Below are 141,402 nucleotides of genomic sequence, written 5' to 3'. Positions count from 1 at the left end.
ATACATCTGCCGCTTGTTCTCTTGTACTGCCAGCAGATTGTGGAAGTACAGTGTAAAAACCATCTTTATGGAGAGATCTTTGTGGTTTAGGCTTAGTCTAAGTGTCTCAAGTAGCCGGGGCTTTTGTTTGGGCCTAATCCATAAGGTCTGATGGCTTTCCTCCTCATCTCAAGATGAATGTGGTAGAAAATATAAATCAAGGAAACGTCCTTTGGCCTAGCCTTGCCTTGCCTTGCCTTATTTCCTTCTCATCCTGTTCTCTGTCCCAGCCTCTCTCACTAACCCCTCGTCTGGCAGCATGTCTCTTCTTTCCTCTCTCCTTTTCTCAAACTCTCCTGCTTCCTGGCTTTTGTCTTTCAATTCCTCCATTTCAGTCCTGCAGCCCGGCACTACTTTTTCCTCTTGCCTCCCTTTGGCCTGCTCCCTTGGCTTTCTCCCTCTGTTCCATATCCTTCTTCCCAACTTGTCTCTTGGAGACTTTTGGCCACTTTGGAGCCAAGTCTGGGGATGTTTTGGAAACTTTTCAGAGGCCTCGCTGCTGACAGGGGGGACAGCAGGCAGTGACAGGCCCGGGGCTGACAGGCTCCCCCTCCCCTAGCGGGCGCTCGGCTGCCACACCCACCTGACATAGAACCTTTGTCACAATGCCCGCTACCGTGGTGAGGATGCGGGCACGCTGCAGGTGACAGGGACCCAGCAGGACTTGGTGTCATCTCAGCAATTGCTCAGTTCCCCAAAGAAGCTCAATTCTGCAAATTGCTGCTTTTGCTCTTGAAATGATGTCATCAGGTGGGTGTTTTGGTGTAATACACTGAAAACCAGAGCAGAAATGCTGAAATATGCCCACGATATGCATGGTCTCTGCACCAAACCACCATGACTGAGCCTAAATACACCTGCCGCTTGTTCTCTTGTACTGCCAGCAGATTGTGGAAGTACAGTGTAAAAACCATCTTTATGGAGAGATCTTTGTGGTTTAGGCTTAGTCTAAGTGTCTCAAGTAGCCGGGGCTTTTGTTTGGGCCTAATCCATAAGGTCTGATGGCTTTCCTCCTCATCTCAAGATGAATGTGGTAGAAAATATAAATCAAGGAAACGTCCTTTGGCCTAGCCTTGCCTTGCCTTGCCTTATTTCCTTCTCATCCTGTTCTCTGTCCCAGCCTCTCTCACTAACCCCTCGTCTGGCAGCATGTCTCTTCTTTCCTCTCTCCTTTTCTCAAACTCTCCTGCTTCCTGGCTTTTGTCTTTCAATTCCTCCATTTCAGTCCTGCAGCCCGGCACTACTTTTTCCTCTTGCCTCCCTTTGGCCTGCTCCCTTGGCTTTCTCCCTCTGTTCCATATCCTTCTTCCCGACTTGTCTCTTGGAGACTTTTTGCCACTTTGGAGCCAAGTCTGGGGATGTTTTGGAAACTTTTCAGAGGCCTCGCTGCTGACAGGGGGGACAGCAGGCAGTGGCAGGCCCGGGGCTGACAGGCTCCCCCTCCCCTAGCGGGCGCTCGGCTGCCACACCCAGCTGACATAGAACCTTTGTCACAATGCCCGCTACCGTGGTGAGGATGCGGGCACGCTGCAGGTGACAGGGACCCAGCAGGACTTGGTGTCAGCTCAGCAATTGCTCAGTTCCCCAAAGAAGCTGAATTCTGCAAATTGCTGCTTTTGCTCTTGAAATGATGTCATCAGGTGGGTGTTTTGGTGTAATACACTGAAAACCAGAGCAGAAATGCTGAAATATGCCCACGATATGCATGGTCTCTGCACCAAACCACCATGACTCAGCCTAAATACATCTGCCGCTTGTTCTCTTGTACTGCCAGCAGATTGTGGAAGTACAGTGTAAAAACCATCTTTATGGAGAGATCTTTGTGGTTTAGGCTTAGTCTAAGTGTCTCAAGTAGCCGGGGCTTTTGTTTGGGCCTAATCCATAAGGTCTGATGGCTTTCCTCCTCATCTCAAGATGAATGTGGTAGAAAATATAAATCAAGGAAACGTCCTTTGGCCTAGCCTTGCCTTGCCTTGCCTTATTTCCTTCTCATCCTGTTCTCTGTCCCAGCCTCTCTCACTAACCCCTCGTCTGGCTGCATGTCTCTTCTTTCCTCTCTCCTTTTCTCAAACTCTCCTGCTTCCTGGCTTTTGTCTTTCAATTCCTCCATTTCAGTCCTGCAGCCCGGCACTACTTTTTCCTCTTGCCTCCCTTTGGCCTGCTCCCTTGGCTTTCTCCCTCTGTTCCATATCCTTCTTCCCGACTTGTCTCTTGGAGACTTTTGGCCACTTTGGAGCCAAGTCTGGGGATGTTTTGGAAACTTTTCAGAGGCCTCGCTGCTGACAGGGGGGACAGCAGGCAGTGACAGGCCCGGGGCTGACAGGCTCCCCCTCCCCTAGCGGGCGCTCGGCTGCCACACCCACCTGACATAGAACCTTTGTCACAATGCCCGCTACCGTGGTGAGGATGTGGGCACGCTGCAGGTGACAGGGACCCAGCAGGACTTGGTGTCAGCTCAGCAATTGCTCAGTTCCCCAAAGAAGCTCAATTCTGCAAATTGCTGCTTTTGCTCTTGAAATGATGTCATCAGGTGGGTGTTTTGGTGTAATACACTGAAAACCAGAGCAGAAATGCTGAAATATGCCCACGATATGCATGGTCTCTGCACCAAACCACCATGACTCAGCCTAAATACATCTGCCGCTTGTTCTCTTGTACTGCCAGCAGATTGTGGAAGTACAGTGTAAAAACCATCTTTATGGAGAGATCTTTGTGGTTTAGGCTTAGTCTAAGTGTCTCAAGTAGCCGGGGCTTTTGTTTGGGCCTAATCCATAAGGTCTGATGGCTTTCCTCCTCATCTCAAGATGAATGTGGTAGAAAATATAAATCAAGGAAACGTCCTTTGGCCTAGCCTTGCCTTGCCTTGCCTTATTTCCTTCTCATCCTGTTCTCTGTCCCAGCCTCTCTCACTAACCCCTCGCCTGGCTGCATGTCTCTTCTTTCCTCTCTCCTTTTCTCAAACTCTCCTGCTTCCTGGCTTTCGTCTTTCAATTCCTCCATTTCAGTCCTGCAGCCCGGCACTACTTTTTCCTCTTGCCTCCCTTTGGCCTGCTCCCTTGGCTTTCTCCCTCTGTTCCATATCCTTCTTCCCGACTTGTCTCTTGGAGACTTTTGGCCGCTTTGCACCCAAGTCTGGGGATGTTTTGGAAACTTTTCAGAGGCCTCGCTGCTGACAGGGGGGACAGCAGGCAGTGACAGGCCCGGGGCTGACAGGCTCCCCCTCCCCTAGCGGGCGCTCGGCTGCCACACCCAGCTGACATAGAACCTTTGTCACAATGCCCGCTACCGTGGTGAGGATGCGGGCACGCTGCAGGTGACAGGGACCCAGCAGGACTTGGTGTCAGCTCAGCAATTGCTCAGTTCCCCAAAGAAGCTCAATTCTGCAAATTGCTGCTTTTGCTCTTGAAATGATGTCATCAGGTGGGTGTTTTGGTGTAATACACTGAAAACCAGAGCAGAAATGCTGAAATATGCCCACGATATGCATGGTCTCTGCACCAAACCACCATGACTCAGCCTAAATACATCTGCCGCTTGTTCTCTTGTACTGCCAGCAGATTGTGGAAGTACAGTGTAAAAACCATCTTTATGGAGAGATCTTTGTGGTTTAGGCTTAGTCTAAGTGTCTCAAGTAGCCGGGGCTTTTGTTTGGGCCTAATCCATAAGGTCTGATGGCTTTCCTCCTCATCTCAAGATGAATGTGGTAGAAAATATAAATCAAGGAAACGTCCTTTGGCCTAGCCTTGCCTTGCCTTGCCTTATTTCCTTCTCATCCTGTTCTCTGTCCCAGCCTCTCTCACTAACCCCTCGTCTGGCAGCATGTCTCTTCTTTCCTCTCTCCTTTTCTCAAACTCTCCTGCTTCCTGGCTTTTGTCTTTCAATTCCTCCATTTCAGTCCTGCAGCCCGGCACTACTTTTTCCTCTTGCCTCCCTTTGGCCTGCTCCCTTGGCTTTCTCCCTCTGTTCCATATCCTTCTTCCCGACTTGTCTCTTGGAGACTTTTGGCCACTTTGGAGCCAAGTCTGGGGATGTTTTGGAAACTTTTCAGAGGCCTCGCTGCTGACAGGGGGGACAGCAGGCAGTGACAGGCCCGGGGCTGACAGGCTCCCCCTCCCCTAGCGGGCGCTCGGCTGCCACACCCACCTGACATAGAACCTTTGTCACAATGCCCGCTACCGTGGTGAGGATGTGGGCACGCTGCAGGTGACAGGGACCCAGCAGGACTTGGTGTCAGCTCAGCAATTGCTCAGTTCCCCAAAGAAGCTGAATTCTGCAAATTGCTGCTTTTGCTCTTGAAATGATGTCATCAGGTGGGTGTTTTGGTGTAATACACTGAAAACCAGAGCAGAAATGCTGAAATATGCCCACGATATGCATGGTCTCTGCACCAAACCACCATGACTCAGCCTAAATACATCTGCCGCTTGTTCTCTTGTACTGCCAGCAGATTGTGGAAGTACAGTGTAAAAACCATCTTTATGGAGAGATCTTTGTGGTTTAGGCTTAGTCTAAGTGTCTCAAGTAGCCGGGGCTTTTGTTTGGGCCTAATCCATAAGGTCTGATGGCTTTCCTCCTCATCTCAAGATGAATGTGGTAGAAAATATAAATCAAGGAAACGTCCTTTGGCCTAGCCTTGCCTTGCCTTGCCTTATTTCCTTCTCATCCTGTTCTCTGTCCCAGCCTCTCTCACTAACCCCTCGTCTGGCTGCATGTCTCTTCTTTCCTCTCTCCTTTTCTCAAACTCTCCTGCTTCCTGGCTTTTGTCTTTCAATTCCTCCATTTCAGTCCTGCAGCCCGGCACTACTTTTTCCTCTTGCCTCCCTTTGGCCTGCTCCCTTGGCTTTCTCCCTCTGTTCCATATCCTTCTTCCCGACTTGTCTCTTGGAGACTTTTGGCCACTTTGGAGCCAAGTCTGGGGATGTTTTGGAAACTTTTCAGAGGCCTCGCTGCTGACAGGGGGGACAGCAGGCAGTGACAGGCCCGGGGCTGACAGGCTCCCCCTCCCCTAGCGGGCGCTCGGCTGCCACACCCACCTGACATAGAACCTTTGTCACAATGCCCGCTACCGTGGTGAGGATGTGGGCACGCTGCAGGTGACAGGGACCCAGCAGGACTTGGTGTCAGCTCAGCAATTGCTCAGTTCCCCAAAGAAGCTGAATTCTGCAAATTGCTGCTTTTGCTCTTGAAATGATGTCATCAGGTGGGTGTTTTGGTGTAATACACTGAAAACCAGAGCAGAAATGCTGAAATATGCCCACGATATGCATGGTCTCTGCACCAAACCACCATGACTCAGCCTAAATACATCTGCCGCTTGTTCTCTTGTACTGCCAGCAGATTGTGGAAGTACAGTGTAAAAACCATCTTTATGGAGAGATCTTTGTGGTTTAGGCTTAGTCTAAGTGTCTCAAGTAGCCGGGGCTTTTGTTTGGGCCTAATCCATAAGGTCTGATGGCTTTCCTCCTCATCTCAAGATGAATGTGGTAGAAAATATAAATCAAGGAAACGTCCTTTGGCCTAGCCTTGCCTTGCCTTGCCTTATTTCCTTCTCATCCTGTTCTCTGTCCCAGCCTCTCTCACTAACCCCTCGTCTGGCTGCATGTCTCTTCTTTCCTCTCTCCTTTTCTCAAACTCTCCTGCTTCCTGGCTTTTGTCTTTCAATTCCTCCATTTCAGTCCTGCAGCCCGGCACTACTTTTTCCTCTTGCCTCCCTTTGGCCTGCTCCCTTGGCTTTCTCCCTCTGTTCCATATCCTTCTTCCCGACTTGTCTCTTGGAGACTTTTGGCCACTTTGGAGCCAAGTCTGGGGATGTTTTGGAAACTTTTCAGAGGCCTCGCTGCTGACAGGGGGGACAGCAGGCAGTGACAGGCCCGGGGCTGACAGGCTCCCCCTCCCCTAGCGGGCGCTCGGCTGCCACACCCACCTGACATAGAACCTTTGTCACAATGCCCGCTACCGTGGTGAGGATGTGGGCACGCTGCAGGTGACAGGGACCCAGCAGGACTTGGTGTCAGCTCAGCAATTGCTCAGTTCCCCAAAGAAGCTGAATTCTGCAAATTGCTGCTTTTGCTCTTGAAATGATGTCATCAGGTGGGTGTTTTGGTGTAATACACTGAAAACCAGAGCAGAAATGCTGAAATATGCCCACGATATGCATGGTCTCTGCACCAAACCACCATGACTCAGCCTAAATACATCTGCCGCTTGTTCTCTTGTACTGCCAGCAGATTGTGGAAGTACAGTGTAAAAACCATCTTTATGGAGAGATCTTTGTGGTTTAGGCTTAGTCTAAGTGTCTCAAGTAGCCGGGGCTTTTGTTTGGGCCTAATCCATAAGGTCTGATGGCTTTCCTCCTCATCTCAAGATGAATGTGGTAGAAAATATAAATCAAGGAAACGTCCTTTGGCCTAGCCTTGCCTTGCCTTGCCTTATTTCCTTCTCATCCTGTTCTCTGTCCCAGCCTCTCTCACTAACCCCTCGCCTGGCTGCATGTCTCTTCTTTCCTCTCTCCTTTTCTCAAACTCTCCTGCTTCCTGGCTTTCGTCTTTCAATTCCTCCATTTCAGTCCTGCAGCCCGGCACTACTTTTTCCTCTTGCCTCCCTTTGGCCTGCTCCCTTGGCTTTCTCCCTCTGTTCCATATCCTTCTTCCCGACTTGTCTCTTGGAGACTTTTGGCCGCTTTGCACCCAAGTCTGGGGATGTTTTGGAAACTTTTCAGAGGCCTCGCTGCTGACAGGGGGGACAGCAGGCAGTGACAGGCCCGGGGCTGACAGGCTCCCCCTCCCCTAGCGGGCGCTCGGCTGCCACACCCAGCTGACATAGAACCTTTGTCACAATGCCCGCTACCGTGGTGAGGATGCGGGCACGCTGCAGGTGACAGGGACCCAGCAGGACTTGGTGTCAGCTCAGCAATTGCTCAGTTCCCCAAAGAAGCTCAATTCTGCAAATTGCTGCTTTTGCTCTTGAAATGATGTCATCAGGTGGGTGTTTTGGTGTAATACACTGAAAACCAGAGCAGAAATGCTGAAATATGCCCACGATATGCATGGTCTCTGCACCAAACCACCATGACTCAGCCTAAATACATCTGCCGCTTGTTCTCTTGTACTGCCAGCAGATTGTGGAAGTACAGTGTAAAAACCATCTTTATGGAGAGATCTTTGTGGTTTAGGCTTAGTCTAAGTGTCTCAAGTAGCCGGGGCTTTTGTTTGGGCCTAATCCATAAGGTCTGATGGCTTTCCTCCTCATCTCAAGATGAATGTGGTAGAAAATATAAATCAAGGAAACGTCCTTTGGCCTAGCCTTGCCTTGCCTTGCCTTATTTCCTTCTCATCCTGTTCTCTGTCCCAGCCTCTCTCACTAACCCCTCGTCTGGCTGCATGTCTCTTCTTTCCTCTCTCCTTTTCTCAAACTCTCCTGCTTCCTGGCTTTTGTCTTTCAATTCCTCCATTTCAGTCCTGCAGCCCGGCACTACTTTTTCCTCTTACCTCCCTTTGGCCTGCTCCCTTGGCTTTCTCCCTCTGTTCCATATCCTTCTTCCCGACTTGTCTCTTGGAGACTTTTGGCCGCTTTGCACCCAAGTCTGGGGATGTTTTGGAAACTTTTCAGAGGCCTCGCTGCTGACAGGGGGGACAGCAGGCAGTGACAGGCCCGGGGCTGACAGGCTCCCCCTCCCCTAGCGGGCGCTCGGCTGCCACACCCAGCTGACATAGAACCTTTGTCACAATGCCCGCTACCGTGGTGAGGATGCGGGCACGCTGCAGGTGACAGGGACCCAGCAGGACTTGGTGTCAGCTCAGCAATTGCTCAGTTCCCCAAAGAAGCTGAATTCTGCAAATTGCTGCTTTTGCTCTTGAAATGATGTCATCAGGTGGGTGTTTTGGTGTAATACACTGAAAACCAGAGCAGAAATGCTGAAATATGCCCACGATATGCATGGTCTCTGCACCACACCACCATGACTCAGCCTAAATACATCTGCCGCTTGTTCTCTTGTACTGCCAGCAGATTGTGGAAGTACAGTGTAAAAACCATCTTTATGGAGAGATCTTTGTGGTTTAGGCTTAGTCTAAGTGTCTCAAGTAGCCGGGGCTTTTGTTTGGGCCTAATCCATAAGGTCTGATGGCTTTCCTCCTCATCTCAAGATGAATGTGGTAGAAAATATAAATCAAGGAAACGTCCTTTGGCCTAGCCTTGCCTTGCCTTGCCTTATTTCCTTCTCATCCTGTTCTCTGTCCCAGCCTCTCTCACTAACCCCTCGTCTGGCTGCATGTCTCTTCTTTCCTCTCTCCTTTTCTCAAACTCTCCTGCTTCCTGGCTTTCGTCTTTCAATTCCTCCATTTCAGTCCTGCAGCCCGGCACTACTTCTTCCTCTTGCCTCCCTTTGGCCTGCTCCCTTGGCTTTCTCCCTCTGTTCCATATCCTTCTTCCCAACTTGTCTCTTGGAGACTTTTGGCCACTTTGGAGCCAAGTCTGGGGATGTTTTGGAAACTTTTCAGAGGCCTCGCTGCTGACAGGGGGGACAGCAGGCAGTGACAGGCCCGGGGCTGACAGGCTACCCCTCCCCTAGCGGGCGCTCGGCTGCTACACCCAGCTGACATAGAACCTTTGTCACAATGCCCGCTACCGTGGTGAGGATGTGGGCACGCTGCAGGTGACAGGGACCCAGCAGGACTTGGTGTCAGCTCAGCAATTGCTCAGTTCCCCAAAGAAGCTCAATTCTGCAAATTGCTGCTTTTGCTCTTGAAATGATGTCATCAGGTGGGTGTTTTGGTGTAATACACTGAAAACCAGAGCAGAAATGCTGAAATATGCCCACGATATGCATGGTCTCTGCACCAAACCACCATGACTCAGCCTAAATACATCTGCCGCTTGTTCTCTTGTACTGCCAGCAGATTGTGGAAGTACAGTGTAAAAACCATCTTTATGGAGAGATCTTTGTGGTTTAGGCTTAGTCTAAGTGTCTCAAGTAGCCGGGGCTTTTGTTTGGGCCTAATCCATAAGGTCTGATGGCTTTCCTCCTCATCTCAAGATGAATGTGGTAGAAAATATAAATCAAGGAAACGTCCTTTGGCCTAGCCTTGCCTTGCCTTGCCTTATTTCCTTCTCATCCTGTTCTCTGTCCCAGCCTCTCTCACTAACCCCTCGTCTGGCTGCATGTCTCTTCTTTCCTCTCTCCTTTTCTCAAACTCTCCTGCTTCCTGGCTTTCGTCTTTCAATTCCTCCATTTCAGTCCTGCAGCCCGGCACTACTTTTTCCTCTTGCCTCCCTTTGGCCTACTCCCTTGGCTTTCTCCCTCTGTTCCATATCCTTCTTCCCGACTTGTCTCTTGGAGATTTTTGGCCACTTTGGAGCCAAGTTTGGGGATGTTTTGGAAACTTTTCAGAGGCCTCGCTGCTGACAGGGGGGACAGCAGGCAGTGACAGGCCCGGGGCTGACAGGCTCCCCCTCCCCTAGCGGGCGCTCAGCTGCCACACCCAGCTGACATAGAACCTTTGTCACAACGCCTGCTACCGTGGTGAGGATGCGGGCACTCTGCAGGTGACAGGGACCCAGCAGGACTTGGTGTCAGCTCAGCAATTGCTCAGTTCCCCAAAGAAGCTGAATTCTGCAAATTGCTGCTTTTGCTCTTGAAATGATGTCATCAGGTGGGTGTTTTGGTGTAATACACTGAAAACCAGAGCAGAAATGCTGAAATATGCCCACGATATGCATGGTCTCTGCACCAAACCACCATGACTCGACCTAAATACATCTGCCGCTTGTTCTCTTGTACTGCCAGCAGATTGTGGAAGTACAGTGTAAAAACCATCTTATGGAGAGATCTTTGTGGTTTAGGCTTAGTCTAAGTGTCTCAAGTAGCCGGGGCTTTTGTTTGGGCCTAATCCATAAGGTCTGATGGCTTTCCTCCTCATCTCAAGATGAATGTGGTAGAAAATATAAATCAAGGAAACGTCCTTTGGCCTAGCCTTGCCTTGCCTTGCCTTATTTCCTTCTCATCCTGTTCTCTGTCCCAGCCTCTCTCACTAACCCCTCGCCTGGCTGCATGTCTCTTCTTTCCTCTCTCCTTTTCTCAAACTCTCCTGCTTCCTGGCTTTCGTCTTTCAATTCCTCCATTTCAGTCCTGCAGCCCGGCACTACTTTTTCCTCTTGCCTCCCTTTGGCCTGCTCCCTTGGCTTTCTCCCTCTGTTCCATATCCTTCTTCCCGACTTGTCTCTTGGAGACTTTTGGCCACTTTGGAGCCAAGTCTGGGGATGTTTTGGAAACTTTTCAGAGGCCTCGCTGCTGACAGGGGGGACAGCAGGCAGTGACAGGCCTAGGGATGACAGGCTCCCCCTCCCCTAGCGGGCGCTCGGCTGCCACACCCACCTGACATAGAACCTTTGTCACAATGCCCGCTACCGTGGTGAGGATGCGGGCACTCTGCAGGTGACAGGGACCCAGCAGGACTTGGTGTCAGCTCAGCAATTGCTCAGTTCCCCAAAGAAGCTGAATTCTGCAAATTGCTGCTTTTGCTCTTGAAATGATGTCATCAGGTGGGTGTTTTGGTGTAATACACTGAAAACCAGAGCAGAAATGCTGAAATATGCCCACGATATGCATGGTCTCTGCAGCAAACCACCATGACTCAGCCTAAATACATCTGCCGCTTGTTCTCTTGTACTGCCAGCAGATTGTGGAAGTACAGTGTAAAAACCATCTTTATGGAGAGATCTTTGTGGTTTAGGCTTAGTCTAAGTGTCTCAAGTAGCCGGGGCTTTTGTTTGGGCCTAATCCATAAGGTCTGATGGCTTTCCTCCTCATCTCAAGATGAATGTGGTAGAAAATATAAATCAAGGAAACGTCCTTTGGCCTAGCCTTGCCTTGCCTTGCCTTATTTCCTTCTCATCCTGTTCTCTGTCCCAGCCTCTCTCACTAACCCCTCGCCTGGCTGCATGTCTCTTCTTTCCTCTCTCCTTTTCTCAAACTCTCCTGCTTCCTGGCTTTCGTCTTTCAATTCCTCCATTTCAGTCCTACAGCCCGGCACTACTTCTTCCTCTTGCCTCCCTTTGGCCTGCTCCCTTGGCTTTCTCCCTCTGTTCCATATCCTTCTTCCCAACTTGTCTCTTGGAGACTTTTGGCCATTTTGGAGCCAAGTCTGGGGATGTTTTGGAAACTTTTCAGAGGCCTCGCTGCTGACAGGGGGGACAGCAGGCAGTGGCAGGCCCGGGGCTGACAGGCTCCCCCTCCCCTAGCGGGCGCTCGGCTGCCACACCCAGCTGACATAGAACCTTTGTCACAATGCCTGCTACCGTGGTGAGGATGCGGGCACGCTGCAGGTGACAGGGACCCAGCAGGACTTGGTGTCAGCTCAGCAATTGCTCAGTTCCCCAAAGAAGCTCAATTCTGCAAATTGCTGCTTTTGCTCTTGAAATGATGTCATCAGGTGGGTGTTTTGGTGTAATACACTGAAAACCAGAGCAGAAATGCTGAAATATGCCCACGATATGCATGGTCTCTGCACCAAACCACCATGACTCAGCCTAAATACACCTGCCGCTTGTTCTCTTGTACTGCCAGCAGATTGTGGAAGTACAGTGTAAAAACCATCTTTATGGAGAGATCTTTGTGGTTTAGGCTTAGTCTAAGTGTCTCAAGTAGCCGGGGCTTTTGTTTGGGCCTAATCCATAAGGTCTGATGGCTTTCCTCCTCATCTCAAGATGAATGTGGTAGAAAATATAAATCAAGGAAACGTCCTTTGGCCTAGCCTTGCCTTGCCTTGCCTTATTTCCTTCTCATCCTGTTCTCTGTCCCAGCCTCTCTCACTAACCCCTCGTCTGGCTGCATGTCTCTTCTTTCCTCTCTCCTTTTCTCAAACTCTCCTGCTTCCTGGCTTTCGTCTTTCAATTCCTCCATTTCAGTCCTGCAGCCCGGCACTACTTTTTCCTCTTGCCTCCCTTTGGCCTGCTCCCTTGGCTTTCTCCCTCTGTTCCATATCCTTCTTCCCGACTTGTCTCTTGGAGATTTTTGGCCACTTTGGAGCCAAGTTTGGGGATGTTTTGGAAACTTTTCAGAGGCCTCGCTGCTGACAGGGGGGACAGCAGGCAGTGACAGGCCCGGGGCTGACAGGCTCCCCCTCCCCTAGCGGGCGCTCAGCTGCCACACCCAGCTGACATAGAACCTTTGTCACAACGCCTGCTACCGTGGTGAGGATGCGGGCACTCTGCAGGTGACAGGGACCCAGCAGGACTTGGTGTCAGCTCAGCAATTGCTCAGTTCCCCAAAGAAGCTGAATTCTGCAAATTGCTGCTTTTGCTCTTGAAATGATGTCATCAGGTGGGTGTTTTGGTGTAATACACTGAAAACCAGAGCAGAAATGCTGAAATATGCCCACGATATGCATGGTCTCTGCACCAAACCACCATGACTCGACCTAAATACATCTGCCGCTTGTTCTCTTGTACTGCCAGCAGATTGTGGAAGTACAGTGTAAAAACCATCTTATGGAGAGATCTTTGTGGTTTAGGCTTAGTCTAAGTGTCTCAAGTAGCCGGGGCTTTTGTTTGGGCCTAATCCATAAGGTCTGATGGCTTTCCTCCTCATCTCAAGATGAATGTGGTAGAAAATATAAATCAAGGAAACGTCCTTTGGCCTAGCCTTGCCTTGCCTTGCCTTATTTCCTTCTCATCCTGTTCTCTGTCCCAGCCTCTCTCACTAACCCCTCGCCTGGCTGCATGTCTCTTCTTTCCTCTCTCCTTTTCTCAAACTCTCCTGCTTCCTGGCTTTCGTCTTTCAATTCCTCCATTTCAGTCCTGCAGCCCGGCACTACTTTTTCCTCTTGCCTCCCTTTGGCCTGCTCCCTTGGCTTTCTCCCTCTGTTCCATATCCTTCTTCCCGACTTGTCTCTTGGAGACTTTTGGCCACTTTGGAGCCAAGTCTGGGGATGTTTTGGAAACTTTTCAGAGGCCTCGCTGCTGACAGGGGGGACAGCAGGCAGTGACAGGCCTAGGGATGACAGGCTCCCCCTCCCCTAGCGGGCGCTCGGCTGCCACACCCACCTGACATAGAACCTTTGTCACAATGCCCGCTACCGTGGTGAGGATGCGGGCACTCTGCAGGTGACAGGGACCCAGCAGGACTTGGTGTCAGCTCAGCAATTGCTCAGTTCCCCAAAGAAGCTGAATTCTGCAAATTGCTGCTTTTGCTCTTGAAATGATGTCATCAGGTGGGTGTTTTGGTGTAATACACTGAAAACCAGAGCAGAAATGCTGAAATATGCCCACGATATGCATGGTCTCTGCAGCAAACCACCATGACTCAGCCTAAATACATCTGCCGCTTGTTCTCTTGTACTGCCAGCAGATTGTGGAAGTACAGTGTAAAAACCATCTTTATGGAGAGATCTTTGTGGTTTAGGCTTAGTCTAAGTGTCTCAAGTAGCCGGGGCTTTTGTTTGGGCCTAATCCATAAGGTCTGATGGCTTTCCTCCTCATCTCAAGATGAATGTGGTAGAAAATATAAATCAAGGAAACGTCCTTTGGCCTAGCCTTGCCTTGCCTTGCCTTATTTCCTTCTCATCCTGTTCTCTGTCCCAGCCTCTCTCACTAACCCCTCGCCTGGCTGCATGTCTCTTCTTTCCTCTCTCCTTTTCTCAAACTCTCCTGCTTCCTGGCTTTCGTCTTTCAATTCCTCCATTTCAGTCCTACAGCCCGGCACTACTTCTTCCTCTTGCCTCCCTTTGGCCTGCTCCCTTGGCTTTCTCCCTCTGTTCCATATCCTTCTTCCCGACTTGTCTCTTGGAGACTTTTGGCCATTTTGGAGCCAAGTCTGGGGATGTTTTGGAAACTTTTCAGAGGCCTCGCTGCTGACAGGGGGGACAGCAGGCAGTGGCAGGCCCGGGGCTGACAGGCTCCCCCTCCCCTAGCGGGCGCTCGGCTGCCACACCCAGCTGACATAGAACCTTTGTCACAATGCCTGCTACCGTGGTGAGGATGCGGGCACGCTGCAGGTGACAGGGACCCAGCAGGACTTGGTGTCAGCTCAGCAATTGCTCAGTTCCCCAAAGAAGCTCAATTCTGCAAATTGCTGCTTTTGCTCTTGAAATGATGTCATCAGGTGGGTGTTTTGGTGTAATACACTGAAAACCAGAGCAGAAATGCTGAAATATGCCCACGATATGCATGGTCTCTGCACCAAACCACCATGGCTCAGCCTAAATACATCTGCCGCTTGTTCTCTTGTACTGCCAGCAGATTGTGGAAGTACAGTGTAAAAACCATCTTTATGGAGAGATCTTTGTGGTTTAGGCTTAGTCTAAGTGTCTCAAGTAGCCGGGGCTTTTGTTTGGGCCTAATCCATAAGGTCTGATGGCTTTCCTCCTCATCTCAAGATGAATGTGGTAGAAAATATAAATCAAGGAAACGTCCTTTGGCCTAGCCTTGCCTTGCCTTGCTTTATTTCCTTCTCATCCTGTTCTCTGTCCCAGCCTCTCTCACTAACCCCTCGTCTGGCTGCATGTCTCTTCTTTCCTCTCTCCTTTTCTCAAACTCTCCTGCTTCCTGGCTTTTGTCTTTCAATTCCTCCATTTCAGTCCTGCAGCCCGGCACTACTTTTTCCTCTTGCCTCCCTTTGGCCTGCTCCCTTGGCTTTCTCTCTCTGTTCCATATCCTTCTTCCCGACTTGTCTCTTGGAGACTTTTGGCCACTTTGGAGCCAAGTCTGGGGATGTTTTGGAAACTTTTCAGAGGCCTCGCTGCTGACAGGGGGGACAGCAGGCAGTGACAGGCCTGGGGCTGACAGGTTCCCCCTCCCCTAGCGGTCGCTCGGCTGCCACACCCAGCTGACATAGAACCTTTGTCACAATGCCCGCTACCGTGGTGAGGATGCGGGCACGCTGCAGGTGACAGGGACCCAGCAGGACTTGGTGTCAGCTCAGCAATTGCTCAGTTCCCCAAAGAAGCTCAATTCTGCAAATTGCTGCTTTTGCTCTTGAAATGATGTCATCAGGTGGGTGTTTTGGTGTAATACACTGAAAACCAGAGCAGAAATGCTGAAATATGCCCGCGATATGCATGGTCTCTGCACCAAACCACCATGACTCAGCCTAAATACATCTGCCGCTTGTTCTCTTGTACTGCCAGCAGATTGTGGAAGTACAGTGTAAAAACCATCTTTATGGAGAGATCTTTGTGGTTTAGGCTTAGTCTAAGTGTCTCAAGTAGCCGGGGCTTTTGTTTGGGCCTAATCCATAAGGTCTGATGGCTTTCCTCCTCATCTCAAGATGAATGTGGTAGAAAATATAAATCAAGGAAACGTCCTTTGGCCTAGCCTTGCCTTGCCTTGCTTTATTTCCTTCTCATCCTGTTCTCTGTCCCAGCCTCTCTCACTAACCCCTCGTCTGGCTGCATGTCTCTTCTTTCCTCTCTCCTTTTCTCAAACTCTCCTGCTTCCTGGCTTTTGTCTTTCAATTCCTCCATTTCAGTCCTGCAGCCCGGCACTACTTTTTCCTCTTGCCTCCCTTTGGCCTGCTCCCTTGGCTTTCTCCCTCTGTTCCATATCCTTCTTCCCGACTTGTCTCTTGGAGACTTTTGGCCACTTTGGAGCCAAGTCTGGGGATGTTTTGGAAACTTTTCAGAGGCCTCGCTGCTGACAGGGGGGACAGCAGGCAGTGACAGGCCTGGGGCTGACAGGTTCCCCCTCCCCTAGCGGTCGCTCGGCTGCCACACCCACCTGACATAGAACCTTTGTCACAATGCCCGCTACCGTGGTGAGGATGCGGGCACGCTGCAGGTGACAGGGACCCAGCAGGACTTGGTGTCAGCTCAGCAATTGCTCAGTTCCCCAAAGAAGCTCAATTCTGCAAATTGCTGCTTTTGCTCTTGAAATGATGTCATCAGGTGGGTGTTTTGGTGTAATACACTGAAAACCAGAGCAGAAATGCTGAAATATGCCCGCGATATGCATGGTCTCTGCACCAAACCACCATGACTCAGCCTAAATACATCTGCCGCTTGTTCTCTTGTACTGCCAGCAGATTGTGGAAGTACAGTGTAAAAACCATCTTTATGGAGAGATCTTTGTGGTTTAGGCTTAGTCTAAGTGTCTCAAGTAGCCGGGGCTTTTGTTTGGGCCTAATCCATAAGGTCTGATGGCTTTCCTCCTCATCTCAAGATGAATGTGGTAGAAAATATAAATCAAGGAAACGTCCTTTGGCCTAGCCTTGCCTTGCCTTGCCTTATTTCCTTCTCATCCTGTTCTCTGTCCCAGCCTCTCTCACTAACCCCTCGCCTGGCTGCATGTCTCTTCTTTCCTCTCTCCTTTTCTCAAACTCTCCTGCTTCCTGGCTTTCGTCTTTCAATTCCTCCATTTCAGTCCTGCAGCCCGGCACTACTTTTTCCTCTTGCCTCCCTTTGGCCTGCTCCCTTGGCTTTCTCCCTCTGTTCCATATCCTTCTTCCCAACTTGTCTCTTGGAGACTTTTGGCCACTTTGGAGCCAAGTCTGGGGATGTTTTGGAAACTTTTCAGAGGCCTCGCTGCTGACAGGGGGGACAGCAGGCAGTGACAGGCCCGGGGCTGACAGGCTCCCCCTCCCCTAGCGGGCGCTCGGCTGCCACACCCAGCTGACATAGAACCTTTGTCACAATGCCCGCTACCGTGGTGAGGATGCGGGCACGCTGCAGGTGACAGGGACCCAGCAGAACTTGGTGTCAGTTCAGCAATTGCTCAGTTCGCCAAAGAAGCTGAATTCTGCAAATTGCTACTTTTGCTCTTGAAATGATGTCATCAGGTGGGTGTTTTGGTGTAATACACTGAAAACCAGAGCAGAAATGCTGAAATATGCCCACGATATGCATGGTCTCTGCACCAAACCACCATGACTGAGCCTAAATACATCTGCCGCTTGTTCTCTTGTACTGCCAGCAGATTGTGGAAGTACAGTGTAAAAACCATCTTTATGGAGAGATCTTTGTGGTTTAGGCTTAGTCTAAGTGTCTCAAGTAGCCGGGGCTTTTGTTTGGGCCTAATCCATAAGGTCTGATGGCTTTCCTCCTCATCTCAAGATGAATGTGGTAGAAAATATAAATCAAGGAAACGTCCTTTGGCCTAGCCTTGCCTTGCCTTGCCTTATTTCCTTCTCATCCTGTTCTCTGTCCCAGCCTCTCTCACTAACCCCTCGTCTGGCTGCATGTCTCTTCTTTCCTCTCTCCTTTTCTCAAACTCTCCTGCTTCCTGGCTTTTGTCTTTCAATTCCTCCATTTCAGTCCTGCAGCCCGGCACTACTTTTTCCTCTTGCCTCCCTTTGGCCTGCTCCCTTGGCTTTCTCTCTCTGTTCCATATCCTTCTTCCCAACTTGTCTCTTGGAGACTTTTGGCCACTTTGGAGCCAAGTCTGGGGATGTTTTGGAAACTTTTCAGAGGCCTCGCTGCTGACAGGGGGGACAGCAGGCAGTGACAGGCCCGGGGCTGACAGGCTCCCCCTCCCCTAGCGGGCGCTCGGCTGCCACACCCAGCTGACATAGAACCTTTGTCACAATGCCCGCTACCGTGGTGAGGATGTGGGCACGCTGCAGGTGACAGGGACCCAGCAGGACTTGGTGTCAGCTCAGCAATTGCTCAGTTCCCCAAAGAAGCTGAATTCTGCAAATTGCTGCTTTTGCTCTTGAAATGATGTCATCAGGTGGGTGTTTTGGTGTAATACACTGAAAACCAGAGCAGAAATGCTGAAATATGCCCACGATATGCATGGTCTCTGCACCAAACCACCATGACTCAGCCTAAATACATCTGCCGCTTGTTCTCTTGTACTGCCAGCAGATTGTGGAAGTACAGTGTAAAAACCATCTTTATGGAGAGATCTTTGTGGTTTAGGCTTAGTCGAAGTGTCTCAAGTAGCCGGGGCTTTTGTTTGGGCCTAATCCATAAGGTCTGATGGCTTTCCTCCTCATCTCAAGATGAATGTGGTAGAAAATATAAATCAAGGAAACGTCCTTTGGCCTAGCCTTGCCTTGCCTTGCCTTATTTCCTTCTCATCCTGTTCTCTGTCCCAGCCTCTCTCACTAACCCCTCGCCTGGCTGCATGTCTCTTCTTTCCTCTCTCCTTTTCTCAAACTCTCCTGCTTCCTGGCTTTCGTCTTTCAATTCCTCCATTTCAGTCCTGCAGCCCGGCACTACTTTTTCCTCTTGCCTCCCTTTGGCCTGCTCCCTTGGCTTTCTCCCTCTGTTCCATATCCTTCTTCCCGACTTGTCTCTTGGAGACTTTTGGCCGCTTTGCACCCAAGTCTGGGGATGTTTTGGAAACTTTTCAGAGGCCTCGCTGCTGACAGGGGGGACAGCAGGCAGTGACAGGCCCGGGGCTGACAGGCTCCCCCTCCCCTAGCGGGCGCTCGGCTGCCACACCCAGCTGACATAGAACCTTTGTCACAATGCCCGCTACCGTGGTGAGGATGCGGGCACGCTGCAGGTGACAGGGACCCAGCAGGACTTGGTGTCAGTTCAGCAATTGCTCAGTTCCCCAAAGAAGCTGAATTCTGCAAATTGCTGCTTTTGCTCTTGAAATGATGTCATCAGGTGGGTGTTTTGGTGTAATACACTGAAAACCAGAGCAGAAATGCTGAAATATGCCCACGATATGCATGGTCTCTGCACCAAACCACCATGACTGAGCCTAAATACATCTGCCGCTTGTTCTCTTGTACTGCCAGCAGATTGTGGAAGTACAGTGTAAAAACCATCTTTATGGAGAGATCTTTGTGGTTTAGGCTTAGTCTAAGTGTCTCAAGTAGCCGGGGCTTTTGTTTGGGCCTAATCCATAAGGTCTGATGGCTTTCCTCCTCATCTCAAGATGAATGTGGTAGAAAATATAAATCAAGGAAACGTCCTTTGGCCTAGCCTTGCCTTGCCTTGCCTTATTTCCTTCTCATCCTGTTCTCTGTCCCAGCCTCTCTCACTAACCCCTCGTCTGGCTGCATGTCTCTTCTTTCCTCTCTCCTTTTCTCAAACTCTCCTGCTTCCTGGCTTTTGTCTTTCAATTCCTCCATTTCAGTCCTGCAGCCCGGCACTACTTTTTCCTCTTGCCTCCCTTTGGCCTGCTCCCTTGGCTTTCTCCCTCTGTTCCATATCCTTCTTCCCAACTTGTCTCTTGGAGACTTTTGGCCACTTTGGAGCCAAGTCTGGGGATGTTTTGGAAACTTTTCAGAGGCCTCGCTGCTGACAGGGGGGACAGCAGGCAGTGACAGGCCCGGGGCTGACAGGCTCCCCCTCCCCTAGCGGGCGCTCGGCTGCCACACCCAGCTGACATAGAACCTTTGTCACAATGCCCGCTACCGTGGTGAGGATGTGGGCACGCTGCAGGTGACAGGGACCCAGCAGGACTTGGTGTCAGCTCAGCAATTGCTCAGTTCCCCAAAGAAGCTGAATTCTGCAAATTGCTGCTTTTGCTCTTGAAATGATGTCATCAGGTGGGTGTTTTGGTGTAATACACTGAAAACCAGAGCAGAAATGCTGAAATATGCCCGCGATATGCATGGTCTCTGCACCAAACCACCATGACTCAGCCTAAATACATCTGCCGCTTGTTCTCTTGTACTGCCAGCAGATTGTGGAAGTACAGTGTAAAAACCATCTTTATGGAGAGATCTTTGTGGTTTAGGCTTAGTCTAAGTGTCTCAAGTAGCCGGGGCTTTTGTTTGGGCCTAATCCATAAGGTCTGATGGCTTTCCTCCTCATCTCAAGATGAATGTGGTAGAAAATATAAATCAAGGAAACGTCCTTTGGCCTAGCCTTGCCTTGCCTTGCCTTATTTCCTTCTCATCCTGTTCTCTGTCCCAGCCTCTCTCACTAACCCCTCGCCTGGCTGCATGTCTCTTCTTTCCTCTCTCCTTTTCTCAAACTCTCCTGCTTCCTGGCTTTCGTCTTTCAATTCCTCCATTTCAGTCCTGCAGCCCGGCACTACTTTTTCCTCTTGCCTCCCTTTGGCCTGCTCCCTTGGCTTTCTCCCTCTCTTCCATATCCTTCTTCCCAACTTGTCTCTTGGAGACTTTTGGCCACTTTGGAGCCAAGTCTGGGGATGTTTTGGAAACTTTTCAGAGGCCTCGCTGCTGACAGGGGGGACAGCAGGCAGTGACAGGCCCGGGGCTGACAGGCTCCCCCTCCCCTAGCGGGCGCTCGGCTGCCACACCCAGCTGACATAGAACCTTTGTCACAATGCCCGCTACCGTGGTGAGGATGCGGGCACGCTGCAGGTGACAGGGACCCAGCAGGACTTGGTGTCAGTTCAGCAATTGCTCAGTTCGCCAAAGAAGCTGAATTCTGCAAATTGCTACTTTTGCTCTTGAAATGATGTCATCAGGTGGGTGTTTTGGTGTAATACACTGAAAACCAGAGCAGAAATGCTGAAATATGCCCACGATATGCATGGTCTCTGCACCAAACCACCATGACTGAGCCTAAATACATCTGCCGCTTGTTCTCTTGTACTGCCAGCAGATTGTGGAAGTACAGTGTAAAAACCATCTTTATGGAGAGATCTTTGTGGTTTAGGCTTAGTCTAAGTGTCTCAAGTAGCCGGGGCTTTTGTTTGGGCCTAATCCATAAGGTCTGATGGCTTTCCTCCTCATCTCAAGATGAATGTGGTAGAAAATATAAATCAAGGAAACGTCCTTTGGCCTAGCCTTGCCTTGCCTTGCCTTATTTCCTTCTCATCCTGTTCTCTGTCCCAGCCTCTCTCACTAACCCCTCGTCTGGCTGCATGTCTCTTCTTTCCTCTCTCCTTTTCTCAAACTCTCCTGCTTCCTGGCTTTTGTCTTTCAATTCCTCCATTTCAGTCCTGCAGCCCGGCACTACTTTTTCCTCTTGCCTCCCTTTGGCCTGCTCCCTTGGCTTTCTCCCTCTGTTCCATATCCTTCTTCCCAACTTGTCTCTTGGAGACTTTTGGCCACTTTGGAGCCAAGTCTGGGGATGTTTTGGAAACTTTTCAGAGGCCTCGCTGCTGACAGGGGGGACAGCAGGCAGTGACAGGCCCGGGGCTGACAGGCTCCCCCTCCCCTAGCGGGCGCTCGGCTGCCACACCCAGCTGACATAGAACCTTTGTCACAATGCCCGCTACCGTGGTGAGGATGCGGGCACGCTGCAGGTGACAGGGACCCAGCAGAACTTGGTGTCAGTTCAGCAATTGCTCAGTTCGCCAAAGAAGCTGAATTCTGCAAATTGCTGCTTTTGCTCTTGAAATGATGTCATCAGGTGGGTGTTTTGGTGTAATACACTGAAAACCAGAGCAGAAATGCTGAAATATGCCCACGATATGCATGGTCTCTGCACCAAACCACCATGACTGAGCCTAAATACATCTGCCGCTTGTTCTCTTGTACTGCCAGCAGATTGTGGAAGTACAGTGTAAAAACCATCTTTATGGAGAGATCTTTGTGGTTTAGGCTTAGTCTAAGTGTCTCAAGTAGCCGGGGCTTTTGTTTGGGCCTAATCCATAAGGTCTGATGGCTTTCCTCCTCATCTCAAGATGAATGTGGTAGAAAATATAAATCAAGGAAACGTCCTTTGGCCTAGCCTTGCCTTGCCTTGCCTTATTTCCTTCTCATCCTGTTCTCTGTCCCAGCCTCTCTCACTAACCCCTCGTCTGGCTGCATGTCTCTTCTTTCCTCTCTCCTTTTCTCAAACTCTCCTGCTTCCTGGCTTTTGTCTTTCAATTCCTCCATTTCAGTCCTGCAGCCCGGCACTACTTTTTCCTCTTGCCTCCCTTTGGCCTGCTCCCTTGGCTTTCTCTCTCTGTTCCATATCCTTCTTCCCAACTTGTCTCTTGGAGACTTTTGGCCACTTTGGAGCCAAGTCTGGGGATGTTTTGGAAACTTTTCAGAGGCCTCGCTGCTGACAGGGGGGACAGCAGGCAGTGACAGGCCCGGGGCTGACAGGCTCCCCCTCCCCTAGCAGGCGCTCGGCTGCCACACCCAGCTGACATAGAACCTTTGTCACAATGCCCGCTACCGTGGTGAGGATGTGGGCACGCTGCAGGTGACAGGGACCCAGCAGGACTTGGTGTCAGCTCAGCAATTGCTCAGTTCCCCAAAGAAGCTGAATTCTGCAAATTGCTGCTTTTGCTCTTGAAATGATGTCATCAGGTGGGTGTTTTGGTGTAATACACTGAAAACCAGAGCAGAAATGCTGAAATATGCCCACGATATGCATGGTCTCTGCACCAAACCACCATGACTCAGCCTAAATACATCTGCCGCTTGTTCTCTTGTACTGCCAGCAGATTGTGGAAGTACAGTGTAAAAACCATCTTTATGGAGAGATCTTTGTGGTTTAGGCTTAGTCGAAGTGTCTCAAGTAGCCGGGGCTTTTGTTTGGGCCTAATCCATAAGGTCTGATGGCTTTCCTCCTCATCTCAAGATGAATGTGGTAGAAAATATAAATCAAGGAAACGTCCTTTGGCCTAGCCTTGCCTTGCCTTGCCTTATTTCCTTCTCATCCTGTTCTCTGTCCCAGCCTCTCTCACTAACCCCTCGCCTGGCTGCATGTCTCTTCTTTCCTCTCTCCTTTTCTCAAACTCTCCTGCTTCCTGGCTTTCGTCTTTCAATTCCTCCATTTCAGTCCTGCAGCCCGGCACTACTTTTTCCTCTTGCCTCCCTTTGGCCTGCTCCCTTGGCTTTCTCCCTCTGTTCCATATCCTTCTTCCCGACTTGTCTCTTGGAGACTTTTGGCCGCTTTGCACCCAAGTCTGGGGATGTTTTGGAAACTTTTCAGAGGCCTCGCTGCTGACAGGGGGGACAGCAGGCAGTGACAGGCCCGGGGCTGACAGGCTCCCCCTCCCCTAGCGGGCGCTCGGCTGCCACACCCAGCTGACATAGAACCTTTGTCACAATGCCCGCTACCGTGGTGAGGATGCGGGCACGCTGCAGGTGACAGGGACCCAGCAGGACTTGGTGTCAGTTCAGCAATTGCTCAGTTCCCCAAAGAAGCTGAATTCTGCAAATTGCTGCTTTTGCTCTTGAAATGATGTCATCAGGTGGGTGTTTTGGTGTAATACACTGAAAACCAGAGCAGAAATGCTGAAATATGCCCACGATATGCATGGTCTCTGCACCAAACCACCATGACTGAGCCTAAATACATCTGCCGCTTGTTCTCTTGTACTGCCAGCAGATTGTGGAAGTACAGTGTAAAAACCATCTTTATGGAGAGATCTTTGTGGTTTAGGCTTAGTCTAAGTGTCTCAAGTAGCCGGGGCTTTTGTTTGGGCCTAATCCATAAGGTCTGATGGCTTTCCTCCTCATCTCAAGATGAATGTGGTAGAAAATATAAATCAAGGAAACGTCCTTTGGCCTAGCCTTGCCTTGCCTTGCCTTATTTCCTTCTCATCCTGTTCTCTGTCCCAGCCTCTCTCACTAACCCCTCGTCTGGCTGCATGTCTCTTCTTTCCTCTCTCCTTTTCTCAAACTCTCCTGCTTCCTGGCTTTTGTCTTTCAATTCCTCCATTTCAGTCCTGCAGCCCGGCACTACTTTTTCCTCTTGCCTCCCTTTGGCCTGCTCCCTTGGCTTTCTCCCTCTGTTCCATATCCTTCTTCCCGACTTGTCTCTTGGAGACTTTTGGCCACTTTGGAGCCAAGTCTGGGGATGTTTTGGAAACTTTTCAGAGGCCTCGCTGCTGACAGGGGGGACAGCAGGCAGTGACAGGCCCGGGGCTGACAGGCTCCCCCTCCCCTAGCGGGCGCTCGGCTGCCACACCCAGCTGACATAGAACCTTTGTCACAATGCCCGCTACCGTGGTGAGGATGTGGGCACGCTGCAGGTGACAGGGACCCAGCAGGACTTGGTGTCAGCTCAGCAATTGCTCAGTTCCCCAAAGAAGCTGAATTCTGCAAATTGCTGCTTTTGCTCTTGAAATGATGTCATCAGGTGGGTGTTTTGGTGTAATACACTGAAAACCAGAGCAGAAATGCTGAAATATGCCCGCGATATGCATGGTCTCTGCACCAAACCACCATGACTCAGCCTAAATACATCTGCCGCTTGTTCTCTTGTACTGCCAGCAGATTGTGGAAGTACAGTGTAAAAACCATCTTTATGGAGAGATCTTTGTGGTTTAGGCTTAGTCTAAGTGTCTCAAGTAGCCGGGGCTTTTGTTTGGGCCTAATCCATAAGGTCTGATGGCTTTCCTCCTCATCTCAAGATGAATGTGGTAGAAAATATAAATCAAGGAAACGTCCTTTGGCCTAGCCTTGCCTTGCCTTGCCTTATTTCCTTCTCATCCTGTTCTCTGTCCCAGCCTCTCTCACTAACCCCTCGCCTGGCTGCATGTCTCTTCTTTCCTCTCTCCTTTTCTCAAACTCTCCTGCTTCCTGGCTTTCGTCTTTCAATTCCTCCATTTCAGTCCTGCAGCCCGGCACTACTTTTTCCTCTTGCCTCCCTTTGGCCTGCTCCCTTGGCTTTCTCCCTCTGTTCCATATCCTTCTTCCCAACTTGTCTCTTGGAGACTTTTGGCCACTTTGGAGCCAAGTCTGGGGATGTTTTGGAAACTTTTCAGAGGCCTCGCTGCTGACAGGGGGGACAGCAGGCAGTGACAGGCCCGGGGCTGACAGGCTCCCCCTCCCCTAGCGGGCGCTCGGCTGCCACACCCAGCTGACATAGAACCTTTGTCACAATGCCCGCTACCGTGGTGAGGATGCGGGCACGCTGCAGGTGACAGGGACCCAGCAGGACTTGGTGTCAGTTCAGCAATTGCTCAGTTCGCCAAAGAAGCTGAATTCTGCAAATTGCTACTTTTGCTCTTGAAATGATGTCATCAGGTGGGTGTTTTGGTGTAATACACTGAAAACCAGAGCAGAAATGCTGAAATATGCCCACGATATGCATGGTCTCTGCACCAAACCACCATGACTGAGCCTAAATACATCTGCCGCTTGTTCTCTTGTACTGCCAGCAGATTGTGGAAGTACAGTGTAAAAACCATCTTTATGGAGAGATCTTTGTGGTTTAGGCTTAGTCTAAGTGTCTCAAGTAGCCGGGGCTTTTGTTTGGGCCTAATCCATAAGGTCTGATGGCTTTCCTCCTCATCTCAAGATGAATGTGGTAGAAAATATAAATCAAGGAAACGTCCTTTGGCCTAGCCTTGCCTTGCCTTGCCTTATTTCCTTCTCATCCTGTTCTCTGTCCCAGCCTCTCTCACTAACCCCTCGCCTGGCTGCATGTCTCTTCTTTCCTCTCTCCTTTTCTCAAACTCTCCTGCTTCCTGGCTTTCGTCTTTCAATTCCTCCATTTCAGTCCTGCAGCCCGGCACTACTTTTTCCTCTTGCCTCCCTTTGGCCTGCTCCCTTGGCTTTCTCCCTCTGTTCCATATCCTTCTTCCCAACTTGTCTCTTGGAGACTTTTGGCCACTTTGGAGCCAAGTCTGGGGATGTTTTGGAAACTTTTCAGAGGCCTCGCTGCTGACAGGGGGGACAGCAGGCAGTGACAGGCCCGGGGCTGACAGGCTCCCCCTCCCCTAGCGGGCGCTCGGCTGCCACACCCAGCTGACATAGAACCTTTGTCACAATGCCCGCTACCGTGGTGAGGATGCGGGCACGCTGCAGGTGACAGGGACCCAGCAGGACTTGGTGTCAGTTCAGCAATTGCTCAGTTCGCCAAAGAAGCTGAATTCTGCAAATTGCTACTTTTGCTCTTGAAATGATGTCATCAGGTGGGTGTTTTGGTGTAATACACTGAAAACCAGAGCAGAAATGCTGAAATATGCCCACGATATGCATGGTCTCTGCACCAAACCACCATGACTGAGCCTAAATACATCTGCCGCTTGTTCTCTTGTACTGCCAGCAGATTGTGGAAGTACAGTGTAAAAACCATCTTTATGGAGAGATCTTTGTGGTTTAGGCTTAGTCTAAGTGTCTCAAGTAGCCGGGGCTTTTGTTTGGGCCTAATCCATAAGGTCTGATGGCTTTCCTCCTCATCTCAAGATGAATGTGGTAGAAAATATAAATCAAGGAAACGTCCTTTGGCCTAGCCTTGCCTTGCCTTGCCTTATTTCCTTCTCATCCTGTTCTCTGTCCCAGCCTCTCTCACTAACCCCTCGTCTGGCTGCATGTCTCTTCTTTCCTCTCTCCTTTTCTCAAACTCTCCTGCTTCCTGGCTTTTGTCTTTCAATTCCTCCATTTCAGTCCTGCAGCCCGGCACTACTTTTTCCTCTTGCCTCCCTTTGGCCTGCTCCCTTGGCTTTCTCCCTCTGTTCCATATCCTTCTTCCCAACTTGTCTCTTGGAGACTTTTGGCCACTTTGGAGCCAAGTCTGGGGATGTTTTGGAAACTTTTCAGAGGCCTCGCTGCTGACAGGGGGGACAGCAGGCAGTGACAGGCCCGGGGCTGACAGGCTCCCCCTCCCCTAGCGGGCGCTCGGCTGCCACACCCAGCTGACATAGAACCTTTGTCACAATGCCCGCTACCGTGGTGAGGATGTGGGCACGCTGCAGGTGACAGGGACCCAGCAGGACTTGGTGTCAGCTCAGCAATTGCTCAGTTCCCCAAAGAAGCTGAATTCTGCAAATTGCTGCTTTTGCTCTTGAAATGATGTCATCAGGTGGGTGTTTTGGTGTAATACACTGAAAACCAGAGCAGAAATGCTGAAATATGCCCACGATATGCATGGTCTCTGCACCAAACCACCATGACTCAGCCTAAATACATCTGTCGCTTGTTCTCTTGTACTGCCAGCAGATTGTGGAAGTACAGTGTAAAAACCATCTTTATGGAGAGATCTTTGTGGTTTAGGCTTAGTCGAAGTGTCTCAAGTAGCCGGGGCTTTTGTTTGGGCCTAATCCATAAGGTCTGATGGCTTTCCTCCTCATCTCAAGATGAATGTGGTAGAAAATATAAATCAAGGAAACGTCCTTTGGCCTAGCCTTGCCTTGCCTTGCCTTATTTCCTTCTCATCCTGTTCTCTGTCCCAGCCTCTCTCACTAACCCCTCGCCTGGCTGCATGTCTCTTCTTTCCTCTCTCCTTTTCTCAAACTCTCCTGCTTCCTGGCTTTCGTCTTTCAATTCCTCCATTTCAGTCCTGCAGCCCGGCACTACTTTTTCCTCTTGCCTCCCTTTGGCCTGCTCCCTTGGCTTTCTCCCTCTGTTCCATATCCTTCTTCCCGACTTGTCTCTTGGAGACTTTTGGCCGCTTTGGAGCCAAGTCTGGGGATGTTTTGGAAACTTTTCAGAGGCCTCGCTGCTGACAGGGGGGACAGCAGGCAGTGACAGGCCCGGGGCTGACAGGCTCCCCCTCCCCTAGCGGGCGCTCGGCTGCCACACCCACCTGACATAGAACCTTTGTCACAATGCCCGCTACCGTGGTGAGGATGCGGGCACGCTGCAGGTGACAGGGACCCAGCAGGACTTGGTGTCAGCTCAGCAATTGCTCAGTTCCCCAAAGAAGCTGAATTCTGCAAATTGCTGCTTTTGCTCTTGAAATGATGTCATCAGGTGGGTGTTTTGGTGTAATACACTGAAAACCAGAGCAGAAATGCTGAAATATGCCCACGATATGCATGGTCTCTGCACCAAACCACCATGACTCAGCCTAAATACATCTGCCGCTTGTTCTCTTGTACTGCCAGCAGATTGTGGAAGTACAGTGTAAAAACCATCTTTATGGAGAGATCTTTGTGGTTTAGGCTTAGTCTAAGTGTCTCAAGTAGCCGGGGCTTTTGTTTGGGCCTAATCCATAAGGTCTGATGGCTTTCCTCCTCATCTCAAGATGAATGTGGTAGAAAATATAAATCAAGGAAACGTCCTTTGGCCTAGCCTTGCCTTGCCTTGCCTTATTTCCTTCTCATCCTGTTATCTGTCCCAGCCTCTCTCACTAACCCCTCGTCTGGCTGCATGTCTCTTCTTTCCTCTCTCCTTTTCTCAAACTCTCCTGCTTCCTGGCTTTTGTCTTTCAATTCCTCCATTTCAGTCCTGCAGCCCGGCACTACTTTTTCCTCTTGCCTCCCTTTGGCCTGCTCCCTTGGCTTTCTCCCTCTGTTCCATATCCTTCTTCCCGACTTGTCTCTTGGAGACTTTTGGCCACTTTGGAGCCAAGTCTGGGGATGTTTTGGAAACTTTTCAGAGGCCTCGCTGCTGACAGGGGGGACAGCAGGCAGTGACAGGCCCGGGGCTGACAGGCTCCCCCTCCCCTAGCAGGCGCTCGGCTGCCACACCCACCTGACATAGAACCTTTGTCACAATGCCCGCTACCGTGGTGAGGATGTGGGCACGCTGCAGGTGACAGGGACCCAGCAGGACTTGATGTCAGCTCAGCAATTGCTCAGTTGCCCAAAGAAGCTGAATTCTGCAAATTGCTGCTTTTGCTCTTGAAATGATGTCATCAGGTGGGTGTTTTGGTGTAATACACTGAAAACCAGAGCAGAAATGCTGAAATATGCCCGCGATATGCATGGTCTCTGCACCAAACCACCATGACTCAGCCTAAATACATCTGCCGCTTGTTCTCTTGTACTGCCAGCAGATTGTGGAAGTACAGTGTAAAAACCATCTTTATGGAGAGATCTTTGTGGTTTAGGCTTAGTCTAAGTGTCTCAAGTAGCCGGGGCTTTTGTTTGGGCCTAATCCATAAGGTCTGATGGCTTTCCTCCTCATCTCAAGATGAATGTGGTAGAAAATATAAATCAAGGAAACGTCCTTTGGCCTAGCCTTGCCTTGCCTTGCCTTATTTCCTTCTCATCCTGTTCTCTGTCCCAGCCTCTCTCACTAACCCCTCGTCTGGCTGCATGTCTCTTCTTTCCTCTCTCCTTTTCTCAAACTCTCCTGCTTCCTGGCTTTCGTCTTTCAATTCCTCCATTTCAGTCCTGCAGCCCGGCACTACTTTTTCCTCTTGCCTCCCTTTGGCCTGCTCCCTTGGCTTTCTCCCTCTGTTCCATATCCTTCTTCCCGACTTGTCTCTTGGAGACTTTTGGCCGCTTTGGAGCCAAGTCTGGGGATGTTTTGGAAACTTTTCAGAGGCCTCGCTGCTGACAGGGGGGACAGCAGGCAGTGACAGGCCCGGGGCTGACAGGCTCCCCCTCCCCTAGCGGGCGCTCGGCTGCCACACCCACCTGACATAGAACCTTTGTCACAATGCCCGCTACCGTGGTGAGGATGCGGGCACGCTGCAGGTGACAGGGACCCAGCAGGACTTGGTGTCAGCTCAGCAATTGCTCAGTTCCCCAAAGAAGCTGAATTCTGCAAATTGCTGCTTTTGCTCTTGAAATGATGTCATCAGGTGGGTGTTTTGGTGTAATACACTGAAAACCAGAGCAGAAATGCTGAAATATGCCCACGATATGCATGGTCTCTGCACCAAACCACCATGACTCAGCCTAAATACATCTGCCGCTTGTTCTCTTGTACTGCCAGCAGATTGTGGAAGTACAGTGTAAAAACCATCTTTATGGAGAGATCTTTGTGGTTTCGGCTTAGTCTAAGTGTCTCAAGTAGCCGGGGCTTTTGTTTGGGCCTAATCCATAAGGTCTGATGGCTTTCCTCCTCATCTCAAGATGAATGTGGTAGAAAATATAAATCAAGGAAACGTCCTTTGGCCTAGCCTTGCCTTGCCTTGCCTTATTTCCTTCTCATCCTGTTCTCTGTCCCAGCCTCTCTCACTAAGCCCTCGTCTGGCTGCATGTCTCTTCTTTCCTCTCTCCTTTTCTCAAACTCTCCTGCTTCCTGGCTTTTGTCTTTCAATTCCTCCATTTCAGTCCTGCAGCCCGGCACTACTTTTTCCTCTTGCCTCCCTTTGGCCTGCTCCCTTGGCTTTCTCCCTCTGTTCCATATCCTTCTTCCCGACTTGTCTCTTGGAGACTTTTGGCCACTTTGGAGCCAAGTCTGGGGATGTTTTGGAAACTTTTCAGAGGCCTCGCTGCTGACAGGGTTGATAGCAGGCAGTGACAGGCCCGGGGCTGACAGGCTCCCCCTCCCCTAGCGGGCGCTCGGCTGCCACACCCAGCTGACATAGAACCTTTCTCACAATGCCCGCTACCGTGGTGAGAATGCGGGCACGCTGCAGGTGACAGGGACCCAGCAGGACTTGGTGTCAGCTCAGCAATTGCTCAGTTCCCCAAAGAAGCTGAATTCTGCAAATTGCTGCTTTTGCTCTTGAAATGATGTCATCAGGTGGGTGTTTTGGTGTAATACACTGAAAACCAGAGCAGAAATGCTGAAATATGCCCACGATATGCATGGTCTCTGCACCAAACCACCATGACTCAGCCTAAATACATCTGCCGCTTGTTCTCTTGTACTGCCAGCAGATTGTGGAAGTACAGTGTAAAAACCATCTTTATGGAGAGATCTTTGTGGTTTAGGCTTAGTCTAAGTGTCTCAAGTAGCCGGGGCTTTTGTTTGGGCCTAATCCATAAGGTCTGATGGCTTTCCTCCTCATCTCAAGATGAATGTGGTAGAAAATATAAATCAAGGAAACGTCCTTTGGCCTAGCCTTGCCTTCCCTTGCCTTATTTCCTTCTCATCCTGTTCTCTGTCCCAGCCTCTCTCACTAACCCCTCGCCTGGCTGCATGTCTCTTCTTTCCTCTCTCCTTTTCTCAAACTCTCCTGCTTCCTGGCTTTCTTCTTTCAATTCCTCCATTTCAGTCCTGCAGCCCGGCACTACTTTTTCCTCTTGCCTCCCTTTGGCCTGCTCCCTTGGCTTTCTCCCTCTGTTCCATATCCTTCTTCCCGACTTGTCTCTTGGAGACTTTTGGCCGCTTTGGAGCCAAGTCTGGGGATGTTTTGGAAACTTTTCAGAGGCCTCGCTGCTGACAGGGGGGACAGCAGGCAGTGACAGGCCCAGGGCTGACAGGCTCCCCCTCCCCTAGCGGGCGCTCGGCTGCCACACCCAGCTGACATAGAACCTTTGTCACAATGCCCGCTACCGTGGTGAGGATGCGGGCACGCTGCAGGTGACAGGGACCCAGCAGGACTTGGTGTCAGCTCAGCAATTGCTCAGTTCCCCAAAGAAGCTGAATTCTGCAAATTGCTGCTTTTGCTCTTGAAATGATGTCATCAGGTGGGTGTTTTGGTGTAATACACTGAAAACCAGAGCAGAAATGCTGAAATATGCCCACGATATGCATGGTCTCTGCACCAAACCACCATGACTCAGCCTAAATACATCTGCCACTTGTTCTCTTGTACTGCCAGCAGATTCTGGAAGTACAGTGTAAAAACCATCTTTATGGAGAGATCTTTGTGGTTTAGGCTTAGTCTAAGTGTCTCAAGTAGCCGGGGCTTTTGTTTGGGCCTAATCCATAAGGTCTGATGGCTTTCCTCCTCATCTCAAGATGAATGTGGTAGAAAATATAAATCAAGGAAACGTCCTTTGGCCTAGCCTTGCCTTGCCTTGCCTTATTTCCTTCTCATCCTGTTCTCTGTCCCAGCCTCTCTCACTAACCCCTCGTCTGGCTGCATGTCTCTTCTTTCCTCTCTCCTTTTCTCAAACTCTCCTGCTTCCTGGCTTTTGTCTTTCAATTCCTCCATTTCAGTCCTGCAGCCCGGCACTACTTTTTCCTCTTGCCTCCCTTTGGCCTGCTCCCTTGGCTTTCTCCCTCTGTTCCATATCCTTCTTCCCGACTTGTCTCTTGGAGACTTTTGGCCACTTTGCACCCAAGTCTGGGGATGTTTTGGAAACTTTTCAGAGGCCTCGCTGCTGACAGGGGGGACAGCAGGCAGTGACAGGCCCAGGGCTGACAGGCTCCCCCTCCCCTAGCGGGCGCTCGGCTGCCACACCCAGCTGACATAGAACCTTTGTCACAATGCCCGCTACCGTGGTGAGGATGCGGGCACGCTGCAGGTGACAGGGACCCAGCAGGACTTGGTGTCAGCTCAGCAATTGCTCAGTTCCCCAAAGAAGCTGAATTCTGCAAATTGCTGCTTTTGCTCTTGAAATGATGTCATCAGGTGGGTGTTTTGGTGTAATACACTGAAAACCAGAGCAGAAATGCTGAAATATGCCCACGATATGCATGGTCTCTGCACCAAACCACCATGACTCAGCCTAAATACATCTGCCACTTGTTCTCTTATACTGCCAGCAGATTGTGGAAGTACAGTGTAAAAACCATCTTTATGGAGAGATCTTTGTGGTTTAGGCTTAGTCTAAGTGTCTCAAGTAGCCGGGGCTTTTGTTTGGGCCTAATCCATAAGGTCTGATGGCTTTCCTCCTCATCTCAAGATGAATGTGGTAGAAAATATAAATCAAGGAAACGTCCTTTGGCCTAGCCTTGCCTTGCCTTGCCTTATTTCCTTCTCATCCTGTTCTCTGTCCCAGCCTCTCTCACTAACCCCTCGTCTGGCTGCATGTCTCTTCTTTCCTCTCTCCTTTTCTCAAACTCTCCTGCTTCCTGGCTTTTGTCTTTCAATTCCTCCATTTCAGTCCTGCAGCCCGGCACTACTTTTTCCTCTTGCCTCCCTTTGGCCTGCTCCCTTGGCTTTCTCCCTCTGTTCCATATCCTTCTTCCCGACTTGTCTCTTGGAGACTTTTGGCCACTTTGGAGCCAAGTCTGGGGATGTTTTGGAAACTTTTCAGAGGCCTCGCTGCTGACAGGGTTGACAGCAGGCAGTGACAGGCCCGGGGCTGACAGGCTCCCCCTCCCCTAGCGGGCGCTCGGCTGCCACACCCAGCTGACATAGAACCTTTGTCACAATGCCCGCTACCGTGGTGAGGATGCGGGCACGCTGCAGGTGACAGGGACCCAGCAGGACTTGGTGTCAGCTCAGCAATTGCTCAGTTCCCCAAAGAAGCTGAATTCTGCAAATTGCTGCTTTTGCTCTTGAAATGATGTCATCAGGTGGGTGTTTTGGTGTAATACACTGAAAACCAGAGCAGAAATGCTGAAATATGCCCACGATATGCATGGTCTCTGCACCAAACCACCATGACTCAGCCTAAATACATCTGCCGCTTGTTCTCTTGTACTGCCAGCAGATTGTGGAAGTACAGTGTAAAAACCATCTTTATGGAGAGATCTTTGTGGTTTAGGCTTAGTCTAAGTGTCTCAAGTAGCCGGGGCTTTTGTTTGGGCCTAATCCATAAGGTCTGATGGCTTTCCTCCTCATCTCAAGATGAATGTGGTAGAAAATATAAATCAAGGAAACGTCCTCTGGCCTAGCCTTGCCTTGCCTTGCCTTATTTCCTTCTCATCCTGTTCTCTGTCCCAGCCTCTCTCACTAACCCCTCGCCTGGCTGCATGTCTCTTCTTTCCTCTCTCCTTTTCTCAAACTCTCCTGCTTCCTGGCTTTCGTCTTTCAATTCCTCCATTTCAGTCCTGCAGCCCGGCACTACTTTTTCCTCTTGCCTCCTTTTGGCCTGCTCCCTTGGCTTTCTCCCTCTGTTCCATATCCTTCTTCCCGACTTGTCTCTTGGAGACTTTTGGCCGCTTTGGAGCCAAGTCTGGGGATGTTTTGGAAACTTTTCAGAGGCCTCGCTGCTGACAGGGGGGACAGCAGGCAGTGACAGGCCCGGGGCTGACAGGCTCCCCCTCCCCTAGCGGGCGCTCGGCTGCCACACCCAGCTGACATAGAACCTTTGTCACAATGCCCGCTACCGTGGTGAGGATGCGGGCACGCTGCAGGTGACAGGGACCCAGCAGGACTTGGTGTCAGCTCAGCAATTGCTCAATTCCCCAAAGAAGCTGAATTCTGCAAATTGCTGCTTTTGCTCTTGAAATGATGTCATCAGGTGGGTGTTTTGGTGTAATACACTGAAAACCAGAGCAGAAATGCTGAAATATGCCCACGATATGCATGGTCTCTGCACCAAACCACCATGACTCAGCCTAAATACATCTGCCGCTTGTTCTCTTGTACTGCCAGCAGATTGTGGAAGTACAGTGTAAAAACCATCTTTATGGAGAGATCTTTGTGGTTTAGGCTTAGTCTAAGTGTCTCAAGTAGCCGGGGCTTTTGTTTGGGCCTAATCCATAAGGTCTGATGGCTTTCCTCCTCATCTCAAGATGAATGTGGTAGAAAATATAAATCAAGGAAACGTCCTTTGGCCTAGCCTTGCCTTGCCTTGCCTTATTTCCTTCTCATCCTGTTCTCTGTCCCAGCCTCTCTCACTAACCCCTCGTCTGGCTGCATGTCTCTTCTTTCCTCTCTCCTTTTCTCAAACTCTCCTGCTTCCTGGCTTTCGTCTTTCAATTCCTCCATTTCAGTCCTGCAGCCCGGCACTACTTTTTCCTCTTGCCTCCCTTTGGCCTGCTCCCTTGGCTTTCTCCCTCTGTTCCATATCCTTCTTCCCGACTTGTCTCTTGGAGACTTTTGGCCACTTTGCACCCAAGTCTGGGGATGTTTTGGAAACTTTTCAGAGGCCTCGCTGCTGACAGGGGGGACAGCAGGCAGTGACAGGCCCGGGGCTGACAGGCTCCCCCTCCCCTAGCGGGCGCTCGGCTGCCACACCCACCTGACATAGAACCTTTGTCACAATGCCCGCTACCGTGGTGAGGATGCGGGCACGCTGCAGGTGACAGGGACCCAGCAGGACTTGGTGTCAGCTCAGCAATTGCTCAGTTCCCCAAAGAAGCTGAATTCTGCAAATTGCTGCTTTTGCTCTTGAAATGATGTCATCAGGTGGGTGTTTTGGTGTAATACACTGAAAACCAGAGCAGAAATGCTGAAATATGCCCACGATATGCATGGTCTCTGCACCAAACCACCATGACTCAGCCTAAATACATCTGCCGTTGTTCTCTTGTACTGCCAGCAGATTGTGGAAGTACAGTGTAAAAACCATCTTTATGGAGAGATCTTTGTGGTTTAGGCTTAGTCTAAGTGTCTCAAGTAACCGGGGCTTTTGTTTGGGCCTAATCCATAAGGTCTGATGGCTTTCCTCCTCATCTCAAGATGAATGTGGTAGAAAATATAAATCAAGGAAACGTCCTTTGGCCTAGCCTTGCCTTGCCTTGCCTTATTTCCTTCTCATCCTGTTCTCTGTCCCAGCCTCTCTCACTAACCCCTCGCCTGGCTGCATGTCTCTTCTTTCCTCTCTCCTTTTCTCAAACTCTCCTGCTTCCTGGCTTTCGTCTTTCAATTCCTCCATTTCAGTCCTGCAGCCCGGCACTACTTTTTCCTCTTGCCTCCCTTTGGCCTGCTCCCTTGGCTTTCTCCCTCTGTTCCATATCCTTCTTCCCGACTTGTCTCTTGGAGACTTTTGGCCACTTTGGAGCCAAGTCTGGGATGTTTTGGAAACTTTTCAGAGGCCTCGCTGCTGACAGGGGGGACAGCAGGCAGTGACAGGCCCGGGGCTGACAGGCTCCCCCTCCCCTAGCGGGCGCTCGGCTGCCACACCCAGCTGACATAGAACCTTTGTCACAATGCCCGCTACCGTGGTGAGGATGCGGGCACGCTGCAGGTGACAGGGACCCAGCAGGACTTGGTGTCAGCTCAGCAATTGCTCAGTTCCCCAAAGAAGCTCAATTCTGCAAATTGCTGCTTTTGCTCTTGAAATGATGTCATCAGGTGGGTGTTTTGGTGTAATACACTGAAAACCAGAGCAGAAATGCTGAAATATGCCCACGATATGCATGGTCTCTGCACCAAACCACCATGACTCAGCCTAAATACATCTGCCGCTTGTTCTCTTTTACTGCCAGCAGATTGTGGAAGTACAGTGTAAAAACCATCTTTATGGAGAGATCTTTGTGGTTTAGTCTTAGTCTAAGTGTCTCAAGTAGCCGGGGCTTTTGTTTGGGCCTAATCCATAAGGTCTGATGGCTTTCCTCCTCATCTCAAGATGAATGTGGTAGAAAATATAAATCAAGGAAACGTCCTTTGGCCTAGCCTTGCCTTGCCTTGCCTTATTTCCTTCTCATCCTGTTCTCTGTCCCAGCCTCTCTCACTAACCCCTCGCCTGGCTGCATGTCTCTTCTTTCCTCTCTCCTTTTCTCAAACTCTCCTGCTTCCTGGCTTTCGTCTTTCAATTCCTCCATTTCAGTCCTGCAGCCCGGCACTACTTTTTCCTCTTGCCTCCCTTTGGCCTGCTCCCTTGGCTTTCTCCCTCTGTTCCATATCCTTCTTCCCGACTTGTCTCTTGGAGACTTTTGGCCACTTTGGAGCCAAGTCTGGGGATGTTTTGGAAACTTTTCAGAGGCCTCGCTGCTGACAGGGTTGACAGCAGGCAGTGACAGGCCCGGGGCTGACAGGCTCCCCCTCCCCTAGCGGGCGCTCGGCTGCCACACCCAGCTGACATAGAACCTTTGTCACAATGCCCGCTACCGTGGTGAGGATGCGGGCACGCTGCAGGTGACAGGGACCCAGCAGGACTTGGTGTCAGCTCAGCAATTGCTCAGTTCCCCAAAGAAGCTGAATTCTGCAAATTGCTGCTTTTGCTCTTGAAATGATGTCATCAGGTGGGTGTTTTGGTGTAATACACTGAAAACCAGAGCAGAAATGCTGAAATATGCCCACGATATGCATGGTCTCTGCACCAAACCACCATGACTCAGCCTAAATACATCTGCCGCTTGTTCTCTTGTACTGCCAGCAGATTGTGGAAGTACAGTGTAAAAACCATCTTTATGGAGAGATCTTTGTGGTTTAGGCTTAGTCTAAGTGTCTCAAGTAGCCGGGGCTTTTGTTTGGGCCTAATCCATAAGGTCTGATGGCTTTCCTCCTCATCTCAAGATGAATGTGGTAGAAAATATAAATCAAGGAAACGTCCTCTGGCCTAGCCTTGCCTTGCCTTGCCTTATTTCCTTCTCATCCTGTTCTCTGTCCCAGCCTCTCTCACTAACCCCTCGCCTGGCTGCATGTCTCTTCTTTCCTCTCTCCTTTTCTCAAACTCTCCTGCTTCCTGGCTTTCGTCTTTCAATTCCTCCATTTCAGTCCTGCAGCCCGGCACTACTTTTTCCTCTTGCCTCCTTTTGGCCTGCTCCCTTGGCTTTCTCCCTCTGTTCCATATCCTTCTTCCCGACTTGTCTCTTGGAGACTTTTGGCCGCTTTGGAGCCAAGTCTGGGGATGTTTTGGAAACTTTTCAGAGGCCTCGCTGCTGACAGGGGGGACAGCAGGCAGTGACAGGCCCGGGGCTGACAGGCTCCCCCTCCCCTAGCGGGCGCTCGGCTGCCACACCCAGCTGACATAGAACCTTTGTCACAATGCCCGCTACCGTGGTGAGGATGCGGGCACGCTGCAGGTGACAGGGACCCAGCAGGACTTGGTGTCAGCTCAGCAATTGCTCAATTCCCCAAAGAAGCTGAATTCTGCAAATTGCTGCTTTTGCTCTTGAAATGATGTCATCAGGTGGGTGTTTTGGTGTAATACACTGAAAACCAGAGCAGAAATGCTGAAATATGCCCACGATATGCATGGTCTCTGCACCAAACCACCATGACTCAGCCTAAATACATCTGCCGCTTGTTCTCTTGTACTGCCAGCAGATTGTGGAAGTACAGTGTAAAAACCATCTTTATGGAGAGATCTTTGTGGTTTAGGCTTAGTCTAAGTGTCTCAAGTAGCCGGGGCTTTTGTTTGGGCCTAATCCATAAGGTCTGATGGCTTTCCTCCTCATCTCAAGATGAATGTGGTAGAAAATATAAATCAAGGAAACGTCCTTTGGCCTAGCCTTGCCTTGCCTTGCCTTATTTCCTTCTCATCCTGTTCTCTGTCCCAGCCTCTCTCACTAACCCCTCGCCTGGCTGCATGTCTCTTCTTTCCTCTCTCCTTTTCTCAAACTCTCCTGCTTCCTGGCTTTCGTCTTTCAATTCCTCCATTTCAGTCCTGCAGCCCGGCACTACTTTTTCCTCTTGCCTCCCTTTGGCCTGCTCCCTTGGCTTTCTCCCTCTGTTCCATATCCTTCTTCCCGACTTGTCTCTTGGAGACTTTTGGCCACTTTGCACCCAAGTCTGGGGATGTTTTGGAAACTTTTCAGAGGCCTCGCTGCTGACAGGGGGGACAGCAGGCAGTGACAGGCCCGGGGCTGACAGGCTCCCCCTCCCCTAGCGGGCGCTCGGCTGCCACACCCAGCTGACATAGAACCTTTGTCACAATGCCCGCTACCGTGGTGAGGATGCGGGCACGCTGCAGGTGACAGGGACCCAGCAGGACTTGGTGTCAGCTCAGCAATTGCTCAGTTCCCCAAAGAAGCTGAATTCTGCAAATTGCTGCTTTTGCTCTTGAAATGATGTCATCAGGTGGGTGTTTTGGTGTAATACACTGAAAACCAGAGCAGAAATGCTGAAATATGCCCACGATATGCATGGTCTCTGCACCAAACCACCATGACTCAGCCTAAATACATCTGCCGTTGTTCTCTTGTACTGCCAGCAGATTGTGGAAGTACAGTGTAAAAACCATCTTTATGGAGAGATCTTTGTGGTTTAGGCTTAGTCTAAGTGTCTCAGGTAACCGGGGCTTTTGTTTGGGCCTAATCCATAAGGTCTGATGGCTTTCCTCCTCATCTCAAGATGAATGTGGTAGAAAATATAAATCAAGGAAACGTCCTTTGGCCTAGCCTTGCCTTGCCTTGCCTTATTTCCTTCTCATCCTGTTCTCTGTCCCAGCCTCTCTCACTAACCCCTCGCCTGGCTGCATGTCTCTTCTTTCCTCTCTCCTTTTCTCAAACTCTCCTGCTTCCTGGCTTTCGTCTTTCAATTCCTCCATTTCAGTCCTGCAGCCCGGCACTACTTTTTCCTCTTGCCTCCCTTTGGCCTGCTCCCTTGGCTTTCTCCCTCTGTTCCATATCCTTCTTCCCGACTTGTCTCTTGGAGACTTTTGGCCACTTTGGAGCCAAGTCTGGGATGTTTTGGAAACTTTTCAGAGGCCTCGCTGCTGACAGGGGGGACAGCAGGCAGTGACAGGCCCGGGGCTGACAGGCTCCCCCTCCCCTAGCGGGCGCTCGGCTGCCACACCCAGCTGACATAGAACCTTTGTCACAATGCCCGCTACCGTGGTGAGGATGCGGGCACGCTGCAGGTGACAGGGACCCAGCAGGACTTGGTGTCAGCTCAGCAATTGCTCAGTTCCCCAAAGAAGCTCAATTCTGCAAATTGCTGCTTTTGCTCTTGAAATGATGTCATCAGGTGGGTGTTTTGGTGTAATACACTGAAAACCAGAGCAGAAATGCTGAAATATGCCCACGATATGCATGGTCTCTGCACCAAACCACCATGACTCAGCCTAAATACATCTGCCGCTTGTTCTCTTGTACTGCCAGCAGATTGTGGAAGTACAGTGTAAAAACCATCTTTATGGAGAGATCTTTGTGGTTTAGTCTTAGTCTAAGTGTCTCAAGTAGCCGGGGCTTTTGTTTGGGCCTAATCCATAAGGTCTGATGGCTTTCCTCCTCATCTCAAGATGAATGTGGTAGAAAATATAAATCAAGGAAACGTCCTTTGGCCTAGCCTTGCCTTGCCTTGCCTTATTTCCTTCTCATCCTGTTCTCTGTCCCAGCCTCTCTCACTAACCCCTCGCCTGGCTGCATGTCTCTTCTTTCCTCTCTCCTTTTCTCAAACTCTCCTGCTTCCTGGCTTTCGTCTTTCAATTCCTCCATTTCAGTCCTGCAGCCCGGCACTACTTTTTCCTCTTGCCTCCCTTTGGCCTGCTCCCTTGGCTTTCTCCCTCTGTTCCATATCCTTCTTCCCGACTTGTCTCTTGGAGACTTTTGGCCACTTTGGAGCCAAGTCTGGGGATGTTTTGGAAACTTTTCAGAGGCCTCGCTGCTGACAGGGGGGACAGCAGGCAGTGACAGGCCCGGGGCTGACAGGCTCCCCCTCCCCTAGCGGGCGCTCGGCTGCCACACCCAGCTGACATAGAACCTTTGTCACAATGCCTGCTACCGTGGTGAGGATGCGGGCACTCTGCAGGTGACAGGGACCCAGCAGGACTTGGTGTCAGCTCAGCAATTGCTCAGTTCCCCAAAGAAGCTGAATTCTGCAAATTGCTGCTTTTGCTCTTGAAATGATGTCATCAGGTGGGTGTTTTGGTGTAATACACTGAAAACCAGAGCAGAAATGCTGAAATATGCCCACGATATGCATGGTCTCTGCACCAAACCACCATGACTCAGCCTAAATACATCTGCCGCTTGTTCTCTTGTACTGCCAGCAGATTGTGGAAGTACAGTGTAAAAACCATCTTTATGGAGAGATCTTTGTGGTTTAGGCTTAGTCTAAGTGTCTCAAGTAGCCGGGGCTTTTGTTTGGGCCTAATCCATAAGGTCTGATGGCTTTCCTCCTCATCTCAAGATGAATGTGGTAGAAAATATAAATCAAGGAAACGTCCTTTGGCCTAGCCTTGCCCTGCCTTGCCTTATTTCCTTCTCATCCTGTTCTCTGTCCCAGCCTCTCTCACTAACCCCTCGCCTGGCTGCATGTCTCTTCTTTCCTCTCTCCTTTTCTCAAACTCTCCTGCTTCCTGGCTTTCGTCTTTCAATTCCTCCATTTCAGTCCTGCCGCCCGGCACTACTTTTTCCTCTTGCCTCCCTTTGGCCTGCTCCCTTTGCTTTCTCCCTCTGTTCCATATCCTTCTTCCCGACTTGTCTCTTGGAGACTTTTGGCCAGTTTGCACCCAAGTCTGGGGATGTTTTGGAAACTTTTCAGAGGCCTCGCTGCTGACAGGGGGGACAGCAGGCAGTGACAGGCCCGGGGCTGACAGGCTCCCCCTCCCCTAGCGGGCGCTCGGCTGCCACACCCACCTGACATAGAACCTTTGTCACAATGCCCGCTACCGTGGTGAGGATGCGGGCACGCTGCAGGTGACAGGGACCCAGCAGGACTTGGTGTCAGCTCAGCAATTGCTCAGTTCCCCAAAGAAGCTGAATTCTGCAAATTGCTGCTTTTGCTCTTGAAATGATGTCATCAGGTGGGTGTTTTGGTGTAATACACTGAAAACCAGAGCAGAAATGCTGAAATATGCCCACGATATGCATGGTCTCTGCACCAAAACACCATGACTCAGCCTAAATACATCTGCCGCTTGTTCTCTTGTACTGCCAGCAGATTGTGGAAGTACAGTGTAAAAACCATCTTTATGGAGAGATCTTTGTGGTTTAGGCTTAGTCTAAGTGTCTCAAGTAGCCGGGGCTTTTGTTTGGGCCTAATCCATAAGGTCTGATGGCTTTCCTCCTCATCTCAAGATGAATGTGGTAGAAAATATAAATCAAGGAAACGTCCTTTGGCCTAGCCTTGCCCTGCCTTGCCTTATTTCCTTCTCATCCTGTTCTCTGTCCCAGCCTCTCTCACTAACCCCTCGCCTGGCTGCATGTCTCTTCTTTCCTCTCTCCTTTTCTCAAACTCTCCTGCTTCCTGGCTTTCGTCTTTCAATTCCTCCATTTCAGTCCTGCAGCCCGGCACTACTTTTTCCTCTTGCCTCCCTTTGGCCTGCTCCCTTGGCTTTCTCCCTCTGTTCCATATCCTTCTTCCCGACTTGTCTCTTGGAGACTTTTGGCCACTTTGCACCCAAGTCTGGGGATGTTTTGGAAACTTTTCAGAGGCCTCGCTGCTGACAGGGGGGACAGCAGGCAGTGACAGGCCCGGGGCTGACAGGCTCCCCCTCTCCTAGCGGGCGCTCGGCTGCCACACCCACCTGACATAGAACCTTTGTCACAATGCCCGCTACCGTGGTGAGGATGCGGGCACGCTGCAGGTGACAGGGACACAGCAGGACTTGGTGTCAGCTCAGCAATTGCTCAGTTCCCCAAAGAAGCTGAATTCTGCAAATTGCTGCTTTTGCTCTTGAAATGATGTCATCAGGTGGGTGTTTTGGTGTAATACACTGAAAACCAGAGCAGAAATGCTGAAATATGCCCACGATATGCATGGTCTCTGCACCAAACCACCATGACTCAGCCTAAATACATCTGCCGCTTGTTCTCTTGTACTGCCAGCAGATTCTGGAAGTACAGTGTAAAAACCATCTTTATGGAGAGATCTTTGTGGTTTAGGCTTAGTCTAAGTGTCTCAAGTAGCCGGGGCTTTTGTTTGGGCCTAATCCATAAGGTCTGATGGCTTTCCTCCTCATCTCAAGATGAATGTGGTAGAAAATATAAATCAAGGAAATGTCCTTTGGCCTAGCCTTGCCTTGCTTTGCCTTATTTCCTTCTCATCCTGTTCTCTGTCCCAGCCTCTCTCACTAACCCCTCGCCTGGCTGCATGTCTCTTCTTTCCTGTCTCCTTTTCTCAAACTCTCCTGCTTCCTGGCTTTCGTCTTTCAATTCCTCCATTTCAGTCCTGCCGCCCGGCACTACTTTTTCCTCTTGCCTCCCTTTGGCCTGCTCCCTTTGCTTTCTCCCTCTGTTTCATATCCTTCTTCCCGACTTGTCTCTTGGAGACTTTTGGCAAGTTTGCACCCAAGTCTGGGGATGTTTTGGAAACTTTTCAGAGGCCTCGCTGCTGACAGGGGGGACAGCAGGCAGTGACAGGCCCGGGGCTGACAGGCTCCCCCTCCCCTAGCGGGCGCTCGGCTGCCACACCCAGCTGACATAGAACCTTTGTCACAATGCCCGCTACCGTGGTGAGGATGCGGGCACGCTGCAGGTGACAGGGACCCAGCAGGACTTGGTGTCAGCTCAGCAATTGCTCAGTTCCCCAAAGAAGCTGAATTCTGCAAATTGCTGCTTTTGCTCTTGAAATGATGTCATCAGGTGGGTGTTTTGGTGTAATACACTGAAAACCAGAGCAGAAATGCTGAAATATGCCCACGATATGCATGGTCTCTGCACCAAAACACCATGACTCAGCCTAAATACATCTGCCGCTTGTTCTCTTGTACTGCCAGCAGATTGTGGAAGTACAGTGTAAAAACCATCTTTATGGAGAGATCTTTGTGGTTTAGGCTTAGTCTAAGTGTCTCAAGTAGCCGGGGCTTTTGTTTGGGCCTAATCCATAAGGTCTGATGGCTTTCCTCCTCATCTCAAGATGAATGTGGTAGAAAATATAAATCAAGGAAACGTCCTTTGGCCTAGCCTTGCCCTGCCTTGCCTTATTTCCTTCTCATCCTGTTCTCTGTCCCAGCCTCTCTCACTAACCCCTCGCCTGGCTGCATGTCTCTTCTTTCCTCTCTCCTTTTCTCAAACTCTCCTGCTTCCTGGCTTTCGTCTTTCAATTCCTCCATTTCAGTCCTGCAGCCCGGCACTACTTTTTCCTCTTGCCTCCCTTTGGCCTGCTCCCTTGGCTTTCTCCCTCTGTTCCATATCCTTCTTCCCGACTTGTCTCTTGGAGACTTTTGGCCACTTTGCACCCAAGTCTGGGGATGTTTTGGAAACTTTTCAGAGGCCTCGCTGCTGACAGGGGGGACAGCAGGCAGTGACAGGCCCGGGGCTGACAGGCTCCCCCTCTCCTAGCGGGCGCTCGGCTGCCACACCCAGCTGACATAGAACCTTTGTCACAATGCCCGCTACCGTGGTGAGGATGCGGGCACGCTGCAGGTGACAGGGACACAGCAGGACTTGGTGTCAGCTCAGCAATTGCTCAGTTCCCCAAAGAAGCTGAATTCTGCAAATTGCTGCTTTTGCTCTTGAAATGATGTCATCAGGTGGGTGTTTTGGTGTAATACACTGAAAACCAGAGCAGAAATGCTGAAATATGCCCACGATATGCATGGTCTCTGCACCAAACCACCATGACTCAGCCTAAATACATCTGCCGCTTGTTCTCTTGTACTGCCAGCAGATTGTGGAAGTACAGTGTAAAAACCATCTTTATGGAGAGATCTTTGTGGTTTAGGCTTAGTCTAAGTGTCTCAAGTAGCCGGGGCTTTTGTTTGGGCCTAATCCATAAGGTCTGATGGCTTTCCTCCTCATCTCAAGATGAATGTGGTAGAAAATATAAATCAAGGAAATGTCCTTTGGCCTAGCCTTGCCTTGCTTTGCCTTATTTCCTTCTCATCCTGTTCTCTGTCCCAGCCTCTCTCACTAACCCCTCGTCTGGCTGCATGTCTCTTCTTTCCTCTCTCCTTTTCTCAAACTCTCCTGCTTCCTGGCTTTTGTCTTTCAATTCCTCCATTTCAGTCCTGCCGCCCGGCACTACTTTTTCCTCTTGCCTCCCTTTGGCCTGCTCCCTTGGCTTTCTCCCTCTGTTCCATATCCTTCTTCCCGACTTGTCTCTTGGAGACTTTTGGCCACTTTGGAGCCAAGTCTGGGGATGTTTTGGAAACTTTTCAGAGGCCTCGCTGCTGACAGGGGGGACAGCAGGCAGTGACAGGCCCGGGGCTGACAGGCTCCCCCTCCCCTAGCGGGCGCTCGGCTGCCACACCCAGCTGACATAGAACCTTTGTCACAATGCCCGCTACCGTGGTGAGGATGCGGGCACGCTGCAGGTGACAGGGACCCAGCAGGACTTGGTGTCAGCTCAGCAATTGCTCAGTTCCCCAAAGAAGCTGAATTCTGCAAATTGCTGCTTTTGCTCTTGAAATGATGTCATCAGGTGGGTGTTTTGGTGTAATACACTGAAAACCAGAGCAGAAATGCTGAAATATGCCCATGATATGCATGGTCTCTGCACCAAACCACCATGACTCAGCCTAAATACATCTGCCGCTTGTTCTCTTGTACTGCCAGCAGATTGTGGAAGTACAGTGTAAAAACCATCTTTATGGAGAGATCTTTGTGGTTTAGGCTTAGTCTAAGTGTCTCAAGTAGCCGGGGCTTTTGTTTGGGCCTAATCCATAAGGTCTGATGGCTTTCCTCCTCATCTCAAGATGAATGTGGTAGAAAATATAAATCAAGGAAACGTCCTTTGGCCTAGCCTTGCCTTGCCTTGCCTTATTTCCTTCTCATCCTGTTCTCTGTCCCAGCCTCTCTCACTAACCCCTCGCCTGGCTGCATGTCTCTTCTTTCCTCTCTCCTTTTCTCAAACTCTCCTGCTTCCTGGCTTTCGTCTTTCGATTCCTCCATTTCAGTCCTGCAGCCCGGCACTACTTTTTCCTCTTGCCTCCCTTTGGCCTGCTCCCTTGGCTTTCTCCCTCTGTTCCATATCCTTCTTCCCGACTTGTCTCTTGGAGACTTTTGGCCACTTTGCACCCAAGTCTGGGGATGTTTTGGAAACTTTTCAGAGGCCTCGCTGCTGACAGGGGGGACAGCAGGCAGTGACAGGCCCGGGGCTGACAGGCTCCCCCTCCCCTAGCGGGCGCTCGGCTGCCACACCCACCTGACATAGAACCTTTGTCACAATGCCCGCTACCGTGGTGAGGATGCGGGCACGCTGCAGGTGACAGGGACCCAGCAGGACTTGGTGTCAGCTCAGCAATTGCTCAGTTCCCCAAAGAAGCTGAATTCTGCAAATTGCTGCTTTTGCTCTTGAAATGATGTCATCAGGTGGGTGTTTTGGTGTAATACACTGAAAACCAGAGCAGAAATGCTGAAATATGCCCACGATATGCATGGTCTCTGCACCAAACCACCATGACTCAGCCTAAATACATCTGCCGCTTGTTCTCTTGTACTGCCAGCAGATTGTGGAAGTACAGTGTAAAAACCATCTTTATGGAGAGATCTTTGTGGTTTAGGCTTAGTCTAAGTGTCTCAAGTAGCCGGGGCTTTTGTTTGGGCCTAATCCATAAGGTCTGATGGCTTTCCTCCTCATCTCAAGATGAATGTGGTAGAAAATATAAATCAAGGAAACGTCCTTTGGCCTAGCCTTGCCTTGCCTTGCCTTATTTCCTTCTCATCCTGTTCTCTGTCCCAGCCTCTCTCACTAACCCCTCGCCTGGCTGCATGTCTCTTCTTTCCTCTCTCCTTTTCTCAAACTCTCCTGCTTCCTGGCTTTCGTCTTTCAATTCCTCCATTTCAGTCCTGCAGCCCGGCACTACTTTTTCCTCTTGCCTCCCTTTGGCCTGCTCCCTTGGCTTTCTCCCTCTGTTCCATATCCTTCTACCCGACTTGTCTCTTGGAGACTTTTGGCCGCTTTGGAGCCAAGTCTGGGGATGTTTTGGAAACTTTTCAGAGGCCTCACTGCTGACAGGGGGGACAGCAGGCAGTGACAGGCCCGGGGCTGACAGGCTCCCCCTCCCCTAGCGGGCGCTCGACAGTGACACACACCTGACATAGAACCTTTGTCACAATGCCCGCTACCGTGGTGAGGATGCGGGCACGCTGCAGGTGACAGGGACCCAGCAGGACTTGGTGTCAGCTCAGCAATTGCTCAGTTCCCCAAAGAAGCTGAATTCTGCAAATTGCTGCTTTTGCTCTTGAAATGATGTCATCAGGTGGGTGTTTTGGTGTAATACACTGAAAACCAGAGCAGAAATGCTGAAATATGCCCACGATATGCATGGTCTCTGCACCAAAACACCATGACTCAGCCTAAATACATCTGCCGCTTGTTCTCTTGTACTGCCAGCAGATTGTGGAAGTACAGTGTAAAAACCATCTTTATGGAGAGATCTTTGTGGTTTAGGCTTAGTCTAAGTGTCTCAAGTAGCCGGGGCTTTTGTTTGGGCCTAATCCATAAGGTCTGATGGCTTTCCTCCTCATCTCAAGATGAATGTGGTAGAAAATATAAATCAAGGAAACGTCCTTTGGCCTAGCCTTGCCCTGCCTTGCCTTATTTCCTTCTCATCCTGTTCTCTGTCCCAGCCTCTCTCACTAACCCCTCGCCTGGCTGCATGTCTCTTCTTTCCTCTCTCCTTTTCTCAAACTCTCCTGCTTCCTGGCTTTCGTCTTTCAATTCCTCCATTTCAGTCCTGCAGCCCGGCACTACTTTTTCCTCTTGCCTCCCTTTGGCCTGCTCCCTTGGCTTTCTCCCTCTGTTCCATATCCTTCTTCCCGACTTGTCTCTTGGAGACTTTTGGCCACTTTGCACCCAAGTCTGGGGATGTTTTGGAAACTTTTCAGAGGCCTCGCTGCTGACAGGGGGGACAGCAGGCAGTGACAGGCCCGGGGCTGACAGGCTCCCCCTCTCCTAGCGGGCGCTCGGCTGCCACACCCAGCTGACATAGAACCTTTGTCACAATGCCCGCTACCGTGGTGAGGATGCGGGCACGCTGCAGGTGACAGGGACCCAGCAGGACTTGGTGTCAGCTCAGCAATTGCTCAGTTCCCCAAAGAAGCTGAATTCTGCAAATTGCTGCTTTTGCTCTTGAAATGATGTCATCAGGTGGGTGTTTTGGTGTAATACACTGAAAACCAGAGCAGAAATGCTGAAATATGCCCACGATATGCACGGTCTCTGCACCAAACCACCATGACTCAGCCTAAATACATCTTCCGCTTGTTCTCTTGTACTGCCAGCAGATTGTGGAAGTACAGTGTAAAAACCATCTTTATGGAGAGATCTTTGTGGTTTAGGCTTAGTCTATGTGTCTCAAGAAGCCGGGGCTTTTGTTTGGGCCTAATCCATAAGGTCTGATGGCTTTCCTCCTCATCTCAAGATGAATGTGGTAGAAAATATAAATCAAGGAAACGTCCTTTGGCCTAGCCTTGCCTTGCCTTGCCTTATTTCCTTCTCATCCTGTTCTCTGTCCCAGCCTCTCTCACTAACCCCTCGTCTGGCTGCATGTCTCTTCTTTCCTCTCTCCTTTTCTCAAACTCTCCTGCTTCCTGGCTTTCGTCTTTCAATTCCTCCATTTCAGTCCTGCAGCCCGGCACTACTTTTTCCTCTTGCCTCCCTTTGGCCTGCTCCCTTGGCTTTCTCCCTCTGTTCCATATCCTTCTTCCCGACTTGTCTCTTGGAGACTTTTGGCCGCTTTGGAGCCAAGTCTGGGGATGTTTTGGAAACTTTTCAGAGGCCTCGCTGCTGACAGGGGGGACAGCAGGCAGTGACAGGCCCGGGGCTGACAGGCTCCCCCTCCCCTAGCGGGCGCTCGACAGTGACACACACCTGACATAGAACCTTTGTCACAATGCCCGCTACCGTGGTGAGGATGCGGGCACTCTGCAGGTGACAGGGACCCAGCAGGACTTGGTGTCAGCTCAGCAATTGCTCAGTTCCCCAAAGAAGCTGAATTCTGCAAATTGCTGCTTTTGCTCTTGAAATGATGTCATCAGGTGGGTGTTTTGGTGTAATACACTGAAAACCAGAGCAGAAATGCTGAAATATGCCCACGATATGCATGGTCTCTGCACCAAACCACCATGACTCAGCCTAAATACATCTGCCGCTTGTTCTCTTGTACTGCCAGCAGATTGTGGAAGTACAGTGTAAAAACCATCTTTATGGAGAGATCTTTGTGGTTTAGGCTTAGTCTAAGTGTCTCAAGTAGCCGGGGCTTTTGTTTGGGCCTAATCCATAAGGTCTGATGGCTTTCCTCCTCATCTCAAGATGAATGTGGTAGAAAATATAAATCAAGGAAACGTCCTTTGGCCTAGCCTTGCCTTGCCTTGCCTTATTTCCTTCTCATCCTGTTCTCTGTCCCAGCCTCTCTCACTAACCCCTCGTCTGGCTGCATGTCTCTTCTTTCCTCTCTCCTTTTCTCAAACTCTCCTGCTTCCTGGCTTTCGTCTTTCAATTCCTCCATTTCAGTCCTGCAGCCCGGCACTACTTTTTCCTCTTGCCTCCCTTTGGCCTGCTCCCTTGGCTTTCTCCCTCTGTTCCATATCCTTCTTCCCAACTTGTCTCTTGGAGACTTTTGGCCACTTTGGAGCCAAGTCTGGGGATGTTTTGGAAACTTTTCAGAGGCCTCGCTGCTGACAGGGGGGACAGCAGGCAGTGACAGGCCCGGGGCTGACAGGCTCCCCCTCCCCTAGCGGGCGCTCGGCTGCCACACCCACCTGACATAGAACCTTTGTCACAATGCCCGCTACCGTGGTGAGGATGCGGGCACGCTGCAGGTGACAGGGACCCAGCAGGACTTGGTGTCAGCTCAGCAATTGCTCAGTTCCCCAAAGAAGCTGAATTCTGCAAATTGCTGCTTTTGCTCTTGAAATGATGTCATCAGGTGGGTGTTTTGGTGTAATACACTGAAAACCAGAGCAGAAATGCTGAAATATGCCCACGATATGCATGGTCTCTGCACCAAAACACCATGACTCAGCCTAAATACATCTGCCGCTTGTTCTCTTGTACTGCCAGCAGATTGTGGAAGTACAGTGTAAAAACCATCTTTATGGAGAGATCTTTGTGGTTTAGGCTTAGTCTAAGTGTCTCAAGTAGCCGGGGCTTTTGTTTGGGCCTAATCCATAAGGTCTGATGGCTTTCCTCCTCATCTCAAGATGAATGTGGTAGAAAATATAAATCAAGGAAACGTCCTTTGGCCTAGCCTTGCCCTGCCTTGCCTTATTTCCTTCTCATCCTGTTCTCTGTCCCAGCCTCTCTCACTAACCCCTCGCCTGGCTGCATGTCTCTTCTTTCCTCTCTCCTTTTCTCAAACTCTCCTGCTTCCTGGCTTTCGTCTTTCAATTCCTCCATTTCAGTCCTGCAGCCCGGCACTACTTTTTCCTCTTGCCTCCCTTTGGCCTGCTCCCTTGGCTTTCTCCCTCTGTTCCATATCCTTCTTCCCGACTTGTCTCTTGGAGACTTTTGGCCACTTTGCACCCAAGTCTGGGGATGTTTTGGAAACTTTTCAGAGGCCTCGCTGCTGACAGGGGGGACAGCAGGCAGTGACAGGCCCGGGGCTGACAGGCTCCCCCTCTCCTAGCGGGCGCTCGGCTGCCACACCCAGCTGACATAGAACCTTTGTCACAATGCCCGCTACCGTGGTGAGGATGCGGGCACGCTGCAGGTGACAGGGACACAGCAGGACTTGGTGTCAGCTCAGCAATTGCTCAGTTCCCCAAAGAAGCTGAATTCTGCAAATTGCTGCTTTTGCTCTTGAAATGATGTCATCAGGTGGGTGTTTTGGTGTAATACACTGAAAACCAGAGCAGAAATGCTGAAATATGCCCACGATATGCATGGTCTCTGCACCAAACCACCATGACTCAGCCTAAATACATCTGCCGCTTGTTCTCTTGTACTGCCAGCAGATTGTGGAAGTACAGTGTAAAAACCATCTTTATGGAGAGATCTTTGTGGTTTAGGCTTAGTCTAAGTGTCTCAAGTAGCCGGGGCTTTTGTTTGGGCCTAATCCATAAGGTCTGATGGCTTTCCTCCTCATCTCAAGATGAATGTGGTAGAAAATATAAATCAAGGAAATGTCCTTTGGCCTAGCCTTGCCTTGCTTTGCCTTATTTCCTTCTCATCCTGTTCTCTGTCCCAGCCTCTCTCACTAACCCCTCGTCTGGCTGCATGTCTCTTCTTTCCTCTCTCCTTTTCTCAAACTCTCCTGCTTCCTGGCTTTTGTCTTTCAATTCCTCCATTTCAGTCCTGCCGCCCGGCACTACTTTTTCCTCTTGCCTCCCTTTGGCCTGCTCCCTTGGCTTTCTCCCTCTGTTCCATATCCTTCTTCCCGACTTGTCTCTTGGAGTCTTTTGGCCACTTTGCACCCATGTCTGGGGATGTTTTGGAAACTTTTCAGAGGCCTCGCTGCTGACAGGGGGGACAGCAGGCAGTGACAGGCCCGGGGCTGACAGGCTCCCCCTCCCCTAGCGGGCGCTCGGCTGCCACACCCACCTGACATAGAACCTTTGTCACAATGCCCGCTACCGTGGTGAGGATGCGGGCACGCTGCAGGTGACAGGGACCCAGCAGGACTTGGTGTCAGCTCAGCAATTGCTCAGTTCCCCAAAGAAGCTGAATTCTGCAAATTGCTGCTTTTGCTCTTGAAATGATGTCATCAGGTGGGTGTTTTGGTGTAATACACTGAAAACCAGAGCAGAAATGCTGAAATATGCCCACGATATGCATGGTCTCTGCACCAAACCACCATGACTCAGCCTAAATACATCTGCCGCTTGTTCTCTTGTACTGCCAGCAGATTGTGGAAGTACAGTATTAAAACCATCTTTATGGAGAGATCTTTGTGGTTTAGGCTTAGTCTAAGTGTCTCAAGTAGCCGGGGCTTTTGTTTGGGCCTAATCCATAAGGTCTGATGGCTTTCCTCCTCATCTCAAGATGAATGTGGTAGAAAATATAAATCAAGGAAACGTCCTTTGGCCTAGCCTTGCCTTGCCTTGCCTTATTTCCTTCTCATCCTGTTCTCTGTCCCAGCCTCTCTCACTAACCCCTCGCCTGGCTGCATGTCTCTTCTTTCCTCTCTCCTTTTCTCAAACTCTCCTGCTTCCTGGCTTTCGTCTTTCAATTCCTCCATTTCAGTCCTGCAGCCCGGCACTACTTTTTCCTCTTGCCTCCCTTTGGCCTGCTCCCTTGGCTTTCTCCCTCTGTTCCATATCCTTCTACCCGACTTGTCTCTTGGAGACTTTTGGCCGCTTTGGAGCCAAGTCTGGGGATGTTTTGGAAACTTTTCAGAGGCCTCACTGCTGACAGGGGGGACAGCAGGCAGTGACAGGCCCGGGGCTGACAGGCTCCCCCTCCCCTAGCGGGCGCTCGACAGTGACACACACCTGACATAGAACCTTTGTCACAATGCCCGCTACCGTGGTGAGGATGCGGGCACGCTGCAGGTGACAGGGACCCAGCAGGACTTGGTGTCAGCTCAGCAATTGCTCAGTTCCCCAAAGAAGCTGAATTCTGCAAATTGCTGCTTTTGCTCTTGAAATGATGTCATCAGGTGGGTGTTTTGGTGTAATACACTGAAAACCAGAGCAGAAATGCTGAAATATGCCCACGATATGCATGGTCTCTGCACCAAAACACCATGACTCAGCCTAAATACATCTGCCGCTTGTTCTCTTGTACTGCCAGCAGATTGTGGAAGTACAGTGTAAAAACCATCTTTATGGAGAGATCTTTGTGGTTTAGGCTTAGTCTAAGTGTCTCAAGTAGCCGGGGCTTTTGTTTGGGCCTAATCCATAAGGTCTGATGGCTTTCCTCCTCATCTCAAGATGAATGTGGTAGAAAATATAAATCAAGGAAACGTCCTTTGGCCTAGCCTTGCCCTGCCTTGCCTTATTTCCTTCTCATCCTGTTCTCTGTCCCAGCCTCTCTCACTAACCCCTCGCCTGGCTGCATGTCTCTTCTTTCCTCTCTCCTTTTCTCAAACTCTCCTGCTTCCTGGCTTTCGTCTTTCAATTCCTCCATTTCAGTCCTGCAGCCCGGCACTACTTTTTCCTCTTGCCTCCCTTTGGCCTGCTCCCTTGGCTTTCTCCCTCTGTTCCATATCCTTCTTCCCGACTTGTCTCTTGGAGACTTTTGGCCACTTTGCACCCAAGTCTGGGGATGTTTTGGAAACTTTTCAGAGGCCTCGCTGCTGACAGGGGGGACAGCAGGCAGTGACAGGCCCGGGGCTGACAGGCTCCCCCTCTCCTAGCGGGCGCTCGGCTGCCACACCCAGCTGACATAGAACCTTTGTCACAATGCCCGCTACCGTGGTGAGGATGCGGGCACGCTGCAGGTGACAGGGACCCAGCAGGACTTGGTGTCAGCTCAGCAATTGCTCAGTTCCCCAAAGAAGCTGAATTCTGCAAATTGCTGCTTTTGCTCTTGAAATGATGTCATCAGGTGGGTGTTTTGGTGTAATACACTGAAAACCAGAGCAGAAATGCTGAAATATGCCCACGATATGCACGGTCTCTGCACAAAACCACCATGACTCAGCCTAAATACATCTTCCGCTTGTTCTCTTGTACTGCCAGCAGATTGTGGAAGTACAGTGTAAAAACCATCTTTATGGAGAGATCTTTGTGGTTTAGGCTTAGTCTATGTGTCTCAAGAAGCCGGGGCTTTTGTTTGGGCCTAATCCATAAGGTCTGATGGCTTTCCTCCTCATCTCAAGATGAATGTGGTAGAAAATATAAATCAAGGAAACGTCCTTTGGCCTAGCCTTGCCTTGCCTTGCCTTATTTCCTTCTCATCCTGTTCTCTGTCCCAGCCTCTCTCACTAACCCCTCGTCTGGCTGCATGTCTCTTCTTTCATCTCTCCTTTTCTCAAACTCTCCTGCTTCCTGGCTTTCGTCTTTCAATTCCTCCATTTCAGTCCTGCAGCCCGGCACTACTTTTTCCTCTTGCCTCCCTTTGGCCTGCTCCCTTGGCTTTCTCCCTCTGTTCCATATCCTTCTTCCCGACTTGTCTCTTGGAGACTTTTGGCCGCTTTGGAGCCAAGTCTGGGGATGTTTTGGAAACTTTTCAGAGGCCTCGCTGCTGACAGGGGGGACAGCAGGCAGTGACAGGCCCGGGGCTGACAGGCTCCCCCTCCCCTAGCGGGCGCTCGACAGTGACACACACCTGACATAGAACCTTTGTCACAATGCCCGCTACCGTGGTGAGGATGCGGGCACTCTGCAGGTGACAGGGACCCAGCAGGACTTGGTGTCAGCTCAGCAATTGCTCAGTTCCCCAAAGAAGCTGAATTCTGCAAATTGCTGCTTTTGCTCTTGAAATGATGTCATCAGGTGGGTGTTTTGGTGTAATACACTGAAAACCAGAGCAGAAATGCTGAAATATGCCCACGATATGCATGGTCTCTGCACCAAACCACCATGACTCAGCCTAAATACATCTGCCGCTTGTTCTCTTGTACTGCCAGCAGATTGTGGAAGTACAGTGTAAAAACCATCTTTATGGAGAGATCTTTGTGGTTTAGGCTTAGTCTAAGTGTCTCAAGTAGCCGGGGCTTTTGTTTGGGCCTAATCCATAAGGTCTGATGGCTTTCCTCCTCATCTCAAGATGAATGTGGTAGAAAATATAAATCAAGGAAACGTCCTTTGGCCTAGCCTTGCCTTGCCTTGCCTTATTTCCTTCTCATCCTGTTCTCTGTCCCAGCCTCTCTCACTAACCCCTCGTCTGGCTGCATGTCTCTTCTTTCCTCTCTCCTTTTCTCAAACTCTCCTGCTTCCTGGCTTTCGTCTTTCAATTCCTCCATTTCAGTCCTGCAGCCCGGCACTACTTTTTCCTCTTGCCTCCCTTTGGCCTGCTCCCTTGGCTTTCTCCCTCTGTTCCATATCCTTCTTCCCAACTTGTCTCTTGGAGACTTTTGGCCACTTTGGAGCCAAGTCTGGGGATGTTTTGGAAACTTTTCAGAGGCCTCGCTGCTGACAGGGGGGACAGCAGGCAGTGACAGGCCCGGGGCTGACAGGCTCCCCCTCCCCTAGCGGGCGCTCGGCTGCCACACCCACCTGACATAGAACCTTTGTCACAATGCCCGCTACCGTGGTGAGGATGCGGGCACGCTGCAGGTGACAGGGACCCAGCAGGACTTGGTGTCAGCTCAGCAATTGCTCAGTTCCCCAAAGAAGCTGAATTCTGCAAATTGCTGCTTTTGCTCTTGAAATGATGTCATCAGGTGGGTGTTTTGGTGTAATACACTGAAAACCAGAGCAGAAATGCTGAAATATGCCCACGATATGCATGGTCTCTGCACCAAAACACCATGACTCAGCCTAAATACATCTGCCGCTTGTTCTCTTGTACTGCCAGCAGATTGTGGAAGTACAGTGTAAAAACCATCTTTATGGAGAGATCTTTGTGGTTTAGGCTTAGTCTAAGTGTCTCAAGTAGCCGGGGCTTTTGTTTGGGCCTAATCCATAAGGTCTGATGGCTTTCCTCCTCATCTCAAGATGAATGTGGTAGAAAATATAAATCAAGGAAACGTCCTTTGGACTAGCCTTGCCCTGCCTTGCCTTATTTCCTTCTCATCCTGTTCTCTGTCCCAGCCTCTCTCACTAACCCCTCGCCTGGCTGCATGTCTCTTCTTTCCTCTCTCCTTTTCTCAAACTCTCCTGCTTCCTGGCTTTCGTCTTCCAATTCCTCCATTTCAGTCCTGCAGCCCGGCACTACTTTTTCCTCTTGCCTCCCTTTGGCCTGCTCCCTTGGCTTTCTCCCTCTGTTCCATATCCTTCTTCCCGACTTTCTCTTGGAGAGTTTTGGCCACTTTGCACCCAAGTCTGGGGATGTTTTGGAAACTTTTCAGAGGCCTCGCTGCTGACAGGGGGGACAGCAGGCAGTGACAGGCCCGGGGCTGACAGGCTCCCCCTCCCCTAGCGGGCGCTCGGCTGCCACACCCAGCTGACATAGAACCTTTGTCACAATGCCCGCTACCGTGGTGAGGATGCGGGCACTCTGCAGGTGACAGGGACCCAGCAGGACTTGCTGTCAGCTCAGCAATTGCTCAGTTCCCCAAAGAAGCTGAATTCTGCAAATTGCTGCTTTTGCTCTTGAAATGATGTCATCAGGTGGGTGTTTTGGTGTAATACACTGAAAACCAGAGCAGAAATGCTGAAATATTCCCACGATATGTATGGTCTCTGCACCAAACAACCATGACTCAGCCTAAATACATCTGCCGCTTGTTCTCTTGTACTGCCAGCAGATTGTGGAAGTACAGTGTAAAAACCATCTTTATGGAGAGATCTTTGTGGTTTAGGCTTAGTCTAAGTGTCTCAAGTAGCCGGGGCTTTTGTTTGGGCCTAATCCATAAGGTCTGATGGCTTTCCTCCTCATCTCAAGATGAATGTGGTAGAAAATATAAATCAAGGAAATGTCCTTTGGCCTAGCCTTGCCTTGCTTTGCCTTATTTCCTTCTCATCCTGTTCTCTGTCCCAGCCTCTCTCACTAACCCCTCGCCTGGCTGCATGTCTCTTCTTTCCTCTCTCCTTTTCTCAAACTCTCCTGCTTCCTGGCTTTCGTCTTTCAATTCCTCCATTTCAGTCCTGCAGCCCGGCACTACTTTTTCCTCTTGCCTCCCTTTGGCCTGCTCCCTTGGCTTTCTCCCTCTGTTCCATATCCTTCTTCCCGACTTGTCTCTTGGAGACTTTTGGCCACTTTGGAGCCAAGTCTGGGGATGTTTTGGAAACTTTTCAGAGGCCTCGCTGCTGACAGGGGGGACAGCAGGCAGTGACAGGCCCGGGGCTGACAGGCTCCCCCTCCCCTAGCGGGCGCTCGGCTGCCACACCCAGCTGACATAGAACCTTTGTCACAATGCCCGCTACCGTGGTGAGGATGCGGGCACGCTGCAGGTGACAGGGACCCAGCAGGACTTGGTGTCAGCTCAGCAATTGCTCAGTTCCCCAAAGAAGCTGAATTCTGCAAATTGCTGCTTTTGCTCTTGAAATGATGTCATCAGGTGGGTGTTTTGGTGTAATACACTGAAAACCAGAGCAGAAATGCTGAAATATGCCCACGATATGCATGGTCTCTGCACCAAACCACCATGACTCAGCCTAAATACATCTGCCGCTTGTTCTCTTGTACTGCCAGCAGATTGTGGAAGTACAGTGTAAAAACCATCTTTATGGAGAGATCTTTGTGGTTTAGGCTTAGTCTAAGTGTCTCAAGTAGCCGGGGCTTTTGTTTGGTCCTAATCCATAAGGTCTGATGGCTTTCCTCCTCATCTCAAGATGAATGTGGTAGAAAATATAAATCAAGGAAACGTCCTTTGGCCTAGCCTTGCCTTGCCTTGCCTTATTTCCTTCTCATCCTGTTCTCTGTCCCAGCCTCTCTCACTAACCCCTCGTCTGGCTGCATGTCTCTTCTTTCCTCTCTCCTTTTCTCAAACTCTCCTGCTTCCTGGCTTTCGTCTTTCGATTCCTCCATTTCAGTCCTGCAGCCCGGCACTACTTTTTCCTCTTGCCTCCCTTTGGCCTGCTCCCGTGCCTGTCTCCCTCTGTTCCATATCCTTCTTCCCAACTTGTCTCTTGGAGACTTTTGGCCACTTTGGAGCCAAGTCTGGGGATGTTTTGGAAACTTTTCAGAGGCCTCGCTGCTGACAGGGGGGACAGCAGGCAGTGACAGGCCCGGGGCTGACAGGCTCCCCCTCCCCTAGCAGGCGCTCGGCTGCCACACCCAGCTGACATAGAACCTTTGTCACAATGCCCGCTACCGTGGTGAGGATGCGGGCACGCTGCAGGTGACAGGGACCCAGCAGGACTTGGTGTCAGCTCAGCAATTGCTCAGTTCCCCAAAGAAGCTGAATTCTGCAAATTGCTGCTTTTGCTCTTGAAATGATGTCATCAGGTGGGTGTTTTGGTGTAATACACTGAAAACCAGAGCCGAAATGCTGAAATATGCCCACGATATGCATGGTCTCTGCACCAAACCACCATGACTCAGCCTAAATACATCTGCCGCTTGTTCTCTTGTACTGCCAGCAGATTGTGGAAGTACAGTGTAAAAACCATCTTTATGGAGAGATCTTTGTGGTTTAGGCTTAGTCTAAGTGTCTCAAGTAGCCGGGGCTTTTGTTTGGGCCTAATCCATAAGGTCTGATGGCTTTCCTCCTCATCTCAAGATGAATGTGGTAGAAAATATAAATCAAGGAAACGTCCTTTGGCCTAGCCTTGCCTTGCCTTGCCTTATTTCCTTCTCATCCTGTTCTCTGTCCCAGCCTCTCTCACTAACCCCTCGCCTGGCTGCATGTCTCTTCTTTCCTCTCTCCTTTTCTCAAACTCTCCTGCTTCCTGGCTTTCGTCTTTCAATTCCTCCATTTCAGTCCTGCAGCCCGGCACTACTTTTTCCTCTTGCCTCCCTTTGGCCTGCTCCCGTGCCTGTCTCCCTCTGTTCCATATCCTTCTTCCCAACTTGTCTCTTGGAGACTTTTGGCCACTTTGCACCCAAGTCTGGGGATGTTTTGGAAACTTTTCAGAGGCCTCGCTGCTGACAGGGGGGACAGCAGGCAGTGACAGGCCCGGGGCTGACAGGCTCCCCCTCCCCTAGCGGGCGCTCGGCTGCCACACCCACCTGACATAGAACCTTTGTCACAATGCCCGCTACCGTGGTGAGGATGCGGGCACGCTGCAGGTGACAGGGACCCAGCAAGACTTGGTGTCAGCTCAGCAATTGCTCAGTTCCCCAAAGAAGCTGAATTCTGCAAATTGCTGCTTTTGCTCTTGAAATGATGTCATCAGGTGGGTGTTTTGGTGTAATACACTGAAAACCAGAGCAGAAATGCTGAAATATGCCCACGATATGTATGGTCTCTTCACCAAACAACCATGACTCAGCCTAAATACATCTGCCGCTTGTTCTCTTGTACTGCCAGCAGATTGTGGAAGTACAGTGTAAAAACCATCTTTATGGAGAGATCCTTGTGGTTTAGGCTTAGTCTAAGTGTCTCAAGTAGCCGGGGCTTTTGTTTGGGCCTAATCCATAAGGTCTGATGGCTTTCCTCCTCATCTCAAGATGAATGTGGTAGAAAATATAAATCAAGGAAACGTCCTTTGGCCTAGCCTTGCCTTGCCTTGCCTTATTTCCTTCTCATCCTGTTCTCTGTCCCAGACTCTCTCACTAACCCCTCGTCTGGCTGCATGTCTCTTCTTTCCTCTCTCCTTTTCTCAAACTCTCCTGCTTCCTGGCTTTCGTCTTTCAATTCCTCCATTTCAGTCCTGCAGCCCGGCACTACTTTTTCCTCTTGCCTCCCTTTGGCCTGCTCCCTTGGTTTTCTCCCTCTGTTCCATATCCTTCTTCCCGACTTGTCTCTTGGAGACTTTTGGCCACTTTGCACCCAAGTCTGGGGATGTTTTGGAAACTTTTCAGAGGCCTCACTGCTGACAGGGGGGACAGCAGGCAGTGACAGGCCCGGGGCTGACAGGCTCCCCCTCCCCTAGCGGGCGCTCGGCTGCCACACCCAGCTGACATAGAACCTTTGTCACAATGCCCGCTACCGTGGTGAGGATGCGGGCACGCTGCAGGTGACAGGGACCCAGCAGGACTTGGTGTCAGCTCAGCAATTGCTCAGTTCCCCAAAGAAGCTGAATTCTGCAAATTGCTGCTTTTGCTCTTGAAATGATGTCATCAGGTGGGTGTTTTGGTGTAATACACTGAAAACCAGAGCAGAAATGCTGAAATATTCCCACGATATGTATGGTCTCTGCACCAAACAACCATGACTCAGCCTAAATACATCTGCCGCTTGTTCTCTTGTACTGCCAGCAGATTGTGGAAGTACAGTGTAAAAACCATCTTTATGGAGAGATCTTTGTGGTTTAGGCTTAGTCTAAGTGTCTCAAGTAGCCGGGGCTTTTGTTTGGGCCTAATCCATAAGGTCTGATGGCTTTCCTCCTCATCTCAAGATGAATGTGGTAGAAAATATAAATCAAGGAAACGTCCTTTGGCCTAGCCTTGCCTTGCCTTGCCTTATTTCCTTCTCATCCTGTTCTCTGTCCCAGACTCTCTCACTAACCCCTCGTCTGGCTGCATGTCTCTTCTTTCCTCTCTCCTTTTCTCAAACTCTCCTGCTTCCTGGCTTTCGTCTTTCAATTCCTCCATTTCAGTCCTGCAGCCCGGCACTACTTTTTTCCTATTGCCTCCCTTTGGCCTGCTCCCTTGGCTTTCTCCCTCTGTTCCATATCCTTCTTCCCGACTTGTCTCTTGGAGACTTTTGGCCACTTTGGAGCCAAGTCTGGGGATGTTTTGGAAACTTTTCAGAGGCCTCGCTGCTGACAGGGGGGACAGCAGGCAGTGACAGGCCCGGGGCTGACAGGCTCCCCCTCCCCTAGCGGGCGCTCGGCTGCCACACCCAGCTGACATAGAACCTTTGTCACAATGCCCGCTACCGTGGTGAGGATGCGGGCACGCTGCAGGTGACAGGGACCCAGCAGGACTTGGTGTCAGCTCAGCAATTGCTCAGTTCCTCAAAGAAGCTGAATTCTGCAAATTGCTGCTTTTGCTCTTGAAATGATGTCATCAGGTGGGTGTTTTGGTGTAATACACTGAAAACCAGAGCAGAAATGCTGAAATATGCCCATGATATGCATGGTCTCTGCACCAAACCACCATGACTCAGCCTAAATACATCTGCCGCTTGTTCTCTTGTACTGCCAGCAGATTGTGGAAGTACAGTGTAAAAACCATCTTTATGGAGAGATCTTTGTGGTTTAGGCTTAGTCTAAGTGTCTCAAGTAGCCGGGGCTTTTGTTTGGGCCTAATCCATAAGGTCTGATGGCTTTCCTCCTCATCTCAAGATGAATGTGGTAGAAAATATAAATCAAGGAAACGTCCTTTGGCCTAGCCTTGCCTTGCCTTGCCTTATTTCCTTCTCATCCTGTTCTCTGTCCCAGCCTCTCTCACTAACCCCTCGTCTGGCTGCATGTCTCTTCTTTCCTCTCTCCTTTTCTCAAACTCTCCTGCTTCCTGGCTTTCGTCTTTCAATTCCTCCATTTCAGTCCTGCAGCCCGGCACTACTTTTTTCCTATTGCCTCCCTTTGGCCTGCTCCCTTGGCTTTCTCCCTCTGTTCCATATCCTTCTTCCCGACTTGTCTCTTGGAGACTTTTGGCCACTTTGGAGCCAAGTCTGGGGATGTTTTGGAAACTTTTCAGAGGCCTCGCTGCTGACAGGGGGGACAGCAGGCAGTGACAGGCCCGGGGCTGACAGGCTCCCCCTCCCCTAGCGGGCGCTCGGCTGCCACACCCAGCTGACATAGAACCTTTGTCACAATGCCCGCTACCGTGGTGAGGATGCGGGCACGCTGCAGGTGACAGGGACCCAGCAGGACTTGGTGTCAGCTCAGCAATTGCTCAGTTCCTCAAAGAAGCTGAATTCTGCAAATTGCTGCTTTTGCTCTTGAAATGATGTCATCAGGTGGGTGTTTTGGTGTAATACACTGAAAACCAGAGCAGAAATGCTGAAATATGCCCATGATATGCATGGTCTCTGCACCAAACCACCATGACTCAGCCTAAATACATCTGCCGCTTGTTCTCTTGTACTGCCAGCAGATTGTGGAAGTACAGTGTAAAAACCATCTTTATGGAGAGATCTTTGTGGTTTAGGCTTAGTCTAAGTGTCTCAAGTAGCCGGGGCTTTTGTTTGGGCCTAATCCATAAGGTCTGATGGCTTTCCTCCTCATCTCAAGATGAATGTGGTATAAAATATAAATCAAGGAAACGTCCTTTGGCCTAGCCTTGCCTTGCCTTGCCTTATTTCCTTCTCATCCTGTTCTCTGTCCCAGCCTCTCTCACTAACCCCTCGTCTGGCTGCATGTCTCTTCTTTCTTCTCTCCTTTTCTCAAACTCTCCTGCTTCCTGGCTTTCGTCTTTCGATTCCTCCATTTCAGTCCTGCAGCCCGGCACTACTTTTTCCTCTTGCCTCCCTTTGGCCTGCTCCCTTGGCTTTCTCCCTCTGTTCCATATCCTTCTTCCCGACTTGTCTCTTGGAGACTTTTGGCCGCTTTGCACCCAAGTCTGGGGATGTTTTGGAAACTTTTCAGAGGCCTCGCTGCTGACAGGGGGGACAGCAGGCAGTGACAGGCCCGGGGCTGACAGGCTCCCCCTCCCCTAGCGGGCGCTCGGCTGCCACACCCACCTGACATAGAACCTTTGTCACAATGCCCGCTACCGTGGTGAGGATGCGGGCACGCTGCAGGTGACAGGGACCCAGCAGGACTTGGTGTCAGCTCAGCAATTGCTCAGTTCCCCAAAGAAGCTGAATTCTGCAAATTGCTGCTTTTGCTCTTGAAATGATGTCATCAGGTGGGTGTTTTGGTGTAATACACTGAAAACCAGAGCAGAAATGCTGAAATATGCCCACGATATGCATGGTCTCTGCACCAAACCACCATGACTCAGCCTAAATACATCTGCCGCTTGTTCTCTTGTACTGCCAGCAGATTGTGGAAGTACAGTGTAAAAACCATCTTTATGGAGAGATCTTTGTGGTTTAGGCTTAGTCTAAGTGTCTCAAGTAGCCGGGGCTTTTGTTTGGGCCTAATCCATAAGGTCTGATGGCTTTCCTCCTCATCTCAAGATGAATGTGGTAGAAAATATAAATCAAGGAAACGTCCTTTGGCCTAGCCTTGCCTTGCCTTGCCTTATTTCCTTCTCATCCTGTTCTCTGTCCCAGCCTCTCTCACTAACCCCTCGCCTGGCTGCATGTCTCTTCTTTCCTCTCTCCTTTTCTCAAACTCTCCTGCTTCCTGGCTTTCGTCTTCCAATTCCTCCATTTCAGTCCTGCAGCCCGGCACTACTTTTTCCTCTTGCCTCCCTTTGGCCTGCTCCCTTGGCTTTCTCCCTCTGTTCCATATCCTTCTTCCCGACTTGTCTCTTGGAGACTTTTGGCCACTTTGCACCCAAGTCTGGGGATGTTTTGGAAACTTTTCAGAGGCCTCGCTGCTGACAGGGGGGACAGCAGGCAGTGACAGGCCCGGGGCTGACAGGCTCCCCCTCCCCTAGCGGGCGCTCGGCTGCCACACCCAGCTGACATAGAACCTTTGTCACAATGCCCGCTACCGTGGTGAGGATGCGGGCACGCTGCAGGTGACAGGGACCCAGCAGGACTTGGTGTCAGCTCAGCAATTGCTCAGTTCCCCAAAGAAGCTGAATTCTGCAAATTGCTGCTTTTGCTCTTGAAATGATGTCATCAGGTGGGTGTTTTGGTGTAATACACTGAAAACCAGAGCAGAAATGCTGAAATATGCCCACGATATGCATGGTCTCTGCACCAAACCACCATGACTCAGCCTAAATACATCTGCCGCTTGTTCTCTTGTACTGCCAGCAGATTGTGGAAGTACAGTGTAAAAACCATCTTTATGGAGAGATCTTTGTGGTTTAGGCTTAGTCTAAGTGTCTCAAGTAGCCGGGGCTTTTGTTTGGGCCTAATCCATAAGGTCTGATGGCTTTCCTCCTCATCTCAAGATGAATGTGGTAGAAAATATAAATCAAGGAAACGTCCTTTGGACTAGCCTTGCCCTGCCTTGCCTTATTTCCTTCTCATCCTGTTCTCTGTCCCAGCCTCTCTCACTAACCCCTCGCCTGGCTTCATGTCTCTTCTTTCCTCTCTCCTTTTCTCAAACTCTCCTGCTTCCTGGCTTTCGTCTTCCAATTCCTCCATTTCAGTCCTGCAGCCCGGCACTACTTTTTCCTCTTGCCTCCCTTTGGCCTGCTCCCTTGGCTTTCTCCCTCTGTTCCATATCCTTCTTCCCGACTTGTCTCTTGGAGACTTTTGGCCGCTTTGCACCCAAGTCTGGGGATGTTTTGGAAACTTTTCAGAGGCCTCGCTGCTGACAGGGGGGACAGCAGGCAGTGACAGGCCCGGGGCTGACAGGCTCCCCCTCCCCTAGCGGGCGCTCGGCTGCCACACCCAGCTGACATAGAACCTTTGTCACAATGCCCGCTACCGTGGTGAGGATGCGGGCACGCTGCAGGTGACAGGGACCCAGCAGGACTTGGTGTCAGCTCAGCAATTGCTCAGTTCCCCAAAGAAGCTGAATTCTGCAAATTGCTGCTTTTGCTCTTGAAATGATGTCATCAGGTGGGTGTTTTGGTGTAATACACTGAAAACCAGAGCCGAAATGCTGAAATATGCCCACGATATGCATGGTCTCTGCACCAAACCACCATGACTCAGCCTAAATACATCTGCCGCTTGTTCTCTTGTACTGCCAGCAGATTGTGGAAGTACAGTGTAAAAACCATCTTTATGGAGAGATCTTTGTGGTTTAGGCTTAGTCTAAGTGTCTCAAGTAGCCGGGGCTTTTGTTTGGGCCTAATCCATAAGGTCTGATGGCTTTCCTCCTCATCTCAAGATGAATGTGGTAGAAAATATAAATCAAGGAAACGTCCTTTGGCCTAGCCTTGCCTTGCCTTGCCTTATTTCCTTCTCATCCTGTTCTCTGTCCCAGCCTCTCTCACTAACCCCTCGTCTGGCTGCATGTCTCTTCTTTCCTCTCTCCTTTTCTCAAACTCTCCTGCTTCCTGGCTTTCGTCTTTCGATTCCTCCATTTCAGTCCTGCAGCCCGGCACTACTTTTCCCTCTTGCCTCCCTTTGGCCTGCTCCCTTGGCTTTCTCCCTCTGTTCCATATCCTTCTTCCCGACTTGTCTCTTGGAGACTTTTGGCCGCTTTGCACCCAAGTCTGGGGATGTTTTGGAAACTTTTCAGAGGCCTCGCTGCTGACAGGGGGGACAGCAGGCAGTGACAGGCCCGGGGCTGACAGGCTCCCCCTCCCCTAGCGGGCGCTCGGCTGCCACACCCAGCTGACATAGAACCTCTGTCACAATGCCCGCTACCGTGGTGAGGATGCAGGCACGCTGCAGGTGACAGGGACCCAGCAGGACTTGGTGTCAGCTCAGCAATTGCTCAGTTCCCCAAAGAAGCTCAATTCTGCAAATTGCTGCTTTTGCTCTTGAAATGATGTCATCAGGTGGGTGTTTTGGTGTAATACACTGAAAACCAGAGCAGAAATGCTGAAATATGCCCATGATATGCATGGTCTCTGCACCAAACCACCATGACTCAGCCTAAATACATCTGCCGCTTGTTCTCTTGTACTGCCAGCAGATTGTGGAAGTACAGTGTAAAAACCATCTTTATGGAGAGATCTTTGTGGTTTAGGCTTAGTCTAAGTGTCTCAAGTAGCCGGGGCTTTTGTTTGGGCCTAATCCATAAGGTCTGATGGCTTTCCTCCTCATCTCAAGATGAATGTGGTAGAAAATATAAATCAAGGAAACGTCCTTTGGCCTAGCCTTGCCTTGCCTTGCCTTATTTCCTTCTCATCCTGTTCTCTGTCCCAGCCTCTCTCACTAACCCCTCGTCTGGCTGCATGTCTCTTCTTTCCTCTCTCCTTTTCTCAAACTCTCCTGCTTCCTGGCTTTCGTCTTTCGATTCCTCCATTTCAGTCCTGCAGCCCGGCACTACTTTTCCCTCTTGCCTCCCTTTGGCCTGCTCCCTTGGCTTTCTCCCTCTGTTCCATATCCTTCTTCCCGACTTGTCTCTTGGAGACTTTTGGCCGCTTTGCACCCAAGTCTGGGGATGTTTTGGAAACTTTTCAGAGGCCTCGCTGCTGACAGGGGGGACAGCAGGCAGTGACAGGCCCGGGGCTGACAGGCTCCCCCTCCCCTAGCGGGCGCTCGGCTGCCACACCCACCTGACATAGAACCTTTGTCACAATGCCCGCTACCGTGGTGAGGATGCGGGCACGCTGCAGGTGACAGGGACCCAGCAGGACTTGGTGTCAGCTCAGCAATTGCTCAGTTCCCCAAAGAAGCTGAATTCTGCAAATTGCTGCTTTTGCTCTTGAAATGATGTCATCAGGTGGGTGTTTTGGTGTAATACACTGAAAACCAGAGCAGAAATGCTGAAATATGCCCACGATATGCATGGTCTCTGCACCAAACCACCATGACTCAGCCTAAATACATCTGCCGCTTGTTCTCTTGTACTGCCAGCAGATTGTGGAAGTACAGTGTAAAAACCATCTTTATGGAGAGATCTTTGTGGTTTAGGCTTAGTCTAAGTGTCTCAAGTAGCCGGGGCTTTTGTTTGGGCCTAATCCATAAGGTCTGATGGCTTTCCTCCTCATCTCAAGATGAATGTGGTAGAAAATATAAATCAAGGAAACGTCCTTTGGACTAGCCTTGCCCTGCCTTGCCTTATTTCCTTCTCATCCTGTTCTCTGTCCCAGCCTCTCTCACTAACCCCTCGCCTGGCTTCATGTCTCTTCTTTCCTCTCTCCTTTTCTCAAACTCTCCTGCTTCCTGGCTTTCGTCTTCCAATTCCTCCATTTCAGTCCTGCAGCCCGGCACTACTTTTTCCTCTTGCCTCCCTTTGGCCTGCTCCCTTGGCTTTCTCCCTCTGTTCCATATCCTTCTTCCCGACTTGTCTCTTGGAGACTTTTGGCCGCTTTGCACCCAAGTCTGGGGATGTTTTGGAAACTTTTCAGAGGCCTCGCTGCTGACAGGGGGGACAGCAGGCAGTGACAGGCCCGGGGCTGACAGGCTCCCCCTCCCCTAGCGGGCGCTCGGCTGCCACACCCAGCTGACATAGAACCTTTGTCACAATGCCCGCTACCGTGGTGAGGATGCGGGCACGCTGCAGGTGACAGGGACCCAGCAGGACTTGGTGTCAGCTCAGCAATTGCTCAGTTCCCCAAAGAAGCTCAATTCTGCAAATTGCTGCTTTTGCTCTTGAAATGATGTCATCAGGTGGGTGTTTTGGTGTAATACACTGAAAACCAGAGCAGAAATGCTGAAATATGCCCACGATATGCATGGTCTCTGCACCAAACCACCATGACTCAGCCTAAATACATCTGCCGCTTGTTCTCTTGTACTGCCAGCAGATTGTGGAAGTACAGTGTAAAAACCATCTTTATGGAGAGATCTTTGTGGTTTAGGCTTAGTCTAAGTGTCTCAAGTAGCCGGGGCTTTTGTTTGGGCCTAATCCATAAGGTCTGATGGCTTTCCTCCTCATCTCAAGATGAATGTGGTAGAAAATATAAATCAAGGAAACGTCCTTTGGACTAGCCTTGCCCTGCCTTGCCTTATTTCCTTCTCATCCTGTTCTCTGTCCCAGCCTCTCTCACTAACCCCTCGCCTGGCTTCATGTCTCTTCTTTCCTCTCTCCTTTTCTCAAACTCTCCTGCTTCCTGGCTTTCGTCTTCCAATTCCTCCATTTCAGTCCTGCAGCCCGGCACTACTTTTTCCTCTTGCCTCCCTTTGGCCTGCTCCCTTGGCTTTCTCCCTCTGTTCCATATCCTTCTTCCCGACTTGTCTCTTGGAGACTTTTGGCCGCTTTGCACCCAAGTCTGGGGATGTTTTGGAAACTTTTCAGAGGCCTCGCTGCTGACAGGGGGGACAGCAGGCAGTGACAGGCCCGGGGCTGACAGGCTCCCCCTCCCCTAGCGGGCGCTCGGCTGCCACACCCAGCTGACATAGAACCTTTGTCACAATGCCCGCTACCGTGGTGAGGATGCGGGCACGCTGCAGGTGACAGGGACCCAGCAGGACTTGGTGTCAGCTCAGCAATTGCTCAGTTCCCCAAAGAAGCTCAATTCTGCAAATTGCTGCTTTTGCTCTTGAAATGATGTCATCAGGTGGGTGTTTTGGTGTAATACACTGAAAACCAGAGCAGAAATGCTGAAATATGCCCACGATATGCATGGTCTCTGCACCAAACCACCATGACTCAGCCTAAATACATCTGCCGCTTGTTCTCTTGTACTGCCAGCAGATTGTGGAAGTACAGTGTAAAAACCATCTTTATGGAGAGATCTTTGTGGTTTAGGCTTAGTCTAAGTGTCTCAAGTAGCCGGGGCTTTTGTTTGGGCCTAATCCATAAGGTCTGATGGCTTTCCTCCTCATCTCAAGATGAATGTGGTAGAAAATATAAATCAAGGAAACGTCCTTTGGACTAGCCTTGCCCTGCCTTGCCTTATTTCCTTCTCATCCTGTTCTCTGTCCCAGCCTCTCTCACTAACCCCTCGCCTGGCTTCATGTCTCTTCTTTCCTCTCTCCTTTTCTCAAACTCTCCTGCTTCCTGGCTTTCGTCTTCCAATTCCTCCATTTCAGTCCTGCAGCCCGGCACTACTTTTTCCTCTTGCCTCCCTTTGGCCTGCTCCCTTGGCTTTCTCCCTCTGTTCCATATCCTTCTTCCCGACTTGTCTCTTGGAGACTTTTGGCCGCTTTGCACCCAAGTCTGGGGATGTTTTGGAAACTTTTCAGAGGCCTCGCTGCTGACAGGGGGGACAGCAGGCAGTGACAGGCCCGGGGCTGACAGGCTCCCCCTCCCCTAGCGGGCGCTCGGCTGCCACACCCACCTGACATAGAACCTTTGTCACAATGCCCGCTACCGTGGTGAGGATGCGGGCACGCTGCAGGTGACAGGGACCCAGCAGGACTTGGTGTCAGCTCAGCAATTGCTCAGTTCCCCAAAGAAGCTGAATTCTGCAAATTGCTGCTTTTGCTCTTGAAATGATGTCATCAGGTGGGTGTTTTGGTGTAATACACTGAAAACCAGAGCAGAAATGCTGAAATATGCCCACGATATGCATGGTCTCTGCACCAAACCACCATGACTCAGCCTAAATACATCTGCCGCTTGTTCTCTTGTACTGCCAGCAGATTGTGGAAGTACAGTGTAAAAACCATCTTTATGGAGAGATCTTTGTGGTTTAGGCTTAGTCTAAGTGTCTCAAGTAGCCGGGGCTTTTGTTTGGGCCTAATCCATAAGGTCTGATGGCTTTCCTCCTCATCTCAAGATGAATGTGGTAGAAAATATAAATCAAGGAAACGTCCTTTGGCCTAGCCTTGCCTTGCCTTGCCTTATTTCCTTCTCATCCTGTTCTCTGTCCCAGCCTCTCTCACTAACCCCTCGTCTGGCTGCATGTCTCTTCTTTCCTCTCTCCTTTTCTCAAACTCTCCTGCTTCCTGGCTTTCGTCTTTCGATTCCTCCATTTCAGTCCTGCAGCCCGGCACTACTTTTTCCTCTTGCCTCCCTTTGGCCTGCTCCCGTGCCTGTCTCCCTCTGTTCCATATCCTTCTTCCCAACTTGTCTCTTGGAGACTTTTGGCCACTTTGCACCCAAGTCTGGGGATGTTTTGGAAACTTTTCAGAGGCCTCGCTGCTGACAGGGGGGACAGCAGGCAGTGACAGGCCCGGGGCTGACAGGCTCCCCCTCCCCTAGCGGGCGCTCGGCTGCCACACCCAGCTGACATAGAACCTTTGTCACAATGCCCGCTACCGTGGTGAGGATGCGGGCACGCTGCAGGTGACAGGGACCCAGCAGGACTTGGTGTCAGCTCAGCAATTGCTCAGTTCCCCAAAGAAGCTGAATTCTGCAAATTGCTGCTTTTGCTCTTGAAATGATGTCATCAGGTGGGTGTTTTGGTGTAATACACTGAAAACCAGAGCAGAAATGCTGAAATATGCCCACGATATGCATGGTCTCTGCACCAAACCACCATGACTCAGCCTAAATACATCTGCCGCTTGTTCTCTTGTACTGCCAGCAGATTGTGGAAGTACAGTGTAAAAACCATCTTTATGGAGAGATCTTTGTGGTTTAGGCTTAGTCTAAGTGTCTCAGGTAGCCGGGGCTTTTGTTTGGGCCTAATCCATAAGGTCTGATGGCTTTCCTCCTCATCTCAAGATGAATGTGGTAGAAAATATAAATCAAGGAAACGTCCTTTGGCCTAGCCTTGCCTTGCCTTGCCTTATTTCCTTCTCATCCTGTTCTCTGTCCCAGCCTCTCTCACTAACCCCTCGTCTGGCTGCATGTCTCTTCTTTCCTCTCTCCTTTTCTCAAACTCTCCTGCTTCCTGGCTTTCGTCTTTCGATTCCTCCATTTCAGTCCTGCAGCCCGGCACTACTTTTTCCTCTTGCCTCCCTTTGGCCTGCTCCCTTGGCTTTCTCCCTCTGTTCCATATCCTTCTTCCCGACTTGTCTCTTGGAGACTTTTGGCCACTTTGCACCCAAGTCTGGGGATGTTTTGGAAACTTTTCAGAGGCCTCGCTGCTGACAGGGGGGACAGCAGGCAGTGACAGGCCCGGGGCTGACAGGCTCCCCCTCCCCTAGCGGGCGCTCGGCTGCCACACCCAGCTGACATAGAACCTTTGTCACAATGCCCGCTACCGTGGTGAGGATGCGGGCACGCTGCAGGTGACAGGGACCCAGCAGGACTTGGTGTCAGCTCAGCAATTGCTCAGTTCCCCAAAGAAGCTGAATTCTGCAAATTGCTGCTTTTGCTCTTGAAATGATGTCATCAGGTGGGTGTTTTGGTGTAATACACTGAAAACCAGAGCAGAAATGCTGAAATATGCCCACGATATGCATGGTCTCTGCACCAAACCACCATGACTCAGCCTAAATACATCTGCCGCTTGTTCTCTTGTACTGCCAGCAGATTGTGGAAGTACAGTGTAAAAACCATCTTTATGGAGAGATCTTTGTGGTTTAGGCTTAGTCTAAGTGTCTCAAGTAGCCGGGGCTTTTGTTTGGGCCTAATCCATAAGGTCTGATGGCTTTCCTCCTCATCTCAAGATGAATGTGGTAGAAAATATAAATCAAGGAAACGTCCTTTGGCCTAGCCTTGCCTTGCCTTGCCTTATTTCCTTCTCATCCTGTTCTCTGTCCCAGCCTCTCTCACTAACCCCTCGCCTGGCTGCATGTCTCTTCTTTCCTCTCTCCTTTTCTCAAACTCTCCTGCTTCCTGGCTTTCGTCTTTCAATTCCTCCATTTCAGTCCTGCAGCCCGGCACTACTTTTTCCTCTTGCCTCCCTTTGGCCTGCTCCCTTGGCTTTCTCCCTCTGTTCCATATCCTTCTTCCCGACTTGTCTCTTGGAGACTTTTGGCCACTTTGCACCGAAGTCTGGGGATGTTTTGGAAACTTTTCAGAGGCCTCGCTGCTGACAGGGGGGACAGCAGGCAGTGACAGGCCCGGGGCTGACAGGCTCCCCCTCCCCTAGCGGGCGCTCGGCTGCCACACCCAGCTGACATAGAACCTTTGTCACAATGCCCGCTGCCGTGGTGAGGATGCGGGCACGCTGCAGGTGACAGGGACCCAGCAGGACTTGGTGTCAGCTCAGCAATTGCTCAGTTCCCCAAAGAAGCTGAATTCTGCAAATTGCTGCTTTTGCTCTTGAAATGATGTCATCAGGTGGGTGTTTTGGTGTAATACACTGAAAATCAGAGCAGAAATGCTGAAATATGCCCACGATATGCATGGTCTCTGCACCAAAACACCATGACTCAGCCTAAATACATCTGCCGCTTGTTCTCTTGTACTGCCAGCAGATTGTGGAAGTACAGTGTAAAAACCATCTTTATGGAGAGATCTTTGTGGTTTAGGCTTAGTCTAAGTGTCTCATGTAGCCGGGGCTTTTGTTTGGGCCTAATCCATAAGGTCTGATGGCTTTCCTCCTCATCTCAAGATGAATGTGGTAGAAAATATAAATCAAGGAAACGTCCTTTGGACTAGCCTTGCCCTGCCTTGCCTTATTTCCTTCTCATCCTGTTCTCTGTCCCAGCCTCTCTCACTAACCCCTCGCCTGGCTTCATGTCTCTTCTTTCCTCTCTCCTTTTCTCAAACTCTCCTGCTTCCTGGCTTTCGTCTTCCAATTCCTCCATTTCAGTCCTGCAGCCCGGCACTACTTTTTCCTCTTGCCTCCCTTTGGCCTGCTCCCTTGGCTTTCTCCCTCTGTTCCATATCCTTCTTCCCGACTTGTCTCTTGGAGACTTTTGGCCACTTTGCACCCAAGTCTGGGGATGTTTTGGAAACTTTTCAGAGGCCTCACTGCTGACAGGGGGGACAGCAGGCAGTGACAGGCCCGGGGCTGACAGGCTCCCCCTCCCCTAGCGGGCGCTCGGCTGCCACACCCAGCTGACATAGAACCTTTGTCACAATGCCCGCTACCGTGGTGAGGATGCGGGCACGCTGCAGGTGACAGGGACCCAGCAGGACTTGGTGTCAGCTCAGCAATTGCTCAGTTCCCCAACGAAGCTGAATTCTGCAAATTGCTGCTTTTGCTCTTGAAATGATGTCATCAGGTGGGTGTTTTGGTGTAATACACTGAAAACCAGAGCAGAAATGCTGAAATATTCCCACGATATGCATGGTCTCTGCACCAAACCACCATGACTCAGCCTAAATACATCTGCCGCTTGTTCTCTTGTACTGCCAGCAGATTGTGGAAGTACAGTGTAAAAACCATCTTTATGGAGAGATCTTTGTGGTTTAGGCTTAGTCTAAGTGTCTCAAGTAGCCGGGGCTTTTGTTTGGGCCTAATCCATAAGGTCTGATGGCTTTCCTCCTCATCTCAAGATGAATGTGGTAGAAAATATAAATCAAGGAAACGTCCTTTGGCCTAGCCTTGCCTTGCCTTGCCTTATTTCCTTCTCATCCTGTTCTCTGTCCCAGCCTCTCTCACTAACCCCTCGCCTGGCTGCATGTCTCTTCTTTCCTCTCTCCTTTTCTCAAACTCTCCTGCTTCCTGGCTTTCGTCTTTCAATTCCTCCATTTCAGTCCTGCAGCCCGGCACTACTTTTTTCCTCTTGCCTCCCTTTGGCCTGCTCCCTTGGCTTTCTCCCTCTGTTCCATATCCTTCTTCCCGACTTGTCTCTTGGAGACTTTTGGCCACTTTGGAGCCAAGTCTGGGGATGTTTTGGAAACTTTTCAGAGGCCTCGCTGCTGACAGGGGGGACAGCAGGCAGTGACAGGCCCGGGGCTGACAGGCTCCCCCTCCCCTAGCGGGCGCTCGGCTGCCACACCCAGCTGACATAGAACCTTTGTCACAATGCCCGCTACCGTGGTGAGGATGCGGGCACGCTGCAGGTGACAGGGACCCAGCAGGACTTGGTGTCAGCTCAGCAATTGCTCAGTTCCCCAAAGAAGCTCAATTCTGCAAATTGCTGCTTTTGCTCTTGAAATGATGTCATCAGGTGGGTGTTTTGGTGTAATACACTGAAAACCAGAGCAGAAATGCTGAAATATGCCCACGATATGCATGGTCTCTGCATCAAACCACCATGACTCAGCCTAAATACATCTGCCGCTTGTTCTCTTGTACTGCCAGCAGATTGTGGAAGTACAGTGTAAAAACCATCTTTATGGAGAGATCTTTGTGGTTTAGGCTTAGTCTAAGTGTCTCAAGTAGCCGGGGCTTTTGTTTGGGCCTAATCCATAAGGTCTGATGGCTTTCCTCCTCATCTCAAGATGAATGTGGTAGAAAATATAAATCAAGGAAACGTCCTTTGGCCTAGCCTTGCCTTGCCTTGCCTTATTTCCTTCTCATCCTGTTCTCTGTCCCAGCCTCTCTCACTAACCCCTCGTCTGGCTGCATGTCTCTTCTTTCCTCTCTCCTTTTCTCAAACTCTCCTGCTTCCTGGCTTTCGTCTTTCGATTCCTCCATTTCAGTCCTGCAGCCCGGCACTACTTTTTCCTCTTGCCTCCCTTTGGCCTGCTCCCGTGCTTGTCTCCCTCTGTTCCATATCCTTCTTCCCAACTTGTCTCTTGGAGACTTTTGGCCACTTTGCACCCAAGTCTGGGGATGTTTTGGAAACTTTTCAGAGGCCTCGCTGCTGACAGGGGGGACAGCAGGCAGTGACAGGCCCGGGGCTGACAGGCTCCCCCTCCCCTAGCGGGCGCTCGGCTGCCACACCCAGCTGACATAGAACCTTTGTCACAATGCCCGCAACCGTGGTGAGGATGCGGGCACGCTGCAGGTGACAGGGACCCAGCAGGACTTGGTGTCAGCTCAGCAATTGCTCAGTTCCCCAAAGAAGCTGAATTCTGCAAATTGCTGCTTTTGCTCTTGAAATGATGTCATCAGGTGGGTGTTTTGGTGTAATACACTGAAAACCAGAGCAGAAATGCTGAAATATGCCCACGATATGCATGGTCTCTGCACCAAACCACCATGACTCAGCCTAAATACATCTGCCGCTTGTTCTCTTGTACTGCCAGCAGATTGTGGAAGTACAGTGTAAAAACCATCTTTATGGAGAGATCTTTGTGGTTTAGGCTTAGTCTAAGTGTCTCAAGTAGCCGGGGCTTTTGTTTGGGCCTAATCCATAAGGTCTGATGGCTTTCCTCCTCATCTCAAGATGAATGTGGTAGAAAATATAAATCAAGGAAACGTCCTTTGGCCTAGCCTTGCCTTGCCTTGCCTTATTTCCTTCTCATCCTGTTCTCTGTCCCAGCCTCTCTCACTAACCCCTCGCCTGGCTGCATGTCTCTTCTTTCCTCTCTCCTTTTCTCAAACTCTCCTGCTTCCTGGCTTTCGTCTTTCAATTCCTCCATTTCAGTCCTGCAGCCCGGCACTACTTTTTCCTCTTGCCTCCCTTTGGCCTGCTCCCTTGGCTTTCTCCCTCTGTTCCATATCCTTCTTCCCGACTTGTCTCTTGGAGACTTTTGGCCACTTTGCACCGAAGTCTGGGGATGTTTTGGAAACTTTTCAGAGGCCTCGCTGCTGACAGGGGGGACAGCAGGCAGTGACAGGCCCGGGGCTGACAGGCTCCCCCTCCCCTAGCGGGCGCTCGACAGTGACACACACCTGACATAGAACCTTTGTCACAATGCCTGCTACCGTGGTGAGGATGCGGGCACGCTGCAGGTGACAGGGACCCAGCAGGACTTGGTGTCAGCTCAGCAATTGCTCAGTTCCCCAAAGAAGCTCAATTCTGCAAATTGCTGCTTTTGCTCTTGAAATGATGTCATCAGGTGGGTGTTTTGGTGTAATACACTGAAAACCAGAGCAGAAATGCTGAAATATGCCCATGATATGCATGGTCTCTGCACCAAACCACCATGACTCAGCCTAAATACATCTGCCGCTTGTTCTCTTGTACTGCCAGCAGATTGTGGAAGTACAGTGTAAAAACCATCTTTATGGAGAGATCTTTGTGGTTTAGGCTTAGTCTAAGTGTCTCAAGTAGCCGGGGCTTTTGTTTGGGCCTAATCCATAAGGTCTGATGGCTTTCCTCCTCATCTCAAGATGAATGTGGTAGAAAATATAAATCAAGGAAACGTCCTTTGGCCTAGCCTTGCCTTCCCTTGCCTTATTTCCTTCTCATCCTGTTCTCTGTCCCAGCCTCTCTCACTAACCCCTCGCCTGGCTGCATGTCTCTTCTTTCCTCTCTCCTTTTCTCAAACTCTCCTGCTTCCTGGCTTTCGTCTTTCGATTCCTCCATTTCAGTCCTGCAGCCCGGCACTACTTTTCCCTCTTGCCTCCCTTTGGCCTGCTCCCTTGGCTTTCTCCCTCTGTTCCATATCCTTCTTCCCGACTTGTCTCTTGGAGACTTTTGGCCGCTTTGCACCCAAGTCTGGGGATGTTTTGGAAACTTTTCAGAGGCCTCGCTGCTGACAGGGGGGACAGCAGGCAGTGACAGGCCCGGGGCTGACAGGCTCCCCCTCCCCTAGCGGGCGCTCGGCTGCCACACCCACCTGACATAGAACCTTTGTCACAATGCCCGCTACCGTGGTGAGGATGCGGGCACGCTGCAGGTGACAGGGACCCAGCAGGACTTGGTGTCAGCTCAGCAATTGCTCAGTTCCCCAAAGAAGCTGAATTCTGCAAATTGCTGCTTTTGCTCTTGAAATGATGTCATCAGGTGGGTGTTTTGGTGTAATACACTGAAAACCAGAGCAGAAATGCTGAAATATGCCCACGATATGCATGGTCTCTGCACCAAACCACCATGACTCAGCCTAAATACATCTGCCGCTTGTTCTCTTGTACTGCCAGCAGATTGTGGAAGTACAGTGTAAAAACCATCTTTATGGAGAGATCTTTGTGGTTTAGGCTTAGTCTAAGTGTCTCAAGTAGCCGGGGCTTTTGTTTGGGCCTAATCCATAAGGTCTGATGGCTTTCCTCCTCATCTCAAGATGAATGTGGTAGAAAATATAAATCAAGGAAACGTCCTTTGGCCTAGCCTTGCCTTGCTTTGCCTTATTTCCTTCTCATCCTGTTCTCTGTCCCAGCCTCTCTCACTAACCCCTCGCCTGGCTGCATGTCTCTTCTTTCCTCTCTCCTTTTCTCAAACTCTCCTGCTTCCTGGCTTTCGTCTTTCAATTCCTCCATTTCAGTCCTGCAGCCCGGCACTACTTTATCCTCTTGCCTCCCTTTGGCCTGCTCCCTTGGCTTTCTCCCTCTGTTCCATATCCTTCTTCCCGACTTGTCTCTTGGAGACTTTTGGCCACTTTGCACCGAAGTCTGGGGATGTTTTGGAAACTTTTCAGAGGCCTCGCTGCTGACAGGGGGGACAGCAGGCAGTGACAGGCCCGGGGCTGACAGGCTCCCCCTCCCCTAGCGGGCGCTCGGCTGCCACACCCAGCTGACATAGAACCTTTGTCACAATGCCCGCTACCGTGGTGAGGATGCGGGCACGCTGCAGGTGACAGGGACCCAGCAGGACTTGGTGTCAGCTCAGCAATTGCTCAGTTCCCCAAAGAAGCTGAATTCTGCAAATTGCTGCTTTTGCTCTTGAAATGATGTCATCAGGTGGGTGTTTTGGTGTAATACACTGAAAACCAGAGCAGAAATGCTGAAATATGCCCACGATATGCATGGTCTCTGCACCAAACCACCATGACTCAGCCTAAATACATCTGCCGCTTGTTCTCTTGTACTGCCAGCAGATTGTGGAAGTACAGTGTAAAAACCATCTTTATGGAGAGATCTTTGTGGTTTAGGCTTAGTCTAAGTGTCTCAAGTAGCCGGGGCTTTTGTTTGGGCCTAATCCATAAGGTCTGATGGCTTTCCTCCTCATCTCAAGATGAATGTGGTAGAAAATATAAATCAAGGAAACGTCCTTTGGCCTAGCCTTGCCCTGCCTTGCCTTATTTCCTTCTCATCCTGTTCTCTGTCCCAGCCTCTCTCACTAACCCCTCGCCTGGCTTCATGTCTCTTCTTTCCTCTCTCCTTTTCTCAAACTCTCCTGCTTCCTGGCTTTCGTCTTCCAATTCCTCCATTTCAGTCCTGCAGCCCGGCACTACTTTTTCCTCTTGCCTCCCTTTGGCCTGCTCCCTTGGCTTTCTCCCTCTGTTCCATATCCTTCTTCCCGACTTGTCTCTTGGAGACTTTTGGCCACTTTGCACCCAAGTCTGGGGATGTTTTGGAAACTTTTCAGAGGCCTCGCTGCTGACAGGGGGGACAGCAGGCAGTGACAGGCCTGGGGCTGACAGGCTCCTCCTCCCTTAGCGGGCGCTCGGCTGCCACACCCAGCTGACATAGAACCTTTGTCACAATGCCCGCTACCGTGGTGAGGATGCGGGCACTCTGCAGGTGACAGGGACCCAGCAGGACTTGGTGTCAGCTCAGCAATTGCTCAGTTCCCCAAAGAAGCTGAATTCTGCAAATTGCTGCTTTTGCTCTTGAAATGATGTCATCAGGTGGGTGTTTTGGTGTAATACACTGAAAACCAGAGCAGAAATGCTGAAATATTCCCACGATATGCATGGTCTCTGCACCAAACCACCATGACTCAGCCTAAATACATCTGCCGCTTGTTCTCTTGTACTGCCAGCAGATTGTGGAAGTACAGTGTAAAAACCATCTTTATGGAGAGATCTTTGTGGTTTAGGCTTAGTCTAAGTGTCTCAAGTAGCCGGGGCTTTTGTTTGGGCCTAATCCATAAGGTCTGATAGCTTTCCTCCTCATCTCAAGATGAATGTGGTAGAAAATATAAATCAAGGAAATGTCCTTTGGCCTAGCCTTGCCTTGCTTTGCCTTATTTCCTTCTCATCCTGTTCTCTGTCCCAGCCTCTCTCACTAACCCCTCGTCTGGCTGCATGTCTCTTCTTTCCTCTCTCCTTTTCTCAAACTCTCCTGCTTCCTGGCTTTCGTCTTTCGATTCCTCCATTTCAGTCCTGCAGCCCGGCACTACTTTTCCCTCTTGCCTCCCTTTGGCCTGCTCCCTTGGCTTTCTCCCTCTGTTCCATATCCTTCTTCCCGACTTGTCTCTTGGAGACTTTTGGCCACTTTGCACCCAAGTCTGGGGATGTTTTGGAAACTTTTCAGAGGCCTCGCTGCTGACAGGGGGGACAGCAGGCAGTGACAGGCCCGGGGCTGACAGGCTCCCCCTCCCCTAGCGGGCGCTCGGCTGCCACACCCAGCTGACATAGAACCTTTGTCACAATGCCCGCTACCGTGGTGAGGATGCGGGCACGCTGCAGGTGACAGGGACCCAGCAGGACTTGGTGTCAGCTCAGCAATTGCTCAGTTCCCCAAAGAAGCTGAATTCTGCAAATTGCTGCTTTTGCTCTTGAAATGATGTCATCAGGTGGGTGTTTTGGTGTAATACACTGAAAACCAGAGCAGAAATGCTGAAATATGCCCACGATATGCATGGTCTCTGCACCAAACCACCATGACTCAGCCTAAATACATCTGCCGCTTGTTCTCTTGTACTGCCAGCAGATTGTGGAAGTACAGTGTAAAAACCATCTTTATGGAGAGATCTTTGTGGTTTAGGCTTAGTCTAAGTGTCTCAAGTAGCCGGGGCTTTTGTTTGGGCCTAATCCATAAGGTCTGATGGCTTTCCTCCTCATCTCAAGATGAATGTGGTAGAAAATATAAATCAAGGAAACGTCCTTTGGCCTAGCCTTGCCTTGCCTTGCCTTATTTCCTTCTCATCCTGTTCTCTGTCCCAGCCTCTCTCACTAACCCCTCGTCTGGCTGCATGTCTCTTCTTTCCTCTCTCCTTTTCTCAAACTCTCCTGCTTCCTGGCTTTCGTCTTTCGATTCCTCCATTTCAGTCCTGCAGCCCGGCACTACTTTTTCCTCTTGCCTCCCTTTGGCCTGCTCCCGTGCCTGTCTCCCTCTGTTCCATATCCTTCTTCCCAACTTGTCTCTTGGAGACTTTTGGCCACTTTGCACCCAAGTCTGGGGATGTTTTGGAAACTTTTCAGAGGCCTCGCTGCTGACAGGGGGGACAGCAGGCAGTGACAGGCCCGGGGCTGACAGGCTCCCCCTCCCCTAGCGGGCGCTCGGCTGCCACACCCAGCTGACATAGAACCTTTGTCACAATGCCCGCTACCGTGGTGAGGATGCGGGCACGCTGCAGGTGACAGGGACCCAGCAGGACTTGGTGTCAGCTCAGCAATTGCTCAGTTCCCCAAAGAAGCTGAATTCTGCAAATTGCTGCTTTTGCTCTTGAAATGATGTCATCAGGTGGGTGTTTTGGTGTAATACACTGAAAACCAGAGCAGAAATGCTGAAATATGCCCACGATATGCATGGTCTCTGCACCAAACCACCATGACTCAGCCTAAATACATCTGCCGCTTGTTCTCTTGTACTGCCAGCAGATTGTGGAAGTACAGTGTAAAAACCATCTTTATGGAGAGATCTTTGTGGTTTAGGCTTAGTCTAAGTGTCTCAAGTAGCCGGGGCTTTTGTTTGGGCCTAATCCATAAGGTCTGATGGCTTTCCTCCTCATCTCAAGATGAATGTGGTAGAAAATATAAATCAAGGAAACGTCCTTTGGCCTAGCCTTGCCTTGCCTTGCCTTATTTCCTTCTCATCCTGTTCTCTGTCCCAGCCTCTCTCACTAACCCCTCGTCTGGCTGCATGTCTCTTCTTTCCTCTCTCCTTTTCTCAAACTCTCCTGCTTCCTGGCTTTCGTCTTTCAATTCCTCCATTTCAGTCCTGCAGCCCGGCACTACTTTTTCCTCTTGCCTCCCTTTGGCCTGCTCCCGTGCCTGTCTCCCTCTGTTCCATATCCTTCTTCCCAACTTGTCTCTTGGAGACTTTTGGCCACTTTGCACCCAAGTCTGGGGATGTTTTGGAAACTTTTCAGAGGCCTCGCTGCTGACAGGGGGGACAGCAGGCAGTGACAGGCCCGGGGCTGACAGGCTCCCCCTCCCCTAGCGGGCGCTCGGCTGCCACACCCAGCTGACATAGAACCTTTGTCACAATGCCCGCTACCGTGGTGAGGATGCGGGCACGCTGCAGGTGACAGGGACCCAGCAGGACTTGGTGTCAGCTCAGCAATTGCTCAGTTCCCCAAAGAAGCTCAATTCTGCAAATTGCTGCTTTTGCTCTTGAAATTATGTCATCAGGTGGGTGTTTTGGTGTAATACACTGAAAACCAGAGCAGAAATGCTGAAATATGCCCACGATATGCATGGTCTCTGCACCAAACCACCTTGACTCAGCCTAAATACATCTGCCGCTTGTTCTCTTGTACTGCCAGCAGATTGTGGAAGTACAGTGTAAAAACCATCTTTATGGAGAGATCTTTGTGGTTTAGGCTTAGTCTAAGTGTCTCAAGTAGCCGGGGCTTTTGTTTGGGCCTAATCCATAAGGTCTAATGGCTTTCCTCCTCATCTCAAGATGAATGTGGTAGAAAATATAAATCAAGGAAACGTCCTCTGGCCTAGCCTTGCCTTGCCTTGCCTTATTTCCTTCTCATCCTGTTCTCTGTCCCAGCCTCTCTCACTAACCCCTCGTCTGGCTGCATGTCTCTTCTTTCCTCTCTCCTTTTCTCAAACTCTCCTGCTTCCTGGCTTTCGTCTTTCAATTCCTCCATTTCAGTCCTGCAGCCCGGCACTACTTTTTCCTCTTGCCTCCCTTTGGCCTGCTCCCGTGCCTGTCTCCCTCTGTTCCATATCCTTCTTCCCAACTTGTCTCTTGGAGACTTTTGGCCACTTTGCACCCAAGTCTGGGGATGTTTTGGAAACTTTTCAGAGGCCTCGCTGCTGACAGGGGGGACAGCAGGCAGTGACAGGCCCGGGGCTGACAGGCTCCCCCTCCCCTAGCGGGCGCTCGGCTGCCACACCCAGCTGACATAGAACCTTTGTCACAATGCCCGCTACCGTGGTGAGGATGCGGGCACGCTGCAGGTGACAGGGACCCAGCAGGACTTGGTGTCAGCTCAGCAATTGCTCAGTTCCCCAAAGAAGCTGAATTCTGCAAATTGCTGCTTTTGCTCTTGAAATGATTTCATCAGGTGGGTGTTTTGGTGTAATACACTGAAAACCAGAGCAGAAATGCTGAAATATGCCCACGATATGCATGGTCTCTGCACCAAACCACCATGACTCAGCCTAAATACATCTGCCGCTTGTTCTCTTGTACTGCCAGCAGATTGTGGAAGTACAGTGTAAAAACCATCTTTATGGAGAGATCTTTGTGGTTTAGGCTTAGTCTAAGTGTCTCAAGTAGCCGGGGCTTTTGTTTGGGCCTAATCCATAAGGTCTGATGGCTTTCCTCCTCATCTCAAGATGAATGTGGTAGAAAATATAAATCAAGGAAACGTCCTTTGGCCTAGCCTTGCCTTGCCTTGCCTTATTTCCTTCTCATCCTGTTCTCTGTCCCAGACTCTCTCACTAACCCCTCGTCTGGCTGAATGTCTCTTCTTTCCTCTCTCCTTTTCTCAAACTCTCCTGCTTCCTGGCTTTCGTCTTTCAATTCCTCCATTTCAGTCCTGCAGCCCGGCACTACTTTTTCCTCTTGCCTCCCTTTGGCCTGCTCCCTTGGTTTTCTCCCTCTGTTCCATATCCTTCTTCCCGACTTGTCTCTTGGAGACTTTTGGCCACTTTGCACCCAAGTCTGGGGATGTTTTGGAAACTTTTCAGAGGCCTCACTGCTGACAGGGGGGACAGCAGGCAGTGACAGGCCCGGGGCTGACAGGTTCCCCCTCCCCTAGCGGGCGCTCGGCTGCCACACCCAGCTGACATAGAACCTTTGTCACAATGCCCGCTACCGTGGTGAGGATGCGGGCACGCTGCAGGTGACAGGGACCCAGCAGGACTTGGTGTCAGCTCAGCAATTGCTCAGTTCCCCAAAGAAGCTCAATTCTGCAAATTGCTGCTTTTGCTCTTGAAATGATGTCATCAGGTGGGTGTTTTGGTGTAATACACTGAAAACCAGAGCAGAAATGCTGAAATATGCCCACGATATGTATGGTCTCTGCACCAAACAACCATGACTCAGCCTAAATACATCTGCCGCTTGTTCTCTTGTACTGCCAGCAGATTGTGGAAGTACAGTGTAAAAACCATCTTTATGGAGAGATCTTTGTGGTTTAGGCTTAGTCTAAGTGTCTCAAGTAGCCGGGGCTTTTGTTTGGGCCTAATCCATAAGGTCTGATGGCTTTCCTCCTCATCTCAAGATGAATGTGGTAGAAAATATAAATCAAGGAAATGTCCTTTGGCCTAGCCTTGCCTTGCTTTGCCTTATTTCCTTCTCATCCTGTTCTCTGTCCCAGCCTCTCTCACTAACCCCTCGTCTGGCTGCATGTCTCTTCTTTCCTCTCTCCTTTTCTCAAATTCTCCTGCTTCCTGGCTTTCGTCTTTCAATTCCTCCATTTCAGTCCTGCAGCCCGGCACTACTTTTTTCCTCTTGCCTCCCCTTGGCCTGCTCCCTTGGCTTTCTCCCTCTGTTCCATATCCTTCTTCCCGACTTGTCTCTTGGAGACTTTTGGCCACTTTGGAGCCAAGTCTGGGGATGTTTTGGAAACTTTTCAGAGGCCTCGCTGCTGACAGGGGGGACAGCAGGCAGTGACAGGCCCGGGGCTGACAGGCTCCCCCTCCCCTAGCGGGCGCTCGGCTGCCACACCCAGCTGACATAGAACCTTTGTCACAATGCCCGCTACCGTGGTGAGGATGCGGGCACGCTGCAGGTGACAGGGACCCAGCAGGACTTGGTGTCAGCTCAGCAATTGCTCAGTTCCCCAAAGAAGCTGAATTCTGCAAATTGCTGCTTTTGCTCTTGAAATGATTTCATCAGGTGGGTGTTTTGGTGTAATACACTGAAAACCAGAGCAGAAATGCTGAAATATGCCCACGATATGCATGGTCTCTGCACCAAACCACCATGACTCAGCCTAAATACATCTGCCGCTTGTTCTCTTGTACTGCCAGCAGATTGTGGAAGTACAGTGTAAAAACCATCTTTATGGAGAGATCTTTGTGGTTTAGGCTTAGTCTAAGTGTCTCAAGTAGCCGGGGCTTTTGTTTGGGCCTAATCCATAAGGTCTGATGGCTTTCCTCCTCATCTCAAGATGAATGTGGTAGAAAATATAAATCAAGGAAACGTCCTTTGGCCTAGCCTTGCCTTGCCTTGCCTTATTTCCTTCTCATCCTGTTCTCTGTCCCAGACTCTCTCACTAACCCCTCGTCTGGCTGAATGTCTCTTCTTTCCTCTCTCCTTTTCTCAAACTCTCCTGCTTCCTGGCTTTCGTCTTTCAATTCCTCCATTTCAGTCCTGCAGCCCGGCACTACTTTTTCCTCTTGCCTCCCTTTGGCCTGCTCCCTTGGTTTTCTCCCTCTGTTCCATATCCTTCTTCCCGACTTGTCTCTTGGAGACTTTTGGCCACTTTGCACCCAAGTCTGGGGATGTTTTGGAAACTTTTCAGAGGCCTCACTGCTGACAGGGGGGACAGCAGGCAGTGACAGGCCCGGGGCTGACAGGTTCCCCCTCCCCTAGCGGGCGCTCGGCTGCCACACCCAGCTGACATAGAACCTTTGTCACAATGCCCGCTACCGTGGTGAGGATGCGGGCACGCTGCAGGTGACAGGGACCCAGCAGGACTTGGTGTCAGCTCAGCAATTGCTCAGTTCCCCAAAGAAGCTCAATTCTGCAAATTGCTGCTTTTGCTCTTGAAATGATGTCATCAGGTGGGTGTTTTGGTGTAATACACTGAAAACCAGAGCAGAAATGCTGAAATATGCCCACGATATGTATGGTCTCTGCACCAAACAACCATGACTCAGCCTAAATACATCTGCCGCTTGTTCTCTTGTACTGCCAGCAGATTGTGGAAGTACAGTGTAAAAACCATCTTTATGGAGAGATCTTTGTGGTTTAGGCTTAGTCTAAGTGTCTCAAGTAGCCGGGGCTTTTGTTTGGGCCTAATCCATAAGGTCTGATGGCTTTCCTCCTCATCTCAAGATGAATGTGGTAGAAAATATAAATCAAGGAAATGTCCTTTGGCCTAGCCTTGCCTTGCTTTGCCTTATTTCCTTCTCATCCTGTTCTCTGTCCCAGCCTCTCTCACTAACCCCTCGTCTGGCTGCATGTCTCTTCTTTCCTCTCTCCTTTTCTCAAATTCTCCTGCTTCCTGGCTTTCGTCTTTCAATTCCTCCATTTCAGTCCTGCAGCCCGGCACTACTTTTTTCCTCTTGCCTCCCCTTGGCCTGCTCCCTTGGCTTTCTCCCTCTGTTCCATATCCTTCTTCCCGACTTGTCTCTTGGAGACTTTTGGCCACTTTGGAGCCAAGTCTGGGGATGTTTTGGAAACTTTTCAGAGGCCTCGCTGCTGACAGGGGGGACAGCAGGCAGTGACAGGCCCGGGGCTGACAGGCTCCCCCTCCCCTAGCGGGCGCTCGGCTGCCACACCCAGCTGACATAGAACCTTTGTCACAATGCCCGCTACCGTGGTGAGGATGCGGGCACGCTGCAGGTGACAGGGACCCAGCAGGACTTGGTGTCAGCTCAGCAATTGCTCAGTTCCCCAAAGAAGCTCAATTCTGCAAATTGCTGCTTTTGCTCTTGAAATGATGTCATCAGGTGGGTGTTTTGGTGTAATACACTGAAAACCAGAGCAGAAATGCTGAAATATGCCCACGATATGCATGGTCTCTGCATCAAACCACCATGACTCAGCCTAAATACATCTGCCGCTTGTTCTCTTGTACTGCCAGCAGATTGTGGAAGTACAGTGTAAAAACCATCTTTATGGAGAGATCTTTGTGGTTTAGGCTTAGTCTAAGTGTCTCAAGTAGCCGGGGCTTTTGTTTGGGCCTAATCCATAAGGTCTGATGGCTTTCCTCCTCATCTCAAGATGAATGTGGTAGAAAATATAAATCAAGGAAACGTCCTTTGGCCTAGCCTTGCCTTGCCTTGCCTTATTTCCTTCTCATCCTGTTCTCTGTCCCAGCCTCTCTCACTAACCCCTCGTCTGGCTGCATGTCTCTTCTTTCCTCTCTCCTTTTCTCAAACTCTCCTGCTTCCTGGCTTTCGTCTTTCGATTCCTCCATTTCAGTCCTGCAGCCCGGCACTACTTTTTCCTCTTGCCTCCCTTTGGCCTGCTCCCGTGCCTGTCTCCCTCTGTTCCATATCCTTCTTCCCGACTTGTCTCTTGGAGACTTTTGGCCACTTTGGAGCCAAGTCTGGGGATGTTTTGGAAACTTTTCAGAGGCCTCGCTGCTGACAGGGGGGACAGCAGGCAGTGACAGGCCCGGGGCTGACAGGCTCCCCCTCCCCTAGCGGGCGCTCGGCTGCCACACCCAGCTGACATAGAACCTTTGTCACAATGCCCGCTACCGTGGTGAGGATGCGGGCACGCTGCAGGTGACAGGGACCCAGCAGGACTTGGTGTCAGCTCAGCAATTGCTCAGTTCCCCAAAGAAGCTCAATTCTGCAAATTGCTGCTTTTGCTCTTGAAATGATGTCATCAGGTGGGTGTTTTGGTGTAATACACTGAAAACCAGAGCAGAAATGCTGAAATATGCCCACGATATGCATGGTCTCTGCATCAAACCACCATGACTCAGCCTAAATACATCTGCCGCTTGTTCTCTTGTACTGCCAGCAGATTGTGGAAGTACAGTGTAAAAACCATCTTTATGGAGAGATCTTTGTGGTTTAGGCTTAGTCTAAGTGTCTCAAGTAGCCGGGGCTTTTGTTTGGGCCTAATCCATAAGGTCTGATGGCTTTCCTCCTCATCTCAAGATGAATGTGGTAGAAAATATAAATCAAGGAAACGTCCTTTGGCCTAGCCTTGCCTTGCCTTGCCTTATTTCCTTCTCATCCTGTTCTCTGTCCCAGCCTCTCTCACTAACCCCTCGTCTGGCTGCATGTCTCTTCTTTCCTCTCTCCTTTTCTCAAACTCTCCTGCTTCCTGGCTTTCGTCTTTCGATTCCTCCATTTCAGTCCTGCAGCCCGGCACTACTTTTTCCTCTTGCCTCCCTTTGGCCTGCTCCCGTGCCTGTCTCCCTCTGTTCCATATCCTTCTTCCCAACTTGTCTCTTGGAGACTTTTGGCCACTTTGCACCCAAGTCTGGGGATGTTTTGGAAACTTTTCAGAGGCCTCGCTGCTGACAGGGGGGACAGCAGGCAGTGACAGGCCCGGGGCTGACAGGCTCCCCCTCCCCTAGCGGGCGCTCGGCTGCCACACCCAGCTGACATAGAACCTTTGTCACAATGCCCGCTACCGTGGTGAGGATGCGGGCACGCTGCAGGTGACAGGGACCCAGCAGGACTTGGTGTCAGCTCAGCAATTGCTCAGTTCCCCAAAGAAGCTGAATTCTGCAAATTGCTGCTTTTGCTCTTGAAATGATGTCATCAGGTGGGTGTTTTGGTGTAATACACTGAAAACCAGAGCAGAAATGCTGAAATATGCCCACGATATGCATGGTCTCTGCACCAAACCACCATGACTCAGCCTAAATACATCTGCCGCTTGTTCTCTTGTACTGCCAGCAGATTGTGGAAGTACAGTGTAAAAACCATCTTTATGGAGAGATCTTTGTGGTTTAGGCTTAGTCTAAGTGTCTCAAGTAGCCGGGGCTTTTGTTTGGGCCTAATCCATAAGGTCTGATGGCTTTCCTCCTCATCTCAAGATGAATGTGGTAGAAAATATAAATCAAGGAAACGTCCTTTGGCCTAGCCTTGCCTTGCCTTGCCTTATTTCCTTCTCATCCTGTTCTCTGTCCCAGACTCTCTCACTAACCCCTCGTCTGGCTGCATGTCTCTTCTTTCCTCTCTCCTTTTCTCAAACTCTCCTGCTTCCTGGCTTTCGTCTTTCAATTCCTCCATTTCAGTCCTGCAGCCCGGCACTACTTTTTCCTCTTGCCTCCCTTTGGCCTGCTCCCTTGGTTTTCTCCCTCTGTTCCATATCCTTCTTCCCGACTTGTCTCTTGGAGACTTTTGGCCACTTTGCACCCAAGTCTGGGGATGTTTTGGAAACTTTTCAGAGGCCTCACTGCTGACAGGGGGGACAGCAGGCAGTGACAGGCCCGGGGCTGACAGGCTCCCCCTCCCCTAGCGGGCGCTCGGCTGCCACACCCAGCTGACATAGAACCTTTGTCACAATGCCCGCTACCGTGGTGAGGATGCGGGCACGCTGCAGGTGACAGGGACCCAGCAGGACTTGGTGTCAGCTCAGCAATTGCTCAGTTCCCCAAAGAAGCTGAATTCTGCAAATTGCTGCTTTTGCTCTTGAAATGATGTCATCAGGTGGGTGTTTTGGTGTAATACACTGAAAACCAGAGCAGAAATGCTGAAATATGCCCACGATATGTATGGTCTCTGCACCAAACAACCATGACTCAGCCTAAATACATCTGCCGCTTGTTCTCTTGTACTGCCAGCAGATTGTGGAAGTACAGTGTAAAAACCATCTTTATGGAGAGATCTTTGTGGTTTAGGCTTAGTCTAAGTGTCTCAAGTAGCCGGGGCTTTTGTTTGGGCCTAATCCATAAGGTCTGATGGCTTTCCTCCTCATCTCAAGATGAATGTGGTAGAAAATATAAATCAAGGAAATGTCCTTTGGCCTAGCCTTGCCTTGCTTTGCCTTATTTCCTTCTCATCCTGTTCTCTGTCCCAGCCTCTCTCACTAACCCCTCGTCTGGCTGCATGTCTCTTCTTTCCTCTCTCCTTTTCTCAAATTCTCCTGCTTCCTGGCTTTCGTCTTTCAATTCCTCCATTTCAGTCCTGCAGCCCGGCACTACTTTTTTCCTCTTGCCTCCCCTTGGCCTGCTCCCTTGGCTTTCTCCCTCTGTTCCATATCCTTCTTCCCGACTTGTCTCTTGGAGACTTTTGGCCACTTTGGAGCCAAGTCTGGGGATGTTTTGGAAACTTTTCAGAGGCCTCGCTGCTGACAGGGGGGACAGCAGGCAGTGACAGGCCCGGGGCTGACAGGCTCCCCCTCCCCTAGCGGGCGCTCGGCTGCCACACCCAGCTGACATAGAACCTTTGTCACAATGCCCGCTACCGTGGTGAGGATGCGGGCACGCTGCAGGTGACAGGGACCCAGCAGGACTTGGTGTCAGCTCAGCAATTGCTCAGTTCCCCAAAGAAGCTCAATTCTGCAAATTGCTGCTTTTGCTCTTGAAATGATGTCATCAGGTGGGTGTTTTGGTGTAATACACTGAAAACCAGAGCAGAAATGCTGAAATATGCCCACGATATGCATGGTCTCTGCATCAAACCACCATGACTCAGCCTAAATACATCTGCCGCTTGTTCTCTTGTACTGCCAGCAGATTGTGGAAGTACAGTGTAAAAACCATCTTTATGGAGAGATCTTTGTGGTTTAGGCTTAGTCTAAGTGTCTCAAGTAGCCGGGGCTTTTGTTTGGGCCTAATCCATAAGGTCTGATGGCTTTCCTCCTCATCTCAAGATGAATGTGGTAGAAAATATAAATCAAGGAAACGTCCTTTGGCCTAGCCTTGCCTTGCCTTGCCTTATTTCCTTCTCATCCTGTTCTCTGTCCCAGCCTCTCTCACTAACCCCTCGTCTGGCTGCATGTCTCTTCTTTCCTCTCTCCTTTTCTCAAACTCTCCTGCTTCCTGGCTTTCGTCTTTCGATTCCTCCATTTCAGTCCTGCAGCCCGGCACTACTTTTTCCTCTTGCCTCCCTTTGGCCTGCTCCCGTGCCTGTCTCCCTCTGTTCCATATCCTTCTTCCCAACTTGTCTCTTGGAGACTTTTGGCCACTTTGCACCCAAGTCTGGGGATGTTTTGGAAACTTTTCAGAGGCCTCGCTGCTGACAGGGGGGACAGCAGGCAGTGACAGGCCCGGGGCTGACAGGCTCCCCCTCCCCTAGCGGGCGCTCGGCTGCCACACCCAGCTGACATAGAACCTTTGTCACAATGCCCGCTACCGTGGTGAGGATGCGGGCACGCTGCAGGTGACAGGGACCCAGCAGGACTTGGTGTCAGCTCAGCAATTGCTCAGTTCCCCAAAGAAGCTGAATTCTGCAAATTGCTGCTTTTGCTCTTGAAATGATGTCATCAGGTGGGTGTTTTGGTGTAATACACTGAAAACCAGAGCAGAAATGCTGAAATATGCCCACGATATGCATGGTCTCTGCACCAAACCACCATGACTCAGCCTAAATACATCTGCCGCTTGTTCTCTTGTACTGCCAGCAGATTGTGGAAGTACAGTGTAAAAACCATCTTTATGGAGAGATCCTTCTGGTTTAGGCTTAGTCTAAGTGTCTCAAGTAGCCGGGGCTTTTGTTTGGGCCTAATCCATAAGGTCTGATGGCTTTCCTCCTCATCTCAAGATGAATGTGGTAGAAAATATAAATCAAGGAAACGTCCTTTGGCCTAGCCTTGCCTTGCCTTGCCTTATTTCCTTCTCATCCTGTTCTCTGTCCCAGCCTCTCTCACTAACCCCTCGTCTGGCTGCATGTCTCTTCTTTCCTCTCTCCTTTTCTCAAACTCTCCTGCTTCCTGGCTTTCGTCTTTCGATTCCTCCATTTCAGTCCTGCAGCCCGGCACTACTTTTTCCTCTTGCCTCCCTTTGGCCTGCTCCCGTGCCTGTCTCCCTCTGTTCCATATCCTTCTTCCCAACTTGTCTCTTGGAGACTTTTGGCCACATTGCACCCAAGTCTGGGGATGTTTTGGAAACTTTTCAGAGGCCTCGCTGCTGACAGGGGGGACAGCAGGCAGTGACAGGCCCGGGGCTGACAGGCTCCCCCTCCCCTAGCGGGCGCTCGGCTGCCACACCCAGCTGACATAGAACCTTTGTCACAATGCCCGCTACCGTGGTGAGGATGCGGGCACGCTGCAGGTGACAGGGACCCAGCAGGACTTGGTGTCAGCTCAGCAATTGCTCAGTTCCCCAAAGAAGCTGAATTCTGCAAATTGCTGCTTTTGCTCTTGAAATGATGTCATCAGGTGGGTGTTTTGGTGTAATACACTGAAAACCAGAGCAGAAATGCTGAAATATGCCCACGATATGCATGGTCTCTGCACCAAACCACCATGACTCAGCCTAAATACATCTGCCGCTTGTTCTCTTGTACTGCCAGCAGATTGTGGAAGTACAGTGTAAAAACCATCTTTATGGAGAGATCTTTGTGGTTTAGGCTTAGTCTAAGTGTCTCAAGTAGCCGGGGCTTTTGTTTGGGCCTAATCCATAAGGTCTGATGGCTTTCCTCCTCATCTCAAGATGAATTTGGTAGAAAATATAAATCAAGGAAACGTCCTTTGGCCTAGCCTTGCCTTGCCTTGCCTTATTTCCTTCTCATCCTGTTCTCTGTCCCAGCCTCTCTCACTAACCCCTCGTCTGGCTGCATGTCTCTTCTTTCCTCTCTCCTTTTCTCAAACTCTCCTGCTTCCTGGCTTTCGTCTTTCGATTCCTCCATTTCAGTCCTGCAGCCCGGCACTACTTTTTCCTCTTGCCTCCCTTTGGCCTGCTCCCGTGCCTGTCTCCCTCTGTTCCATATCCTTCTTCCCAACTTGTCTCTTGGAGACTTTTGGCCACATTGCACCCAAGTCTGGGGATGTTTTGGAAACTTTTCAGAGGCCTCGCTGCTGACAGGGGGGACAGCAGGCAGTGACAGGCCCGGGGCTGACAGGCTCCCCCTCCCCTAGCGGGCGCTCGGCTGCCACACCCAGCTGACATAGAACCTTTGTCACAATGCCCGCTACCGTGGTGAGGATGCGGGCACGCTGCAGGTGACAGGGACCCAGCAGGACTTGGTGTCAGCTCAGCAATTGCTCAGTTCCCCAAAGAAGCTGAATTCTGCAAATTGCTGCTTTTGCTCTTGAAATGATGTCATCAGGTGGGTGTTTTGGTGTAATACACTGAAAACCAGAGCAGAAATGCTGAAATATGCCCACGATATGCATGGTCTCTGCACCAAACCACCATGACTCAGCCTAAATACATCTGCCGCTTGTTCTCTTGTACTGCCAGCAGATTGTGGAAGTACAGTGTAAAAACCATCTTTATGGAGAGATCTTTGTGGTTTAGGCTTAGTCTAAGTGTCTCAAGTAGCCGGGGCTTTTGTTTGGGCCTAATCCATAAGGTCTGATGGCTTTCCTCCTCATCTCAAGATGAATTTGGTAGAAAATATAAATCAAGGAAACGTCCTTTGGCCTAGCCTTGCCTTGCCTTGCCTTATTTCCTTCTCATCCTGTTCTCTGTCCCAGCCTCTCTCACTAACCCCTCGTCTGGCTGCATGTCTCTTCTTTCCTCTCTCCTTTTCTCAAACTCTCCTGCTTCCTGGCTTTCGTCTTTCAATTCCTCCATTTCAGTCCTGCAGCCCGGCACTACTTTTTCCTCTTGCCTCCCTTTGGCCTGCTCCCGTGCCTGTCTCCCTCTGTTCCATATCCTTCTTCCCAACTTGTCTCTTGGAGACTTTTGGCCACTTTGCACCCAAGTCTGGGGATGTTTTGGAAACTTTTCAGAGGCCTCGCTGCTGACAGGGGGGACAGCAGGCAGTGACAGGCCCGGGGCTGACAGGCTCCCCCTCCCCTAGCGGGCGCTCGGCTGCCACACCCAGCTGACATAGAACCTTTGTCACAATGCCCGCTACCGTGGTGAGGATGCGGGCACGCTGCAGGTGACAGGGACCCAGCAGGACTTGGTGTCAGCTCAGCAATTGCTCAGTTCCCCAAAGAAGCTCAATTCTGCAAATTGCTGCTTTTGCTCTTGAAATGATGTCATCAGGTGGGTGTTTTGGTGTAATACACTGAAAACCAGAGCAGAAATGCTGAAATATGCCCACGATATGCATGGTCTCTGCACCAAACCACCATGACTCAGCCTAAATACATCTGCCGCTTGTTCTCTTGTACTGCCAGCAGATTGTGGAAGTACAGTGTAAAAACCATCTTTATGGAGAGATCTTTGTGGTTTAGGCTTAGTCTAAGTGTCTCAAGTAGCCGGGGCTTTTGTTTGGGCCTAATCCATAAGGTCTGATGGCTTTCCTCCTCATCTCAAGATGAATGTGGTAGAAAATATAAATCAAGGAAACGTCCTTTGGCCTAGCCTTGCCTTGCCTTGCCTTATTTCCTTCTCATCCTGTTCTCTGTCCCAGCCTCTCTCACTAACCCCTCGTCTGGCTGCATGTCTCTTCTTTCCTCTCTCCTTTTCTCAAACTCTCCTGCTTCCTGGCTTTCGTCTTTCAATTCCTCCATTTCAGTCCTGCAGCCCGGCACTACTTTTTCCTCTTGCCTCCCTTTGGCCTGCTCCCTTGGCTTTCTCCCTCTGTTCCATATCCTTCTTCCCGACTTGTCTCTTGGAGACTTTTGGCCACTTTGGAGCCAAGTCTGGGGATGTTTTGGAAACTTTTCAGAGGCCTCGCTGCTGACAGGGGGACAGCAGGCAGTGACAGGCCCGGGGCTGACAGGCTCCCCCTCCCCTAGCGGGCGCTCGGCTGCCACACCCAGCTGACATAGAACCTTTGTCACAATGCCCGCTACCGTGGTGAGGATGCGGGCACGCTGCAGGTGACATGGACACAGCAGGACTTGGTGTCAGCTCAGCAATTGCTCAGTTCCCCAAAGAAGCTCAATTCTGCAAATTGCTGCTTTTGCTCTTGAAATGATGTCATCAGGTGGGTGTTTTGGTGTAATACACTGAAAACCAGAGCAGAAATGCTGAAATATTCCCACGATATGTATGGTCTCTTCACCAAACAACCATGACTCAGCCTAAATACATCTGCCGCTTGTTCTCTTGTACTGCCAGCAGATTGTGGAAGTACAGTGTAAAAACCATCTTTATGGAGAGATCTTTGTGGTTTAGGCTTAGTCTAAGTGTCTCAAGTAGCCGGGGCTTTTGTTTGGGCCTAATCCATAAGGTCTGATGGCTTTCCTCCTCATCTCAAGATGAATGTGGTAGAAAATATAAATCAAGGAAACGTCCTTTGGCCTAGCCTTGCCTTGCCTTGCCTTATTTCCTTCTCATCCTGTTCTCTGTCCCAGCCTCTCTCACTAACCCCTCGTCTGGCTGCATGTCTCTTCTTTCCTCTCTCCTTTTCTCAAACTCTCCTGCTTCCTGGCTTTCGTCTTTCAATTCCTCCATTTCAGTCCTGCAGCCCGGCACTACTTTTTCCTCTTGCCTCCCTTTGGCCTGCTCCCTTGGCTTTCTCCCTCTGTTCCATATCCTTCTTCCCGACTTGTCTCTTGGAGACTTTTGGCCACTTTGGAGCCAAGTCTGGGGATGTTTTGGAAACTTTTCAGAGGCCTCGCTGCTGACAGGGGGGACAGCAGGCAGTGACAGGCCCGGGGCTGACAGGCTCCCCCTCCCCTAGCGGGCGCTCGGCTGCCACACCCAGCTGACATAGAACCTTTGTCACAATGCCCGCTACCGTGGTGAGGATGCGGGCACGCTGCAGGTGACAGGGACCCAGCAGGACTTGGTGTCAGCTCAGCAATTGCTCAGTTCCCCAAAGAAGCTCAATTCTGCAAATTGCTGCTTTTGCTCTTGAAATGATGTCATCAGGTGGGTGTTTTGGTGTAATACACTGAAAACCAGAGCAGAAATGCTGAAATATTCCCACGATATGTATGGTCTCTTCACCAAACAACCATGACTCAGCCTAAATACATCTGCCGCTTGTTCTCTTGTACTGCCAGCAGATTGTGGAAGTACAGTGTAAAAACCATCTTTATGGAGAGATCTTTGTGGTTTAGGCTTAGTCTAAGTGTCTCAAGTAGCCGGGGCTTTTGTTTGGGCCTAATCCATAAGGTCTGATGGCTTTCCTCCTCATCTCAAGATGAATGTGGTAGAAAATATAAATCAAGGAAACGTCCTTTGGCCTAGCCTTGCCTTGCCTTGCCTTATTTCCTTCTCATCCTGTTCTCTGTCCCAGCCTCTCTCACTAACCCCTCGTCTGGCTGCATGTCTCTTCTTTCCTCTCTCCTTTTCTCAAACTCTCCTGCTTCCTGGCTTTCGTCTTTCAATTCCTCCATTTCAGTCCTGCAGCCCGGCACTACTTTTTCCTCTTGCCTCCCTTTGGCCTGCTCCCTTGGCTTTCTCCCTCTGTTCCATATCCTTCTTCCCGACTTGTCTCTTGGAGACTTTTGGCCACTTTGGAGCCAAGTCTGGGGATGTTTTGGAAACTTTTCAGAGGCCTCGCTGCTGACAGGGGGGACAGCAGGCAGTGACAGGCCCGGGGCTGACAGGCTCCCCCTCCCCTAGCGGGCGCTCGGCTGCCACACCCAGCTGACATAGAACCTTTGTCATAATGCCCGCTACCGTGGTGAGGATGCGGGCACGCTGCAGGTGACAGGGACCCAGCAGGACTTGGTGTCAGCTCAGCAATTGCTCAGTTCCCCAAAGAAGCTCAATTCTGCAAATTGCTGCTTTTGCTCTTGAAATGATGTCATCAGGTGGGTGTTTTGGTGTAATACACTGAAAACCAGAGCAGAAATGCTGAAATACGCCCATGATATGCATGGTCTCTGCACCAAACCACCTTGACTCAGCCTAAATACATCTGCCGCTTGTTCTCTTGTACTGCCAGCAGATTGTGGAAGTACAGTGTAAAAACCATCTTTATGGAGAGATCTTTGTGGTTTAGGCTTAGTCTAAGTGTCTCAAGTAGCCGGGGCTTTTGTTTGGGCCTAATCCATAAGGTCTGATGGCTTTCCTCCTCATCTCAAGATGAATGTGGTAGAAAATATAAATCAAGGAAACGTCCTTTGGCCTAGCCTTGCCTTGCCTTGCCTTATTTCCTTCTCATCCTGTTCTCTGTCCCAGCCTCTCTCACTAACCCCTCGTCTGGCTGCATGTCTCTTCTTTCCTCTCTCCTTTTCTCAAACTCTCCTGCTTCCTGGCTTTCGTCTTTCAATTCCTCCATTTCAGTCCTGCAGCCCGGCACTACTTTTTCCTCTTGCCTCCCTTTGGCCTGCTCCCTTGGCTTTCTCCCTCTGTTCCATATCCTTCTTCCCGACTTGTCTCTTGGAGACTTTTGGCCACTTTGGAGCCAAGTCTGGGGATGTTTTGGAAACTTTTCAGAGGCCTCGCTGCTGACAGGGGGGACAGCAGGCAGTGACAGGCCCGGGGCTGACAGGCTCCCCCTCCCCTAGCGGGCGCTCGGCTGCCACACCCAGCTGACATAGAACCTTTGTCACAATGCCCGCTACCGTGGTGAGGATGCGGGCACGCTGCAGGTGACAGGGACCCAGCAGGACTTGGTGTCAGCTCAGCAATTGCTCAGTTCCCCAAAGAAGCTGAATTCTGCAAATTGCTGCTTTTGCTCTTGAAATGATGTCATCAGGTGGGTGTTTTGGTGTAATACACTGAAAACCAGAGCAGAAATGCTGAAATATTCCCACGATATGTATGGTCTCTTCACCAAACAACCATGACTCAGCCTAAATACATCTGCCGCTTGTTCTCTTGTACTGCCAGCAGATTGTGGAAGTACAGTGTAAAAACCATCTTTATGGAGAGATCTTTGTGGTTTAGGCTTAGTCTAAGTGTCTCAAGTAGCCGGGGCTTTTGTTTGGGCCTAATCCATAAGGTCTGATGGCTTTTCTCCTCATCTCAAGATGAATGTGGTAGAAAATATAAATCAAGGAAACGTCCTTTGGCCTAGCCTTGCCTTGCCTTGCCTTATTTCCTTCTCATCCTGTTCTCTGTCCCAGCCTCTCTCACTAACCCCTCGCCTGGCTGCATGTCTCTTCTTTCCTCTCTCCTTTTCTCAAACTCTCCTGCTTCCTGGCTTTCGTCTTTCAATTCCTCCATTTCAGTCCTGCAGCCCGGCACTACTTTTTCCTCTTGCCTCCCTTTGGCCTGCTCCCTTGGCTTTCTCCCTCTGTTCCATATCCTTCTTCCCGACTTGTCTCTTGGAGACTTTTGGCCACTTTGGAGCCAAGTCTGGGGATGTTTTGGAAACTTTTCAGAGGCCTCGCTGCTGACAGGGGGGACAGCAGGCAGTGACAGGCCCGGGGCTGACAGGCTCCCCCTCCCCTAGCGGGCGCTCGGCTGCCACACCCAGCTGACATAGAACCTTTGTCACAATGCCCGCTACCGTGGTGAGGATGCGGGCACGCTGCAGGTGACAGGGACCCAGCAGGACTTGGTGTCAGCTCAGCAATTGCTCAGTTCCCCAAAGAAGCTCAATTCTGCAAATTGCTGCTTTTGCTCTTGAAATGATGTCATCAGGTGGGTGTTTTGGTGTAATACACTGAAAACCAGAGCAGAAATGCTGAAATACGCCCATGATATGCATGGTCTCTGCACCAAACCACCTTGACTCAGCCTAAATACATCTGCCGCTTGTTGTCTTGTACTGCCAGCAGATTGTGGAAGTACAGTGTAAAAACCATCTTTATGGAGAGATCTTTGTGGTTTAGGCTTAGTCTAAGTGTCTCAAGTAGCCGGGGCTTTTGTTTGGGCCTAATCCATAAGGTCTGATGGCTTTCCTCCTCATCTCAAGATGAATGTGGTAGAAAATATAAATCAAGGAAACGTCCTTTGGCCTAGCCTTGCCTTGCCTTGCCTTATTTCCTTCTCATCCTGTTCTCTGTCCCAGCCTCTCTCACTAACCCCTCGTCTGGCTGCATGTCTCTTCTTTCCTCTCTCCTTTTCTCAAACTCTCCTGCTTCCTGGCTTTCGTCTTTCAATTCCTCCATTTCAGTCCTGCAGCCCGGCACTACTTTTTCCTCTTGCCTCCCTTTGGCCTGCTCCCTTGGCTTTCTCCCTCTGTTCCATATCCTTCTTCCCGACTTGTCTCTTGGAGACTTTTGGCCACTTTGGAGCCAAGTCTGGGGATGTTTTGGAAACTTTTCAGAGGCCTCGCTGCTGACAGGGGGGACAGCAGGCAGTGACAGGCCCGGGGCTGACAGGCTCCCCCTCCCCTAGCGGGCGCTCGGCTGCCACACCCAGCTGACATAGAACCTTTGTCACAATGCCCGCTACCGTGGTGAGGATGCGGGCACGCTGCAGGTGACAGGGACCCAGCAGGACTTGGTGTCAGCTCAGCAATTGCTCAGTTCCCCAAAGAAGCTCAATTCTGCAAATTGCTGCTTTTGCTCTTGAAATGATGTCATCAGGTGGGTGTTTTGGTGTAATACACTGAAAACCAGAGCAGAAATGCTGAAATATTCCCACGATATGTATGGTCTCTTCACCAAACAACCATGACTCAGCCTAAATACATCTGCCGCTTGTTCTCTTGTACTGCCAGCAGATTGTGGAAGTACAGTGTAAAAACCATCTTTATGGAGAGATCTTTGTGGTTTAGGCTTAGTCTAAGTGTCTCAAGTAGCCGGGGCTTTTGTTTGGGCCTAATCCATAAGGTCTGATGGCTTTCCTCCTCATCTCAAGATGAATGTGGTAGAAAATATAAATCAAGGAAACGTCCTTTGGCCTAGCCTTGCCTTGCCTTGCCTTATTTCCTTCTCATCCTGTTCTCTGTCCCAGCCTCTCTCACTAACCCCTCGTCTGGCTGCATGTCTCTTCTTTCCTCTCTCCTTTTCTCAAACTCTCCTGCTTCCTGGCTTTCGTCTTTCAATTCCTCCATTTCAGTCCTGCAGCCCGGCACTACTTTTTCCTCTTGCCTCCCTTTGGCCTGCTCCCTTGGCTTTCTCCCTCTGTTCCATATCCTTCTTCCCGACTTGTCTCTTGGAGACTTTTGGCCACTTTGGAGCCAAGTCTGGGGATGTTTTGGAAACTTTTCAGAGGCCTCGCTGCTGACAGGGGGGACAGCAGGCAGTGACAGGCCCGGGGCTGACAGGCTCCCCCTCCCCTAGCGGGCGCTCGGCTGCCACACCCAGCTGACATAGAACCTTTGTCACAATGCCCGCTACCGTGGTGAGGATGCGGGCACGCTGCAGGTGACAGGGACCCAGCAGGACTTGGTGTCAGCTCAGCAATTGCTCAGTTCCCCAAAGAAGCTCAATTCTGCAAATTGCTGCTTTTGCTCTTGAAATGATGTCATCAGGTGGGTGTTTTGGTGTAATACACTGAAAACCAGAGCAGAAATGCTGAAATACGCCCATGATATGCATGGTCTCTGCACCAAACCACCTTGACTCAGCCTAAATACATCTGCCGCTTGTTCTCTTGTACTGCCAGCAGATTGTGGAAGTACAGTGTAAAAACCATCTTTATGGAGAGATCTTTGTGGTTTAGGCTTAGTCTAAGTGTCTCAAGTAGCCGGGGCTTTTGTTTGGGCCTAATCCATAAGGTCTGATGGCTTTCCTCCTCATCTCAAGATGAATGTGGTAGAAAATATAAATCAAGGAAACGTCCTTTGGCCTAGCCTTGCCTTGCCTTGCCTTATTTCCTTCTCATCCTGTTCTCTGTCCCAGCCTCTCTCACTAACCCCTCGCCTGGCTGCATGTCTCTTCTTTCCTCTCTCCTTTTCTCAAACTCTCCTGCTTCCTGGCTTTCGTCTTTCAATTCCTCCATTTCAGTACTGCAGCCCGGCACTACTTTTTCCTCTTGCCTCCCTTTGGCCTGCTCCCTTGGCTTTCTCCCTCTGTTCCATATCCTTCTTCCCGACTTGTCTCTTGGAGACTTTTGGCCACTTTGGAGCCAAGTCTGGGGATGTTTTGGAAACTTTTCAGAGGCCTCGCTGCTGACAGGGGGGACAGCAGGCAGTGACAGGCCCGGGGCTGACAGGCTCCCCCTCCCCTAGCGGGCGCTCGGCTGCCACACCCAGCTGACATAGAACCTTTGTCACAATGCCCGCTACCGTGGTGAGGATGCGGGCACTCTGCAGGTGACAGGGACCCAGCAGGACTTGGTGTCAGCTCAGCAATTGCTCAGTTCCCCAAAGAAGCTGAATTCTGCAAATTGCTGCTTTTGCTCTTGAAATGATGTCATCAGGTGGGTGTTTTGGTGTAATACACTGAAAACCAGAGCAGAAATGCTGAAATATGCCCACGATATGCATGGTCTCTGCACCAAACCACCATGACTCAGCCTAAATACATCTGCCGCTTGTTCTCTTGTACTGCCAGCAGATTGTGGAAGTACAGTGTAAAAACCATCTTTATGGAGAGATCTTTGTGGTTTAGGCTTAGTCTAAGTGTCTCAAGTAGCCGGGGCTTTTGTTTGGGCCTAATCCATAAGGTCTGATGGCTTTCCTCCTCATCTCAAGATGAATGTGGTAGAAAATATAAATCAAGGAAACGTCCTTTGGCCTAGCCTTGCCTTGCCTTGCCTTATTTCCTTCTCATCCTGTTCTCTGTCCCAGCCTCTCTCACTAACCCCTCGTCTGGCTGCATGTCTCTTCTTTCCTCTCTCCTTTTCTCAAACTCTCCTGCTTCCTGGCTTTCGTCTTTCAATTCCTCCATTTCAGTCCTGCAGCCCGGCACTACTTTTTCCTCTTGCCTCCCTTTGGCCTGCTCCCTTGGCTTTCTCCCTCTGTTCCATATCCTTCTTCCCGACTTGTCTCTTGGAGACTTTTGGCCACTTTGGAGCCAAGTCTGGGGATGTTTTGGAAACTTTTCAGAGGCCTCGCTGCTGACAGGGGGGACAGCAGGCAGTGACAGGCCCGGGGCTGACAGGCTCCCCCTCCCCTAGCGGGCGCTCGGCTGCCACACCCAGCTGACATAGAACCTTTGTCACAATGCCCGCTACCGTGGTGAGGATGCGGGCACGCTGCAGGTGACAGGGACCCAGCAGGACTTGGTGTCAGCTCAGCAATTGCTCAGTTCCCCAAAGAAGCTGAATTCTGCAAATTGCTGCTTTTGCTCTTGAAATGATGTCATCAGGTGGGTGTTTTGGTGTAATACACTGAAAACCAGAGCAGAAATGCTGAAATATTCCCACGATATGTATGGTCTCTTCACCAAACAACCATGACTCAGCCTAAATACATCTGCCGCTTGTTCTCTTGTACTGCCAGCAGATTGTGGAAGTACAGTGTAAAAACCATCTTTATGGAGAGATCTTTGTGGTTTAGGCTTAGTCTAAGTGTCTCAAGTAGCCGGGGCTTTTGTTTGGGCCTAATCCATAAGGTCTGATGGCTTTCCTCCTCATCTCAAGATGAATGTGGTAGAAAATATAAATCAAGGAAACGTCCTTTGGCCTAGCCTTGCCTTGCCTTGCCTTATTTCCTTCTCATCCTGTTCTCTGTCCCAGCCTCTCTCACTAACCCCTCGTCTGGCTGCATGTCTCTTCTTTCCTCTCTCCTTTTCTCAAACTCTCCTGCTTCCTGGCTTTCGTCTTTCAATTCCTCCATTTCAGTCCTGCAGCCCGGCACTACTTTTTCCTCTTGCCTCCCTTTGGCCTGCTCCCTTGGCTTTCTCCCTCTGTTCCATATCCTTCTTCCCGACCTGTCTCTTGGAGACTTTTGGCCACTTTGGAGCCAAGTCTGGGGATGTTTTGGAAACTTTTCAGAGGCCTCGCTGCTGACAGGGGGGACAGCAGGCAGTGACAGGCCCGGGGCTGACAGGCTCCCCCTCCCCTAGCGGGCGTTCGGCTGCCACACCCAGCTGACATAGAACCTTTGTCACAATGCCCGCTACCGTGGTGAGGATGCGGGCACGCTGCAGGTGACAGGGACCCAGCAGGACTTGGTGTCAGCTCAGCAATTGCTCAGTTCCCCAAAGAAGCTCAATTCTGCAAATTGCTGCTTTTGCTCTTGAAATGATGTCATCAGGTGGGTGTTTTGGTGTAATACACTGAAAACCAGAGCAGAAATGCTGAAATACGCCCATGATATGCATGGTCTCTGCACCAAACCACCTTGACTCAGCCTAAATACATCTGCCGCTTGTTCTCTTGTACTGCCAGCAGATTGTGGAAGTACAGTGTAAAAACCATCTTTATGGAGAGATCTTTGTGTTTTAGGCTTAGTCTAAGTGTCTCAAGTAGCCGGGGCTTTTGTTTGGGCCTAATCCATAAGGTCTGATGGCTTTCCTCCTCATCTCAAGATGAATGTGGTAGAAAATATAAATCAAGGAAACGTCCTTTGGCCTAGCCTTGCCTTGCCTTGCCTTATTTCCTTCTCATCCTGTTCTCTGTCCCAGCCTCTCTCACTAACCCCTCGCCTGGCTGCATGTCTCTTCTTTCCTCTCTCCTTTTCTCAAACTCTCCTGCTTCCTGGCTTTCGTCTTTCAATTCCTCCATTTCAGTCCTGCAGCCCGGCACTACTTTTTCCTCTTGCCTCCCTTTGGCCTGCTCCCTTGGCTTTCTCCCTCTCTTCCATATCCTTCTTCCCGACTTGTCTCTTGGAGACTTTTGGCCACTTTGCACCCAAGTCTGGGGATGTTTTGGAAACTTTTCAGAGGCCTCGCTGCTGACAGGGGGGACAGCAGGCAGTGACAGGCCCGGGGCTGACAGGCTCCCCCTCCCCTAGCGGGCGCTCGGCTGCCACACCCAGCTGACATAGAACCTTTGTCACAATGCCCGCTACCGTGGTGAGGATGCGGGCACTCTGCAGGTGACAGGGACCCAGCAGGACTTGGTGTCAGCTCAGCAATTGCTCAGTTCCCCAAAGAAGCTGAATTCTGCAAATTGCTGCTTTTGCTCTTGAAATGATGTCATCAGGTGGGTGTTTTGGTGTAATACACTGAAAACCAGAGCAGAAATGCTGAAATATGCCCACGATATGCATGGTCTCTGCACCAAACCACCATGACTCAGCCTAAATACATCTGCCGCTTGTTCTCTTGTACTGCCAGCAGATTGTGGAAGTACAGTGTAAAAACCATCTTTATGGAGAGATCTTTGTGGTTTAGGCTTAGTCTAAGTGTCTCAAGTAGCCGGGGCTTTTGTTTGGGCCTAATCCATAAGGTCTGATGGCTTTCCTCCTCATCTCAAGATGAATGTGGTAGAAAATATAAATCAAGGAAACGTCCTTTGGCCTAGCCTTGCCTTGCCTTGCCTTATTTCCTTCTCATCCTGTTCTCTGTCCCAGCCTCTCTCACTAACCCCTCGTCTGGCTGCATGTCTCTTCTTTCCTCTCTCCTTTTCTCAAACTCTCCTGCTTCCTGGCTTTCGTCTTTCAATTCCTCCATTTCAGTCCTGCAGCCCGGCACTACTTTTTCCTCTTGCCTCCCTTTGGCCTGCTCCCTTGGCTTTCTCCCTCTGTTCCATATCCTTCTTCCCGACTTGTCTCTTGGAGACTTTTGGCCTCTTTGGAGCCAAGTCTGGGGATGTTTTGGAAACTTTTCAGAGGCCTCACTGCTGACAGGGGGGACAGCAGGCAGTGACAGGCCCGGGGCTGACAGGCTCCCCCTCCCCTAGCGGGCGCTCGGCTGCCACACCCAGCTGACATAGAACCTTTGTCACAATGCCTGCTACCGTGGTGAGGATGCGGGCACTCTGCAGGTGACAGGGACCCAGCAGGACTTGGTGTCAGCTCAGCAATTGCTCAGTTCCCCAAAGAAGCTGAATTCTGCAAATTGCTGCTTTTGCTCTTGAAATGATGTCATCAGGTGGGTGTTTTGGTGTAATACACTGAAAACCAGAGCAGAAATGCTGAAATATGCCCACGATATGCATGGTCTCTGCACCAAACCACCATGACTCAGCCTAAATACATCTGCCGCTTGTTCTCTTGTACTGCCAGCAGATTGTGGAAGTACAGTGTAAAAACCATCTTTATGGAGAGATCTTTGTGGTTTAGGCTTAGTCTAAGTGTCTCAAGTAGCCGGGGCTTTTGTTTGGGCCTAATCCATAAGGTCTGATGGCTTTCCTCCTCATCTCAAGATGAATGTGGTAGAAAATATAAATCAAGGAAACGTCCTTTGGCCTAGCCTTGCCTTGATTTGCCTTATTTCCTTCTCATCCTGTTCTCTGTCCCAGCCTCTCTCACTAACCCCTCGCCTGGCTGCATGTCTCTTCTTTCCTCTCTCCTTTTCTCAAACTCTCCTGCTTCCTGGCTTTCGTCTTTCAATTCCTCCATTTCAGTCCTGCAGCCCGGCACTACTTTTTCCTCTTGCCTCCCTTTGGCCTGCTCCCTTGGCTTTCTCCCTCTGTTCCATATCCTTCTTCCCGACTTGTCTCTTGGAGACTTTTGGCCACTTTGGAGCCAAGTCTGGGGATGTTTTGGAAACTTTTCAGAGGCCTCGCTGCTGACAGGGGGGACAGCAGGCAGTGACAGGCCCGGGGCTGACAGGCTCCCCCTCCCCTAGCGGGCGCTCGGCTGCCACACCCAGCTGACATAGAACCTTTGTCACAATGACCGCTACCGTGGTGAGGATGCGGGCACGCTGCAGGTGACAGGGACCCAGCAGGACTTGGTGTCAGCTCAGCAATTGCTCAGTTCCCCAAAGAAGCTGAATTCTGCAAATTGCTGCTTTTGCTCTTGAAATGATGTCATCAGGTGGGTGTTTTGGTGTAATACACTGAAAAAAAAAGCAGAAATGCTGAAATATGCCCACGATATGCATGGTCTCTGCACCAAAACACCATGACTCAGCCTAAATACATCTGCCGCTTGTTCTCTTGTACTGCCAGCAGATTGTGGAAGTACAGTGTAAAAACCATCTTTATGGAGAGATCTTTGTGGTTTAGGCTTAGTCTAAGTGTCTCAAGTAGCCGGGGCTTTTGTTTGGGCCTAATCCATAAGGTCTGATGGCTTTCCTCCTCATCTCAAGATGAATGTGGTAGAAAATATAAATCAAGGAAACGTCCTTTGGCCTAGCCTTGCCTTGCCTTGCCTTATTTCCTTCTCATCCTGTTCTCTGTCCCAGCCTCTCTCACTAACCCCTCGCCTGGCTGCATGTCTCTTCTTTCCTCTCTCCTTTTCTCAAACTCTCCTGCTTCCTGGCTTTCGTCTTTCAATTCCTCCATTTCAGTCCTGCAGCCCGGCACTACTTTTTCCTCTTGCCTCCCTTTGGCCTGCTCCCTTGGCTTTCTCCCTCTGTTCCATATCCTTCTTCCCGACTTGTCTCTTGAAGACTTTTGGCCACTTTGCACCCAAGTCTGGGGATGTTTTGGAAACTTTTCAGAGGCCTCGCTGCTGACAGGGGGGACAGCAGGCAGTGACAGGCCCGGGGCTGACAGGCTCCCCCTCCCCTAGCGGGCGCTCGGCTGCCACACCCAGCTGACATAGAACCTTTGTCACAATGCCCGCTACCGTGGTGAGGATGCGGGCACGCTGCAGGTGACAGGGACCCAGCAGGACTTGGTGTCAGCTCAGCAATTGCTCAGTTCCCCAAAGAAGCTCAATTCTGCAAATTGCTGCTTTTGCTCTTGAAATGATGTCATCAGGTGGGTGTTTTGGTGTAACACACTGAAAACCAGAGCAGAAATGCTGAAATACGCCCACGATATGCATGGTCTCTGCACCAAACCACCATGACTCAGCCTAAATACATCTGCCGCTTGTTCTCTTGTACTGCCAGCAGATTGTGGAAGTACAGTGTAAAAACCATCTTTATGGAGAGATCTTTGTGGTTTAGGCTTAGTCTAAGTGTCTCAAGTAGCCGGGGCTTTTGTTTGGGCCTAATCCATAAGGTCTGATGGCTTTCCTCCTCATCTCAAGATGAATGTGGTAGAAAATATAAATCAAGGAAACGTCCTTTGGCCTAGCCTTGCCTTGCCTTGCCTTATTTCCTTCTCATCCTGTTCTCTGTCCCAGCCTCTCTCACTAACCCCTCGTCTGGCTGCATGTCTCTTCTTTCCTCTCTCCTTTTCTCAAACTCTCTTGCTTCCTGGCTTTCGTCTTTCAATTCCTCCATTTCAGTCCTGCAGCCCGGCACTACTTTTTCCTCTTGCCTCCCTTTGGCCTGCTCCCTTGGCTTTCTCCCTCTGTTCCATATCCTTCTTCCCGACTTGTCTCTTGGAGACTTTTGGCCACTTTGGAGCCAAGTCTGGGGATGTTTTGGAAACTTTTCAGAGGCCTCGCTGCTGACAGGGGGGACAGCAGGCAGTGACAGGCCCGGGGCTGACAGGCTCCCCCTCCCCTAGCAGGCGCTCGGCTGCCACACCCACCTGACATAGAACCTTTGTCACAATGCCCGCTACCGTGGTGAGGATGCGGGCACGCTGCAGGTGACAGGGACCCAGCAGGACTTGGTGTCAGCTCAGCAATTGCTCAGTTCCCCAAAGAAGCTGAATTCTGCAAATTGCTGCTTTTGCTCTTGAAATGATGTCATCAGGTGGGTGTTTTGGTGTAATACACTGAAAACCAGAGCAGAAATGCTGAAATATGCCCACGATATGCATGGTCTCTGCACCAAACCACCATGACTCAGCCTAAATACATCTGCCGCTTGTTCTCTTGTACTGCCAGCAGATTGTGGAAGTACAGTGTAAAAACCATCTTTATGGAGAGATCTTTGTGGTTTAGGCTTAGTCTAAGTGTCTCAAGTAGCCGGGGCTTTTGTTTGGGCCTAATCCATAAGGTCTGATGGCTTTCCTCCTCATCTCAAGATGAATGTGGTAGAAAATATAAATCAAGGAAACGTCCTTTGGCCTAGCCTTGCCTTGCCTTGCCTTATTTCCTTCTCATCCTGTTCTCTGTCCCAGCCTCTCTCACTAACCCCTCGCCTGGCTGCATGTCTCTTCTTTCCTCTCTCCTTTTCTCAAACTCTCCTGCTTCCTGGCTTTCGTCTTTCAATTCCTCCATTTCAGTCCTGCAGCCCGGCACTACTTTTTCCTCTTGCCTCCCTTTGGCCTGCTCCCTTGGCTTTCTCCCTCTGTTCCATATCCTTCTTCCCGACTTGTCTCTTGGAGACTTTTGGCCACTTTGGAGCCAAGTCTGGGGATGTTCTGGAAACTTTTCAGAGGCCTCGCTGCTGACAGGGGGGACAGCAGGCAGTGACAGGCCCGGGGCTGACAGGCTCCCCCTCCCCTAGCGGGCGCTCGGCTGCCACACCCAGCTGACATAGAACCTTTGTCACAATGCCCGCTACCGTGGTGAGGATGCGGGAATGCTGCAGGTGACAGGGACCCAGCAGGACTTGGTGTCAGCTCAGCAATTGCTCAGTTCCCCAAAGAAGCTGAATTCTGCAAATTGCTGCTTTTGCTCTTGAAATGATGTCATCAGGTGGGTGTTTTGGTGTAATACACTGAAAAAAAGAGCAGAAATGCTGAAATATGCCCACGATATGCATGGTCTCTGCACCAAAACACCATGACTCAGCCTAAATACATCTGCCGCTTGTTCTCTTGTACTGCCAGCAGATTGTGGAAGTACAGTGTAAAAACCATCTTTATGGAGAGATCTTTGTGGTTTAGGCTTAGTCTAAGTGTCTCAAGTAGCCGGGGCTTTTGTTTGGGCCTAATCCATAAGGTCTGATGGCTTTCCTCCTCATCTCAAGATGAATGTGGTAGAAAATATAAATCAAGGAAACGTCCTTTGGCCTAGCCTTGCCTTGCCTTGCCTTATTTCCTTCTCATCCTGTTCTCTGTCCCAGCCTCTCTCACTAACCCCTCGCCTGGCTGCATGTCTCTTCTTTCCTCTCTCCTTTTCTCAAACTCTCCTGCTTCCTGGCTTTCGTCTTTCAATTCCTCCATTTCAGTCCTGCAGCCCGGCACTACTTTTTCCTCTTGCCTCCCTTTGGCCTGCTCCCTTGGCTTTCTCCCTCTGTTCCATATCCTTCTTCCCAACTTGTCTCTTGGAGACTTTTGGCCACTTTGCACCCAAGTCTGGGGATGTTTTGGAAACTTTTCAGAGGCCTCGCTGCTGACAGGGGGGACAGCAGGCAGTGACAGGCCCGGGGCTGACAGGCCCCCCTCCCCTAGCGGGCGCTCGGCTGCCACACCCAGCTGACATAGAACCTTTGTCACAATGCCCGCTACCGTGGTGAGGATGCGGGCACGCTGCAGGTGACAGGGACCCAGCAGGACTTGGTGTCAGCTCAGCAATTGCTCAGTTCCCCAAAGAAGCTCAATTCTGCAAATTGCTGCTTTTGCTCTTGAAATGATGTCATCAGGTGGGTGTTTTGGTGTAATACACTGAAAACCAGAGCAGAAATGCTGAAATACGCCCATGATATGCATGGTCTCTGCACCAAACCACCATGACTCAGCCTAAATACATCTGCCGCTTGTTCTCTTGTACTGCCAGCAGATTGTGGAAGTACAGTGTAAAAACCATCTTTATGGAGAGATCTTTGTGGTTTAGGCTTAGTCTAAGTGTCTCAAGTAGCCGGGGCTTTTGTTTGGGCCTAATCCATAAGGTCTGATGGCTTTCCTCCTCATCTCAAGATGAATGTGGTAGAAAATATAAATCAAGGAAACGTCCTTTGGCCTAGCCTTGCCTTGCCTTGCCTTATTTCCTTCTCATCCTGTTCTCTGTCCCAGCCTCTCTCACTAACCCCTCGCCTGGCTGCATGTCTCTTCTTTCCTCTCTCCTTTTCTCAAACTCTCCTGCTTCCTGGCTTTCGTCTTTCAATTCCTCCATTTCAGTCCTGCAGCCCGGCACTACTTTTTCCTCTTGCCTCCCTTTGGCCTGCTCCCTTGGCTTTCTCCCTCTGTTCCATATCCTTCTTCCCGACTTGTCTCTTGGAGACTTTTGGCCACTTTGCACCCAAGTCTGGGGATGTTTTGGAAACTTTTCAGAGGCCTCGCTGCTGACAGGGGGGACAGCAGGCAGTGACAGGCCCGGGGCTGACAGGCCCCCCTCCCCTAGCGGGCGCTCGGCTGCCACACCCAGCTGACATAGAACCTTTGTCACAATGCCCGCTACCGTGGTGAGGATGCGGGCACGCTGCAGGTGACAGGGACCCAGCAGGACTTGGTGTCAGCTCAGCAATTGCTCAGTTCCCCAAAGAAGCTCAATTCTGCAAATTGCTGCTTTTGCTCTTGAAATGATGTCATCAGGTGGGTGTTTTGGTGTAATACACTGAAAACCAGAGCAGAAATGCTGAAATACGCCCATGATATGCATGGTCTCTGCACCAAACCACCATGACTCAGCCTAAATACATCTGCCGCTTGTTCTCTTGTACTGCCAGCAGATTGTGGAAGTACAGTGTAAAAACCATCTTTATGGAGAGATCTTTGTGGTTTAGGCTTAGTCTAAGTGTCTCAAGTAGCCGGGGCTTTTGTTTGGGCCTAATCCATAAGGTCTGATGGCTTTCCTCCTCATCTCAAGATGAATGTGGTAGAAAATATAAATCAAGGAAACGTCCTTTGGCCTAGCCTTGCCTTGCCTTGCCTTATTTCCTTCTCATCCTGTTCTCTGTCCCAGCCTCTCTCACTAACCCCTCGCCTGGCTGCATGTCTCTTCTTTCCTCTCTCCTTTTCTCAAACTCTCCTGCTTCCTGGCTTTCGTCTTTCAATTCCTCCATTTCAGTCCTGCAGCCCGGCACTACTTTTTCCTCTTGCCTCCCTTTGGCCTGCTCCCTTGGCTTTCTCCCTCTGTTCCATATCCTTCTTCCCAACTTGTCTCTTGGAGACTTTTGGCCACTTTGCACCCAAGTCTGGGGATGTTTTGGAAACTTTTCAGAGGCCTCGCTGCTGACAGGGGGGACAGCAGGCAGTGACAGGCCCGGGGCTGACAGGCCCCCCTCCCCTAGCGGGCACTCGGCTGCCACACCCAGCTGACATAGAACCTTTGTCACAATGCCCGCTACCGTGGTGAGGATGCGGGCACTCTGCAGGTGACAGGGACCCAGCAGGACTTGGTGTCAGCTCAGCAATTGCTCAGTTCCCCAAAGAAGCTGAATTCTGCAAATTGCTGCTTTTGCTCTTGAAATGATGTCATCAGGTGGGTGTTTTGGTGTAATACACTGAAAACCAGAGCAGAAATGCTGAAATATGCCCACGATATGCATGGTCTCTGCACCAAACCACCATGACTCAGCCTAAATACATCTGCCGCTTGTTCTCTTGTACTGCCAGCAGATTGTGGAAGTACAGTGTAAAAACCATCTTTATGGAGAGATCTTTGTGGTTTAGGCTTAGTCTAAGTGTCTCAAGTAGCCGGGGCTTTTGTTTGGGCCTAATCCATAAGGTCTGATGGCTTTCCTCCTCATCTCAAGATGAATGTGGTAGAAAATATAAATCAAGGAAACGTCCTTTGGCCTAGCCTTGCCTTGCCTTGCCTTATTTCCTTCTCATCCTGTTCTCTGTCCCAGCCTCTCTCACTAACCCCTCGCCTGGCTGCATGTCTCTTCTTTCCTCTCTCCTTTTCTCAAACTCTCCTGCTTCCTGGCTTTCGTCTTTCAATTCCTCCATTTCAGTCCTGCAGCCCGGCACTACTTTTTCCTCTTGCCTCCCTTTGGCCTGCTCCCTTGGCTTTCTCCCTCTGTTCCATATCCTTCTTCCCGACTTGTCTCTTGGAGACTTTTGGCCACTTTGGAGCCAAGTCTGGGGATGTTTTGGAAACTTTTCAGAGGCCTCGCTGCTGACAGGGGGGACAGCAGGCAGTGACAGGCCCGGGGCTGACAGGCTCCCCCTCCCCTAGCGGGCGCTCGGCTGCCACACCCAGCTGACATAGAACCTTTGTCACAATGCCCGCTACCGTGGTGAGGATGCGGGCACGCTGCAGGTGACAGGGACCCAGCAGGACTTGGTGTCAGCTCAGCAATTGCTCAGTTCCCCAAAGAAGCTCAATTCTGCAAATTGCTGCTTTTGCTCTTGAAATGATGTCATCAGGTGGGTGTTTTGGTGTAATACACTGAAAACCAGAGCAGAAATGCTGAAATACGCCCATGATATGCATGGTCTCTGCACCAAACCACCATGACTCAGCCTAAATACATCTGCCACTTGTTCTCTTGTACTGCCAGCAGATTGTGGAAGTACAGTGTAAAAACCATCTTTATGGAGAGATCTTTGTGGTTTAGGCTTAGTCTAAGTGTCTCAAGTAGCCGGGGCTTTTGTTTGGGCCTAATCCATAAGGTCTGATGGCTTTCCTCCTCATCTCAAGATGAATGTGGTAGAAAATATAAATCAAGGAAACGTCCTTTGGCCTAGCCTTGCCTTGCCTTGCCTTATTTCCTTCTCATCCTGTTCTCTGTCCCAGCCTCTCTCACTAACCCCTCGCCTGGCTGCATGTCTCTTCTTTCCTCTCTCCTTTTCTCAAACTCTCCTGCTTCCTGGCTTTCGTCTTTCAATTCCTCCATTTCAGTCCTGCAGCCCGGCACTACTTTTTCCTCTTGCCTCCCTTTGGCCTGCTCCCTTAGCTTTCTCCCTCTGTTCCATATCCTTCTTCCCGACTTGTCTCTTGGAGACTTTTGGCCACTTTGGAGCCAAGTCTGGGGATGTTTTGGAAACTTTTCAGAGGCCTCGCTGCTGACAGGGGGGATAGCAGGCAGTGACAGGCCCGGGGCTGACAGGCTCCCCCTCCCCTAGCGGGCGCTCGGCTGCCACACCCACCTGACATAGAACCTTTGTCACAATGCCCGCTACCGTGGTGAGGATGCGGGCACTCTGCAGGTGACAGGGACCCAGCAGGACTTGGTGTCAGCTCAGCAATTGCTCAGTTCCCCAAAGAAGCTGAATTCTGCAAATTGCTGCTTTTGCTCTTGAAATGATGTCATCAGGTGGGTGTTTTGGTGTAATACACTGAAAACCAGAGCAGAAATGCTGAAATATGCCCACGATATGCATGGTCTCTGCACCAAACCACCATGACTCAGCCTAAATACATCTGCCGCTTGTTCTCTTGTACTGCCAGCAGATTGTGGAAGTACAGTGTAAAAACCATCTTTATGGAGAGATCTTTGTGGTTTAGGCTTAGTCTAAGTGTCTCAAGTAGCCGGGGCTTTTGTTTGGGCCTAATCCATAAGGTCTGATGGCTTTCCTCCTCATCTCAAGATGAATGTGGTAGAAAATATAAATCAAGGAAACGTCCTTTGGCCTAGCCTTGCCTTGCCTTGCCTTATTTCCTTCTCATCCTGTTCTCTGTCCCAGCCTCTCTCACTAACCCCTCGCCTGGCTGCATGTCTCTTCTTTCCTCTCTCCTTTTCTCAAACTCTCCTGCTTCCTGGCTTTCGTCTTTCAATTCCTCCATTTCAGTCCTGCAGCCCGGCACTACTTTTTCCTCTTGCCTCCCTTTGGCCTGCTCCCTTGGCTTTCTCCCTCTGTTCCATATCCTTCTTCCCGACTTGTCTCTTGGAGACTTTTGGCCACTTTGGAGCCAAGTCTGGGGATGTTTTGGAAACTTTTCAGAGGCCTCGCTGCTGACAGGGGGGACAGCAGGCAGTGACAGGCCCGGGGCTGACAGGCTCCCCCTCCCCTAGCGGGCGCTCGGCTGCCACACCCACCTGACATAGAACCTTTGTCACAATGCCCGCTACCGTGGTGAGGATGCGGGCACTCTGCAGGTGACAGGGACCCAGCAGGACTTGGTGTCAGCTCAGCAATTGCTCAGTTCCCCAAAGAAGCTGAATTCTGCAAATTGCTGCTTTTGCTCTTGAAATGATGTCATCAGGTGGGTGTTTTGGTGTAATACACTGAAAACCAGAGCAGAAATGCTGAAATATGCCCACGATATGCATGGTCTCTGCACCAAACCACCATGACTCAGCCTAAATACATCTGCCGCTTGTTCTCTTGTACTGCCAGCAGATTGTGGAAGTACAGTGTAAAAACCATCTTTATGGAGAGATCTTTGTGGTTTAGGCTTAGTCTAAGTGTCTCAAGTAGCCGGGGCTTTTGTTTGGGCCTAATCCATAAGGTCTGATGGCTTTCCTCCTCATCTCAAGATGAATGTGGTAGAAAATATAAATCAAGGAAACGTCCTTTGGCCTAGCCTTGCCTTCCCTTGCCTTATTTCCTTCTCATCCTGTTCTCTGTCCCAGCCTCTCTCACTAACCCCTCGCCTGGCTGCATGTCTCTTCTTTCCTCTCTCCTTTTCTCAAACTCTCCTGCTTCCTGGCTTTCTTCTTTCAATTCCTCCATTTCAGTCCTGCAGCCCGGCACTACTTTTTCCTCTTGCCTCCCTTTGGCCTGCTCCCTTAGCTTTCTCCCTCTGTTCCATATCCTTCTTCCCGACTTGTCTCTTGGAGACTTTTGGCCACTTTGGAGCCAAGTCTGGGGATGTTTTGGAAACTTTTCAGAGGCCTCGCTGCTGACAGGGGGGATAGCAGGCAGTGACAGGCCCGGGGCTGACAGGCTCCCCCTCCCCTAGCGGGCGCTCGGCTGCCACACCCACCTGACATAGAACCTTTGTCACAATGCCCGCTACCGTGGTGAGGATGCGGGCACTCTGCAGGTGACAGGGACCCAGCAGGACTTGGTGTCAGCTCAGCAATTGCTCAGTTCCCCAAAGAAGCTGAATTCTGCAAATTGCTGCTTTTGCTCTTGAAATGATGTCATCAGGTGGGTGTTTTGGTGTAATACACTGAAAACCAGAGCAGAAATGCTGAAATATGCCCACGATATGCATGGTCTCTGCACCAAACCACCATGACTCAGCCTAAATACATCTGCCGCTTGTTCTCTTGTACTGCCAGCAGATTGTGGAAGTACAGTGTAAAAACCATCTTTATGGAGAGATCTTTGTGGTTTAGGCTTAGTCTAAGTGTCTCAAGTAGCCGGGGCTTTTGTTTGGGCCTAATCCATAAGGTCTGATGGCTTTCCTCCTCATCTCAAGATGAATGTGGTAGAAAATATAAATCAAGGAAACGTCCTTTGGCCTAGCCTTGCCTTGCCTTGCCTTATTTCCTTCTCATCCTGTTCTCTGTCCCAGCCTCTCTCACTAACCCCTCGCCTGGCTGCATGTCTCTTCTTTCCTCTCTCCTTTTCTCAAACTCTCCTGCTTCCTGGCTTTCGTCTTTCAATTCCTCCATTTCAGTCCTGCAGCCCGGCACTACTTTTTCCTCTTGCCTCCCTTTGGCCTGCTCCCTTGGCTTTCTCCCTCTCTTCCATATCCTTCTTCCCGACTTGTCTCTTGGAGACTTTTGGCCTCTTTGGAGCCAAGTCTGGGGATGTTTTGGAAACTTTTCAGAGGCCTCACTGCTGACAGGGGGGACAGCAGGCAGTGACAGGCCCGGGGCTGACAGGCTCCCCCTCCCCTAGCGGGCGCTCGGCTGCCACACCCAGCTGACATAGAACCTTTGTCACAATGCCTGCTACCGTGGTGAGGATGCGGGCACTCTGCAGGTGACAGGGACCCAGCAGGACTTGGTGTCAGCTCAGCAATTGCTCAGTTCCCCAAAGAAGCTGAATTCAGCAAATTGCTGCTTTTGCTCTTGAAATGATGTCATCAGGTGGGTGTTTTGGTGTAATACACTGAAAACCAGAGCAGAAATGCTGAAATATGCCCACGATATGCATGGTCTCTGCACCAAACCACCATGACTCAGCCTAAATACACCTGCCGCTTGTTCTCTTGTACTGCCAGCAGATTGTGGAAGTACAGTGTAAAAACCATCTTTATGGAGAGATCTTTGTGGTTTAGGCTTAGTCTAAGTGTCTCAAGTAGCCGGGGCTTTTGTTTGGGCCTAATCCATAAGGTCTGATGGCTTTCCTCCTCATCTCAAGATGAATGTGGTAGAAAATATAAATCAAGGAAACGTCCTTTGGCCTAGCCTTGCCTTGCCTTGCCTTATTTCCTTCTCATCCTGTTCTCTGTCCCAGCCTCTCTCACTAACCCCTCGCCTGGCTGCATGTCTCTTCTTTCCTCTCTCCTTTTCTCAAACTCTCCTGCTTCCTGGCTTTCGTCTTTCAATTCCTCCATTTCAGTCCTGCAGCCCGGCACTACTTTTTCCTCTTGCCTCCCTTTGGCCTGCTCCCTTGGCTTTCTCCCTCTGTTCCATATCCTTCTTCCCAACTTGTCTCTTGGAGACTTTTGGCCACTTTGCACCCAAGTCTGGGGATGTTTTGGAAACTTTTCAGAGGCCTCGCTGCTGACAGGGGGGACAGCAGGCAGTGACAGGCCCGGGGCTGACAGGCCCCCCTCCCCTAGCGGGCACTCGGCTGCCACACCCAGCTGACATAGAACCTTTGTCACAATGCCCGCTACCGTGGTGAGGATGCGGGCACGCTGCAGGTGACAGGGACCCAGCAGGACTTGGTGTCAGCTCAGCAATTGCTCAGTTCCCCAAAGAAGCTCAATTCTGCAAATTGCTGCTTTTGCTCTTGAAATGATGTCATCAGGTGGGTGTTTTGGTGTAATACACTGAAAACCAGAGCAGAAATGCTGAAATACGCCCATGATATGCATGGTCTCTGCACCAAACCACCATGACTCAGCCTAAATACATCTGCCGCTTGTTCTCTTGTACTGCCAGCAGATTGTGGAAGTACAGTGTAAAAACCATCTTTATGGAGAGATCTTTGTGGTTTAGGCTTAGTCTAAGTGTCTCAAGTAGCCGGGGCTTTTGTTTGGGCCTAATCCATAAGGTCTGATGGCTTTCCTCCTCATCTCAAGATGAATGTGGTAGAAAATATAAATCAAGGAAACGTCCTTTGGCCTAGCCTTGCCTTGCCTTGCCTTATTTCCTTCTCATCCTGTTCTCTGTCCCAGCCTCTCTCACTAACCCCTCGCCTGGCTGCATGTCTCTTCTTTCCTCTCTCCTTTTCTCAAACTCTCCTGCTTCCTGGCTTTCGTCTTTCAATTCCTCCATTTCAGTCCTGCAGCCCGGCACTACTTTTTCCTCTTGCCTCCCTTTGGCCTGCTCCCTTGGCTTTCTCCCTCTGTTCCATATCCTTCTTCCCAACTTGTCTCTTGGAGACTTTTGGCCACTTTGCACCCAAGTCTGGGGATGTTTTGGAAACTTTTCAGAGGCCTCGCTGCTGACAGGGGGGACAGCAGGCAGTGACAGGCCCGGGGCTGACAGGCCCCCCTCCCCTAGCGGGCGCTCGGCTGCCACACCCAGCTGACATAGAACCTTTGTCACAATGCCCGCTACCGTGGTGAGGATGCGGGCACGCTGCAGGTGACAGGGACCCAGCAGGACTTGGTGTCAGCTCAGCAATTGCTCAGTTCCCCAAAGAAGCTCAATTCTGCAAATTGCTGCTTTTGCTCTTGAAATGATGTCATCAGGTGGGTGTTTTGGTGTAATACACTGAAAACCAGAGCAGAAATGCTGAAATACGCCCATGATATGCATGGTCTCTGCACCAAACCACCATGACTCAGCCTAAATACATCTGCCGCTTGTTCTCTTGTACTGCCAGCAGATTGTGGAAGTACAGTGTAAAAACCATCTTTATGGAGAGATCTTTGTGGTTTAGGCTTAGTCTAAGTGTCTCAAGTAGCCGGGGCTTTTGTTTGGGCCTAATCCATAAGGTCTGATGGCTTTCCTCCTCATCTCAAGATGAATGTGGTAGAAAATATAAATCAAGGAAACGTCCTTTGGCCTAGCCTTGCCTTGCCTTGCCTTATTTCCTTCTCATCCTGTTCTCTGTCCCAGCCTCTCTCACTAACCCCTCGCCTGGCTGCATGTCTCTTCTTTCCTCTCTCCTTTTCTCAAACTCTCCTGCTTCCTGGCTTTCGTCTTTCAATTCCTCCATTTCAGTCCTGCAGCCCGGCACTACTTTTTCCTCTTGCCTCCCTTTGGCCTGCTCCCTTGGCTTTCTCCCTCTGTTCCATATCCTTCTTCCCGACTTGTCTCTTGGAGACTTTTGGCCACTTTGGAGCCAAGTCTGGGGATGTTTTGGAAACTTTTCAGAGGCCTCGCTGCTGACAGGGGGGACAGCAGGCAGTGACAGGCCCGGGGCTGACAGGCTCCCCCTCCCCTAGCGGGCGCTCGGCTGCCACACCCACCTGACATAGAACCTTTGTCACAATGCCCGCTACCGTGGTGAGGATGCGGGCACTCTGCAGGTGACAGGGACCCAGCAGGACTTGGTGTCAGCTCAGCAATTGCTCAGTTCCCCAAAGAAGCTGAATTCTGCAAATTGCTGCTTTTGCTCTTGAAATGATGTCATCAGGTGGGTGTTTTGGTGTAATACACTGAAAACCAGAGCAGAAATGCTGAAATATGCCCACGATATGCATGGTCTCTGCACCAAACCACCATGACTCAGCCTAAATACATCTGCCGCTTGTTCTCTTGTACTGCCAGCAGATTGTGGAAGTACAGTGTAAAAACCATCTTTATGGAGAGATCTTTGTGGTTTAGGCTTAGTCTAAGTGTCTCAAGTAGCCGGGGCTTTTGTTTGGGCCTAATCCATAAGGTCTGATGGCTTTCCTCCTCATCTCAAGATGAATGTGGTAGAAAATATAAATCAAGGAAACGTCCTTTGGCCTAGCCTTGCCTTGCCTTGCCTTATTTCCTTCTCATCCTGTTCTCTGTCCCAGCCTCTCTCACTAACCCCTCGTCTGGCTGCATGTCTCTTCTTTCCTCTCTCCTTTTCTCAAACTCTCCTGCTTCCTGGCTTTCGTCTTTCAATTCCTCCATTTCAGTCCTGCAGCCCGGCACTACTTTTTCCTCTTGCCTCCCTTTGGCCTGCTCCCTTGGCTTTCTCCCTCTGTTCCATATCCTTCTTCCCAACTTGTCTCTTGGAGACTTTTGGCCACTTTGCACCCAAGTCTGGGGATGTTTTGGAAACTTTTCAGAGGCCTCGCTGCTGACAGGGGGGACAGCAGGCAGTGACAGGCCCGGGGCTGACAGGCCCCCCTCCCCTAGCGGGCGCTCGGCTGCCACACCCAGCTGACATAGAACCTTTGTCACAATGCCCGCTACCGTGGTGAGGATGCGGGCACGCTGCAGGTGACAGGGACCCAGCAGGACTTGGTGTCAGCTCAGCAATTGCTCAGTTCCCCAAAGAAGCTCAATTCTGCAAATTGCTGCTTTTGCTCTTGAAATGATGTCATCAGGTGGGTGTTTTGGTGTAATACACTGAAAACCAGAGCAGAAATGCTGAAATACGCCCATGATATGCATGGTCTCTGCACCAAACCACCATGACTCAGCCTAAATACATCTGCCGCTTGTTCTCTTGTACTGCCAGCAGATTGTGGAAGTACAGTGTAAAAACCATCTTTATGGAGAGATCTTTGTGGTTTAGGCTTAGTCTAAGTGTCTCAAGTAGCCGGGGCTTTTGTTTGGGCCTAATCCATAAGGTCTGATGGCTTTCCTCCTCATCTCAAGATGAATGTGGTAGAAAATATAAATCAAGGAAACGTCCTTTGGCCTAGCCTTGCCTTGCCTTGCCTTATTTCCTTCTCATCCTGTTCTCTGTCCCAGCCTCTCTCACTAACCCCTCGCCTGGCTGCATGTCTCTTCTTTCCTCTCTCCTTTTCTCAAACTCTCCTGCTTCCTGGCTTTCGTCTTTCAATTCCTCCATTTCAGTCCTGCAGCCCGGCACTACTTTTTCCTCTTGCCTCCCTTTGGCCTGCTCCCTTGGCTTTCTCCCTCTGTTCCATATCCTTCTTCCCGACTTGTCTCTTGGAGACTTTTGGCCACTTTGCACCCAAGTCTGGGGATGTTTTGGAAACTTTTCAGAGGCCTCGCTGCTGACAGGGGGGACAGCAGGCAGTGACAGGCCCGGGGCTGACAGGCTCCCCCTCCCCTAGCGGGCGCTCGGCTGCCACACCCACCTGACATAGAACCTTTGTCACAATGCCCGCTACCGTGGTGAGGATGCGGGCACTCTGCAGGTGACAGGGACCCAGCAGGACTTGGTGTCAGCTCAGCAATTGCTCAGTTCCCCAAAGAAGCTGAATTCTGCAAATTGCTGCTTTTGCTCTTGAAATGATGTCATCAGGTGGGTGTTTTGGTGTAATACACTGAAAACCAGAGCAGAAATGCTGAAATATGCCCACGATATGCATGGTCTCTGCACCAAACCACCATGACTCAGCCTAAATACATCTGCCGCTTGTTCTCTTGTACTGCCAGCAGATTGTGGAAGTACAGTGTAAAAACCATCTTTATGGAGAGATCTTTGTGGTTTAGGCTTAGTCTAAGTGTCTCAAGTAGCCGGGGCTTTTGTTTGGGCCTAATCCATAAGGTCTGATGGCTTTCCTCCTCATCTCAAGATGAATGTGGTAGAAAATATAAATCAAGGAAACGTCCTTTGGCCTAGCCTTGCCTTGCCTTGCCTTATTTCCTTCTCATCCTGTTCTCTGTCCCAGCCTCTCTCACTAACCCCTCGCCTGGCTGCATGTCTCTTCTTTCCTCTCTCCTTTTCTCAAACTCTCCTGCTTCCTGGCTTTCGTCTTTCAATTCCTCCATTTCAGTCCTGCAGCCCGGCACTACTTTTTCCTCTTGCCTCCCTTTGGCCTGCTCCCTTGGCTTTCTCCCTCTGTTCCATATCCTTCTTCCCGACTTGTCTCTTGGAGACTTTTGGCCACTTTGCACCCAAGTCTGGGGATGTTTTGGAAACTTTTCAGAGGCCTCGCTGCTGACAGGGGGGACAGCAGGCAGTGACAGGCCCGGGGCTGACAGGCTCCCCCTCCCCTAGCGGGCGCTCGGCTGCCACACCCACCTGACATAGAACCTTTGTCACAATGCCCGCTACCGTGGTGAGGATGCGGGCACTCTGCAGGTGACAGGGACCCAGCAGGACTTGGTGTCAGCTCAGCAATTGCTCAGTTCCGCAAAGAAGCTGAATTCTGCAAATTGCTGCTTTTGCTCTTGAAATGATGTCATCAGGTGGGTGTTTTGGTGTAATACACTGAAAACCAGAGCAGAAATGCTGAAATATGCCCACGATATGCATGGTCTCTGCACCAAACCACCATGACTCAGCCTAAATACATCTGCCGCTTGTTCTCTTGTACTGCCAGCAGATTGTGGAAGTACAGTGTAAAAACCATCTTTATGGAGAGATCTTTGTGGTTTAGGCTTAGTCTAAGTGTCTCAAGTAGCCGGGGCTTTTGTTTGGGCCTAATCCATAAGGTCTGATGGCTTTCCTCCTCATCTCAAGATGAATGTGGTAGAAAATATAAATCAAGGAAACGTCCTTTGGCCTAGCCTTGCCTTGCCTTGCCTTATTTCCTTCTCATCCTGTTCTCTGTCCCAGCCTCTCTCACTAACCCCTCGCCTGGCTGCATGTCTCTTCTTTCCTCTCTCCTTTTCTCAAACTCTCCTGCTTCCTGGCTTTCGTCTTTCAATTCCTCCATTTCAGTCCTGCAGCCCGGCACTACTTTTTCCTCTTGCCTCCCTTTGGCCTGCTCCCTTGGCTTTCTCCCTCTGTTCCATATCCTTCTTCCCAACTTGTCTCTTGGAGACTTTTCCCACTTTGCACCCAAGTCTGGGGATGTTTTGGAAACTTTTCAGAGGCCTCGCTGCTGACAGGGGGGACAGCAGGCAGTGACAGGCCCGGGGCTGACAGGCCCCCCTCCCCTAGCGGGCGCTCGGCTGCCACACCCAGCTGACATAGAACCTTTGTCACAATGCCCGCTACCGTGGTGAGGATGCGGGCACGCTGCAGGTGACAGGGACCCAGCAGGACTTGGTGTCAGCTCAGCAATTGCTCAGTTCCCCAAAGAAGCTCAATTCTGCAAATTGCTGCTTTTGCTCTTGAAATGATGTCATCAGGTGGGTGTTTTGGTGTAATACACTGAAAACCAGAGCAGAAATGCTGAAATACGCCCATGATATGCATGGTCTCTGCACCAAACCACCATGACTCAGCCTAAATACATCTGCCGCTTGTTCTCTTGTACTGCCAGCAGATTGTGGAAGTACAGTGTAAAAACCATCTTTATGGAGAGATCTTTGTGGTTTAGGCTTAGTCTAAGTGTCTCAAGTAGCTGGGGCTTTTGTTTGGGCCTAATCCATAAGGTCTGATGGCTTTCCTCCTCATCTCAAGATGAATGTGGTAGAAAATATAAATCAAGGAAACGTCCTTTGGCCTAGCCTTGCCTTGCCTTGCCTTATTTCCTTCTCATCCTGTTCTCTGTCCCAGCCTCTCTCACTAACCCCTCGCCTGGCTGCATGTCTCTTCTTTCCTCTCTCCTTTTCTCAAACTCTCCTGCTTCCTGGCTTTCGTCTTTCAATTCCTCCATTTCAGTCCTGCAGCCCGGCACTACTTTTTCCTCTTGCCTCCCTTTGGCCTGCTCCCTTGGCTTTCTCCCTCTGTTCCATATCCTTCTTCCCAACTTGTCTCTTGGAGACTTTTGGCCACTTTGCACCCAAGTCTGGGGATGTTTTGGAAACTTTTCAGAGGCCTCGCTGCTGACAGGGGGGACAGCAGGCAGTGACAGGCCCGGGGCTGACAGGCCCCCCTCCCCTAGCGGGCGCTCGGCTGCCACACCCAGCTGACATAGAACCTTTGTCACAATGCCCGCTACCGTGGTGAGGATGCGGGCACGCTGCAGGTGACAGGGACCCAGCAGGACTTGGTGTCAGCTCAGCAATTGCTCAGTTCCCCAAAGAAGCTCAATTCTGCAAATTGCTGCTTTTGCTCTTGAAATGATGTCATCAGGTGGGTGTTTTGGTGTAATACACTGAAAACCAGAGCAGAAATGCTGAAATACGCCCATGATATGCATGGTCTCTGCACCAAACCACCATGACTCAGCCTAAATACATCTGCCGCTTGTTCTCTTGTACTGCCAGCAGATTGTGGAAGTACAGTGTAAAAACCATCTTTATGGAGAGATCTTTGTGGTTTAGGCTTAGTCTAAGTGTCTCAAGTAGCCGGGGCTTTTGTTTGGGCCTAATCCATAAGGTCTGATGGCTTTCCTCCTCATCTCAAGATGAATGTGGTAGAAAATATAAATCAAGGAAACGTCCTTTGGCCTAGCCTTGCCTTGCCTTGCCTTATTTCCTTCTCATCCTGTTCTCTGTCCCAGCCTCTCTCACTAACCCCTCGCCTGGCTGCATGTCTCTTCTTTCCTCTCTCCTTTTCTCAAACTCTCCTGCTTCCTGGCTTTCGTCTTTCAATTCCTCCATTTCAGTCCTGCAGCCCGGCACTACTTTTTCCTCTTGCCTCCCTTTGGCCTGCTCCCTTGGCTTTCTCCCTCTGTTCCATATCCTTCTTCCCGACTTGTCTCTTGGAGACTTTTGGCCACTTTGGACCCAAGTCTGGGGATGTTTTGGAAACTTTTCAGAGGCCTCGCTGCTGACAGGGGGGACAGCAGGCAGTGACAGGCCCGGGGCTGACAGGCTCCCCCTCCCCTAGCGGGCGCTCGGCTGCCACACCCACCTGACATAGAACCTTTGTCACAATGCCCGCTACCGTGGTGAGGATGCGGGCACTCTGCAGGTGACAGGGACCCAGCAGGACTTGGTGTCAGCTCAGCAATTGCTCAGTTCCCCAAAGAAGCTGAATTCTGCAAATTGCTGCTTTTGCTCTTGAAATGATGTCATCAGGTGGGTGTTTTGGTGTAATACACTGAAAACCAGAGCAGAAATGCTGAAATATGCCCACGATATGCATGGTCTCTGCACCAAACCACCATGACTCAGCCTAAATACATCTGCCGCTTGTTCTCTTGTACTGCCAGCAGATTGTGGAAGTACAGTGTAAAAACCATCTTTATGGAGAGATCTTTGTGGTTTAGGCTTAGTCTAAGTGTCTCAAGTAGCCGGGGCTTTTGTTTGGGCCTAATCCATAAGGTCTGATGGCTTTCCTCCTCATCTCAAGATGAATGTGGTAGAAAATATAAATCAAGGAAACGTCCTTTGGCCTAGCCTTGCCTTGCCTTGCCTTATTTCCTTCTCATCCTGTTCTCTGTCCCAGCCTCTCTCACTAACCCCTCGCCTGGCTGCATGTCTCTTCTTTCCTCTCTCCTTTTCTCAAACTCTCCTGCTTCCTGGCTTTCGTCTTTCAATTCCTCCATTTCAGTCCTGCAGCCCGGCACTACTTTTTCCTCTTGCCTCCCTTTGGCCTGCTCCCTTGGCTTTCTCCCTCTGTTCCATATCCTTCTTCCCAACTTGTCTCTTGGAGACTTTTGGCCACTTTGCACCCAAGTCTGGGGATGTTTTGGAAACTTTTCAGAGGCCTCGCTGCTGACAGGGGGGACAGCAGGCAGTGACAGGCCCGGGGCTGACAGGCCCCCCTCCCCTAGCGGGCGCTCGGCTGCCACACCCAGCTGACATAGAACCTTTGTCACAATGCCCGCTACCGTGGTGAGGATGCGGGCACGCTGCAGGTGACAGGGACCCAGCAGGACTTGGTGTCAGCTCAGCAATTGCTCAGTTCCCCAAAGAAGCTCAATTCTGCAAATTGCTGCTTTTGCTCTTGAAATGATGTCATCAGGTGGGTGTTTTGGTGTAATACACTGAAAACCAGAGCAGAAATGCTGAAATACGCCCATGATATGCATGGTCTCTGCACCAAACCACCATGACTCAGCCTAAATACATCTGCCGCTTGTTCTCTTGTACTGCCAGCAGATTGTGGAAGTACAGTGTAAAAACCATCTTTATGGAGAGATCTTTGTGGTTTAGGCTTAGTCTAAGTGTCTCAAGTAGCCGGGGCTTTTGTTTGGGCCTAATCCATAAGGTCTGATGGCTTTCCTCCTCATCTCAAGATGAATGTGGTAGAAAATATAAATCAAGGAAACGTCCTTTGGCCTAGCCTTGCCTTGCCTTGCCTTATTTCCTTCTCATCCTGTTCTCTGTCCCAGCCTCTCTCACTAACCCCTCGCCTGGCTGCATGTCTCTTCTTTCCTCTCTCCTTTTCTCAAACTCTCCTGCTTCCTGGCTTTCGTCTTTCAATTCCTCCATTTCAGTCCTGCAGCCCGGCACTACTTTTTCCTCTTGCCTCCCTTTGGCCTGCTCCCTTGGCTTTCTCCCTCTGTTCCATATCCTTCTTCCCGACTTGTCTCTTGGAGACTTTTGGCCACTTTGGACCCAAGTCTGGGGATGTTTTGGAAACTTTTCAGAGGCCTCGCTGCTGACAGGGGGGACAGCAGGCAGTGACAGGCCCGGGGCTGACAGGCTCCCCCTCCCCTAGCGGGCGCTCGGCTGCCACACCCACCTGACATAGAACCTTTGTCACAATGCCCGCTACCGTGGTGAGGATGCGGGCACTCTGCAGGTGACAGGGACCCAGCAGGACTTGGTGTCAGCTCAGCAATTGCTCAGTTCCCCAAAGAAGCTGAATTCTGCAAATTGCTGCTTTTGCTCTTGAAATGATGTCATCAGGTGGGTGTTTTGGTGTAATACACTGAAAACCAGAGCAGAAATGCTGAAATATGCCCACGATATGCATGGTCTCTGCACCAAACCACCATGACTCAGCCTAAATACATCTGCCGCTTGTTCTCTTGTACTGCCAGCAGATTGTGGAAGTACAGTGTAAAAACCATCTTTATGGAGAGATCTTTGTGGTTTAGGCTTAGTCTAAGTGTCTCAAGTAGCCGGGGCTTTTGTTTGGGCCTAATCCATAAGGTCTGATGGCTTTCCTCCTCATCTCAAGATGAATGTGGTAGAAAATATAAATCAAGGAAACGTCCTTTGGCCTAGCCTTGCCTTGCCTTGCCTTATTTCCTTCTCATCCTGTTCTCTGTCCCAGCCTCTCTCACTAACCCCTCGCCTGGCTGCATGTCTCTTCTTTCCTCTCTCCTTTTCTCAAACTCTCCTGCTTCCTGGCTTTCGTCTTTCAATTCCTCCATTTCAGTCCTGCAGCCCGGCACTACTTTTTCCTCTTGCCTCCCTTTGGCCTGCTCCCTTGGCTTTCTCCCTCTGTTCCATATCCTTCTTCCCAACTTGTCTCTTGGAGACTTTTGGCCACTTTGCACCCAAGTCTGGGGATGTTTTGGAAACTTTTCAGAGGCCTCGCTGCTGACAGGGGGGACAGCAGGCAGTGACAGGCCCGGGGCTGACAGGCCCCCCTCCCCTAGCGGGCGCTCGGCTGCCACACCCAGCTGACATAGAACCTTTGTCACAATGCCCGCTACCGTGGTGAGGATGCGGGCACGCTGCAGGTGACAGGGACCCAGCAGGACTTGGTGTCAGCTCAGCAATTGCTCAGTTCCCCAAAGAAGCTCAATTCTGCAAATTGCTGCTTTTGCTCTTGAAATGATGTCATCAGGTGGGTGTTTTGGTGTAATACACTGAAAACCAGAGCAGAAATGCTGAAATACGCCCATGATATGCATGGTCTCTGCACCAAACCACCATGACTCAGCCTAAATACATCTGCCGCTTGTTCTCTTGTACTGCCAGCAGATTGTGGAAGTACAGTGTAAAAACCATCTTTATGGAGAGATCTTTGTGGTTTAGGCTTAGTCTAAGTGTCTCAAGTAGCCGGGGCTTTTGTTTGGGCCTAATCCATAAGGTCTGATGGCTTTCCTCCTCATCTCAAGATGAATGTGGTAGAAAATATAAATCAAGGAAACGTCCTTTGGCCTAGCCTTGCCTTGCCTTGCCTTATTTCCTTCTCATCCTGTTCTCTGTCCCAGCCTCTCTCACTAACCCCTCGCCTGGCTGCATGTCTCTTCTTTCCTCTCTCCTTTTCTCAAACTCTCCTGCTTCCTGGCTTTCGTCTTTCAATTCCTCCATTTCAGTCCTGCAGCCCGGCACTACTTTTTCCTCTTGCCTCCCTTTGGCCTGCTCCCTTGGCTTTCTCCCTCTGTTCCATATCCTTCTTCCCGACTTGTCTCTTGGAGACTTTTGGCCACTTTGCACCCAAGTCTGGGGATGTTTTGGAAACTTTTCAGAGGCCTCGCTGCTGACAGGGGGGACAGCAGGCAGTGACAGGCCCGGGGCTGACAGGCTCCCCCTCCCCTAGCGGGCGCTCGGCTGCCACACCCACCTGACATAGAACCTTTGTCACAATGCCCGCTACCGTGGTGAGGATGCGGGCACTCTGCAGGTGACAGGGACCCAGCAGGACTTGGTGTCAGCTCAGCAATTGCTCAGTTCCCCAAAGAAGCTGAATTCTGCAAATTGCTGCTTTTGCTCTTGAAATGATGTCATCAGGTGGGTGTTTTGGTGTAATACACTGAAAACCAGAGCAGAAATGCTGAAATACGCCCATGATATGCATGGTCTCTGCACCAAACCACCATGACTCAGCCTAAATACATCTGCCGCTTGTTCTCTTGTACTGCCAGCAGATTGTGGAAGTACAGTGTAAAAACCATCTTTATGGAGAGATCTTTGTGGTTTAGGCTTAGTCTAAGTGTCTCAAGTAGCCGGGGCTTTTGTTTGGGCCTAATCCATAAGGTCTGATGGCTTTCCTCCTCATCTCAAGATGAATGTGGTAGAAAATATAAATCAAGGAAACGTCCTTTGGCCTAGCCTTGCCTTGCCTTGCCTTATTTCCTTCTCATCCTGTTCTCTGTCCCAGCCTCTCTCACTAACCCCTCGCCTGGCTGCATGTCTCTTCTTTCCTCTCTCCTTTTCTCAAACTCTCCTGCTTCCTGGCTTTCGTCTTTCAATTCCTCCATTTCAGTCCTGCAGCCCGGCACTACTTTTTCCTCTTGCCTCCCTTTGGCCTGCTCCCTTGGCTTTCTCCCTCTGTTCCATATCCTTCTTCCCGACTTGTCTCTTGGAGACTTTTGGCCACTTTGGAGCCAAGTCTGGGGATGTTTTGGAAACTTTTCAGAGGCCTCGCTGCTGACAGGGGGGACAGCAGGCAGTGACAGGCCCGGGGCTGACAGGCTCCCCCTCCCCTAGCGGGCGCTCGGCTGCCACACCCACCTGACATAGAACCTTTGTCACAATGCCCGCTACCGTGGTGAGGATGCGGGCACTCTGCAGGTGACAGGGACCCAGCAGGACTTGGTGTCAGCTCAGCAATTGCTCAGTTCCCCAAAGAAGCTGAATTCTGCAAATTGCTGCTTTTGCTCTTGAAATGATGTCATCAGGTGGGTGTTTTGGTGTAATACACTGAAAACCAGAGCAGAAATGCTGAAATATGCCCACGATATGCATGGTCTCTGCACCAAACCACCATGACTCAGCCTAAATACATCTGCCGCTTGTTCTCTTGTACTGCCAGCAGATTGTGGAAGTACAGTGTAAAAACCATCTTTATGGAGAGATCTTTGTGGTTTAGGCTTAGTCTAAGTGTCTCAAGTAGCCGGGGCTTTTGTTTGGGCCTAATCCATAAGGTCTGATGGCTTTCCTCCTCATCTCAAGATGAATGTGGTAGAAAATATAAATCAAGGAAACGTCCTTTGGCCTAGCCTTGCCTTGCCTTGCCTTATTTCCTTCTCATCCTGTTCTCTGTCCCAGCCTCTCTCACTAACCCCTCGTCTGGCTGCATGTCTCTTCTTTCCTCTCTCCTTTTCTCAAACTCTCCTGCTTCCTGGCTTTCGTCTTTCAATTCCTCCATTTCAGTCCTGCAGCCCGGCACTACTTTTTCCTCTTGCCTCCCTTTGGCCTGCTCCCTTGGCTTTCTCCCTCTGTTCCATATCCTTCTTCCCGACTTGTCTCTTGGAGACTTTTGGCCACTTTGGAGCCAAGTCTGGGGATGTTTTGGAAACTTTTCAGAGGCCTCGCTGCTGACAGGGGGGACAGCAGGCAGTGACAGGCCCGGGGCTGACAGGCTCCCCCTCCCCTAGCGGGCGCTCGGCTGCCACACCCACCTGACATAGAACCTTTGTCACAATGCCCGCTACCGTGGTGAGGATGCGGGCACGCTGCAGGTGACAGGGACCCAGCAGGACTTGGTGTCAGCTCAGCAATTGCTCAGTTCCCCAAAGAAGCTGAATTCTGCAAATTGCTGCTTTTGCTCTTGAAATGATGTCATCAGGTGGGTGTTTTGGTGTAATACACTGAAAACCAGAGCAGAAATGCTGAAATACGCCCATGATATGCATGGTCTCTGCACCAAACCACCATGACTCAGCCTAAATACATCTGCCGCTTGTTCTCTTGTACTGCCAGCAGATTGTGGAAGTACAGTGTAAAAACCATCTTTATGGAGAGATCTTTGTGGTTTAGGCTTAGTCTAAGTGTCTCAAGTAGCCGGGGCTTTTGTTTGGGCCTAATCCATAAGGTCTGATGGCTTTCCTCCTCATCTCAAGATGAATGTGGTAGAAAATATAAATCAAGGAAACGTCCTTTGGCCTAGCCTTGCCTTGCCTTGCCTTATTTCCTTCTCATCCTGTTCTCTGTCCCAGCCTCTCTCACTAACCCCTCGCCTGGCTGCATGTCTCTTCTTTCCTCTCTCCTTTTCTCAAACTCTCCTGCTTCCTGGCTTTCGTCTTTCAATTCCTCCATTTCAGTCCTGCAGCCCGGCACTACTTTTTCCTCTTGCCTCCCTTTGGCCTGCTCCCTTGGCTTTCTCCCTCTGTTCCATATCCTTCTTCCCGACTTGTCTCTTGGAGACTTTTGGCCACTTTGGAGCCAAGTCTGGGGATGTTTTGGAAACTTTTCAGAGGCCTCGCTGCTGACAGGGGGGACAGCAGGCAGTGACAGGCCCGGGGCTGACAGGCTCCCCCTCCCCTAGCGGGCGCTCGGCTGCCACACCCACCTGACATAGAACCTTTGTCACAATGCCCGCTACCGTGGTGAGGATGCGGGCACTCTGCAGGTGACAGGGACCCAGCAGGACTTGGTGTCAGCTCAGCAATTGCTCAGTTCCCCAAAGAAGCTGAATTCTGCAAATTGCTGCTTTTGCTCTTGAAATGATGTCATCAGGTGGGTGTTTTGGTGTAATACACTGAAAACCAGAGCAGAAATGCTGAAATATGCCCACGATATGCATGGTCTCTGCACCAAACCACCATGACTCAGCCTAAATACATCTGCCGCTTGTTCTCTTGTACTGCCAGCAGATTGTGGAAGTACAGTGTAAAAACCATCTTTATGGAGAGATCTTTGTGGTTTAGGCTTAGTCTAAGTGTCTCAAGTAGCCGGGGCTTTTGTTTGGGCCTAATCCATAAGGTCTGATGGCTTTCCTCCTCATCTCAAGATGAATGTGGTAGAAAATATAAATCAAGGAAACGTCCTTTGGCCTAGCCTTGCCTTGCCTTGCCTTATTTCCTTCTCATCCTGTTCTCTGTCCCAGCCTCTCTCACTAACCCCTCGCCTGGCTGCATGTCTCTTCTTTCCTCTCTCCTTTTCTCAAACTCTCCTGCTTCCTGGCTTTCGTCTTTCAATTCCTCCATTTCAGTCCTGCAGCCCGGCACTACTTTTTCCTCTTGCCTCCCTTTGGCCTGCTCCCTTAGCTTTCTCCCTCTGTTCCATATCCTTCTTCCCGACTTGTCTCTTGGAGACTTTTGGCCTCTTTGGAGCCAAGTCTGGGGATGTTTTGGAAACTTTTCAGAGGCCTCGCTGCTGACAGGGGGGACAGCAGGCAGTGACAGGCCCGGGGCTGACAGGCTCCCCCTCCCCTAGCGGGCGCTCGGCTGCCACACCCACCTGACATAGAACCTTTGTCACAATGCCTGCTACCGTGGTGAGGATGCGGGCACTCTGCAGGTGACAGGGACCCAGCAGGACTTGGTGTCAGCTCAGCAATTGCTCAGTTCCCCAAAGAAGCTGAATTCTGCAAATTGCTGCTTTTGCTCTTGAAATGATGTCATCAGGTGGGTGTTTTGGTGTAATACACTGAAAACCAGAGCAGAAATGCTGAAATACGCCCATGATATGCATGGTCTCTGCACCAAACCACCATGACTCAGCCTAAATACATCTGCCGCTTGTTCTCTTGTACTGCCAGCAGATTGTGGAAGTACAGTGTAAAAACCATCTTTATGGAGAGATCTTTGTGGTTTAGGCTTAGTCTAAGTGTCTCAAGTAGCCGGGGCTTTTGTTTGGGCCTAATCCATAAGGTCTGATGGCTTTCCTCCTCATCTCAAGATGAATGTGGTAGAAAATATAAATCAAGGAAACGTCCTTTGGCCTAGCCTTGCCTTGCCTTGCCTTATTTCCTTCTCATCCTGTTCTCTGTCCCAGCCTCTCTCACTAACCCCTCGCCTGGCTGCATGTCTCTTCTTTCCTCTCTCCTTTTCTCAAACTCTCCTGCTTCCTGGCTTTCGTCTTTCAATTCCTCCATTTCAGTCCTGCAGCCCGGCACTACTTTTTCCTCTTGCCTCCCTTTGGCCTGCTCCCTTGGCTTTCTCCCTCTGTTCCATATCCTTCTTCCCAACTTGTCTCTTGGAGACTTTTGGCCACTTTGCACCCAAGTCTGGGGATGTTTTGGAAACTTTTCAGAGGCCTCGCTGCTGACAGGGGGGACAGCAGGCAGTGACAGGCCCGGGGCTGACAGGCCCCCCTCCCCTAGCGGGCGCTCGGCTGCCACACCCAGCTGACATAGAACCTTTGTCACAATGCCCGCTACCGTGGTGAGGATGCGGGCACGCTGCAGGTGACAGGGACCCAGCAGGACTTGGTGTCAGCTCAGCAATTGCTCAGTTCCCCAAAGAAGCTGAATTCTGCAAATTGCTGCTTTTGCTCTTGAAATGATGTCATCAGGTGGGTGTTTTGGTGTAATACACTGAAAACCAGAGCAGAAATGCTGAAATACGCCCATGATATGCATGGTCTCTGCACCAAACCACCATGACTCAGCCTAAATACATCTGCCGCTTGTTCTCTTGTACTGCCAGCAGATTGTGGAAGTACAGTGTAAAAACCATCTTTATGGAGAGATCTTTGTGGTTTAGGCTTAGTCTAAGTGTCTCAAGTAGCCGGGGCTTTTGTTTGGGCCTAATCCATAAGGTCTGATGGCTTTCCTCCTCATCTCAAGATGAATGTGGTAGAAAATATAAATCAAGGAAACGTCCTTTGGCCTAGCCTTGCCTTGCCTTATTTCCTTCTCATCCTGTTCTCTGTCCCAGCCTCTCTCACTAACCCCTCGCCTGGCTGCATGTCTCTTCTTTCCTCTCTCCTTTTCTCAAACTCTCCTGCTTCCTGGCTTTCGTCTTTCAATTCCTCCATTTCAGTCCTGCAGCCCGGCACTACTTTTTCCTCTTGCCTCCCTTTGGCCTGCTCCCTTGGCTTTCTCCCTCTGTTCCATATCCTTCTTCCCGACTTGTCTCTTGGAGACTTTTGGCCACTTTGGAGCCAAGTCTGGGGATGTTTTGGAAACTTTTCAGAGGCCTCGCTGCTGACAGGGGGGACAGCAGGCAGTGACAGGCCCGGGGCTGACAGGCTCCCCCTCCCCTAGCGGGCGCTCGGCTGCCACACCCACCTGACATAGAACCTTTGTCACAATGCCCGCTACCGTGGTGAGGATGTGGGCACTCTGCAGGTGACAGGGACCCAGCAGGACTTGGTGTCAGCTCAGCAATTGCTCAGTTCCCCAAAGAAGCTGAATTCTGCAAATTGCTGCTTTTGCTCTTGAAATGATGTCATCAGGTGGGTGTTTTGGTGTAATACACTGAAAACCAGAGCAGAAATGCTGAAATATGCCCACGATATGCATGGTCTCTGCACCAAACCACCATGACTCAGCCTAAATACATCTGCCGCTTGTTCTCTTGTACTGCCAGCAGATTGTGGAAGTACAGTGTAAAAACCATCTTTATGGAGAGATCTTTGTGGTTTAGGCTTAGTCTAAGTGTCTCAAGTAGCCGGGGCTTTTGTTTGGGCCTAATCCATAAGGTCTGATGGCTTTCCTCCTCATCTCAAGATGAATGTGGTAGAAAATATAAATCAAGGAAACGTCCTTTGGCCTAGCCTTGCCTTGCCTTGCCTTATTTCCTTCTCATCCTGTTCTCTGTCCCAGCCTCTCTCACTAACCCCTCGCCTGGCTGCATGTCTCTTCTTTCCTCTCTCCTTTTCTCAAACTCTCCTGCTTCCTGGCTTTCGTCTTTCAATTCCTCCATTTCAGTCCTGCAGCCCGGCACTACTTTTTCCTCTTGCCTCCCTTTGGCCTGCTCCCTTGGCTTTCTCCCTCTGTTCCATATCCTTCTTCCCAACTTGTCTCTTGGAGACTTTTGGCCACTTTGCACCCAAGTCTGGGGATGTTTTGGAAACTTTTCAGAGGCCTCGCTGCTGACAGGGGGGACAGCAGGCAGTGACAGGCCCGGGGCTGACAGGCCCCCCTCCCCTAGCGGGCGCTCGGCTGCCACACCCAGCTGACATAGAACCTTTGTCACAATGCCCGCTACCGTGGTGAGGATGCGGGCACGCTGCAGGTGACAGGGACCCAGCAGGACTTGGTGTCAGCTCAGCAATTGCTCAGTTCCCCAAAGAAGCTCAATTCTGCAAATTGCTGCTTTTGCTCTTGAAATGATGTCATCAGGTGGGTGTTTTGGTGTAATACACTGAAAACCAGAGCAGAAATGCTGAAATACGCCCATGATATGCATGGTCTCTGCACCAAACCACCATGACTCAGCCTAAATACATCTGCCGCTTGTTCTCTTGTACTGCCAGCAGATTGTGGAAGTACAGTGTAAAAACCATCTTTATGGAGAGATCTTTGTGGTTTAGGCTTAGTCTAAGTGTCTCAAGTAGCCGGGGCTTTTGTTTGGGCCTAATCCATAAGGTCTGATGGCTTTCCTCCTCATCTCAAGATGAATGTGGTAGAAAATATAAATCAAGGAAACGTCCTTTGGCCTAGCCTTGCCTTGCCTTGCCTTATTTCCTTCTCATCCTGTTCTCTGTCCCAGCCTCTCTCACTAACCCCTCGCCTGGCTGCATGTCTCTTCTTTCCTCTCTCCTTTTCTCAAACTCTCCTGCTTCCTGGCTTTCGTCTTTCAATTCCTCCATTTCAGTCCTGCAGCCCGGCACTACTTTTTCCTCTTGCCTCCCTTTGGCCTGCTCCCTTGGCTTTCTCCCTCTGTTCCATATCCTTCTTCCCGACTTGTCTCTTGGAGACTTTTGGCCACTTTGGAGCCAAGTCTGGGGATGTTTTGGAAACTTTTCAGAGGCCTCGCTGCTGACAGGGGGGACAGCAGGCAGTGACAGGCCCGGGGCTGACAGGCTCCCCCTCCCCTAGCGGGCGCTCGGCTGCCACACCCACCTGACATAGAACCTTTGTCACAATGCCCGCTACCGTGGTGAGGATGCGGGCACTCTGCAGGTGACAGGGACCCAGCAGGACTTGGTGTCAGCTCAGCAATTGCTCAGTTCCCCAAAGAAGCTGAATTCTGCAAATTGCTGCTTTTGCTCTTGAAATGATGTCATCAGGTGGGTGTTTTGGTGTAATACACTGAAAACCAGAGCAGAAATGCTGAAATATGCCCACGATATGCATGGTCTCTGCACCAAACCACCATGACTCAGCCTAAATACATCTGCCGCTTGTTCTCTTGTACTGCCAGCAGATTGTGGAAGTACAGTGTAAAAACCATCTTTATGGAGAGATCTTTGTGGTTTAGGCTTAGTCTAAGTGTCTCAAGTAGCCGGGGCTTTTGTTTGGGCCTAATCCATAAGGTCTGATGGCTTTCCTCCTCATCTCAAGATGAATGTGGTAGAAAATATAAATCAAGGAAACGTCCTTTGGCCTAGCCTTGCCTTGCCTTGCCTTATTTCCTTCTCATCCTGTTCTCTGTCCCAGCCTCTCTCACTAACCCCTCGTCTGGCTGCATGTCTCTTCTTTCCTCTCTCCTTTTCTCAAACTCTCCTGCTTCCTGGCTTTCGTCTTTCAATTCCTCCATTTCAGTCCTGCAGCCCGGCACTACTTTTTCCTCTTGCCTCCCTTTGGCCTGCTCCCTTGGCTTTCTCCCTCTGTTCCATATCCTTCTTCCCAACTTGTCTCTTGGAGACTTTTGGCCACTTTGCACCCAAGTCTGGGGATGTTTTGGAAACTTTTCAGAGGCCTCGCTGCTGACAGGGGGGACAGCAGGCAGTGACAGGCCCGGGGCTGACAGGCTCCCCCTCCCCTAGCGGGCGCTCGGCTGCCACACCCAGCTGACATAGAACCTTTGTCACAATGCCCGCTACCGTGGTGAGGATGCGGGCACGCTGCAGGTGACAGGGACCCAGCAGGACTTGGTGTCAGCTCAGCAATTGCTCAGTTCCCCAAAGAAGCTCAATTCTGCAAATTGCTGCTTTTGCTCTTGAAATGATGTCATCAGGTGGGTGTTTTGGTGTAATACACTGAAAACCAGAGCAGAAATGCTGAAATACGCCCATGATATGCATGGTCTCTGCACCAAACCACCATGACTCAGCCTAAATACATCTGCCACTTGTTCTCTTGTACTGCCAGCAGATTGTGGAAGTACAGTGTAAAAACCATCTTTATGGAGAGATCTTTGTGGTTTAGGCTTAGTCTAAGTGTCTCAAGTAGCCGGGGCTTTTGTTTGGGCCTAATCCATAAGGTCTGATGGCTTTCCTCCTCATCTCAAGATGAATGTGGTAGAAAATATAAATCAAGGAAACGTCCTTTGGCCTAGCCTTGCCTTGCCTTGCCTTATTTCCTTCTCATCCTGTTCTCTGTCCCAGCCTCTCTCACTAACCCCTCGCCTGGCTGCATGTCTCTTCTTTCCTCTCTCCTTTTCTCAAACTCTCCTGCTTCCTGGCTTTCGTCTTTCAATTCCTCCATTTCAGTCCTGCAGCCCGGCACTACTTTTTTTTCTTGCCTCCCTTTGGCCTGCTCCCTTGGCTTTCTCCCTCTGTTCCATATCCTTCTTCCCGACTTGTCTCTTGGAGACTTTTGGCCACTTTGGAGCCAAGTCTGGGGATGTTTTGGAAACTTTTCAGAGGCCTCGCTGCTGACAGGGGGGACAGCAGGCAGTGACAGGCCCGGGGCTGACAGGCTCCCCCTCCCCTAGCGGGCGCTCGGCTGCCACACCCACCTGACATAGAACCTTTGTCACAATGCCCGCTACCGTGGTGAGGATGCGGGCACTCTGCAGGTGACAGGGACCCAGCAGGACTTGGTGTCAGCTCAGCAATTGCTCAGTTCCCCAAAGAAGCTGAATTCTGCAAATTGCTGCTTTTGCTCTTGAAATGATGTCATCAGGTGGGTGTTTTGGTGTAATACACTGAAAACCAGAGCAGAAATGCTGAAATATGCCCACGATATGCATGGTCTCTGCACCAAACCACCATGACTCAGCCTAAATACATCTGCCGCTTGTTCTCTTGTACTGCCAGCAGATTGTGGAAGTACAGTGTAAAAACCATCTTTATGGAGAGATCTTTGTGGTTTAGGCTTAGTCTAAGTGTCTCAAGTAGCCGGGGCTTTTGTTTGGGCCTAATCCATAAGGTCTGATGGCTTTCCTCCTCATCTCAAGATGAATGTGGTAGAAAATATAAATCAAGGAAACGTCCTTTGGCCTAGCCTTGCCTTGCCTTGCCTTATTTCCTTCTCATCCTGTTCTCTGTCCCAGCCTCTCTCACTAACCCCTCGCCTGGCTGCATGTCTCTTCTTTCCTCTCTCCTTTTCTCAAACTCTCCTGCTTCCTGGCTTTCGTCTTTCAATTCCTCCATTTCAGTCCTGCAGCCCGGCACTACTTTTTCCTCTTGCCTCCCTTTGGCCTGCTCCCTTAGCTTTCTCCCTCTGTTCCATATCCTTCTTCCCGACTTGTCTCTTGGAGACTTTTGGCCACTTTGGAGCCAAGTCTGGGGATGTTTTGGAAACTTTTCAGAGGCCTCGCTGCTGACAGGGGGGATAGCAGGCAGTGACAGGCCCGGGGCTGACAGGCTCCCCCTCCCCTAGCGGGCGCTCGGCTGCCACACCCACCTGACATAGAACCTTCGTCACAATGCCCACTACCGTGGTGAGGATGCGGGCACTCTGCAGGTGACAGGGACCCAGCAGGACTTGGTGTCAGCTCAGCAATTGCTCAGTTCCCCAAAGAAGCTGAATTCTGCAAATTGCTGCTTTTGCTCTTGAAATGATGTCATCAGGTGGGTGTTTTGGTGTAATACACTGAAAACCAGAGCAGAAATGCTGAAATATGCCCACGATATGCATGGTCTCTGCACCAAACCACCATGACTTAGCCTAAACACATCTGCCGCTTGTTCTCTTGTACTGCCAGCAGATTGTGGAAGTACAGTGTAAAAACCATCTTTATGGAGAGATCTTTGTGGTTTAGGCTTAGTCTAAGTGTCTCAAGTAGCCGGGGCTTTTGTTTGGGCCTAATCCATAAGGTCTGATGGCTTTCCTCCTCATCTCAAGATGAATGTGGTAGAAAATATAAATCAAGGAAACGTCCTTTGGCCTAGCCTTGCCTTGCCTTGCCTTATTTCCTTCTCATCCTGTTCTCTGTCCCAGCCTCTCTCACTAACCCCTCGTCTGGCTGCATGTCTCTTCTTTCCTCTCTCCTTTTCTCAAACTCTCCTGCTTCCTGGCTTTCGTCTTTCAATTCCTCCATTTCAGTCCTGCAGCCCGGCACTACTTCTTCCTCTTGCCTCCCTTTGGCCTGCTCCCTTGGCTTTCTCCCTCTCTTCCATATCCTTCTTCCCGACTTGTCTCTTGGAGACTTTTGGCCTCTTTGGAGCCAAGTCTGGGGATGTTTTGGAAACTTTTCAGAGGCCTCACTGCTGACAGGGGGGACAGCAGGCAGTGACAGGCCCGGGGCTGACAGGCTCCCCCTCCCCTAGCGGGCGCTCGGCTGCCACACCCAGCTGACATAGAACCTTTGTCACAATGCCTGCTACCGTGGTGAGGATGCGGGCACTCTGCAGGTGACAGGGACCCAGCAGGACTTGGTGTCAGCTCAGCAATTGCTCAGTTCCCCAAAGAAGCTGAATTCAGCAAATTGCTGCTTTTGCTCTTGAAATGATGTCATCAGGTGGGTGTTTTGGTGTAATACACTGAAAACCAGAGCAGAAATGCTGAAATATGCCCACGATATGCATGGTCTCTGCACCAAACCACCATGACTCAGCCTAAATACATCTGCCGCTTGTTCTCTTGTACTGCCAGCAGATTGTGGAAGTACAGTGTAAAAACCATCTTTATGGAGAGATCTTTGTGGTTTAGGCTTAGTCTAAGTGTCTCAAGTAGCCGGGGCTTTTGTTTGGGCCTAATCCATAAGGTCTGATGGCTTTCCTCCTCATCTCAAGATGAATGTGGTAGAAAATATAAATCAAGGAAACGTCCTTTGGCCTAGCCTTGCCTTGCCTTGCCTTATTTCCTTCTCATCCTGTTCTCTGTCCCAGCCTCTCTCACTAACCCCTCGCCTGGCTGCATGTCTCTTCTTTCCTCTCTCCTTTTCTCAAACTCTCCTGCTTCCTGGCTTTCGTCTTTCAATTCCTCCATTTCAGTCCTGCAGCCCGGCACTACTTTTTCCTCTTGCCTCCCTTTGGCCTGCTCCCTTGGCTTTCTCCCTCTGTTCCATATCCTTCTTCCCGACTTGTCTCTTGGAGACTTTTGGCCACTTTGCACCCAAGTCTGGGGATGTTTTGGAAACTTTTCAGAGGCCTCGCTGCTGACAGGGGGGACAGCAGGCAGTGACAGGCCCGGGGCTGACAGGCCCCCCTCCCCTAGCGGGCGCTCGGCTGCCACACCCAGCTGACATAGAACCTTTGTCACAATGCCCGCTACCGTGGTGAGGATGCGGGCACGCTGCAGGTGACAGGGACACAGCAGGACTTGGTGTCAGCTCAGCAATTGCTCAGTTCCCCAAAGAAGCTCAATTCTGCAAATTGCTGCTTTTGCTCTTGAAATGATGTCATCAGGTGGGTGTTTTGGTGTAATACACTGAAAACCAGAGCAGAAATGCTGAAATACGCCCATGATATGCATGGTCTCTGCACCAAACCACCATGACTCAGCCTAAATACATCTGCCGCTTGTTCTCTTGTACTGCCAGCAGATTGTGGAAGTACAGTGTAAAAACCATCTTTATGGAGAGATCTTTGTGGTTTAGGCTTAGTCTAAGTGTCTCAAGTAGCCGGGGCTTTTGTTTGGGCCTAATCCATAAGGTCTGATGGCTTTCCTCCTCATCTCAAGATGAATGTGGTAGAAAATATAAATCAAGGAAACGTCCTTTGGCCTAGCCTTGCCTTGCCTTGCCTTATTTCCTTCTCATCCTGTTCTCTGTCCCAGCCTCTCTCACTAACCCCTCGCCTGGCTGCATGTCTCTTCTTTCCTCTCTCCTTTTCTCAAACTCTCCTGCTTCCTGGCTTTCGTCTTTCAATTCCTCCATTTCAGTCCTGCAGCCCGGCACTACTTTTTCCTCTTGCCTCCCTTTGGCCTGCTCCCTTGGCTTTCTCCCTCTGTTCCATATCCTTCTTCCCAACTTGTCTCTTGGAGACTTTTGGCCACTTTGCACCCAAGTCTGGGGATGTTTTGGAAACTTTTCAGAGGCCTCGCTGCTGACAGGGGGGACAGCAGGCAGTGACAGGCCCGGGGCTGACAGGCCCCCCTCCCCTAGCGGGCGCTCGGCTGCCACACCCAGCTGACATAGAACCTTTGTCACAATGCCCGCTACCGTGGTGAGGATGCGGGCACGCTGCAGGTGACAGGGACCCAGCAGGACTTGGTGTCAGCTCAGCAATTGCTCAGTTCCCCAAAGAAGCTCAATTCTGCAAATTGCTGCTTTTGCTCTTGAAATGATGTCATCAGGTGGGTGTTTTGGTGTAATACACTGAAAACCAGAGCAGAAATGCTGAAATACGCCCATGATATGCATGGTCTCTGCACCAAACCACCATGACTCAGCCTAAATACATCTGCCGCTTGTTCTCTTGTACTGCCAGCAGATTGTGGAAGTACAGTGTAAAAACCATCTTTATGGAGAGATCTTTGTGGTTTAGGCTTAGTCTAAGTGTCTCAAGTAGCCGGGGCTTTTGTTTGGGCCTAATCCATAAGGTCTGATGGCTTTCCTCCTCATCTCAAGATGAATGTGGTAGAAAATATAAATCAAGGAAACGTCCTTTGGCCTAGCCTTGCCTTGCCTTGCCTTATTTCCTTCTCATCCTGTTCTCTGTCCCAGCCTCTCTCACTAACCCCTCGTCTGGCTGCATGTCTCTTCTTTCCTCTCTCCTTTTCTCAAACTCTCCTGCTTCCTGGCTTTCGTCTTTCAATTCCTCCATTTCAGTCCTGCAGCCCGGCACTACTTCTTCCTCTTGCCTCCCTTTGGCCTGCTCCCTTGGCTTTCTCCCTCTCTTCCATATCCTTCTTCCCGACTTGTCTCTTGGAGACTTTTGGCCTCTTTGGAGCCAAGTCTGGGGATGTTTTGGAAACTTTTCAGAGGCCTCACTGCTGACAGGGGGGACAGCAGGCAGTGACAGGCCCGGGGCTGACAGGCTCCCCCTCCCCTAGCGGGCGCTCGGCTGCCACACCCAGCTGACATAGAACCTTTGTCACAATGCCTGCTACCGTGGTGAGGATGCGGGCACTCTGCAGGTGACAGGGACCCAGCAGGACTTGGTGTCAGCTCAGCAATTGCTCAGTTCCCCAAAGAAGCTGAATTCAGCAAATTGCTGCTTTTGCTCTTGAAATGATGTCATCAGGTGGGTGTTTTGGTGTAATACACTGAAAACCAGAGCAGAAATGCTGAAATATGCCCACGATATGCATGGTCTCTGCACCAAACCACCATGACTCAGCCTAAATACATCTGCCGCTTGTTCTCTTGTACTGCCAGCAGATTGTGGAAGTACAGTGTAAAAACCATCTTTATGGAGAGATCTTTGTGGTTTAGGCTTAGTCTAAGTGTCTCAAGTAGCCGGGGCTTTTGTTTGGGCCTAATCCATAAGGTCTGATGGCTTTCCTCCTCATCTCAAGATGAATGTGGTAGAAAATATAAATCAAGGAAACGTCCTTTGGCCTAGCCTTGCCTTGCCTTGCCTTATTTCCTTCTCATCCTGTTCTCTGTCCCAGCCTCTCTCACTAACCCCTCGCCTGGCTGCATGTCTCTTCTTTCCTCTCTCCTTTTCTCAAACTCTCCTGCTTCCTGGCTTTCGTCTTTCAATTCCTCCATTTCAGTCCTGCAGCCCGGCACTACTTTTTCCTCTTGCCTCCCTTTGGCCTGCTCCCTTGGCTTTCTCCCTCTGTTCCATATCCTTCTTCCCAACTTGTCTCTTGGAGACTTTTGGCCACTTTGCACCCAAGTCTGGGGATGTTTTGGAAACTTTTCAGAGGCCTCGCTGCTGACAGGGGGGACAGCAGGCAGTGACAGGCCCAGGGCTGACAGGCCCCCCTCCCCTAGCGGGCGCTCGGCTGCCACACCCAGCTGACATAGAACCTTTGTCACAATGCCCGCTACCGTGGTGAGGATGCGGGCACGCTGCAGGTGACAGGGACCCAGCAGGACTTGGTGTCAGCTCAGCAATTGCTCAGTTCCCCAAAGAAGCTCAATTCTGCAAATTGCTGCTTTTGCTCTTGAAATGATGTCATCAGGTGGGTGTTTTGGTGTAATACACTGAAAACCAGAGCAGAAATGCTGAAATACGCCCATGATATGCATGGTCTCTGCACCAAACCACCATGACTCAGCCTAAATACATCTGCCGCTTGTTCTCTTGTACTGCCAGCAGATTGTGGAAGTACAGTGTAAAAACCATCTTTATGGAGAGATCTTTGTGGTTTAGGCTTAGTCTAAGTGTCTCAAGTAGCCGGGGCTTTTGTTTGGGCCTAATCCATAAGGTCTGATGGCTTTCCTCCTCATCTCAAGATGAATGTGGTAGAAAATATAAATCAAGGAAACGTCCTTTGGCCTAGCCTTGCCTTGCCTTGCCTTATTTCCTTCTCATCCTGTTCTCTGTCCCAGCCTCTCTCACTAACCCCTCGCCTGGCTGCATGTCTCTTCTTTCCTCTCTCCTTTTCTCAAACTCTCCTGCTTCCTGGCTTTCGTCTTTCAATTCCTCCATTTCAGTCCTGCAGCCCGGCACTACTTTTTCCTCTTGCCTCCCTTTGGCCTGCTCCCTTGGCTTTCTCCCTCTGTTCCATATCCTTCTTCCCAACTTGTCTCTTGGAGACTTTTGGCCACTTTGCACCCAAGTCTGGGGATGTTTTGGAAACTTTTCAGAGGCCTCGCTGCTGACAGGGGGGACAGCAGGCAGTGACAGGCCCGGGGCTGACAGGCTCCCCCTCCCCTAGCGGGCGCTCGGCTGCCACACCCAGCTGACATAGAACCTTTGTCACAATGCCCGCTACCGTGGTGAGGATGCGGGCACGCTGCAGGTGACAGGGACCCAGCAGGACTTGGTGTCAGCTCAGCAATTGCTCAGTTCCCCAAAGAAGCTCAATTCTGCAAATTGCTGCTTTTGCTCTTGAAATGATGTCATCAGGTGGGTGTTTTGGTGTAATACACTGAAAACCAGAGCAGAAATGCTGAAATACGCCCATGATATGCATGGTCTCTGCACCAAACCACCATGACTCAGCCTAAATACATCTGCCGCTTGTTCTCTTGTACTGCCAGCAGATTGTGGAAGTACAGTGTAAAAACCATCTTTATGGAGAGATCTTTGTGGTTTAGGCTTAGTCTAAGTGTCTCAAGTAGCCGGGGCTTTTGTTTGGGCCTAATCCATAAGGTCTGATGGCTTTCCTCCTCATCTCAAGATGAATGTGGTAGAAAATATAAATCAAGGAAACGTCCTTTGGCCTAGCCTTGCCTTGCCTTGCCTTATTTCCTTCTCATCCTGTTCTCTGTCCCAGCCTCTCTCACTAACCCCTCGCCTGGCTGCATGTCTCTTCTTTCCTCTCTCCTTTTCTCAAACTCTCCTGCTTCCTGGCTTTCGTCTTTCAATTCCTCCATTTCAGTCCTGCAGCCCGGCACTACTTTTTCCTCTTGCCTCCCTTTGGCCTGCTCCCTTGGCTTTCTCCCTCTGTTCCATATCCTTCTTCCCGACTTGTCTCTTGGAGACTTTTGGCCACTTTGGAGCCAAGTCTGGGGATGTTTTGGAAACTTTTCAGAGGCCTCGCTGCTGACAGGGGGGACAGCAGGCAGTGACAGGCCCGGGGCTGACAGGCTCCCCCTCCCCTAGCGGGCGCTCGGCTGCCACACCCACCTGACATAGAACCTTTGTCACAATGCCCGCTACCGTGGTGAGGATGCGGGCACTCTGCAGGTGACAGGGACCCAGCAGGACTTGGTGTCAGCTCAGCAATTGCTCAGTTCCCCAAAGAAGCTGAATTCTGCAAATTGCTGCTTTTGCTCTTGAAATGATGTCATCAGGTGGGTGTTTTGGTGTAATACACTGAAAACCAGAGCAGAAATGCTGAAATATGCCCACGATATGCATGGTCTCTGCACCAAACCACCATGACTCAGCCTAAATACATCTGCCGCTTGTTCTCTTGTACTGCCAGCAGATTGTGGAAGTACAGTGTAAAAACCATCTTTATGGAGAGATCTTTGTGGTTTAGGCTTAGTCTAAGTGTCTCAAGTAGCCGGGGCTTTTGTTTGGGCCTAATCCATAAGGTCTGATGGCTTTCCTCCTCATCTCAAGATGAATGTGGTAGAAAATATAAATCAAGGAAACGTCCTTTGGCCTAGCCTTGCCTTGCCTTGCCTTATTTCCTTCTCATCCTGTTCTCTGTCCCAGCCTCTCTCACTAACCCCTCGTCTGGCTGCATGTCTCTTCTTTCCTCTCTCCTTTTCTCAAACTCTCCTGCTTCCTGGCTTTCGTCTTTCAATTCCTCCATTTCAGTCCTGCAGCCCGGCACTACTTTTTCCTCTTGCCTCCCTTTGGCCTGCTCCCTTGGCTTTCTCCCTCTGTTCCATATCCTTCTTCCCGACTTGTCTCTTGGAGACTTTTGGCCACTTTGGAGCCAAGTCTGGGGATGTTTTGGAAACTTTTCAGAGGCCTCGCTGCTGACAGGGGGGACAGCAGGCAGTGACAGGCCCGGGGCTGACAGGCTCCCCCTCCCCTAGCGGGCGCTCGGCTGCCACACCCAGCTGACATAGAACCTTTGTCACAATGCCCGCTACCGTGGTGAGGATGCGGGCACGCTGCAGGTGACAGGGACCCAGCAGGACTTGGTGTCAGCTCAGCAATTGCTCAGTTCCCCAAAGAAGCTCAATTCTGCAAATTGCTGCTTTTGCTCTTGAAATGATGTCATCAGGTGGGTGTTTTGGTGTAATACACTGAAAACCAGAGCAGAAATGCTGAAATACGCCCATGATATGCACGGTCTCTGCACCAAACCACCATGACTCAGCCTAAATACATCTGCCGCTTGTTCTCTTGTACTGCCAGCAGATTGTGGAAGTACAGTGTAAAAACCATCTTTATGGAGAGATCTTTGTGGTTTAGGCTTAGTCTAAGTGTCTCAAGTAGCCGGGGCTTTTGTTTGGGCCTAATCCATAAGGTCTGATGGCTTTCCTCCTCATCTCAAGATGAATGTGGTAGAAAATATAAATCAAGGAAACGTCCTTTGGCCTAGCCTTGCCTTGCCTTGCCTTATTTCCTTCTCATCCTGTTCTCTGTCCCAGCCTCTCTCACTAACCCCTCGCCTGGCTGCATGTCTCTTCTTTCCTCTCTCCTTTTCTCAAACTCTCCTGCTTCCTGGCTTTCGTCTTTCAATTCCTCCATTTCAGTCCTGCAGCCCGGCACTACTTTTTCCTCTTGCCTCCCTTTGGCCTGCTCCCTTGGCTTTCTCCCTCTGTTCCATATCCTTCTTCCCGACTTGTCTCTTGGAGACTTTTGGCCACTTTGGAGCCAAGTCTGGGGATGTTTTGGAAACTTTTCAGAGGCCTCGCTGCTGACAGGGGGGACAGCAGGCAGTGACAGGCCCGGGGCTGACAGGCTCCCCCTCCCCTAGCGGGCGCTCGGCTGCCACACCCACCTGACATAGAACCTTTGTCACAATGCCCGCTACCGTGGTGAGGATGCGGGCACTCTGCAGGTGACAGGGACCCAGCAGGACTTGGTGTCAGCTCAGCAATTGCTCAGTTCCCCAAAGAAGCTGAATTCTGCAAATTGCTGCTTTTGCTCTTGAAATGATGTCATCAGGTGGGTGTTTTGGTGT

This window comes from Patagioenas fasciata (assembly GCF_037038585.1).
Source record: "Patagioenas fasciata isolate bPatFas1 chromosome 6 unlocalized genomic scaffold, bPatFas1.hap1 SUPER_6_unloc_2, whole genome shotgun sequence".
NCBI lineage: Eukaryota > Metazoa > Chordata > Aves > Columbiformes > Columbidae > Patagioenas > Patagioenas fasciata.
The sequence above is the reverse complement of the archived record's forward strand: the minus strand, read 5'-3'. Positions refer to the sequence as shown.